This window comes from Aedes aegypti, chromosome 3 (genome assembly GCF_002204515.2).
Source record: "Aedes aegypti strain LVP_AGWG chromosome 3, AaegL5.0 Primary Assembly, whole genome shotgun sequence".
NCBI lineage: Eukaryota > Metazoa > Arthropoda > Insecta > Diptera > Culicidae > Aedes > Aedes aegypti.
In genome coordinates, this window is record NC_035109.1 from 326,851,233 (window position 1) to 326,989,981 (window position 138,749).

Sequence of the window (138,749 nt, forward strand, 5' to 3'; positions counted from 1 at the left end):
ACGACGAAAGTAAGATTTTCAACTTTCGCAACCTAACCACTACTTTCGCCGCCCCGCTGTATGGAGAGACAAAGTGACTCAACCACGAACCAAAACAAAACACTACTTGAGCCGATTTTACACTGGTAGAAAAACGTCGAAAGTAGCTGTATGAAACGGCTTATCATTTTGTTATAATTATTTTTGTTGAAAATAATAGAAACTACCTAGTTTTTGAACGCGATCTGATTGTATGCAAAATTTGAGCGATGTACACGGTTAAAAAGGTGATTCATTTTAAAACAGTTTTAAAAGACAGTTTGTGATTCTTCTCAATCAGTTTTCTCAAAACCGTATGAAAGTTACTTACGTCGATTTGAAAAAGTAATCGAGAAAATTTAGCACTTTTTCAGTATTTTTCGGTCCCTTACAAAGTTTCAATTCACAGCTAAAACTTACTAGAACTTACAGCCAACCACTAAACTAATTCATCAGTTTTCTCACACAAAATTCTCAAGTTTCAGGACGAAATCAATCTTCGATACCGATATACGCATACGTCAGCAATCCTGGCAAGCGCATACCCAACCGACCAATACATGGAGAATGTACCAACAAACATAGCAACGTTTATCCGGTCATCGTAATGTCAACCTCTCGTGATTAGATTTAGTTGAAATTTGAATGACGAACTTCAAATAACCTGAAATTTTGTGTGCACCTAATTCATTAAATTGCCTTAATTGTTATAGGAGTTGCAAATGGTTGATAAAAGACAAAAGTAAGTAATCGAGAGATTTCCTAATTTAATTCAATAAAGATAGGTCTTGGGTAGTTAATAGAATTTGCAAATTTGAGTAAATTCTGAAAACATGCCGGCCAATCAATACCTATTGTTATTAATTGAATTGAAAATCTCTCGATTACTTATTCTTGTATTCAAATAACTTTTTGAAATTTTAAATTGTTCATTGTTCTGTTGAGATAATTGTAACATAGCTAAAAGTAGTTCAATGAGACCAATTGTCGGTCAGTTGAATGTAATAAGTACAAATACAAAATACATAAAGAAGACTGCAATGTAATGAATTCGCTGAAGATACAAAGATCATTTAGCTTGAGCATAATGAATGAAAACCGCATTTGGTTACTAACATTCATCACTGTCTATATACTAGAAATTTGTTATGGCTTTTAGAGTTCAAAGTAGTTGAGTATACCGTTTGATAATAGTTTATGTTAATTTGAATTACTGCAATGTTTGATACATTTTTCCCTTTATGTGTATGTAACAAGAGCAATGATTCCAACATGGATATGAAAACTTTCCACAATTCCTTGAAGTGTTCATATTTGATTGAGAGCGTTAATTCGTCTGGCATATCAAGATTTTTAAATATTTTAATATTGAATTTTATCCATACTTCTATTATTTTCTGACGAATTCTAAACTTTTGCATAATTTTCTTTTAAATAAAAATTGATGAAAATTTTGTAACACATTAAATTTGGCTATAATAAAAAATAGTTTCAAATAATTTAACATGAAAGCAGTTTTCTTCATTTGTTCCTAATTTTCCTCAAAAATTAAATTTAGTTGACCATAACTGTATGAATACTCAACTGACTTCAATAATTGAAGATAATTTAAATGTCTCACAAAAAATACACAACATAGCTAAAACATCATTTAAACATAGTTATTCAACAAAAATTACTTGAAAAACATTAAAGTTAAATAAACTAGAAATAAAACAACTTTTTTCAATTTTTTACCATTTAATCGTTAAAACTAAAGCTGAAACAGGATTTCCCCAATTGTTAAATGATTGAAAAGGTTTTATTAATAACTAATGGTCCCAGCAAACGTCGTCTTACCATCAAGTAGGCTTTTGAAAAATGACAGGCAATCTTCCATACAAAATAACAAATTATTTTTTCTCGTTTTTTCGACTATTCAAGAGAATTTCCTATTATCCTATTTCGTGACATACAAACACCATTTTATTTTTATGTATATCGATTTTCAATTAATTTGATGCCAACATATTTCTACAATTTTAAAAATATATGTGCTCTTTTCAACTCGTATTTTTAACAAGAGGGATATTTTACTTCAGTTCAATAGTAATAATGTAATTTCTGGTAAAAAAAAACCTTTAATCATCTAAACAAATGGGTATTTCTTTCTTCAAAAATCATGTTTTGGGGTGGGATATGTTGAATAACTAAGTTTAAAACAAAATAATTAAATATGATGTACACAAAGTTTGAAAACAACTATATAAACTTCTAAAGCATGTAAAAGTATTCGGAATCGGTTGAGTATTTTTGAAGTTATGGTCAAACAAAGGTGTTTTTTATAGTGAAATGAGAAAAAAATGGAGAAAACTACTTTTTACCAAGACAAGTTTTTAATTTAGACAAATTTGATGGACAAAGTTGGTGGTCTAATGGCTATCGCTTCTGCTTTATAAGCAGAAGGTCATGGGTTAAATCCCAGGCCCGTCGTTTTCCTCGTACTTTGTAGTTGTATCTTTCACTTGCTTCTATCTACCACTCTAAATATACTCTTAATATTGATCTATCACAGTTCATAGCATTTGTGCTTATTCTGCGCGGCGTGTGAGTCGAGAAGAGTCGCTTCACCTCGGGTGACGTGAGACGACTAACGTAAATCAAATGGGAACGAGTCGACAATTATCACTTCATTCGACTCGTCTCACCTCACACGCCGCGCAGAATAAGCACAATTTGCTAGAACCCGAGACGGACAGAAATAAACCGTTTCCCTACGCTTCCATTCTTTCACCATTATAGCAAGCCTCTCCTTGCGCCTGATACATAGGCAGTCTGCTAACCAAACCAGCAAGCCTCTCTGCCATAAAAATTACCCCACCCCTTCACCCTTCCCGTGTGAACTGAACGACTACCATGGGAGCCAGTTGAATGCATCATCAACTCCTTCCCCTGACCCATAACGCGGGTAGATCACCTTTTCGTGGTGCGTTATGGGGTAAAGATCTACCAATGAACCCTAGTCCTGACTGCTTCAAACGAAGAGAACAGGATGCTATAGTAATCAAAGGAACACTATTAGTCCTTGTTACATTTTAACCCTTGTTAAAAGTGACAAGTCTCGGTTTTCCAGTAGCTGAGAATGACCTTGAGACAAGGATAAAAATGAGTCGAAATCAACAAGTTGTTTTCTAATCTTTTATTTATTGTTCTCTAGTTTGAAGAAGTAAGGACTAGGATTCTGATGCATGGACAATATCGGTGTCGCTTCCCGACTTTATCAAGGGATCCGATTTTGACTGATAAAGGGGCGCGCCTGCGGAGAGTGTACCCACCACACCCTTCGAAGGGTTTAAAAAGCGGAACCTTTCAATTAGAATCCTTTCCTGTGATCAAGTTAGGAATGACAACTGTAAAAAAAAAAACCGAATACTTTATCACTTCTCGATAGTGACAAAGTAACACGACATGCACTACACAAAGGACACGGGATATACTACAATAGATCAAATATTGGTCGCAGTGGTTTATGTTCCGAACAGAAAAAAAAAAACTCCTTCCCCTTCCCCTCATTGGTCTGCATTCTGGCGTAACAGGCACCATTGTTGCCTAAAAGTAAAAGATCACTAGCACATCTACACTGAGGGTGTCTGTTAATCCCGAGCAGTCGTCTGGTTGGTTCCTTATGTAAGTGCAGCTGATCTGGCGATACTGGAGTAGCAACCACGGGCTGCCAATCAAGCTCAAGCTCAAGACAAGTTTTTAATTTAGACAAATTTGATGTTCTTCAATCTTTTCTAAAATTCAACTGTCAAGATAATGATGCCAAATGCATTAAAATTGATTAGAAAATTACAAAGTCCTCTTTTAACTGATTTTTTTTTTTTATAATTTGAATTTTAACGCTCAAGCCGTTTTTCCCACCTCTGTCTTAATCTGTTTTAAATTAAGAAGAGCCCACGAATTTTCAATTTTTAAAACTTTCGAAAACAAGCCGCACCCCTATTGCGTAGATGTTGCAAACCAAAATGAAGAAAATATGATCATGCTCAAGGAGGATAATCATCACAAGTTTAGTGAAAAACAGTTAATGAAATATTTCCAAACAAGCAATAATTGGTAATAAATTAAAAATTAAAAATTCCGAAACATCATTTAAAACTATTATTTTTTTACCGAAAAAATCGCAAATATCTGGGACAAAACAAAATTGAAAATCAGCATTCAAGAATTATATGTTTTGAAAATAAGCGGGAAAACTTACAGTGCCAGGCCAACTCAAGACGCAAAATCTCTCCGACAATCCCAGAGTCGGCCAGCTACTGGGTAATTAAGGGCTTTTCGCGCTATCCATCTTCTCAGATAGCCTCAGTTCTATTCAGGCACTCCGATCGATGAAATCTGTTAAGCATGCATCTTACTTTCTTACAAAAAATAAGAGAACAGATGTGTGCACTGGCCGAAAGATTACCTTTGTATGACTCCCCTCACGTTGCTTAATTTATAACAATGAGAAGGCGGGCTTTTTTTTGCAAAGGTGGCCGTAGAGGAAGGTGAGATTTTTAATTAAAGAATTTTACCTGATACATTTTTTCAGCTAGTACGTCAAAGTTCTCATCACGGCTGGCAAAGCGATTAGATAAATAGTCAACTGGGACGGTCAGTACATTCTATAATCCCTAAAATTTCCTTGCGAGCGTGGTGAAAAGGTTAAGGTGATTATAGAACAAAGCCACACCTCAAATTTTCAAGCGCTCCGCGTTGAAAATTTATTTCATTGGTTACCACCAGCAAGCAAGTATTTTGATTGATTTTCAACTCGAGTTAGATTCTCCAGTTTTGTGCACATGAAAATTCTAAGTTTGGCTTCGTTTTATAATCACCTTAAAATGTTTAAGCCGAGATTTCCTTCGCGTGATGTCAAGGCTTATGTCCAACAACTACCGTTTTGATTCATATTACGGACACTTAAGGCCTCAGTGAACTATAATCTACAAAAAAGCATGTAAAATAAATCACTCTGTATAATTCCTCCGCGTTATCAAACCTTCAAACCCCTTAACTTTCGAATGGTGAGTAAAGATTTCGATTTTGAAACACGAATAATTTTAAATGAATAGAAATGTGTGGACTTTATATGATTCTTATTCCGGACGCTTCCTTACTTTTACCTCATATTCCGGACTCTTCGATTCGAATTCCGGACAGGTCATACAAATAATAAATAGAAAAGTCAAAACATAAAATGAAATCGTTAAACCACTAGAGAGACGCCTAAGGAAGTTGAGCATTGTAAAATTTCATAGATATCTATAGACAATGCGTATTAAAATGAGCCTTGAAAGTGAGAACTTTTGAACGGCAAAAATTGAAACATTTCGTATGAAATGTTTCCCATACAAAGTAGAGTGTCCGGAATTTGAAGCTGTCCGTAATATGAATCAAAACGGTACTCGCTTGAAGCACAATTTGCATGTTTGATATAACCTGCATACGGAACCCTCCAGAGGATGTAGGAAGTCAGGAACTGGTTTAAAATAATTATTTTCTATTGACGCCTTTTTAGACGACCTCTCAATAATTTTAATTTTGCACGTTTTTGTGCTTTGATAATTCATAACCTTCCATGTATTGAAATTTTTCAGATATTTTCGTACTCTTCACTCTCTTAAAGCCCAACTTATAACAAGGCTCTGCCCCAGTTGACATGTAACGCCATAAAATAAGAAGAATAAGTATATGCACTTCATACACTTCAATCACAATTATGTCAAGTCTAAACATCATTCTCATCGTTAGGCCTAAGCAAAAAATCACCAGGAAACACTTTCTACGGAAGAGAAAAACACATTCCACGAATTGTACCGATTGAATTATTTTTATTTCTCCTAACACCTGCCCACCCACACATCCAATCGCAAACCAAATGCGTCCCTAACTGTAACAATCAATCCCAACATCAGGTGACTACAATATTGCTCCCCAAAGTCAAGGCAAAAAAAAAACACGGGGAGAAGGAAAAATCAATTGTGCCCACACGTAAACAATTAGGCTGTTCACTCTCCCATGGTGAGAGTCTGGCTCCCATGCCACCCACCACCCAAAAAAAAGAGTCTTATTACAATTCATACTAGCGAAGAATTGCTCTCGTACACATACCGAGGAAAAGCTTCTGTTTCTTATACATCCGAGTAGGGGATGGCAACTATTGGAAAACTAATTTTGTATTGTAATGTCAAAGTATAACTCAATATGATAATATTTTGATCGTAATAACAATCATAACAATATATGACATCTTTTTTTGCATGAGAATAACCAGAATAATATCAAATTTCGATACAATCATATAGATACAATTTAGATAATTTATATAAAATTTTAAATAAAAGTTTTAGATCGAGAAAATGGTTATCAAAAACTGTTTTAAATATCCTATGGAAGACAAAATTTTACATAACTTCGATGGGATTATGAGATCATATTCTTTTCGGGTAGCCGGCCTTTCCGAAGACATTCAAGTCATTCATTGATATCGAATGTTGAACTCGCCATTCAAGAAACGAGATTTTATATTATTACATAAAAAAAAAACATTATTGTTTGTTTATTATTTTTAATAACTGTAAGTAATGATTGGCAATCCAAAATAATTAAAACAATCCAATTAAACCTATCCTAGGTCCGGTTACTCACGTGCAGTTGACTACAACGTGTCTACAGTAATCTGGAACCAGGTCCACGTTGCGAGAGAAAAAGCGCCTCTCCTCTCCGTAGTTTTTCCCTGTTTTTCACGTTCGCATGTGTGAGTGCACCGTACAGAGCCGCTAGTGGTCGGTCTCGTTCGATTTTTTCACTGGCAACGGTCTCAGTTTTCCACGGGAACCAGGAGCGAGTAGCGTGAAAGCCGAAGGACCTGCCGCAATAGGCGAACGGCGTGCACACGGTCTAACCAAAGGTGAAGGAAATTTCTAATCTAGATCTGCTTTAGGCTTTGTCTGGGAGATCCTTCTCGCGGACGATCTGTTTCGGTTGTTAATTTTCCTCCGGGAAAGATGGCAAGATTTGTCGTGTGTGAAAATTTCTACGAATGGTTGTGAAACGAATGGTGAAAATCGATGAAGTTCCAGTGCGAAGTCAGTGACGGCTTGTGAAACGAAAATCCTGCGAACAAAAGTCAATATTCGATCCGGTAGCGTGTTACGTATTGTTACTGGTGGGCTGATGGTGCTGATATTATTGCTGCCAGGCTACTGCTGCAGGCTCGCTATCGTAGTGCTAGTGGTGTCGGTGGTGTGTAAATGTTGTACTCGCACAGCCTAGTGCCGTAGGTCTATGCTTGGCCTCAAACCCTGGCGACGACAATGACTACGGCGTTGGATGACGTCCTTGGGTAAAAGGCTCTCTCTTGAGTTTCTGGTTCCGAAACCGTTTCGTAGAGAATAGGAGAACAGAGAGAGTCTTAGTGTATCTTGGTGACCACTGATGTGTGTAATCATCGTGAAAATCATAACAGAAGATTAACACCTCGTGACACACGTGGTCGCCTTGTAGATGCGGTTGTAAACAGTTGCTGCATCTCGTTGTTTTTATGAAGCCAATTGATGGGGTTAACTAATGCGGTTTGGGAAGCGTACTATTACATTTTGGAAGTCATTTGCGTAGCTCCTTGTTTTCTGGTCCTTGAGGGATAAAGCGCGTTTTATTGTTTCAACGATGCAATTCTAATCGCAATAATTACGGTTTTCACTGCTTTAGTCTATTGAATATATTTAAAGTTGTGATTTTATTGCATCAAACACTGATCGCTATGACCCTCATCGTAAAAAAAAAATTGAATCAACATTGATCGATGAAATATTTTCAATACATAGATGGTGATTCTCTTCCTTCTATTCATGGGCTAATGAACATTAAGATTTTTGTGAAAATTGAGTTGTGTTCATGCGTAATTTTTTCAACTTATAGAAACAATGATTTTAATGATTATGGATGACACGATCACAGAATCATGTCTCACAAGAGATCTGAAAACGATATGAGCAAGAGAAATGCGGTTGTTACTAAAAATGACATTGCCGAAAATGATTCCGTTGTCCAAACTTTCATAAATATGTTCAGTTCAGCACAATTCACAAATTACTATAGAGAATGCATAATTTCCTTACGAAATTGTCTGCCTTTATGCTTATTCCACAATTCAAGGTATTTTTAATTTTGAATTAACTGAAAAAGTAAATGACTTGTAAGGGTTTGGCCTTCATATTCAGCTTCAGGGACCATGACTCCAGTAAGTAATGATATTTTCAATATTACTGAACGTTGTTTTCATAGGTGATCAATGTTACCTCGTATCAGCTAAATAAAAAATCACTTTATTTTTTTTTAACTCGCTTCAAACTTTCAGAAAACAAAATACAGTATATAGACACAAGCAAGAGCAATAGGAACTTGTTTTAAAACATAAAACTTACAACAAACGCTTTTTCAATCAAAATTTTTAAGAATTATTTAAATAAATGATTCATGTTATCCTGGATTACGCTACCGTGAAAAAGGTGAATTTGAGTATTTTTTAGCGAAGCTGTTTTATAAAATCTGGTAGAATGCGTATATGAAGACAAAAATGATAACCAAAAATTCATTTTAAACCGGATACTTCTCAAATTTTCTGGGATTAAATAACTATAAATTAGCTGGAGCCTTCTTTAGTCGAGTGGTTAGAATCCGCGGCTACAAAGCAAAGCCATGCTGAAGGTGTCTGGGTTCGATTCCCAGTCGACAGTCATTATCGACAGGATTACGACGGATGACATCTGAAATATTTATGCTTACTTTGATGAACAGTGACTTAAGACGAGTCATATGAATTTGATCGATGTACAAAATAGAGCCCTATATAGAGGAACCACGAATACCATAGCACAACCCCTTACGATTCTTCTAACAATTTTTCCACGAATACCATAGCACAATTTTACGAGAATTTTAGAGGTTTTTTCAGAATACCTACACTGATTTATTCTGTTATTGATGAGTTTGAATTGTTCCACGATTTTTCCCCGAATTAAACAAGCTTCAATACCGAAAGTATGTGAGTATTCATAAATTAATGTTGCCTGGAAAATCTTCAAATGAGTGCTTCGAATATTCCCAATATTCTCTTCAATTATTTCTCTATAAATTCCCGTGAAGATCTGTCCAGATGTTCCTTTTTAGACTAACAAGATTGTCTTACTTACAGTCCTTCTCTTCCTCGATGACTGTAAGAACATGGCTGGCGCCGATATAGACGTTTAGATTTTGAGCTCTCGATTTGTGCACATTGCTATTCTTGAGGTAATTTCATGCCCAATCCATTGGATCTCTGTTTTTCGATTGCTCTGGTCAATAACGATTAAAACTTGGATGCATATTCCATGTGTTCCTCCTAGGGATACTTTAATTTATATTCTTCAAGAATTTCCCCGCAAAATTATGCAGGATATAGGAAATTTTAGGAAAGCCTTTTATTGCGTGTTCGCTCAAAATATTTTACAGCGCAAATTCCTTATGGTGAAGATGAATCGAATCAAATTTCAAACTTTCAAAAGCTTAAATCCATGAACTTTGATTGATACCTCGCTGATGATGACCAATCGATCAAATTTTCAAGGTAAATTTCTATATGATTCCTCAGATTTGTGCTCTTGTAGATTAGAGACATGGCTTCGATGCATTTTCGCCTGAAAAGAACTGTTTATAAACCACATGGTAATTTTTTATGTTCAGATCCTTTCCTCTTCCCTTGTGGACGTTTGCCCTATCAAAAAAGACAGCCCCTATGGTATCTATTGCTCCTTCAATTGTTCATTAAAAATTGCTTCAAATATTGCATTTATCCATTAAAAAAATCCCTCCATTACAAGCAATTCCTCCCTGGAGAAATATTTTTCAGGATCATTTCGATCAGTTGAGTCAGAGTGAACCAAGTGACATTGGTCAAACTTTTAAGAAAATAAGTTTTGAAAGTCTAAAACTTTGCAATCCTTGAACTTTTGGATATTATTGTCGCATCTTTTTGTTACTTTCAAACAAAGAAAACGAAAAGTAATAGGGTAAGTGATCCATTAGCTGCGGGTGTTCCTATAGCAGCGGTAGTGCCATTCATACTGATTTCATTGAATTAGCAACAGAACCGACACAGGTAGTCAGCGTATTGGCTTGTTGATACATGAAATAGCTGAATATATCATTTAAATTGCTTTAAAATTGATGAAATACCACCAAAACTGCTTGAACTTTTCTCATTGTACTCAGGGATTCAATCCAGAGAAAATTTAGAGAATTATTCACTTATCACTCTCTGTAACAATCACAATTTGCAGCACATCATGACAGCCTGTTCATCATATACAGCTAAATTTCTGATTAGATCGGTGGGATATCAGTGCATGATAAAACCCTTCTAAACAAGCTCCAAATCTAAAGGATTGGTATTGCTCTGGTATTGTTTATCGTGGCAGTAGAATAGAACACCGACCCCATAATAATACTAATAATATATAATGTAATAATATATTATTTACATTCATTGCACTTTTTGAATTTTGAGCATGTTAGCTCTTAATGAAGTTGAATTGTGCCAAGTACCTCCATTATTGGTTTGTTTACAGTAATCATGAAAAAAATCCAACCAACAAAAACAAACAAATTTTGATGAGCTAAGTGTACTATTTACAACATTCTCCGACATTAATATCGTAAAGTGCTTCAAAAATCCATATATTCATTTCTGACATCAGTGTCACTAATGGTCAAAAATAAGTGTCACTTCAACCTACGTTGGCTGCATTGCAGACCAGAAATTTTCAAATATACGTTCAGTCAGAGTGGAACATGTAAAATTCTTCAGTACAGCGAAATTATATTGGGCCAAAGTACGGTTTCTAAGATATTCCTTGTAGCTATCAAAGATTTCCATCAAACTTTGGAATCGAAAATCACATCTTTTTGTTTCTTATTTACTTGGTCCACTCTGTCTGCTTAATACAAATATAGTGAATGGCTAGAAATCAATATAATATGCATCTATTTTTTCCTAAGGTTGCTTGTACCCGGACATTATCGTGAATTAGGGATAAAACTTGCTGAAAAAAAGCAATGACCACTCTGTGTGGTTTAAATTTTATCTTCAAATATAAAATTGGGGCATAGCAATGAAATAAATTCGTTGCAATCTGGCACCACTTATCCCTTATTAAATATCATACCACCTGCGATTAGAAGAGTGAAGTGCATTTCTCTCAAGCTCCTTTGTAGGAACGAGAGAAAAACTTCTTCAAGAGCGTAAGAACTACCACTACATATACTACCAAAGGTCTGATTAAAAGGAAAAATCAGGTGACACTCGCTCTGGCTACCCGAGCGTCGTATCACAGCTGTCTGTCACTTGGCTTCCCCCATCCTTTTCCCATCCCTACCGGAAAACACCGAATACAGCACCACACGCTAATGCCCCATAGCCATAGCGAGGCAGCAATAACTTTAATAGCAGCATCATCGGTCCCGCGTCCAGGAATCAGACGTGACAAAAACGAACACACACCGCTCGCGCACCCGTCACTCTGATAAGCGAACCGGAAATATAGATGCCAAATGTGCCACCAGAGCATAAATCGAACATTGATCACCCTCTCAGGCCGTCGAATCAGTAGCCCCCCACACCGCAAGGCGACCGGCACTACCGGACGACTCTCACGGTGTGTCTGAAATCGCTATTAACGAAAAAAATGACTATTGGTCATTTTGTGAATTAATAACGATTCCAGGCACACCGTAACTCCCATTCCATTTATGAGATTCGCAGTAAGGCACCTACATCCGAGCTATTTCTTTAAAGCTATATATGGTTACTGCAATCGATTTGCTGAAATTAAAGATATCATTTTCAAAAAAATTGTCTTGAAAAGTTTCCACGTGGATATCAACCCAATAACGATCGCATCGCATGTGGTGCTGGATAACCAAAATCGTGCGGGTGGTGTTCACATCAAAAGCTCTTGGGAGCCCTACTGTAGATTCTCGTTCTGATTCGAACTTTTCCAGCATTTTATGGTGATTAGGGTGAGAAAAAATGCTTCGATAGCGTGTGTTCGTCCGTGTTCGTGCCTCTCCGTGTGTGTCCCCGGAAGAAATGTGTGGGTTAATGGATAGCTAGTGTGGAGCAATGGTGAAGTTTTGGTGAGCCAAACAGCGCCACCGCAGTAATAATCATTAATCTCAACGGGTCGTCGAGTTCGATTATACCTGTCTGCCTATATGGTGACGTAGACGGAAGTCGGAAAAGTTAGAGTCAAATTAGAGCGACTCGACTTCCGGGGTTGAAGCGGACGTTGACACGTAGTCGGGATCATCGTCGAGAATAACAGAAGTGTGAAACGTGAAACACCGAAATTCGGTTTCGAAAGTGTTCATCGCCAGCAAAAAAGAAGCCGTAATCTTGCGGATGCCGGTTCGCCGAAATCGATTCAAAGTGAGGTGAGGCGGAAAAGTTTCATCCCGCTTTTGGAACGGATTTGACTCCAACATCGAGAAATAGGTAATGTCCCACATAGAATTGGGTGATATTCATTCTTTATTTTTTACTTTTTTTGCGATAAGGGAATGGAAAAATTTTGGGCTGTTACCAACAAGTGTGGAGCAGAACTGGAAAAGTTTCCGTAGCTGGAAACTGATTGTGCTTGACAGGGAAAAATTGCCACATTTACGATGTGCGTTTGAAGTGGTGGCGAGGGTGGTGAGTGCCGTAAAATTATAAAAGGCAATGGAATGAAACGAGGAAATGCTCTGGTTGGAAGGACTTTATCGAGGTTTTGCATCAAGTGCTGTTTTGTGGGTCAGATTGTTGGAATGTGTAGAGGAAGTAATCTACAATTCGAAAATGTTGTATGCGACTGTTCAATTATGTACAAATGGTGTTTTATGGAAATTAAAATAGGATTCAAGTTGCTTCTTTTAAAATCATACGCGTACCATGTTCAGTTAATGTACCAATAGATCTATACTTCACTAAGTTTGCTGTCGAAAATCCATCTACAAAATCAAATTGAAACTTTCCTACAACACAACTCTTAGAAAGTTGATGTTTTCTACACCTATGAACGATGATTGCAACTTCATAACATGCTCCATCTGGTCGATCATTACGAAAAACAAAAAAGTTTGGATCCAGGTTTCAAATAAGTTTTAGTAATAACGGCTATATGTATGTTATTAGCTGTTAGAAAATTAAACAGCTCGTTCTCGTTACCATTCGTTAGCATTCCAATTTAAAATATTTTAAAAATATTTAGATTCATTAGAGAAACGTAATCCGCTAATAATGTCATTAATTAATTTTACACCAACTTGGACTGCTTCAAGCATAGTGATCGTTTTGAATATTACATCAATCATTTGATGCAACTGTTTCGTTTGAAAAATTAAAAATTAAATGATGACATGTAACTAGAAGTATGTTGGGATTTTCTGTTGATTAAGAGACCAGCGGTGACATGAGCATGGATATTTCCATTTGATTTGAAACAATTCGAATGGTTACTCGTAGGAAGCAAATTTGAAGAAGAGAAACTAAAATTACCTTCGAGAACATTGGATAAAATTACCTTCGACAACATTGGTATAGGAATTTTCTCCAGTATTTCCATTCGAATTTAAAAAATTCGAACGGTTATCTGATGGAAGAAAATTAACTTTAATGCGCATGATTATAATTTACCTGATGGGTATGATTATTAAGCAAGCAATCATAAACTGAAAAATGCGGCTACGAAAAACGTTGCCGTTCATCTGCCTGGTACGAGCCTCAACGATTCGTTTACGCGAAGGGCAATCCCAAAAGTTAGACTTATGATTGCCCCTGAAATTTGCGTACACAAACTTTTTGGTATCTTTTTTCACAGTACAGACGTCCTTAGCGTCAGAAAAACCTCCGCACATCATGCATTTGGCATCCATGCGTCAATGTTTAGTACCATGAACCCACTTTCGGCACCAAATGCACTGAGTAGGGTTCTGGAAATTTCCTCATGGATTTAGGAAATGTTCCCATGTCACACGGACATCGAACAAAAGTCTTGCAGTTTGCAAAGCTTTAATATTATTTAGATTACTTTTGTTAAAGTGAACTAAATAATGTTCTTGAGAATACCCTTTCCGACGAATACCAGGTTGGGCTCTTTTTTTTTCAAGATTGCTTGAACTGGGGAAAATCCAAGTAAATCATTTATTCTGTTTTTGATATCTAAAGGGAGTGCTTTATTGAAGCCCAAGCAAAAACTTCGTTTTCCTCGCGTCGGGTTTGAACTTTTTTTTTTTGGTTTTTGTCTGCACGTGTTCTGTCGTGCCACGTTGAAGCCCAAGCAGAAAGTTCGTTTTTCGCGTAGTAGTCGGGTTTCAATTTGATTCGTCGACGTTGAAGTTTTTTTTTTTATTCTGCACGTGTTCTGCTGGGCAGTGCTTCGTTGAAGCCCAAGCAGAAATTTCGTTTTTCTCGCGTCAACGTTGATTTTTTTTTCGGTTTATTCTGCACGTGTTCTGCTAGGCCAGGGCTGCCCAATCCCGCATCCAGACCACGGCTTCATTTTGTGCGGCCCGCGAAGAGTTTGAAGATTCGTCTCATGTCTGGCCCGTCGGTTGTTCTCCCATGTTTAAGTTAGAGCATACCAAGACCATTTTTCTCCTTTTCTTTTATTATTTTTCTAAACTGAAATTTAACTACAATTTGATTTTAAAAAGTAAATATTTAGAAGATGGATTCAGTGAACTTTTTCAGAATTTGAATATCCATTGAAACTATTCTTCACAGATATTTGGCTTAAAATTAAATTTTTGAAGTTCGTAATAGGAAAGCCTATGTTTCACTTCTTGATAGAAAAAAATAATGAATTTTCATCGAACTTCAACAAATGTTGAAGGTCAAATTGGTCAAACAGAATCTAACTGGATACCCACAAAATTATGGTCGTTGATTTTACACTATTCTGGAAAAAAAAATCAAGTAAAACCCTGCACAGGATTTTTAAAAATAATAGGAAGATTTTTCGAAAAATGTTGGGAATTATTCTTAAAAAATCATCGACATGAATTGTATGGAAAACTTGTGCAAGATTTTCTTGTGTATTTGGCAGGATTCTAACACAATCTTTGGAAGTATCCTTGATGGACTAAACACTGAATCTAAAAAAAATCATTAGTAGGGAATTCACATAATCCTAGTTGAGATTTTGATAAATTCTTAGTAGGATTGAAATAATATACTGGACGGTAGTTTCGCATATTCCTGGACAGGAATACAAAACAAATTTCAAATAATATTCTGACATAATACTCTGCCTAATTTTCACAAAAAAATCCTGTGCATAATTTCTATCTAAACCTAGTCAAAATCTTGGGCAGCTATTCCAAGTCTTGTTTTTTAGAATCCTAGGCAGGGCTATCATGCAGGAACAAGTTGGGCCCTGAAAGAAGTCTGAGTAGTTATACTATAAAACTAACGTTCTCATAAAATTCAAGGCAAGAAGCTCAAAAAATCAATAAAGGTGGCGAGCTGTAGGTAAACTGTTTATTTGGCTGTTTGAGTAGTTTTATTGGCTGATTTTGTTCGTTATTATTAAAAATATTGTTGTGGACTACAAAAAGTTTGGCCCACCACCAAATTTCATTGCTGAGATTTGGCTCGCGGTTCAAAAAGGTTGGGCAGGCCTGTGCTAGGCAATGCCTCGTTGAAGCCCAAGCAGAAAGTTCGTTTATTTTTCGTCGCCGCCGAAGATTTTTTTTTTTTTTCGTTTTATTTGGCTCGCATTCTGAGTGCTTCTCGATGGCCGAAGCAGTCGAGTTCAAATTTTCGCTTCGCCGGAGTGATTTTTTTTGTGCCATAAGGCAATCCATGAGACAGTTGCGATCAGCTGTTTGTTTTGTTTATCATGAACTTTTGACGTTTTGTGATCGGAGTGACCGTTCGATTTCAAAAGAAAATGTTAAGCTCTGATAACACTCGCATATTTTGTTTACCCTCTCGTTTTGGTTGCAAACACACTTTTAGCTGTCAGTCCTATCGCGGAAAGTCCTCATGGATAGCCTTGTAAGCATGCTGATTAAAGTGGATTACGGTTACTCAGTCAAGAATGAACGATCAATTTGGTGAGCTCGTTTCATGCTTCTATTTTGAGTGTACAATATATTATGAAACGTATTTTTATCATGTCAGCGGTAGGAATGTCACTTATATGAATTAATTTAACAAAATAGTAACAGCTCACTGTGTCACATTGTCGACATAAACTCTTGTACATGTTTTGTATAACAGTAGTAAACCTATGCCTTTGGATTTACCTTATTTTTATCATTATAAAAAAAAACCTTTGAATGGTTCGACACTAAAAGTGTCGACTTTACCTTATGTTCACGATGTCTTTGAGGTACTGATAGGTGATATTTTGAACTGAGGGTGCATGAATCACAAATAGAAATATTAGTAGTAGAACGCTAGTGGTGCTGTTGTCACAGAATTGAATTTATTTAAAAATACCTTTAATTGTAGGGTTGGGTATTCAATGTCATGATGTAGAGGATGATCTGTTATGTTTAAAAAAAATATTTGACACTTTGAGGCCCGGTTCTCAGGCTGTTAGCGCGTGACAAACTAGATGTTGATAACACGAACAGTAGCGACATTAGCATTCTTAGGTTAATGCTTCTACTGAATCACATCACATACCATCCTGACTAGCTATGAACCCTCCCCACTAGACTGGCCCAGCTCAGTATGGGAGAAAACTAAAGTTGTATAATTTCACGAGGCCCCCCCAGAATTATTCCTTAGGGTCAGAGAAAGACTTGTTGAAAATTTAAGCTCATTTGGTCGTTCCATGAGCTGGCGCATTTGAATTGAAACTAATATGGGATCTCCAGCTCAAACATATGGGAAACAGCACATCATCTTCTGTTTGGTTCAGGAAAATTGTTGATCGCGTTCAATTGAAACCAGAATGTCAAAAACACTACTTGACACAATAGCGAACAATATTGTCGAAGGTTGTATGATGATTAAAATTGATAAAGTTGATGTTTTACTTATCTGAAGTAGATCTGTAATACTGCTCTGTATTTCTTCAACATACCATGATGTTTCCCACTAGACGCATCACAGCCACCTATGACGCTGGGCGAGCTGCTGCGCAAGGCGTATGCATATATGTGATTGTACGGGAGTTCTGATCCAAGCCTAACTTTGAAGAACTGAAAGGTTAATAAAAATGTACTTAAATCAAGATATAACCTACTGCAATTATGTTTATTAGAGTATCAACTAGTGTATTTGTCATTCTGGGCCCAATTGAACACGATCAACTAGTATACAGAACGAAATAATGACAAAGGGAAAATTTTCAATATATTTGAAACGAATATCCCATACAAACTACGAATTGAATGCGCCAGCTGGTGGCGCAACCAATTGAGTTGAAATTTTGAAAGACTTTTTTTTCTTACCCTATGGCACATATCTAGGGGGTGCCCCGTTGAGCTTTAGAACTGTTTTGTTTAAGAACCAGTCTACTCCCCACTAACAAAACTCCTTCCCATGACAACCATGGAGATGCAGTGGTGATCTCGGTCTCTAGTAACAATCAATGTCACACTAATATTCCTTCCCTTCCCCGACGACCGTAAGGACGTGGTCGGCGCCGTGATTGTTTTTATAATGTTTGGAGTTCTCGAAAGTGTACATTAAAGATATAAGCTTTTCCCAAGCTACATCTGTTGGTTGCTTGTACATCTTCGATTATTCTAGTCAATCACGGAGTAGTAGCAACTACGAATTGTACGGTCATCAATGCTTATGCTACTCTATTTTTGATCTCTTCAGGTGACTTATAGTCACTTGAGTGGCCTTTCAAGATGACATTTAACAAACGTATTGTAGTCATAAGTCAAAAATTCTGCTTCTTCTCTTCAAGACGTTCGAGAAGAAGGTGACAAAAAACGTGGCAGTCTCCTTTCTTTGAGAATCTTGATCCCCCGAATGGAGTTGAAGATCTCTTTTGCATAAACCCTCCAAATTCTGAACAACTGATCACGATAAGCGGCCGTAGCCGCGGACTCTAACCACTCGGCTAAGAAGGCCCCGGAAAAATTGTCTAAAGCATTAAACTGATTGCTCATTTCGATGCAATTATCAACATTTACCATTTCACCCTAGTTGTTAATTGAAGTTGTTAATGCAGAGGTTCACCCTTCCTTTTGTTTATGGTTGCAACCATGTTTAGTGAATAAACGAAAGAAAAACTGACCTTCTAAGACCTTTTTTTCAAAACGGTATCCGAGAATGATTACCACCGCCATCTAAGTATTATTCATTGATATCCCGTTACTTGTTTCTAATTAAGAGAGCAGACATTAACTCGATGCACTTCTGTTGCTACTCATTGCACACCATTCGTTCAGTGGCAATTATTTCGAATGAGCAACATAAGAATAACTAACCACGTGCCAGCTCAAAATAGAAAATAAAAACTGTCTAAAAATAAAGCATAAAATCAAGAATCCATACAAAATATAAATCCATCATGCACTTAGACTGGGTTACGTTTCCGTCTACCAAATGGCACTAGTTCTTCTACGTCATCATTCTCATCGCTTGACGCCGATTCATTACATAGTTTGTTACGTAAGTTGCAGTAGATGACGCTGACGGATCAAAACAGCTGCGTCTGACTTTCAGCTGTAATACTTTTATAATTTCATTACACGCTGTCGGATGTATGGGACGAGAACCCATAGAAAACATTGGACTAGTTCAGGGGCATATAAATGTTTAACAGTCCCATATGGAAGAAGTGAATGTTAAATGGGCATTTGGCAAAGTAGTTTCTTTTTCTAGTTTCTTGTTTTCGCGAAAACAAGAGATTTGATGTACAATCAATCATATTATACATTTGAATGGGACAGTTATACCTTTATCAGCAGCACAGTGCTATCGTTGTTCTTTCGATCCAAACCTGCTTTTCTGTAGGATATTTCAACTGTATGTTATTTGTTGCAGCTTCGTAATTGTACAACTTTCTATCACATTTCTCATGCCGGTAAAATGTGTTTCCAATTAGTACCTATGAATTCTTTTGAAATTGAAGCAAATAGTTCTTCGTATTTATGGGGGACCAAATAGCCATACTGGTACACGCTCAGCTGCTCAACAGGGCCATGCTAATGATCTATGCTTGACACACGATTTTCGCATGTCAATTGGCTTAGAACGATCTCAGTTAATAACTGTGGAAGTACTCATAAGAGTACTAAGCAAATCAGCAAGATATGTCCCTGTAGTGACGTAACGCCAGAAAGAAGAAGAAAAATCGATATGATTAAGAGTTCGTCTTCATGTTCGATCCTATTCGTTCTAGTTAAATCAATGTATCTTAGCTATTTTTCTGAAAAATGATGAACGATATTAGAAGCATCAAAACGCCTAAGCTAATACCATAGCCATTCATCACACTTGTAAAAGAGCATTTCTGAAAACATTCCACCCTTCGTAATCCTGACACAGATTTCCGGTGATTATCCATTTTCCCTGACAAAGTAAATTCCACCACCGAACGGGAGCCAGCCACCAGTAGGACACAGCCCACAGCAAACAAACACACCCCCGTCCAAATTCCCACCTAATTCGGTTCCCCTTTTCTCCATGGGACTCAAGCATAGGGTAGGTGTACTAGTATTCGCCAACTATGAAAAACCATTTTTTATAATCTCAACTAGGGTTGTCATGTCTATTACGGCTTAACCAGCCGACGGTGTTTTGAAAATACCTGGAGGTCGTAGACACAAAAGTCAATTTGGACAAATTGAGATGTAAGATTGTGAAAAATAATAGAATCGTTCTGGTGGGCTTCGATCCCACGACTCCCAATACGCTAGACTGGGCGCGTTAACCAACTACGCCACAGAACGGGTAACGATTCTGCAGCGCAATCGGCCAACCTGAAACCAAAGTCCGTCACGACCCCATTTTCTCCTTCACAACCCTACACCTCCTTCGGCTCTCTGAGATGCCCAATTCGACTCTCCTAAGCGTGCCTACGAACAACAGTGAGAGATTTTATTTTTAGCGTCGCACTGTTGCCTTGTTTGTGCCACACTACGCTTAGGAGAGTCGAATTGGGCATCTCAGAGAGCCGAAGGAGGTGTAGGGTTGTGAAGGAGAAAATGGGGTCGTGACGGACTTTGGTTTCAGGTTGGCCGATTGCGCTGCAGAATCGTTACCCGTTCTGTGGCGTAGTTGGTTAACGCGCCCAGTCTAGCGTATTGGGAGTCGTGGGATCGAAGCCCACCAGAACGATTCTATTATTTTTCACAATCTTACATCTCAATTTGTCCAAATTGACTTTTGTGTCTACGACCTCCAGGTATTTTCATTTTTTATAAATCAATCACTTCTTCTTCTCTCTGGCGTTACGTCCCCACTGGGACAGAGCCTGCTTCTCAGCTAGCTCTTATGAGCACTTCCACAGTTATTAACTGAGAGCTTACTATGCCAATGACCATTTTTGCATGCGTAATATCGTGTGGCAGTTAGGAAGATACTCTATGCCCTGGGAGGTCGAGAAAATTTCCAACCCGAAAAGATCCTCGACCGGTGGGATTCGAACCCACGGCCCTCAGCTTGATCTTGCTGAATAGCTGCGCGTTTACCGCTACGGCTATCTTGGCAATCACTATCACTAGACTTTTGAAAACTGTCAATGTTTTAAACGAAGGTTCCCAATCCAAGTTTAGTAGGGAAAACATAAGAACTGGTCAATTTGATAACACTATGGTGAAATAAGGTGCAATATGCTATTGCACCTTGTTTCGCCAGAGTGTACTTAAATTGTACAGTTCCTACATTTTCCAGCTAAACACGATTGAAAGCTTTCGTTTAACACATTTGCAGTAATCAAAAGTCTCATGGTTGATTTATAAAAAATATTGTCACATCATTTTTAAGTGATAGAATGGTATTATGGCGAATACCGGTGCATCCACCCTATATGCGCACGATCTTCAGCAAGTGGCAACCGAGCCACAACAGCGGAGGCCGGACCATCCGTCCTACGCTCACACCCTTCCTGAATAAATAACGATAGGAATCAGCTTATCGTCTCCGAATGAACCCAACACCATCAGCCCAGCTATGGTGACACATACCAATGTGGGAACGTTCGATGATTTTCATTTTTCAATCTTGCATGGTTCCTTATGTGACCTATTGAATGTGTTCCGGTTTTTTGGGCATTTAGGCTGTACATGATGAATTAAAGTTGAATCGAATAAATGTAACGGTTAACGAGCAGCTGTTTATCAAAACCAAGCATAGGAACCCCCAAGTCCTGCAGGCTTTGGCTTTGGCTTTGTCATGATCAGGAACTTTTCAAAAACTATTCTGCTGAAAATCCTCCACTTATTATGTGAAATATTATTCTAACTACCCACAGAAAACCCCTTAGAACAACGAGACACATCATCTGCTTTATTTTAACATAACTATGAACCGGAATTCCATCAAACTTCATTGAATTTCAACAGAATTTGTTCCAATATTAAATTTTGCCTGTATTTCTTCGAACAGTTTTAACATAGTCTCCTAGAAATTCTTCCAAATTTCAAATGACAAACACACAATAAGCTGAACTATATTCAACTCTAAGCGGTTCGTTTCGAGTTCGAATGTGAAATTTATTCTCATCTAAAATAGAAATCAATAATTGCTTTCTGAGTCTCTTTGTTGAAAAAGGGATCCTAAAATATTCACCTGCAGTATAAAAATTTAATAGCATCGGCCCCATAAACCTGTGTACATGGATGGTAAGTTTCCCGCACAAACTCCTGCAGCTACTATTCGGTAGCCAGAATGATGGCAAACTTCTCAACCAGTAGTGAGAGAGTCTGTTTACGAAGGGATGAAATATGACCTGCCCAAAATGGAGCAGTCCTCGCCATGTTGCCCTATTATACAGTCCCACGTTCAGCCAATCAACATGGAGAATTTGATCCAGATGACTAAAAGAACAGCTGGCAGCAAAAGGCCCTGTTCGTTTTTACACGAAGACAATAGCCATGTGCTTCATCTGATGTACGTACTATTTTAGTAGCACCGTGTGTGTAAGTTTAAAAGAGACCCATGTTTGGAAAGCACGAGTTTGAGCACAACCCTTGTTTAAGGTCGACAATAAATTTGGGAGATATTTTCTGGCGGAACGCCTTATGTGTAACATAAGCTTTTGTTTTTGATGATAAGACAGAATTTAAACTGACGTTGATTCCAGATTTTATCGTGTATTCAACAGAAATGTTTCAAAATAGTTAACCTTTATTGGTAAGAAAAAAAGCAAAACATTCTTCGCTGATTAGTTTTCGTTCTGAAGACTGGATTCAACTAAAGCACACTTTTAGATCTGTAATAAATTTTACAGCTCCTGTTTCATAAATTAACCCAAGAAATACATGTACGCTTTGGGCTGTACAATGTATCAGAAAAATATACAAGGGATGTGTTGTTTCCATTAATATTCTATTTATTTTTGATAAAAATCGCACTTAAAATCTTGAAAAACTATGATCTAACTTAGACTGATTTAACCAAAAAACGAACCCCATTTATGCTAAATAGAAGTAATCGATCAATAGCCTGATTAAATGGACATCCCCAGAATGAACCACACACACATGGTGCCAACATGCGACCGAGTTTTACTACACGACAAGGCATCATGGTAAAGCTTACGGTCCTCGTTCCACAGTGGAGAAAGGAAATTTGCCAGCTTCGTAAGAATAATGGCTTTATGTTTAGGAGGAAATGGAAATCGAGCGAAGGGTTACTGTGTAGTGAAGCGGGGTGGTTGCCTTAACTGCCGCCTGGAATAGTTTTCTCAATGAATGTACAGAAGCGAGTGTAGCAAGAAATTGTATCAAAGGCATATCAAATTAATATAAGCTCTCTAAAGACGTTACAATAAAATTGTGAGTACACTGGAACTTTCATTTACCAGCTAAGATGGAGGTTCAAAGATTAAGGCAGTTCGTAAATTAAACTATTTCGTAAGACGAGGGAATTTGATTCGTGAAACTAAATTTTCTTCTTAGGATACAAGACACAAGCTTTCTTTCATAACGAAATATACCTAAAATGTTTCAGAGATTCTCTAGCAATGAAGGTTGCCAAATTATGACCAGTGGTTCCCACTAGTTTTTAAAAATTTACCAGAGGACTCCAAAGATTTATAAAAAGGTATCAGGTTTCAGAGATTTATAAAGAGTTCACTAAAGTTTACCAAGGATTACTCAGAGATTACCCCAAAGGTTTCTAAGCGTTCCCAACGATTTTTTAAAGATCATTAATTAGTTTCCAAAAGGTCGCAAAGGACTCATAAAGTTCTCAATAGATTCCTGTAGCTAACAGTTCAAGGTCTTCTTAGAAATTTTGAAGTAATCACTTGACCGAATATTGCATCATTCTGAAGATTTTACAATCACCGCATATCATGGGAGATACTGTTGTACTGATTCTAAACTTTTTGATAAATAATAACTGAAGGAATTCTCCGCCTCCCACAAATTGCATAATGCTTAAAGAGAAAAGGTGCTAAAAAGTAACGACTCATATATCGTTTTGAAAGTTTTCATACAAAAAAACATTACAGAAAACGAGGAGGTCGGACACAATTCTAGAGTTACACGGAGCCCGACGCCACGTGGATAACCAGGTCAGCAGTTATCATCGAACCACTTCGAGAACTACATAGTCAGCAGAATGGAATTATAAAAACGGTCATCAATCGCCGGTGCCGCTCTCTTCTATCCCGGACATCATCGAGACAGGATCGTTACGCGTGTGAACAGTATAATTATAACTAATCAAACTGATATGTGTTAAAAGTAGTAAGTGAAACGGTAATAAATGGTCTTTAACCTTTTTTAAAAAGTTATCACCGGCCACGATCGTATAATTGGCGCAGCCTAACGGCGTTTGGGGCAAAGTGAAGTGAAAAACAGTGCTTGTGAGAACCAAGAAACCTCACGAAGTGTGATCCGGCTCTGCAGTTACTATAAGATAGGACAACATCCATCTCTGGCCGAATCATCAAAGGTCAGACGACTTGTGGTCACCGCCGCTCTTCACCTCTTCGCCAGACGTTCGGACCTACCTACAAACACCTGGGCAACCTAAGTCGCTTGCTAAGTGCGCCCAGGAAACAAACCGCCTCGAAGACATCAATACTAACGAACTAGATGATACCGAAGATGAACAGATTGAAGCTGAACATCAACCAGAGGAGGAGGAAGCCCAAAGACCAGACCAAATGGATGAAGATGATGATTCTACTATCGATAATATGCAATATAAACACTCGGAATTTGACCATTAAATATTTACACAACGACCCGGTACTCATGCTCAAACTAAGTGATTGTAAAATTCAAAATGGTTTTGATAAAATTGTACATCCAATCAACATGTCTTCGATTGAAAATAATGTCTTACTGATTACCAAAATAATTAGACAATTGGACAGTGCGCATCGTACCTTCGTGCTGTGCGTACACGAACTCTCTCTACAAAAACAGTACTTTTCAGTGCTAAAATTAAAAACGGTACTTTTCAGTGCTACTAAAACAGTACTTTTCAGTACTATTTTTTCTACTATTGATCCCTTTACGATCCTTGTTTGGACCCGTGCCTTCGATTTTTCGTTGGACCCGTTGGCGAAAGCTAGCGGTGGTAATCCTTCTTGGACACCGTCTTGGGAAAAAACCTTTCGAAGGTCACGTCTTCTTTCGTTTATTAATTAAACATGGTATCAACAACTAACAAAAGGAAGGGTGAATCTCTGAATTCACTACTTCCTTCCAAAAAAGTGGGTTTTAAAACTGTCACTACTCGTGGCAAGAATGGAAGAAAGGACGTTTCCCCGGAATGCGAAGTTTCTTCCAAGGGTGAAATGAATAATTGTATCGAAATGAGCAATCAGTTCGATGCTCTAGACAAATTTTCCGAACACCAAATCGAAGCAGCCTCTAGCCCAGGCTCTTTGATTCAAGTGAGGAAGCAAAGAGTGCCGCCTATCGTGGTCAGTTGTTCCGAATTTGGGGGATTTAGGCAGGAGATCTTGAACTCCATTAGGGGAATCAAGGTTTCCTTCCAAATCGCAAAGAAAGGAGACTGTTGCGTTTTGCCGGAAACTCTTAAAGATCGTGAGCTTCTTCTCAAACATCTTGAAGAGAAGAAGCACAATTTTTTTACTTATGACGACAAAACTGAACGTTTGTTCAAAGTTGTCTTGAAAGGTCTCTCAAGTGACTATAAATCACCTGAAGAGATCAAAAATGGAATAAATGATATACTTGGATTTTCCCCAGTCCAAGTAATCATTATGAAAAAGAGAACCCAATCTGGCATTGTTCGGAAAGGACTTTCTCAAGAATTTTATTTAGTTCACTTTAACAAAAAAAGAACTAAATAACAATAAAGCTTTAGAAAAAGCAAAACTTTTGTTTGATGTCCGTGTGACATGGGAACATTTCCAGAAACCTGGAGGAAATTACCAGAACCCCACTCAGTGCCGTCGGTGCCAAAAGTGGGGTCATGGTACAAAAAAATTGTCGCATGGATGCTAAATGCATGATTTGCGGAGGTTCTTCTCACGCCAAAGACGTCTGTCCAGTGAAGGAAGATACCACCAAATTCATATGTTGTAATTGCGGGGCTAACCATAAGTCCAATTTTTGGAATTGTCCTTCACGCAAAAAGGTCATTGAGGCTCGTGCCAGGCAGATGAAAGATAATATCCGTTACGATAACGGTCGTTTCCGGAATTTGCCGAACAATGCTAATTTTTCAGTTAACGATCGCTTGATCATGAATCATACCCATCAGGAAGATCATAATCATGCTCATTCACAAACTAATTTTAATCCGTCGAGTAGCCGTTCGAATCTTTCAATTTCGAATGTATCTACCCACGGTAAACCCTTTGCCGATATCGTAGCAGGAAATCCGAACTCCTCCCCTGTTCGATCCATGGGTACCCATTCTACTTGTTTCAAATCAAATGGAAAAAACCCTACCGCCACAGGTAACTCCGCTTCTTCGTCTACCGGAAATTCCAATGGGAAATCACATGACATGTCTGCCTCTGATTTTAATTTTCTAACTGAACAATTGAATCTAATGATCGATGCAATGTTCAAAGCCACCACTATGACTGAAGCAGTCCAAGTAGGTGTAAAATTTACAGATCAAATTGTTATTGGATTACGTTTTTCTAATGGATCCAAATAATAATTTAAATATATTAAATTGGAATGCTCGTTCTCTGAATGGTAAAGAGGACGAGCTGTTTAATTTTCTTACAATTAATAAAATGCATATAGCAGTTATTACCGAAACGTATTTAAAACCTGGATCTAAACTCAAAAGAGATCCTAACTTTTTTGTTTATCGTAATGATCGACTTGATGGGGCATGTGTAGTTCTGTTTGATCTTTCAACCTTGACACTTGCTTTTCCCGGGGCAAGCGACGAGGGCGGTATCAAACATGTCGCGCGTCGGTCTCGTAAGTGAAAAAGTGGCGTGATCGGTGAGTTCGGTTGAAGAAAGTGAAAAAGTGCCGCGATCGGTTAGTTCTGTTTGATCTTTCGACCTTGACGCTTGCTTTTGCCGGACGAGCGACGAGGGCAGGATCAAACATGTCGCGCGTTGGTCTAGTAAGTGAAAAAGTGGCGTGATCGGTGAGTTCGGTTGGAGTAACAGAAAAAGTGCCGCGATCGGTTAGTTCTGTTTGATTCTTCGACCTTGACGCTTGCTCCTGGGCAGTGCGTCAAGAAAGCCCGAACAGTTTTTTTTATTCTTTTTGGGTCGCGCGCTTATTTTTTTTTCCTGAGTGCTTTTTTATAGCCGAGCAAACGAGTGAAGCCGAAAGTGGATTGTGGCTGCTCAGTCAAGGATAACGGATCAATTGGTGAGCTCGTTTCATGCTACTATTTCTAATCTATAAAATATGTATGACTGCACATTCAATCGTTACAATGGTGGGATGTAAATATGATTTTTCAACAAACTATGGATGGTTCGTCACTGTGAGTGTCGACACAAACTCTGATTCATGATTTATTTATGTTTAACTTTTTTTTTCAGAACACCTCTTATATACCTTTATTTTTGTAATTAAAAAACTTTGAATGGTTCGACACTACAAGTGTAGACTTGCGAAAGGTTCACTTTATTCAACAAACTTTGGATGGTTCGCCACTGTAAGTGTCGGCGCAAGAATAAGAGTGTTCTATGATGTCCCAACCAATCGAGTTTTTTGTTTCTTTTCAAATGAGTAAAATATAATAACACATGCTTTCGTCCTGACAGCTGTAGGAATGTTACATTTAGGTATTTGTTCAACAAACTTTGAATGGTTCGTCACCTCAAGTGTCGGCATAATTTTCCTCTATATAGAAATTGTTCATATCAAATGAAAATATTATATTTACGTATAAGCATGTATATATCTCACAAATCATTGTTTATCATGGTCTAATCGCTTATCAAAGTGAATCCTATGACCCAACGATCCTCCCCATTAACAAACATCCCTCCCAGTAACCTTTGTGGAGATGCAGAGGCAAACACGGTCTCCAAAAAGCAAAGGTTACACACTAACATTCCTTCCCCCAATCCCACCTGACTGCAAGGACGTGGCCGGCGCCGTTATTGACCCTGTATAAATAGAGGCATTGAATTATGCACACTGAAGAAGATTATGGCCAATCCCAGCCGAACTTCTAGTTGATTCTTTGTGCATTTTCACTGACTTCGGTCAATCACGGAATAGCAACCATTGATATGTGTAGTCAGTCTAAGCTAAGCTAAGCTAAGCTATGATCGACTTGATGGGGCATGTGGGGGAGTTGCAATCATCATTCATAGGCGTATAAAACATCAACTGTTTTCATCATTTGAAACTAAAGTTTTTGAAATTTTAGGTGTTTCTGTTGAAACACAGTTTGGTAAATATACTTTCATAGCTGCCTATTTGCCTTTTCAATGCTCTGGGCAGCAAGTTAATTTGCTCCAAACTGACTTGCGTAAATTGACTCGCAATAAGTCAAAATTTTTTGTCATTGGTGACTTCAATGCCAAACATCGGTCATGGAATAATTCTCAAAGTAATTCCAACGGCAAAATTTTATTTGATGAGTGCTCTTCAGGATATTTCTCAATTCAATACCCTGATAGCCCCACATGTTTTTCCTCTTCTAGAAATCCATCTACGATTGATTTGGTCTTAACCGACTCTAGTCATCTTTGTAGCCAATTAGTTACTCATGCTGATTTTGATTCTGATCATGTCCCTGTTACATTTCAAATATCCCAAGAAGCAATTCTCAATCCTATCAGCTCCACTTTCAATTATTTACGAGCCGACTGGAATATATATAAAACGTATGTTGACTCCAATCTTGATGTTAACATTTCTTTAGAAACTAAACTTGATATTGACAATGCTCTTGAAACTTTAACAAATTCCATTGTTGAAGCCCGGAGCATTGCAATTCCAAAATGTGAAGTAAAATTTCAATCCGTGATTATAGACGATGATCTTAAACTCTTGATCCGTCTTAAAAACGTGAGGAGAAGGCAATTTCAACGCACTCGCGATCCTGCTATGAAAATTATATGGCAGGATTTGCAGAAAGAAATCAAGAAACGTTTTGCTCAATTAAGAAACAAAAATTTTGAAAATAAAATTTCTCAATTGGACCCTGGCTCTAAGCCCTTTTGGAAATTATCGAAAATCTTGAAAAAACCTCAGAAGCCAATACCGGCATTGAAAGAGGAAAACAAATTATTACTAACTAATTGCGAAAAAGCTCAAAAACTTGCTATGCAGTTTGAAAGTGCGCACAATTTTAATTTAGGACTTACTAGTCCAATTGAAAATGAAGTTACTCAGGAGTTCGAAAATATTCTCAATCAAGAGAACGTTTTCGAAAATGCCTGGGAGACTGATTTGGAAGAAGTGAGAACTATTATTAAAAAATTCAAAAACATGAAAGCTCCTGGCGATGATGGAATTTTCTACATCCTCATCAAGAAACTTCCAGAAAGTAGCTTATCATTTTTAGTTGATATATTTAACAAATGTTTTCAATTAGCATATTTTCCTGACAAATGGAAAAATGCTAAGGTTGTTCCAATTTTAAAACCAGACAAAAATCTTGCAGAAGCTTCTAGCTATCGTCCGATCAGTTTGCTTTCCTCCATCAGTAAACTTTTTGAAAAGGTTATTTTGAACAGAATGATGGCCCACATCAACGAAAATTCAATTTTTGCCAATGAACAGTTCGGATTCCGCCATGGACATTCGACCACTCATCAACTTTTACGTGTAACAAATTTGATCCGTTCCAACAAATATGAAGGCTATTCTACTGGTCTTGCTCTTCTAGACATAGAAAAAGCATTCGACAGTGTTTGGCATGAAGGTTTGATTGTAAAATTAAAAAACTTTAATTTTCCAACATACATTGTTAGAATAATTCAAAGTTATCTGTCAAATCGTACACTTCAGGTTAATTATCAGAACTCCAGATCTGAAAGACTTCCTGTAAGAGCTGGTGTTCCTCAAGGCAGCATTTTGGGACCAATATTATACAATATTTTCACATCTGACTTACCTGAGCTACCTCAGGGATGTCAAAAATCTTTGTTTGCGGATGACACAGGCCTCTCCGCCAAAGGACGAAGCCTGCGTGTTATCTGTAGTCGATTGCAAAAAAGTTTGGATATTTTTTCTTCATACTTGCAAAAATGGAAGATTTCTCCTAATGCTTCCAAAACTCAACTAATAATATTCCCACATAAACCAAAAGCTCTTTATTTGAAACCTTCAAGTAGACATGTTGTCACGATGAGAGGGGTTCCAATAAATTGGTCAGATGAAGTTAAGTATCTAGGGCTCATGCTAGACAAGAATTTAACTTTCAAAAATCACATTGAGGGCATTCAAGCCAAATGTAATAAATATGTAAAATGTCTCTATCCCCTTATTAATAGAAAATCAAAACTTTGTCTTAAGAACAAGCTGTTGATATTCAAACAAATTTTCAGGCCAGCCATGTTGTATGCTGTACCAATATGGACTAGCTGTTGTAATACCAGGAAGAAAGCTCTGCAGAGAATTCAAAATAAAATTTTGAAAATGATTCTGAGGCTTCCTCCCTGGTATAGTACCAATGAGTTACATAGAATATCCAATGTTGAAACATTGGAACAAATGTCAAATACAATCATTAATAATTTCAGGCAAAAATCGTTACAATCTTCTATTGCCACGATTAATGCGTTATATGTTTAGGTTAAGTTAGGTTAAGTATATTAAAAACGTTTTTTTTTTCTCTTATAAGAAGGTGAAATCAACTCACCTGTAAAAAAACTGAACTGCTACGGCAAATGAAATGTAATATGTTGTTAACAAAATGTTAATTAAATCTTAATTTTGTTTTACCAAATTAGGATGATAGTGTTGTCAAATAACACAGAACACCTAGATATAAGAAATGAATGTAATGTTTGGAATGATACTAATAAAGAAATTAAAAAAAAAAATTAGACAATTGGACAGTTCATTATCCATAGCCCAACTAGCAACAGAAAAATCAAGAACCCTTATAAACAACCTACGACAAGTCAAACCAATTCACCCAAGAAGACAACGTCGATGGGACTCCATCGGAACAGCGTGGAAATGGCTAGCGGGATCACCGGACGCTGACGATCTACGTCTCATTAACACAACAATCAACGAACTCATAAGGCAAAACAATCAACAATTTATCATCAACAAAATGGTAAACGAAAGGATCAACGACGTTACACAAGCAGTTAACAATCTTATCAAGCAACAGAACATGGAGAACAAAATTCTAAATGAGGAATACGACACAATAACTCTATTATTATACATGGACACGATCAACAGCGTTTTAGAGGAAATCCAAGACACAATCCTAAGGACCAAAATCGCACTTCCCAACAACAAAATTATTTCACTTAAGGAAATACTCCTAATCGAATTACTATTACATAAACAAGGCATCAAATTGGATTTCCCAGAGCAGGCACTCAATTACGTGACACCCAAAATTGCAACAAGAGGTGACATCCTGTACTATATTCTTCAAACTCCACGATTACAATCATCAAAGGCAGAAGTAATCCAAGTGTTACCACTGATCATCAATAATACAACAGTTTTACAATCGCATTATATCGTGAAAACGGGACACAACTTATACAAAACAAACAACCCAATGGAATTCATCCAAAAGCTACACGATTTAACCCCCCTTAACGACGAGTGTCTTTTACCCATCATGAAAGGCACCGAAAGCAGATGCAACGCTACCCGGAGGACCGATACACAAGTGCTGATGATAGCAGACAACAAATTATTAATAAACAATGGAATGGACCACGTTATATTTTCAGACTGTGGTCCCCAGAACAGAACATTAACTGGAAACTACCTAATTACCTTCAATAACTGTACATTGGAAGCAAATGGTCAAACCTTCACCAGTAAGGAGTTTGCCAACAACAACAGCCAGGAAATTGACGGAGCCTTCGCTAATTTAAAAATCACTTTGAAGATTCTGGAACACAAGGATATTTCTGAAATTCACAACTACACGATCTGGAATAGAGAAAACATGAAATCAATAAGCTTTAAACAGGAGAAACAACACATCTGGATCATGAGCCTTCTCAGTGGACTTTCAACTACAACAGTTATCATAATTGGAGTAATCATATACATTTGTGTCAGAAAAAGGAAATTGATTCTGAAAATTCGTTTACCAAAGCAGAAGATAAATCAACGAACACCACAAGAGTTACAGCAAGCAATCATTATGGACGAGGACGCCCATTCTTCACCCCCCGGAGGAGTTACACGGAGCCCGACGCCACGTGGATAACCAGGTCAGCAGTTATCATCGAACCACTTCGAGAACTACATAGTCAGCAGAATGGAATTATAAAAACGGTCATCAATCGCCGGTGCCGCTCTCTTCTATCCCGGACATCATCGAGACAGGATCGTTACACGTGTGAACAGTATAATTATAACTAATCAAACTGATATGTATTAAAAGTAGTAAGTGAAACGGTAATAAATGGTCTTTAACCTTTTTTAAAAAGTTATCACCGGCCACGATCGTATAATTCTAGTTTTTAGCGTTACGTAATAAATGGATGCTACCTTAGAAAACTTTCAGGAAAAATACCTAGATTACTTCTGAGAAAATATTCTGGAAATACAAGATTCAGAAAATATTCCAGTATGAATTTCTGAAACAAGCGTGCCTTACGATTCCCTTCAGGAAACGCGGAAAAAAATATACAGGAAACCCTGTAATAATTGTTGAAATGTATGGAAAATATCTTTTAGGAACCTTGAAAGAATTTCTGGTGAAATCCTTCTGGAGTATTCTCTTGATAAATCTCTAGTGGTATTTGTGGAAAACTTCCTGGATGAACCATTATTCCAGAAATACAAGAATTCTTTTTAGTTGAGTTAGTTGTGTTTGATCCTTGAGGAGTGATTGATTCTTCCAGCGCGACGCTCGCTCCAGCGGGGGCAGACGGAAAATCAGGATCAAACGTGTTGATTGTGAAGTGCGCGTCGTGTGATAAATGAAAAGTATTCAAAATTGGTTCAGTAGTGATCAGGATTGCTGAATTTGCTCTCATTTGAGTATGAAGCACGATCAAAGCAAGCAAAGAAAAACATCCCATCTGTTGCGGTCCACGATCGTCAATGTATCGCAAGTTGTAACAAGTCTGATAAATGGAAGCAGCAAACGAGAGCCCCAAAGAACGAGCTATAATAAAATCCATTTTTCTTGCTTGTTACCGTTGGGGGTAGGTGTTTTTCTTTACTGGCACGATAAACAATCCACGAACTTGCAATAGCAATAGTGTCCCCCAGGTTTGGAGCATGTTTAGAGGGGTTTTACCATGCACTACTGTCTGCCCAATCTGATCAAAGTTGTAGCAGTATACGATAAACAGTCTCTCATAATGTACAACATATTATTATAGTTACAGAGAGCGATACGCGAGAGATTCTCTCAATTTTCTCAGAATTCAATCCCTGGTAGTGATTGATCCTTCCAGGGGGTGAAGAAATCAGGATCAATAGTGTTAAGTATATTGTTCGTGAAGTGCAGTGAAAACTTTTATTTTTTTATGTTTTACTAATTAAAAATTTTATTTCAGTATATCGGATATATCAGGTAAATTCAAGAAATTATGATACATGTATTTATTATCATGCGTTACCAATATCGCTCTGAATTGTCCTATTGAGCTCATCTGCTCATTCACCCTACCCTACTAACATAATATCCCTATCCCGTGACGTCTATCTTCTTAAGTAGACGTTGAACTAACATTCCTTCCCTTCCCCCTGGGAGGGAGGCACAGATATACTACACACGAAATATGAAACATCACTTTTCCAAACTGCAAGATAACTCCAGCTCACCAACGACAATCAAGGCAGGCTTGGAGAAAATCGCTAGTTTCCTTCTGTAGTGCACCTTCGATCTTCCTGGACAAACATGGGAAAAGGGCCATGGCTTTCGGTGCATTTTATTTTCATTTTTTAATAAGAAAGAGTGAAAGTATGCGTGTATCAATACTTTATATTCATTCAAAATAAAATGGACAATGGTGATATTGCTTTTGGACGTTCAGAAAATGATTTTCCGCCGATTGATGTAAATTTGGATGAAATGCAAAAAATATGTTTTGGTCAATTACGCGCTTTTTACATGTTTGTCCACTTTTAAGATCCGGGCTCACAATGACAGTTCGTGACAGCAGAAATCTCAGCTCACCTTGACGTACATAAATTTTGTATCGGTTTCTCCCTCCCAGCCTTCCCCCAGCGATTGTAAGGACGTGGCCAGGTGTATAATGTGATGCTTGTTTTGTTAATTTCTATTATATAGAAAAATACGTTCATCCCAATCGTATTTTTGCGACACTACATATAGATTTCTCAAAATCGATAGAGTTGAGCATTGTACAGCCACCCACTATGTGTATAGTCGTTAATGCTATGTTATGCTAAATACAAGAATTCTTTCAGTTATTAGTTATTTTAGAATTCCTCCAGAAAATGCTCCACGAATTGCTCCAGTGATCCTTTCAAGAATTTCTCCATGAATTCCCTCTACACGGTGCTCCAATTACCGTTATTATCAAAAAAAATATACCATCCAAACGGCAGTCGGCAGTTGATTCCTGATATTGTTCTGCACCTCTGGGCCGAATTTGAAAAAAATCCTTAGACAGAATTTTGAGTTACGCCCTTTTGAAGTTTGTATGATAGATATTACAAGAAGAATGACACTTCAATTTCAATAAACTTCAATGATCAGATTGTAATAAATTTTTGTTTTTTTTTTTTATTTTCTAGCTGGTTTTAAATATTGAAAAATGCATTTTCTATTTTTTTTCTAGACCGACATTTGAAAAGGGCCAATGCTATGTCTAGTTATTACTTATCAGCCAATACACGAAAAATGATATCTACCAATCTAACGCCTGATGATGATATTAGTAAATTGTCCAAAGCATTCAAATATGTATTAATAATTCTTGGACAGGATATGCAGATACGCCCTTTTAAAGTGTATGAAAAAAAGGTGAATTCCGTTCCATCTATAATCAACGGTTAGGTGCATACATAATCATTACGCCTTTGCGATTGATCTTATTTCATTCAATTCAGCAAGTTGCATAAAATTTACACATATGTACACATATTGTCTAGACTGACATTAGAAAAGGGCCAAAATGTAATTGAAATATATTCAAATCAATGTAGCTAAACAATTACTGTATCAAAGTTGATCGAAACACTCGAACATCACATATCTGTATCTATATTAAATATTTGCATTCTATTCAATTCTTTTGTATTCTAGTCTGTTCTATTGTATTCAATTCTACTCTACTTATATTTATTCTATTCTGATCCACCCTACTTGTTTTTATCCATATTTTTACAAATGCCAAAGTTGTATTCAACAACTGCGCGCAAATCATTTGAACGGTACACTTTCGATGTTTTTACGGCTATATAGCGTTGACAGGTCTGTGAAAAAGGGGAATGAACAGACCTTGACGCCTGCTCGCTATGTCAGCAAAGACAAATTAAAGACCCCCATTTTCCTTACAATTGCCCAAAATTTTATGGCTCATAAGGTAATCTGTCGTTCAAAGTGTACTGCGATATGTCAAACTTGGGTACCTTTTGATCTGCCGAGCGACCAAATGCAGTACTAGAAGTGGTACCCAATCTGAGTCCGAGTGGGACGGACCTGATGTCAGCCTAGTCCTCGACCGGTCGCATTGCAGAAATCTTTTACATGAAATTTGGTGATATGATATTTCGAAGATTTCGATTCAGCTCTCGACAAACTTGTTCATATTACCTTCAAAATTGGGATCCAGTTAGAATAAAAAGCATTTAATATAAAATGCTTCAGTTTCTTAAAATACATAAAAAAATATCATATATAAGTTGAAACCCTTATTTCAACTTACAGTGAAACAACCATTCAAATGTCCATTTTCTTGGAGCATATCTTCTTCTTATTTCTGGCGTTACATCCCAACAAGGACAAAGCCTGCTTCTCAGATTAGTGTTCTTATGAGCACTTCCACAATTATTAACTGAGAGCTTTCTTTGTCGATTGACCATTTTTGCATATGTATATTGTGTGCCAGGTACGAAGATACTCTATGCCCTGGGAATCGAGAAAATTTCCTTTACGAAAAGATCCTCGACCAGCGGGATTTGAACCCATGACCCTCAGCATGGTCATGCCCAATAGCTGTGCGTTTACCGCTACAGCTATCTGGGCCCCTACAGCATATGGGAAGCACGGATTAGGAGTCAGAGTCTGTGCAAAGCAATTTTTTACAGACCTATAAAGCCTACAAACATCGAAAGTGTACCGTTCAAATCTTTTGCGCGCAGTTTTTAAATAATACAGTGTTCATTTGTAAGAATATGTATAAGAACAGGAAGGGTGGATCAGAATAGAATAAATTTGAGTAGAATTGAATACAATAGAAAAGACTAAAATACAAAAGAATTAAATATAATTGAATAGAATACAAATATATAATATTGATACATATATGATGTTCGAGTGTTTCGATCAATTTTGATAAGTCATTGTTCAGATAAATTGCTTTATATATACAGTCAACTCTCCATAGCTCGATATTGAAGGGACCATCGAGTTAGGGAGGTATCGAGTTATAGAACACAAAATCAGTGCAACTGCAATCGAAGGTAGCCATGAAAACCAACTTTTACTATGGATCTCTAATTCGATATCAAGATACGGAATATCGAGTAAGAGAGAGTTGACTGTATTTCAATAATACTTTGGCCCTTTTCTAATGTCAGTCGAGACAATATTTGTACGTGTTAATTTGGGATCAAATGTTGCGTAACGCAATTGGGGGAGGGAGAGGGTCGTCGGTAGTGTTACGGTTTTCCATACAAAAGCTGTTACGCGGGGGAGGGAGGGAGTCTCAAATTGGCAAATTCTGCGTTACGTAATGTTTGAATCATCCCTAAATTGGATGATATAAGAACAACCACGAAGGTGTAATGATTATGTATGCACCAAACCGTTGATTATAGATGGAACGGGATTCACTGTGCAATATTCTTTCCATATACTTCAAAAGGGCGTATCTGCATATTCTGTCCAAGAACTATTCAGACATATTTGAATGCTTTGGACAATTTCCTAAAATCACAATCAGACGTTAGATTGGTAGATATAATTTTTCATGTATTGACTGATTAGTAGTAACTAGACATAGCATTGGCCCTTTTCAAATGTCGGTCTAGAAAAACTTTAGAAAAATGGGTTTTTTAATATTTAAAACCAGATAAAAGAATAAAACTACAATTTTATTATTATTTGTTTTTTAAGACAAGTTCAAGTGGCATACTCCATGTGATTTCCGTCATATAATTTTCAAAAGGGTGTAACTCAAAATTCTGACTAAGGATTTTTTTTCAAATTCGGCCCAGAGGTGCAAAACAACGTCAGAAATCAACTGCCGACTGCCGTTTGGATGGTATATTTTATTTGATAATAACGGTAATTGGAGCACCGTGTCTAGAAATAATCCACAAATTTCTTACCTACTTACAGATTAAGGTGCTGTTGAGTCAAAAATATTAAGTTTGAAGTTGAGTTTTAAGTTATAATATATGGCCTAAGTGAAGTTTTCATAACATTGTTATTTTCCAACCGATTTCGACGCTCTTAGCATCATTTAAATAAATAAAAAGTTTGTATAACATCGAAATTCACTAAAATTAAAACTAGTCTTAGTTTAAAGAAGTTTTATTCAATTCTTTTCTCTTTTGCTAAAATAAACATCTTTGTTTGACCATAATTATATGAATACTCAATATATTCCTAATAATTGTACATTCTTTCGAAGCTTATAAAGCTATATTCAAACTGTGTATACGACCAATTTTATTGAAAAAATGTCTTGACTCAGTTATTCTACAAAAATATAATATTTTTTATAGAAGAAATATTTTTTTCCGGATTAAAGTAATTTTTTGCCAGAAATTACATGTTTACTATTTCGCTGTTTGTTGCTTTTGAGAACTTTCAAAAACTAAGCGGCACCCTACTAAAAATTCCTTCAAAAATATTTCTGTAAATCCCTTCAGAAATATCCCAAAGGATTTCTTCTATCTCCAAAGATTCCCCCAGGAATACTTCCTAGGAGTCCTTGAGAATATCCAGGTATAGTTTCACGAATTCCAACTGGGACACATACAAGATTTTGTTTAGAATCTTCTCCGGGAATTTGATCGGAATCCTTCAGAAATACAAAGTTTTTTTTTCAGAAATATCTCCAAGGATTCGTCCAGGAGTACCCTCTAGGATTCTTTCAGCAATTCATCCTAGGATTCCTTTAGGGATTCATCCAAAGATACATCCAGGAAAATCTCCAAGGTTTCTTTCAGGAATACCTCCAGGGATTATATAAAGAGTAAATCTTAGGATTCTTCTATGAATATGTTTAGGGGTTCTAATAAAGATTTTTGAGTTTTGTCAACGGTTGATGCCATGTCTCATAAGTGTTCTAGAAATTCACAGAGCTGCAGGTCACCAAAGTTGTACAAAACACTGGTTTTGGTAATGTTTACATGAAGTTTCAAGTATGATTCATCAAACTTTTGAGTGATCTAATCCACCAAACATGCAGAATAGGACTTCAACTGCTTCTTCTTCTTCTTCTTTCTGGCGTTACGTCCCAACTGGGACAAAGCCTGCTTCTCAGATTAGTGTTCTTATGAGCACTTCCACAGTTATTAACTGAGAGCTTTCTTTGCCGATTGACCATTTATGCATGTGCATATCGTGTGGCAGGTACGATGATACTCTATGCCCTGGGAATCGAGAAAATTTCCTTTACGAAAAGATTCTCGACCAGTGGGATTCGAACCCACGACCCTCAGCATGGTCATGCTGAATAGCTGCGCGTTTACCGCTACGGCTATCTGGGCCCCTGACTTCAACTGCTATCATACATAATTTGTTCTAAATTGCACGATTACATTTAGATTGAACCAAATTTTCCAACTTGCTTGCAGTCTCCATAAAAATTTCGTTTTTTTTATAATAAAATAAAACAAAAAAAAAATGAAAAATCCTATCAAATGTGCCAAATTAAGCAAATAAATCGCCATACAACTATTAGTAAACTTGCATGCATTTTCAGTACTGTAGGTTCTAAGTGGATTATAAAAAGGTTCAAGATTTGGGTGTCCTAAAATTTTGATTTGTCAGAAAACTTGGGGGCTCCACCTCCAAATGGTAACTAAGAATATTACAAACAAACTTTTGAATGGATGGAACTCTGAGCAAGCATGAAAAAATTTACTCACTCACCCGAACGCTACCAATAAAAAAATATCAAAGTATCTGCTCCACCGCATGTTCATTGATATCCGTACGCTACTAGGGTGAGCGCAATCCGAAATCAAACCGAAAATTTGAAAAAAAAATCCGCTCGTTACTGAGAGACACGAAAGTACGCGTTCACCATTCAATCATTGAATGCATTCAGCTGAGTGAACAGATTCCCACTCACTGAATTATTCCGCCGCATGCATTGCCATTCAGAGAGCACTCTAACACGAATGCCAATCGTACATAATCGGAATGTAAATAATCATTCGCTACTGCGATCGGATATCTTCGGCATACAGTAGTGTTTTTGCCTTACTTGTGGCCGGGAGAGCCGGGCTTAACAGCCGGGGTACGATTCTTAAGAGATCCAGTCAAATTGTTTGCTTCGCGGATGATATGGACATTGTCGGCCGAACATTTGAAAAGGTGGCAGACCCGGTTGAAACACAAGGCAGCAAAAGTTGGACTGGTGGTGAATGCGACCAAGACAAACTACATGGTAGCTAGTGGGGACGAGCGCGACAGGGCTCGCCTAGGTAGCAGGGTTACGATAGACGAGAATACGTTCGAGGTGGTCGGCGAGTTCGTCTATCTTCGATCCTTGCTGACGACTGACAATAACGTTAGCCGTGAAGTACGGAGGCGCATCATAGGTGGAAGTCGGGCCTACTATGGTCTCCACAAGAAGCTGCGTTCAAAAAAGATTCACTCCCGCACCAAATGTACCATGTTCAAAACGCTCATAAGGCCGGCAGTATTCTACGAGCATGAAACGTAGACGATGCTCGAGGAGGACTTACTTGAACTTGGAGTCTTCGAACGTCGGGTCGATCTTTGGCGGTGTGTGGCGGCGGAGGATGAACCACGAGCTCGCCCAACTCTACGGCGAACCCAGTATCCAGAATGTGGCCAAAGCTGGAAGAATACAATGGGCATCTCATGTTGCAAGAATGCCGGGCAGCAACCCTGCAAAAATGGTGTTCGCATCGGATCCGGTTGGTACAAGAAGGCGTGGAGCGCAGTGAGCTAGGTGGGCGAAACATGTACGTATCGATTTGGCGACCGTGGGGCAGAACCGAGGATGGAAAGATGCGGCCACGAACCAAGTATTGTGGCGTGAAATTGTTGATTATAACACTGTTTAGACGTTAACTAAATAAAGGAAAAAAAATGAATGCTAGTCTGCTATCCAATCTGATCAAATATATGATAACTAAAGAGATATGAAATTCAAACATACATCTTTTATCTACGATCATTTACTTTACTAACAGGAAAAAGTAATCACCCTGTATAATGTTTAGGATTCTCGAAATTGTACTCTAAAGATGGTAAGCTACTCCCAAGTTCCATCTGTTGGTTCTTAGTGCAACTTTGATTATTCTGGTCAATCACGGAGTAGAAACTACGAATTGTACGGTCATCAATGCTCATGTTCATGGGGTTGATCCTATCTGACATTGCACGAACAACATAATTCACCCAAAATCTGAGTTAAAATCTAGAAGTGTGTCATAAAATCAAAATAGAACTCAATAAAATTAGTTTTTTGGACCTAAACCAATACAAAACATTATGAAATTGAATAAACATGTGTTTCTGACGTAAGCTCAAGAATTCGATACAAAAATTGAGAGAGGGCTTCGAGACCGTATAACCGCGCAACACTTGATGATCAGTGGATTGTGATGTATTTTAAAAATTATGCAAGATTTGCTTTTAAAGCATTTGTGGTAACGTTACATTCAGAGAAATGATATTTGGTGTATTATCTTCTGTTCACAGTTATGGAGTAGAACCAATTGGCATGCATTTTGAACAATGCAAAAGCATTGAACTCAAACTAATGATATAAATTATTATTATAATGATATAAAATTTGAAGACATTTAAAAAAAGAAGAGAGAAATGGATATTAAGGGGGCAGGATCCGTCATTGATTTCGGAATTTTCAAAAGCAGTGTTTTCGTTCAAAATCAAGAAAATTTACAGGAAAATACCCCTCTGTGATTGTGCAAGGCACCACCGAACGTCAAAAACGACGAAAAGCCTAGCCATTCCATACTTTGCATAGTGTAATGCTCTGGATAGTAACAGCAGCCATGTCCCAGCGTTCCGTATACACTTTGGCATCGCTGCATAACTTTTACGATGAGATGGGATTTTTATGATGTCATTTATCATTCTGCTATAGTGCCTATCATGGGCAGCTTTTCTCCTCCCTTGGTTCTGCGGCAAAACTGGTGCCAGTCAAATTGATTCCCAGCACGCTGATTAGCGCGTCCATCGAGAAGGTCTGCTTTGTGATATAAATCACAAAAGATTTGTTTTTCAATCGCCCACGCATTGAAAGTGGCGACGTGCTGCTGACTTTCATTGTTGGAGCTTGAATATATAACGGTGGGTCACGTCGTTTCAAATAGTAAGTGTGGGGATCCTCGCAATGGCAATTGAACAATGGCAGCCAATTTCATAAGCTTTTAAAGGAAATTTTCTCGACTTCCCTGAAAATAAGTATCTTCGTACCTGCTACTCGATACACACATGTAAAAATGGTCACTTGGAAACGAAAGCCTTCAGTTAATAACTGTAGAAGTGCTCATAAGAACACTTAGCTGAGAAGCAAGATTTGTCATAGTTGGGATGTAAAAACATATTTGGAGCATCAAAATAAACTGAAATGTCAACGACAAATCACTTATTTTTCAATCGAATACACTTGAAATTTACATGATCATGTAACATTCAAGCATCTTTAGTTGAAAATTAAACGTGATGCTGTAACAATAGATGTATTTGGTTAACTTTTACTATCTACTTCTGTTTTCTCTACATTGAAATTCAAATATTTTTATCTATGTAGTAGTTCACACAGTAAGCAAATCAGTTTTACAGCACGAGTCACAAATTTATCTAACCAGGCTTGTTAACGAGTGCTGTAAAAATAGAGTTCTGCAATGAGTTTCGTAGTTACAACGTTTTTCACAATTTCGTTAAGGTTACTTGAGAGTATCAGAAGTCATACAACGTTCCCCTTCATTTTGCAATATCTGAAATGTGTTGTGTAAGGATTCATTACCGAGATCGAAACATTTTCGAAATGAAAAATCGTTGCGTAATGGCTCTTACGACACTTCATAATTTAGTGCAGGAAAGTAAGCCGCTTCATGACAAATTGGTGTGATGAAAAACAGCCTTATTACTATATCACATAAAAATTGTGAACATGTAATTAAACATTGAAAATTTGCATTTTAATATTACCACCCAAGACTTAAAAATTTCCAAAGAAAATAATTGATTATAATTAGCACATAAAAAATGACGGAAATTTTCGAATTTGATGGTGACCCATTTCCTAGGGAATGGAAATATTTTTATTAAAATTAGACAATGTCGTGCTGCAGCCTCATTTCCAATTGCCTGCGTTGCTGCATGATAGTGGGCACATAGAAGTGTCACGAAAAATGAATTTTCACAAATGGCGCAAAACATGTTCATACCATTTGTTGAGGTTCTCATTTGTTTCCTATGCAATTTTAACGGGACATATCTGATGCAAGCATCAAACCCGTTGTTGAGGTATGGCGAAAATAAAACCGTACAATGCAGGCACGTCAACACTTTTCAGCCCTTTGCCCCTCTATCAGCCCTTCAAGTCCCATAAGTATACATTGAGGCCTGGTGACGTTGAATGCTTGTTATGAATATATGAAAAACCAACAGGATGGGACATTAATTTAACACAACTCAATTTGCCTGATGGCCACGTTGGATGAGGGAAACCATGGTCCTGAAAACGACTAATTTTATTCCTGGCAAAATTGCCGGCTAATGGCTCAAACCATCCCAGCGGCGACGTATCGCAATTAAATGCTGCTGATCCACTTCGGTTGCGTCGGTGGAACCGTTTAAGCCATTAAACTGGAAGCGATTTTGGAGACAAAAGAACAAATTGAATCTAAATCTGCTGGATTACTTTGGGAGGATGAGTCATATCTAAAAGGATTTCTATAGCGTTTTGTAATGGATAGCGAATGGTGTTGGAAATCGATTTAAACCATCTACTGGAATGGGATGTATGGTATTCGAGCCATATTGTGATTCGAAGACAATGGATAAAGGCATTTGCCAAGTACTTATCTTCTCGAAAGACAATGCATGTATCAAGACGAATGGAACAAATGCTTTCAGTACATTCCATTTCACCGAATCAAATTTTCAAATTGGTTCATCGACGTCCCAAATATCACACCACCATTCATTGTAAACCTACTTTAAGTTCAGTAAGATATTCGGTGGAAAACGGTGGATGACCAAATCTTTTTGTTTGAAATGAAGAGGAAGCCTTTCAACAACAGTCTAGCCTCATTAAGCCAATGAACGGAAAGCCTGAGGACATGAATGATAAGTTTTATGAGAGCTTAGATAAGGCCTGCTGAAAGTGTCCAATCCAAGAGGTCAAGAAATTCTTTAACGACGCAAATACGCATACTGTGAAAAGAAGTTTATTACGTTCCGTCTTTGAAACCGAAAGCTTCAATTTCATTCCGAATAAAAATAGCCTGCGGCTTGTAAACTTTCTCCGCAAGAGAGAAGACAAACATTAGTTCTTATTTTGCACTTAGGAATATCTGCGAAACGAGCTCCAGAAATAATAGAACATTTCAATGAAATCAACGTTTCTGGAGAAGTTGATCGAGGCTTCCAGATTGAAAGAGCATTAAGAGGTAATTCAGTTTAATTTCGAAGCTAGACATTCGACGTCAAAATCTGTATAATTTGTAATATTTACCACTGTTTTGGTTCAAACAAATATTTATTGTCATTCTAGACCAGAGCTGCCCAACGTACGGCATGCGAAGAGTTTCAAGATTCTTTTCATACCTGGCCCATTGCCTGCTTCACTAACTTGGTACCGTCGATGGGGTTGACAATGGGTCTGGGGGATGAGATAGGGTCAAAACGGAAAAATATGATTTATGAAATATTTCAGCTAATAACTCTGATATTACTAAAATTTATAATTCATATGTTAGAGAACATATTATTACACATAATTACTCACAATATACATTTTTAGAAATAGAAGTTTTTGTTTTATATATCAATAAACTTGTATGTTGAATCTAGACAAAATTTACAACTTTAAATTTCTCCTGTTAAAAGTGTAACGCATGTATTTTAATCTCTACTGATATATTAGTAGAAAGTTGAAAGTCTTTTCAATACACTACACACGTATTTTCCGGAATCTATTCGGTTTTCCCACAAAAATTTCATTTTTTTGAGTACGGTATCTAAAACATTAAAAATGGGGGTGAGTTTGGGTCAAGAAAGAACGATGATGAAAGAAATCACAAGTCTAATTTTTGTCATTTTACGGGGCCATATGTACTTTTATTATTTATTAGTGTTTTCATATTATAGAAACATCTCACGGAAGTACAAATGAGTTGGATCGCTGAAATATTATTATTATGACTGGAATGTCGCACCGAAATTTAACTATTTTCGAAGGTTTAAAATAATCACTGTTTCTGTGAACCTTTGGGGAAACTGAATAGGCTTTATGGCAATGGGGATGAGACGTTGAAGACAATTTGAGGGGAAAACAAGAAAATTTGTGTAAACTTGACGATAAATGCTGAGTTTACATATGTTTTCTCATAGCTCTTCAATTTTTTGCTATTATCGTTATTTTAAGTGGGTTTATCATACTTGTGAAACATCTTAAATGACTTTTCGTTTTGTTTGCATCGTATTTCATCTATATTTTTCATCTGTGCATGGTGTTACAATCATATTTTCAAAAACAAGTTATTTCAATTACAGTGACCCAATGTCACCCCCTCTATGGGGTGAGATTGAGTCATTTTACATTCACTTGTAGCGCCGCAGTGTATAAATATTTTTCTATAATTTTTTGGACAGTTGTTAAAGTACCATCAAAGTACATACACACCAAATTTGAAGTTTATTGGAGTAAAATTACGAAAGTTATTCAATCAATAAATCGTACATATCCTTTTTTGACCCATTCTCACCCCCAACGACGGTATATAATATACCAATCCAATTTCCAGCTAACACAGTGTGAAGAGCCAAAACAGGGTTGTAGGACATTTCCCAGAAAGTCAAACCCCAGAACGACATTCCCCAGAATAGAACATTCCCCAGAATCGTTTTATACATATTTTAGGAGCAGAAGAAAATAAATTAGATTTTATTTAGCTTTTTTGTCAGTAAAAATGTACCTACCGAATTGATTCGAATTTCCAGAAGCTTTGAATCCCGGACACTGACGTCAGTTTACCCAAAATATCACTTAGTCAAAATCATTTTAATGGATCTCAAGCGAATAAAATCGGAGTTGTGTCAAAAAAAAACCTTTTAAAAGGCGAGTGTTTGCTCCCCTTGTCTCAGGCAACCCATTTAAAGAGCCGTCCATAAACCACTAAGACCACGGCCCATACTAATTTCAAATCATTTGTATGAACAAACGTTCACGGAGAGAGAAGGAGGTGGTGCAGCAAATCCAAAATGAATGACTACGTGGTTCATGGGCAGACCCGTCTAAAATCACGCTGTCTGAAACAATTATACAACTACTTATGCTGCTTTTCCTTGAATGTCGTTTCGCCGTCGCCGCCACTCACCGAATGACCTGTTTCCTCTAAAGCGATTTTCCAGAATGGCCCGTTTCTCCGAAAAGTGATGCAGTTCAAACAGGAGAAAGAATAGTCTTTAAGGACAGGGTACTAATCTTGAAAGAATGGTAAGCAATCAAAAGAAGGATATTTTATAGATTATAAGGTCATTCTCGACTACACACAACTTGCCAAAAACGCACCCGTTCGTTCAGCATCCTCAAACACAAAGTTATGACAATTATGAGAGCTAAAAACTTTTCGGAGAACTGGTCTATTCTGGGAAATGGCATTCGGGGAGCTGGCATGTCATACTATATGTCATACTATTTTTTTTGTTCAAACTTGACCAAAGCTATTGGGATTTTGTTGTTTTCATAGTTATTCTTCCTTCTTTTTAAATTGGCTGTTCTGTTCTTGTAATTATGTAGCATGAAACACAATTACTTTCATTAACTTTCTTTTACAACCAAACTTAAAAGCTACAAAAATAGCTGTCTGTGAAAATTTGAGCAGAATCCATCAACTCTAAGGAGGGGATATACGAGCTTGATGTTTTATAAGAAGAAAATCGTCCCAATTTATGAAAATCAACGGTTCTAAACGGTTCTAGATAACGGTGTTTTTGATGAATTTCCTAAATTATTTATTTACAGATTCTCCAATCGATAAATAAAAACTGCCAAAAACCGGAATTTCTGTCTTAAAAAAAACAAAAATGTTTCACCTGTGAAAATTAATATTTGGTTTTCTCCGGATTTTCTAGTAAAATGTGCTCACTTTTGTGGGGAATGGTTTCCTGAGGAACGTTCCCATTCTGGAGAGAATGAATTCTCTTAGAGTGAATTCCTCCAAAGATTTTGAGAGAATAAATTTAACGATTTTGAGAGTCCTTAATCTCTCTCAGGATTCTGAGAGAATGCTTCTCTGAATTCTGAAAGAATCCCTCTCTGGACTCTGAGAGAATCTCTATCTGGATTTTAGAGAATCCCTTTCGGGATTCTGACAGAATCTCCTCAAGAATTTTGAAAGAGAGATTCCTTTTCATATTTCTTTGGATTCTGAGAGAATTTTTCTTTGGATTCTGAGAGAATTTTTCTTTGGATTAAAAAAAAAAGACACGGACACCGTCTTTAGCCATTTAGCTGCACAGACTGTAACTTAACACTAGACAACGGACAAGCATGCTCCAATGGTACAGCCGAGAAACATTTCTCACGAAAAGTTTCAATGGCTGCAGCGGGAATCGAACCCACACCCCATGACACGATACGCTCATTGCCTGACGACACTAACGCACGGCCACGCAGCCCACGGGAGAGAATTTCTCACAGCATTCTGAGAGAATCCCTCTCAGCATTCTGAGAGAATCCCTCTCAGGAATCTGAGAGGATCCCTCTCAGGAATCTGAGAGAATCCCTCTCAGGATTTTGAGAAAATTCCTCTCAGGATTCTGAGAGAATCCATCTCAGTATTCTGAGAGAGAATCCCTCTCAGGCCTCTGAGAGAATGCCTCTCAGGCCTCTAAGAGAATGCCTCTCAGGCCTCTGAGAGAATCCCCTCAGGATTCTTAGTGGATGCCTCTCTGAATTCTGAAAGAATCCCTCTCTGGACACTGAGAGAATCTCTATTTGGCTTTTAGAGAATCCCTTTCGGGATTATGACAGAATCTCCTCATGGATTTTGAAAGAGAGATTCCTTTTCAGGTTTCTTTGGATTCTGAGAGAATTTTTCTTTGGATTCTGAGAGAATTTTTCTTTGGATTCTGAGAGAATTTCTCACAGCATTCTGATAGAATCCCTCTCAGGATTCTGAGATAATCCCTCTCAGTATTCTGAGAGAATCCATCTCAGTATTCTGAGAGAGAGTCCCTTTCAGGCCTCTGAGAGAATGCCTCTCAGGCCTCTGAGAGAATCCCCTCAGGATTCTTAGTGGATGCCTCTCTGAATTCTGAAAGAATCCCTTTCTGGACACTGAGAGAATCTCTATTTGGCTCTAAGAGAATCCCTTTCGGGATTCTGACAGAATCTCCTCATGGATTTTGAAAGAGAGATTCCTTTTCAGGTTTCTTTGGATTATGAGAGAATTTTTCTTTGGATTCTGAGAGAATTTTTTTTTGGATTCTGAGAGAATTTCTCACAGCATTCTGATAGAATTCCTCTCAGGATTCTGAGATAATCCCTCTCAGTATTCTGAGAGAATCCCTCTCAGGATTTTGAGAGTCTTTCTCAGGTTACTGAAAGAATCCCTCTCAGGCCTCTAAGAGAATCCCTCTCAGGAATCTGAGAAAATCCCTCTCAGGATTTTGAGAAAATCCCTCTCAGGATTCTGAGAGAATCCATCTCAGTATTCTGAGAGAGTCCCTCTCAGGCCTCTGAGAGAATGCCTCTCAGGCCTCTGAGAGAATCCCCTCAGGATTCTTAGTAAATGCCTCTCTGAATTCTGAAAGAATCCCTCCCTGGACACTGAGAGAACCTCTATCTGGCTCTTAAAGAATCCCCTTCGGGATTCTAGCAGAATCTCCTCAAGGATTTTGAGGGAGAGAATGCTTTTCAGGATGCTGAAAGAATTTATCTTAGGATGCTGAGAGAATTTCTCTTACAACATTTTGACTGAATCACTCACAGGATTCTAAGAGATCCTTTCGGAATTCTGAGAAAATCCCTCTCAAGATTCTGAGAGAATCCCTCTCAGGATGCTGAAAGAATCCCTTTCAGGATGCTAAGAGAATCCCTCTCAGGATGCTGAGAGAAACCTTCTCAAGATTCTGAGAGAATCTCCCTCAACATTCTGACAGAATCACACTCAGGATTCTGAGAGAATCTTCTTTCAGGATTCTGAGAGAATTCCTCTCTGGATTCTGAGAGAACCCCTTTCAAAATTCTGAGAAAATCCCTCTCAGGATTTTGAGAGAATCCCTCTCAAAATTCTGAGCGAATCTCTTTCAGGGTTTTGAGAGAATCCCTCTCAAGATTCTGAGAGTATTCCAAAATGAATTATGAATCCGAAGGACAATTTTTGAAGAGTCCTTCGCGGGACTCTTGTAAAATACGGGAATTGATTTTGAGCAACTCTGGGCAGAGTTTCGAAAAAGATGTTCTTTTACAATCGTAATAGAACTTCTGACAGAGTTCTGAGTATAAATTTATGAAACAACACGGATATGAACCAACCTAGGGCTGAAAATCTCCTTAATAAAGCTATAATAATAATAATATAAATTTATGAGGTCCTGAATATCATACTCATAAGGTTCATGGTAGAACATTCAAAATAATCTTGACTGAATCCTGAAAAGATTTCTTAAGGAATTAACGTCAATATAATCAGAGAAGTAATATTTTTTTCAATTGCTTCAATCGTGTAAAACAGCTTAGATCTGATTGAACGAGATCATTTTGAAGTATTGCCTAGAAATAGAAAAATACTTGAAAACATTTTCAAGTTCAAAACTTTCCCAATTTACAAAAAAATCTAATTTACAACTAAGTCACTGGCCCTATCACCTAGGTGGCCGATGTCCTTTGAATGATTTCCCAGAACCAAGTCTGAGTTTCCTTTTGAAAATGGTAAAGTTCAACACCCAAATTTTCCAACTTATAAAAAAAAGATCCTCTTGGGCCGGTTTCAAGAAGGTCCCAGCAATCGATCAAAAACGATCAGCTGATGGAGCACACATTTCGTAGTTGCTATTCCGTAATCAACCAGGATAGTGATGTTACTCAGTAAACCACTCAGATGAAGCTTAAGTGCTCAGCTTTCAATCATCTTCAATGTACAATAGGGTGCGGCTTATTTTTCAAAAGTTCTCAAAACCAAAAATTCGTGTGCTCTTCTGAATTTAAATCACATACAAAGGCAAACTTCAAGTTTTGAGCCAAAAATATAAAGATTCAGAGGTGACGTAAGCAGCTTGAAGGAGAATTTTCAAGTTATGAAATATGATCTTCAGTGAAGTCTTCAAAACTTTGTTGATATCTAACCAATTTTAAAGCTCTTAGCATCAAAATTAATTTTATGAAAAGTTTTTAGAATGTCAAATTTGTCTAAAATCAAAACTAGTCTTAGATAAAATGAGTTTTCTCTAAAATTTTCCTATTTTTAGTAATTTTTGTTTGATCATAACTTCATGAATACTCATAACATTTCAGATCTTTTCATATGCTTTTGAAGCAAATTTAGTTGTTTTCAAACTGTGTTTACAACAAACATAATTGAAAATTGTTTTGTCTTAGTTATTCAACCAAAACTACCGAAAAACAGGATTTTTGAATAAAAAAAAACATCAAATTTCTTAGAAATGTTGATTTTTTTTTCCACCCGAAATTACATGTTTACTGTTTAATTGAAGTTTATAAATCAATTTTTAACTAGAAGTTGATGAAGGCATTTATTTTTTGAAAAATTAAAAAAATATTATACATTGTATGAAAAATTGCTTTTTGAAGGTTTAACAAATGAGAAAAATCGGTTTCAGCTAAACTAACAAACATTTTCAAAATATTGTACTTTCTGTTGTATAATTAAGTCAAAATAGTTTTAATTGGAATTGTTGTATACACAGTTTGAAAATCACTAAATTTGCTTCAAAAGCATGTAAAAAGATCTGTATTCAGATAAGAGTTCATGAAGTTATGGTCGAACAAAGATATTTTTTTTAGCAAAAGGAGGAAAAATTAAGAGAAAACTAGTTTTAACTAAGACTAGTTTTGATTGTAGACAAATTTAATGTTCTACAAACTTTTCATAAGTTTAATTTTGAAGAGAATGATGCCAAAAACTTCAAAATTGGTTAGAATTTAACGATGTTATGAAGACTTCCTTGAGTATCATTTTTCATGGCTTGAAAATTCACCTTCAATTCGCTTTTGCCACTTTTAAATTTTAATATTTATGGCTCAAAATTTGAGGTTTGCCTTTTTATGTGGTTTGAATTCAAAAGAGTACACGAATTTATGGTTTTGAGAACTTTAAAAAAAAAAAATAAGTCGCACCCTAATCTACAATCACACTAAGGAGTGCATCGAAAAGTAGTCGCAAACATTCAAAACAGTGTATCTCAGATCATAGTTGATAATTCTGAAACATTTTTTCATGCAAATCTTTATTATTTCATCAAAAATTTAAGAAGAAAATATATTGAGATAGATGGCGTTTTCATATAAATCCATCAAGGTTGATAAAGCATAAGTAACAAAATTTTGCACGATTAGACATATTTTTAGAGTCTTCTAAAAATTCGATGAATTGTATTGACCAAAATTAATAGCAAACGAAATAAGATGAAACGGTTTTTTTCGGTACATATGTTTACTTCATACATTACGTAAAACTAATTTCAAAAAAATAAATATTAATCTAAAACTGCTCAATTATTGGATAAGGCACGTTTTAAAAAACAATTTTTTTTAATCAGTTTTTGAATGTCTGCCAAATACAGCTGCCATATTTTGCAAACATTACTTCATAATTATATAAAGAAACATATATAGAACATATATATCGTTTCAATAATTGATACTGCCATTATCATGTAGAAAGAAAAATACTAAAACAAGGTCCTCGAAAATCCGCTTTTTTAATTTTCGAATTTGTTCTCAAATCCTGTTTAATGAATTTATCAATATATTTTCTCATGACTTAAGAATTGTGGCTAAGAACATATTACATTTCGATACACTCGTTACCTTAAATATTTATAGACTGGTAACGGCGCCGGCCACTTCCATTATGTCCATCAGGGAGAAGATTAAATGGCAGTACAATAGCCGTAGTTCGTTTATTGCTTCGGAAACTCCTCTGAAAGTTTCATAAGAAATTCCAGCAGGATTTACAGCACTAATTACTTCACCAACCTTACATTATTCTTTTTGGGGCTTTCCTTCGCTGCTGCTATTTATCAAGCTAGTTACAACTTGTGTAACATTGTCGATCATGGACCGGTACAGATGCGATGTTTTTCCTCGATTGCTTTGATTGTGCTTCGAAATCAATTGAAAACGAATTAACTTACTGGACAAACCGGAATGTGAAACCAAAAACAGCCAGTCCTCTTAAACCCAAAAAAATAATTTAATTTAAATCCATTCTCCTAAAACATCTCATCAGTGTTTAAACGTAAAACATCCAGCAAACCTTTTGTAACGTGAATGGTGGAAATTTCTTTTCAACGAGACAAATAAAATTGCACCGTACACTCAACCGAACACGCAAAAAAAAAACGATAACAGTGAAGATAGCGTACTAAGGCTGCTGCATGAAAGGTCCAACGAAGGATCCTTGTAATACAATGTATGGTTCTCATTTTTCATTTCACTTCGTTGAGGGACCTTTCCGCCGAGTACCGTAATGCGGAGTCAAATTGGTCACCGGGACGAATTTGATCAGGTCGATATCAAATAGCATCTCCTTCCAAGGATGCTGAATGTTTCACACAACTGAACTGACATTCCATGTTTTTTTACTTAATAGATAACTAATAATTTTGTAATAATTTATTTTCAGTAAGTCCAGTTTTTCATCGAAATATTCACACACGCAACGAACTGGACTATCGAATTTCATACATTTTGCCTTATGAAAGATGGAACGATTATTGCAATACGAACGCTTTATGTATCGTTTTAGCATCACTCTACATCAAGGCGTCGATAGGCGCGTGGTGTACGCTCGGGCCTATCGATCGTATGGTTCTTGGTTCGTTTCCAGGTTGCCGCGAAAACGTTTTTTGTTTTCAAATTCTGGTTTCATAAGGCAAATTTATGAAATTCAATCCGATTTCTTGTGGCGAATTTTCATAAGGGGTTCCTATGTTCATCGAAAGTCCATTTGCCTGAGTGCAGCTTTTGAAGAAGTAAGCAATACTGTTGGCAAAACTGTACTAAACCGTTGGTGCTAAAACTACATAGAACCTTTTAATACCGCTGTTCGGTGACAAACCTGAGTGTGCATTGCACACTCAAGTTTGTCATTTTGAATCATACGGTATTTATAAGAGAGATAATAGTGATAAACAAGTTATAAGATAGTGATCAATTTGCCCCCAGTTCACGGTACTTATTTTTTCTCACGAGCCATGAGAGGCAGCCCAGACGATGGTGGTGCGATACTCCATGGAGCTTTTGTTTCCTGGCGGGTTACAGTTCTAGAAAGATTCGCGAATCAGGCGAAACTGACAAAATGTACACAATTTAAGAAAATATAGCGTTGAAATTGTAGCTCGATTGTCTATTCACTGCACTTGAACTTCTCCTCTATCGATAATTTAACTATTCAAAAAACGCAAATTTGTAGAAGACGAAACTTCACCTCATACCAAACCACACACTTTATTGATTACGCCTGTGTTTTTGTTTATCAAATTGATTGGCGCATCTGAAATCGAAATCAAAACACGGCGAGAGTAAACGGCGACACTGCAAACAAAAAATAAACAAGGCGTACATGGCGGGCTTAATTGAAACCAGAATGTAAACACGGCGCAAAAGTAAAAGGCGACACTGAAAATAATATCGATTACAGGCTCATAACATTGGGCGATACTGGCATTCTTGAGTGCGTTTAAGGCGAAACCTTATAATATTTTTCTAGTACGAAATAGCTAGGGAAATTGTAGGAGATGTGTGTGGTATTGATGATGATTTTAAAACTAGGTTTATAAAATGTGTATTAAAGTGAAAAGGTTAAAGTTTGAGTATATTTTCTCCAATTGGGATTAAAAATTACACATGAGAATTTCATTGGTTATTTTCTCATTGTTATCGAATTGTCAGATAGGCCCTTATCGCGAATCCCTCTCGAGTTGTGTGTTTTTTTTTCGGATGTACGGTTCACACTACGATACATGAAACTGTACTTTGTCTGCGACTTGCTCGCTCTGCCGTTAAAGTACCTACCACGACGATACGCATCAGTGCCGACACGATGACCGGGACAGATGAACTTTTCATGCACTCCGTACAGTGGCGCATGGCCGGACAAAAGTTATGTTCTCAAAATAACTTGTTAACATTTTCCATAGACTTCTGTACAATTGAGTGACGGTTTTTCAAAATTTGAGTTTAATCAGTTTTGTTTTCGATTTTTCACAGCATCCGAACAAATGCAGATCACTGCTTTTATACTAGCAATTTAAATTCATTTTTAAAAATCGCTCGTTTGATGTGAGGTTAAAAATAAAATCACTTACTATTATTTTTTCCTAAAAATTCAAATTTTTAATTTGACGTTTGTTTCCTAGGAGACGATATTAGGTATCGAAGAAAGTTAATAGACTATTATTTTCAATCAATTCAGGACGTATTTAAAGTTTTGCCCGACTTCTGTATGAAGGTAGGTCACTGTGCTCCGGTTGAGATTCAACTCAGCTGTAAAAGTGTGTGAATTTAACATGAGCTTCCTGAAGGGTGTAAAACGTACAGTGATTCCAGTTAATGATGCCTCCGGGTGTTTATGAAAATTTCGTTGAATCAGAAGCATACTGCGAAAAAGGTCGGAAATTGGTGACGATGTTTTATTACATTGGGATTTTCGATCGATGATTGGTTAGAATCACCACATGAAACTCGATGCCAGTAGCTAGTTGATAGAACAAAGGCTGATAGGATCTAATGTATATTAGATGCCAGCTTTTGCTTTGGTAGAAAGGATAAATAGTTGCTTCTTCTTCTTTTTCTTCTTGGCATTACGTCCTCACTGGTACAGAGTCAGCTTCTTAGCTTAGCATTGAAGACTTAATGAGCACTTATTAACTGAGAGCTCTATACTCAGGGAAGACAAGGAAATTTCCATTACGGAAAGAACCAGAACCTACTGGGAATCGAACTCAAACACCTTCAGCATAGCTTTGCTTTGTAGTCGCGGACGTTATCAATAGGCTGAGTAAGGCTGCAAGAAGTGTGCATTTCAGTGGATTTGATAGCTCAGCCTTTTTAAACTTTATAAAATCAGAAATTAATCTGAATCTGATGGACTGAATGACCGGAAACCTGGATTCCGTGAGAAGCAGAATGATAACTTCGAATTGAAGCTGAATTTCGTGCTTAGTATAATTAAGGAAAATTCAAACCTGTTCTATCCAAAACATGGCTAAGATGTTAAAATGTCGTTTTATTACGTCTAAAAAGTTATGAAAGCAGCAACAAGCCACTAACAGCGACTGCAAGAACGCAAGCACGTAAGCTATACCTATGTCAAATTGCTGACGAAATTTTAACTGCGTGGTTATGAATGATGAAACAAACGTTGAAGCATGCTTCAAACAGCTTACAGATCTTGCAATTTCTACAGCACTTCAACGAGGCAAGATTGTCGATCATTTCAAGACTAAACAGCAGCCAAAAGTTACTAAAAAAATTACATAGTTTGGCAAACTTTATGTAGTTGTTGCGTAAAGTATGCTTGGCAACAGATGCCTTTCAGAAAGCTTGTGAAATCTTCACACCATCGAGGATCGAATCGGCATTGATTTCTTCTCAACCATTCAAATCTGCAGGTAAAGATGACATACAATATTCAAAGCCAGTATAACACTGAGTTACATACCTAGTTCATATCTAGAGAAAGGTTCGAGTTATCTATATTCCAAAATCCGTTAACAGGGATAAATCGAGCCCTAAAGCCTTTAGGCCCATAAGTCTTTCCTCCGTTTTATTAAGGTGAAACATCTCGGAATCCAAAGATGGCTGCCACAATGGCCGACTTGTGCCCCTACTCACGTTTTCAAAGGCACTAAACTGGAGAAATAGTTGGCAAAAGTTTCTGATCTTATTTTAAGCTTTCTGCTAGTTCACAAGGCTGAAATAAGAAGTAGACTGTTTTTCTATGCAATCTTAGAAGTTGATTCCAAACTGTTTCACCTTAAAGACAATGGAAAAAATAGTCGATGACTACATAAAGTCAACGAGTTTAGCCAGATTACCTCTTAGTAAATTTCAATTAGCATCTCAAACAGGTAAATCTACAATAACGCCGTTTCAATCGTTAGTTATCTTCTTCTTCTTCTCCTCTGGGTGGCCGAGAATGGTTAGTTAATCAAATCGAGAAATTTTTCATTTCAAGCCAAGAAAATAGCTGTAGTGGCTTTTTCTGATATTGAAGGCGCATTCGGATGTCAAATGACCGCCAGCTAAGAGTTGCGTGCTTAGCTGGTAGTGCAGCCTGGGTCCTGTAGTCCTTCTGACTTCAGCTAGATTGAGGAGGTACGTCCACCGAGCGTCTGTTCACCAAGGAGGTGCGGCTCAAACAGCGTCTGTCTGGCATCCAGCGGCTGAATAAGAAATGCTCTTCCCCGGAAGCTACACCTAAGATGGCAGCCCCATCACGGCGGATAGGGAACCTTAGGCAAACAACCTACTGTCCTCGAAACATCAAAAAATGTTCAAGAAACCGATAGAGAAAGATTACGAACTGATTTAACGGCAACGACTTTTAGCGCGAAACAACGGACACGAATTGGAACATGGAACGTACTAACCCTAGCCCAGCAGGGTAAACTGGCACAACTCGCCAACGAGGCGTGTCGCATGAAGCTGGAGATCCTAGGACTGAGCGAAGTCCGTTGGCCAAACTTTGGAGAACGCAGAATACCATCGGGACAGATTCTGCTATATTCTGGCCTGCGAGGTGAACACGCTCCTCGGCACCGTGGAGTTGGCTTTTTGCTCAGCGCCCAAGCTTACGCCGCAGTTGACAGCTTTTACTCATTGCCTACAGACGTGTCTTCGCTTTGCTCCCGTGCTCTGTACTTCGTATTGCTTTCGATATGAGTAGTGTTCGGAAAAATACTATTGTCGTCGATTTCAACGTTCTTCCGGTCCGACCCGATATTGGCAAAGTCCAGCATTTTCTGGAGAACGAAATTGGCCTGAATCTCGCTGATGTCAACAGTATTCAATTACACCACACCCGCAACTGTGTGTACATTGAAGTGAAAGATCATGACATTGCGTTGCGGTACGAGAAAGCGAACAACCTCAAACGCACTTTGGTCTATAAGGACAAACCGTTCAAGATCCCCGTGTATGTGGACAGCGGGGCAGTCACTGTTAGAGTTTGCGATCTTCCACCTTCCATGCCTCATTCGACCGTCGGAAACTTTATGATGCGGTTTGGAGATGTTCTCTCCATACAGAATGAGCGCTGGAAAAACTATTTTGGCGGAGTGTACAACGGAGTACGGGTTTTGCAGATGAGGATTAAAACTTCGATTCCATCCTTCATATCCATCGAAAATCAGACCGCTACGGTTCTGCATCCAAATCAGACCAAAACATGTAAGTACTGCTCAAGAGCAGTACACCCCAACCAAAAATGTTTGGATGTAACTGCATCCGAAAACGTGACCAAAACATCTACAGCAGCAACTACATTACCCGCGGCCGAAACAAATTTCAACGAGAACGAATTCCCATCGATGCATAGTAGTCATCCCACTTCTTCTTCCCGTGATACGTTCAGTGAAATTCTGGCAAGAGGCAAACGTGCGCTTGCGGAAGACAAGAACAGGCCAAAAACAATACCTGCGGACCAACCAAAGCAAGCTACAAACAACACCGATGATGATGACGACGACGACGACAATGGCAACAGAGACAGCTCATCCTCGCCATGCGAAAGCTACGATTGTAACAACAAGCGACGGCTGTCAACCAAACGCGGTGCAGAGACGAAAAAAATGTGTGCTATGCAGGGATCCCAACGTGATTGCGATTCCCACTCACCTGTTATTTTCAATTCGAAAAAATAGTATAAATCGGCCCCGTGAAGCTTTTGGGCGTTTGGGCCTTCCAAATAAATTAATTAAAAAAAAAAAAAAAAAAAGCTTACGCCGCGCCTATAAATGAGAGAATAATCGTCGCCAGATTTAGAACACGGGTCCGAAACCTTACCATAGTCCAATGTTATGCGCCAACCGATGCTGCCGAATTGCAGGACAAAGAGAACTTTTACAGTCAACTCAATGCTGTCGTGGATAAGATTCCGAAGGGTGATATCAAGATCTACATGGGCGACTTCAATGCGAAGATCGGATCCGACAACTCGAGCTATGAGCCTGTCATGGGACGCCATGGTCTCGGAGAAATGAGCGAAAACGGAGAACTGTTGGCAGAGTTTTGTGGCAATAACGACATGGTGATCGGGGGATCGCTCTTCCCCCATCGTCCGGTTCACAAGGTCACGTGGGTCTCCCGTGACGGCTTTACCGAAAATCAAATTGACCACATCTGTATCAGCCGAAAGTGGAAACGGAGCCTTCTTGATGTGCGAAATAAACGTAGCGCTGACATCGCATCCGACCATCACCTCCTCATCGGCGAGGTGCGTCTGCGCATTGCGCGGATTCGTCGACAGGAGGAAAGAGTCGGACGTCGATTTAACACACGCTGACTGGAAGATGCCACAGTGAAAAGGTCCTTCGTCGAAGAACTGGAGACTCGTGTTGCTAATATTTCGGAAGGTGGCAGCGTAGAAGAGCAATGGACCGCCATCAAGAATGCCTTCATCACTACCAGCGAAAATAATCTGGGTGAGCTACGCACTCGGAGAAAACAGTGGATTACCGATGAAACCTGGAGGAAGATAGAGGAGCGGAGAGAAGCTAAAGCCGCGATAGAGCGGGCGAAAACCAGAGGAGCCAAGGCACTTTCCCGTCAACGATACTCGGCTCTAGAAAGGGAAGTTAAGCGCTCATGTAGGCGGGACAAACGAGCGTGGGCGGACTCCCTTGCTGACGATGGTGAGAAAGCTGCAGCAACCGGCGACATTCGTCTTCTCTACGATATCTCACGACGCCTTAGCGGGGCAAAGATGAATACGACGATGCCCGTGAAAGACACGACTGGACAACTGTTAACCGACCCCACTGACCAGCTAAAACGCTGGTTTGAGCACTTCGAACAACTTTTCCAAGTATCAACCCGGTCATCAACACCTCAGCATGATCCGCCTAGGGTTCGGCGTATTAGTCGCGTTAACACCGAAGCTCCATCACTGCATGAGATAGAAACAGCCATCCAAAGTATGAAATCCAACAAAGTCCCTGGGGTCGATCGCATATCAGCCGAGATGCTCAAAGCAGACCCCGCAATATCTGCTCAACTGTTGCATCAACTATTCCGCAATATCTGGGACACCGCGACTTTTCCGGCCGACTGGATGCAGTGAAGGTGAAAAAAGGGTGACCTCACTGTATGCCATAATTGGCGGGGCATCATGTTGCTATGTATTGTTCTCAAAGTTCTATGCAAAGTGATCCTAAACCGGATCCAGGAGAAGATCGATGCGACTCTCCGTCGACAGCAAGCGGGATTTCGTGCCGGACGATCCTGTGTGGACCATATTGTCACGCTCCGTATCATCTTGGAGCAAGTCAATGAATTCCAAGAGTCCCTGTATATGGTATTCATTGACTACGAAAAAGCTTTCGACCGACTCAATCACGAAAATATGTGGGGTGCCCTGAGACGCAAGGGTGTTCCTGAAAAAATCATCGGCCTCATCGAAGCGCAGTACGAGGCCTTTACGTGCAGAGTATTGCACAACGGGGTCTTGTCTGAACTCATCCGGGTTGTAGCTGGAGTGAGGCAAGGATGTATACTATCACCACTACTGTTCCTCATCGTAATTGACGAGATCCTGATAGGCGCCATTGACCATGAACAAAACCGTGGGCTGCTGTGGCAGCCTATTACTATGGAGCACTTAAATGATCTCGATTTGGCTGATGATATTGCTATACTAGCTCAACGGCGCTCTGATATGCAGAGTAAGCTAGACGATCTTGCCAAACGCTCCTCAGCGGCAGGTCTCAACATCAATGTCAACAAGACCAAATCGTTGGATGTAAACACGGCCGGCCCTTCCAGCTTCACAGTAGCCGGGCAAACAGTGGAGAACGTCGAAAACTTCCAATATCTTGGTAGCCAACTGGCGTCTGACGGCGGTACCAAGATCGACATAGGTGCACGGATCAAGAAGGCGAGGGCTGCTTTTGCGAGCTTAAGAAATATTTGGAAGAACAGTCAGATTAGTCAACGCACCAAAATTCGAATATACAATTCCAATGTCAAATCTGTGCTGTTATACGCCAGTGAAACGTGGTGTGTATCAGCGGAGAACACTCAACGGCTGCAGGTGTTCATCAACAGATGCCTGCGGTATATAATTCGGGCATGGTGGCCACACAACTGGATTTCTAATGCTGACCTCCATCGTCGGTGCCACCAGCAACCGATACAAACTGAAGTTCGACAACGAAAGTGGGGGTGGGTCGGCCACACTCTACGTCGGGGCGGAAACGAAATCTGCAAACAAGCGCTGGAATGGAATCCAGCAGGACATCGCAGCAGAGGCAGACCCAGAGGATCATGGCGGCGCAGCCTCAACAAAGAAATAAAAGAAGTCGACGGCAATTTGACCTGGCCGCAGGTCAAGGCGATAGCTGGTAATCGCCCAGGATGGAAATCTTTCACGTCGGCCCTATGCACCAGAATGGGTGCCCAGGACCCATAATTAAGTAAGTAATTCGATAATGCATCTCATAACTCCATACGTTCGGCAATAAAATTAAGGGGCTTGGATAGATGCATTGTTCATTGGATAATGAAAATGCTAAAAGATCGAGTAATTTTTAATCATCTGGGAGGTGCGCAACTATCTATAAAGACGATAAATGGATATCCTCAAGGAGGAGTACTATCACCGTTTTTGTGCTTATTTGTAGTAGACGACCTTCTTAAAAAGCTAACGGACCAAGGTTTTGAGGTGATAGGATATGCAGATGTGGCTTTTGTTATTCGTGGAAAGTATGAATACACGATTTCCAATCGATTACAAGCTGCACTAAACATGACTCTCAAGTGGTGTAGAAGAGACGGCTTGAAAGTTAATCCTTATAAGATAAATATTGTTCCTTTTACCAGAAGGAAAAAAAATACTCTAACACAACCTCCTATGGATGGAATCCAGATTCGATTTTCGGATGAAGTTAAACACCTCGGTGTTACTTTGGACAAGAAACTGAACTGAAACTCACAACCAAAAAAAGTTATCACTAAGAGTACAAATGCCCTGTGGGTGTATTTCTTTATTTCTTTATTTCTTTATTATCTATTGTAAAGCTTCGGGGAAAACATGGGGACTACGGCCAAATATGGTTCACTGGATATATTCGGCAATAGTTCGCCTAAAAATTACCTATGCTTCTTTGATATGGTAGCCCAAAACCAATGAGGTAATCACTCAAAAGAAATTAGTTTAATTACAAAGGGTTGCCTGTATTTCGATAACAGGGGCAATGAAAAGTACACCATCAGCCGCTTTAGATGCCCTTCTCAATATATTACCTTTACATCAATTTATTAAACTGCAAGGAGCAAAAAGTGCCTTATAGTTTATCCGTTATAATGAAATATTGAATGGAAAGCTGGTAGGAAATTATAAAATCATCAGTGACTTCAATCTGAACTCAGAGATAAAGACAGTGGAAGACTGGATGACAACGAAGGCAAATTATGATGCTCCTTTCAAAGTGGTTAAATTAAGCCGATATATATGGGAGTCTGGTGAGCCGAGCTTACGTCCAGGTTCTATTGGTTTCTACACAGATGGGTCTAAGATTGGTGAAAATACAGGAGCCGGAGTTTTTGGTCCTGGAATCAACAAAGTAATACCTATGGGGCACAGTCCCACTGTTTTTCAAGCAGAAATTCTAGCAATTACACTACCGAACACGTTTTTGTCTCAAGCATCAAAATATCGCTATTCACACAATTAAAGGTGACTGAATCCATTGCAGTTGATTGTATGACATTTGCCAGAAAACCATTTGCCAGAATCAACTCGCCAGAATGATTTTTGCCAGAAAACCATTCCCCAGAATGTACCATTCGCCAGAAAGCCATTCCCCTGAATGGACCATTTGCCAGAAAACCATTCCCCAGAATCATTTTTTGTAATTCGTTTTCATCATTGATAATCAATTTCGGTAGGCTTGAGGTGAAGATGCATGGAAGCCAAACCTCAAGCTTTCAAGAGCGCAAATCTAGTGACCCAAACAGCCATTCCAGCTGAAGATTTAATCGATTGGTCACCACCAGCGTGTGACCAATCGATTAAGTTTTCAGCTAAAACCGCTGGCTGGTTCTCGAGGTTTATGCTCTTGAAAATTTGAGGTTTGGCTTCCATGCATCTTCACCTCAAGCCTACCGAAATATTCGATATTTGTCATTTTTGTATCTTGAATATACTCATATTATTTGCACTTATAGCATGAAACATTGTGTAGTCAAATTTCACATTATTTACATCAAGAGGATTGGACTACTAGCACTGCACAGCTGCAGCGCAAAATTAATTAAAATTTAGCGTCACTTCTACAGTACTTCACTCGCATCGTAAATATTGCTCCAAATAATGTTTATATCTTTGTAATATTATAACAAGTATAAAACAATACAACTGATCGATCCATGTTATTTAGTCTATGTTGTTAAAATCCTTCGCATACAATTTTATGCAATTTTCACTACTTACTGTATCTTTGCGGAAAAAATAGCAAAACAACTAAAAAGAACAGCCTTTGAGTGAAAGAAGGGAAAATTATGTTTGAAATTTGATCAGTTTAGCGCCAATAATCATTGGAACAATATAACTCAAATGACTACCCAATGTTCTTTCGGTCATATATTTAAATACATTATTCAGTCCTTGAAAAGAACGTTAAACTGTTTTACTCTTAATAATAATTTGAACCGCATTATTTATTATTTTCAAGTAGTTTTACAACATTTGCGACAGGCTGCCGGAAAACTCTTCAATCTTCAGTGTTTACCCTGATTGCTAGTTTAAGCTATCTGGAACCGGAGATATTTTGAAATTCTTAGCAGGACTGCTACGTGGCCATGATTAATGGTGGAAACCAAAAAAACACACATATATTGGTTTCTCATATTCTGTCGCTTGCTCTACGAAACAAGTCGGTTATGAAGATTAATGTTTTTGGAATCACTCGTGTAATCTTCAATGAGAAATTAGATGAAGGTCATGGTAAATATTCCATTATTGAATCACTTTCAATTTAGTTTTTTTTTATTTGAGGACATATATTGATTGTCCATTTCCCGATATTTGCATTTTTTTACATAAATCCTTTCTACTGACAATTTTATTGACAGCAGTCCTATATTGATATTTTTTTAGCTGTAATTATTTAAAATTGAGATGGCATAACCTTGTTTACATCACTTCCATTCCTTCTGTTAACTGCAGGCAGAAACACACAGTACAATTATAAAGACTAGCCAATAATATAAAGAAGGGTAAATCTCCTATGAAGCATGTAAGTCCTTGAATTAGTTAGCCCTAAGGAACAGCCTAATCTTCAAAGAAGGGAAAATCATTAATAGAATGTTGAAAATACAGTTGCCTATAAGGGGTTGTTCATTAACAACGTGGTCAATTCTTTCGGATTTTTTACCTCCACGGGGTCTTTCGTCCATACAAAAATTTAAAAAGAATTGTTTGTATCGTGGTCATTGGCCAGGCCCCCTTCCATCCTCGCATAAATGATCACATGGTTAATGGACGACCCCTAATAGCTTGTATAAAATTGATGACTATTTTAACATTAAAAAAACAGTTATTTCTCAGAAACTATGAAAACCTCGGAAATCTATTACACCTTCTTCTTCTTATCTTGTGTTACGTCCCAACTGGGACAGAGCCAAATCTCAGCTTTGTGTTCTTACGAGCACCTCCACAGTTATTAACTGAGAACTTTTATTGCCAATTGATCATTTTTGCATGTGTATAACGTATTGCCGATATGAATATGCTCTATGCCCTGGGAAATCGAGAAAATTTTCAATCCAATAAAATCTTCGCCCGGTGGAATACGAACTCACGTCCGTCAGCTTGCTGAATAGCTGCATGTTTACCCCTACAGCTATCTATATAATAAGTTTATGATATCATTATTAGTTTAAAACATTTTATCAAACAAAAAGCTTTAAAACTTACGTCACAATTATTTCGCATATATTTATGTATCCTACGCTGAAAATCATAATGATTCGGAAGATTTTACACACCTAAATATTGCTACACAAAGCAATGTAATGTAGTAATATTTTTTCTGGGAAATGGCCTTTCTGGGGAATGACTTTCTGGGGAATGGTCCTTTCTGGCAAATGGTTTTCTGGCAAATGATCCATTCTGGCAAATTAATTCTGGCAAACGGCTTTCTGGCAAATGGGTTTCTGGCAAATGTCATACAACGCAGCCAACTTTCACGCAAGTTTTTCAGCTTGTATGGTAATTTATTTTCCTAATTTGCCACAGAATTCAAACTCATGAGTTAACAACACTTATCATAAAAGTTAATAATGTTGTTTTGTTGCTCAAAAGATACTTTTTGATGGTTTAGAAAAGTATTGAAATTTGCCATATGAGAGAAACGAAGAATTTTCAATCCTTCATTTCAACCAAATTATTCAATTTCAACCAAATTATTTCTAAAATGAATGTTTATGTCCTATTATGCATGCTCGGTGGATAAGATTACAAAAAAAGGTTGATAAATCATACTTTACATTTTATGTAAACATCAATGAAATTAGTGTTTTTTACAACTTTGGTGACCTGTAGCTAAAAATTGTGACGTGTTGGAATATTTCTGAGAACGGCATCATATTCAGCAACCTCAAATCTACAAGAGACACATAATCTGGTTCTTGAGAAACGCAAAAATGTAATTTTTGTTACGCTGTGTTATAGAATGTGCGAATATCTATATTGAAAAGAAATACATATTTGCTAAAATCTGTATTTTTTTCGGATAGCCAAGCACCTCTAAATGCGCTGAAGGCATTCACTTGACAGTAGAAGCTAGTGTGGAAATGCAATCTTTCTTTGAAGCAATTGGCCAGTAGGAACGAAGTTACTTTATACTGTGTGCCCGGTCATTGTGTAATTGAGGGAAACGAAACGGCCGACAGTTTAGCAAGACAAGGTTCTTCAATGAATTTTATAGGTCCCGAGCCGTTTTGTGGAGTTTCAGAGTGCGCTCTGAGGCAAAATCTTGGGAGATGTCTATGGTAGAATCAAACTGGAATACTACGGATACATCAAGACAAGCAAAACGGTTTATAAGGCCCAGTGGTTCAAAAGCTCAGGCTATACTAAATTAAAAAAAAAAAAGATCTTAGAGTAATAACCTAAATTAGCCCTAGCAGGCATCATCTATATAAAATTGTGGAAATCCAATCTTCTGGATGCCGTTTTTGTCAAATCGGAAACGAAACTGCTGAACATATACTCTGCAGCTGTGGAGCTTTGTTCAATAAAAGAAGGTCAATGTTTGGAAAAGGGTTATTAGAGTTCCTAGAAATCTGGCAAAGTAATCCCAACAGGGTTATAGACTTTATAAAACAAGTCGAGCCTAACTGGGATCGTTCGCTATATCAACCAATGTCTATCACACCTTAGTTGTGACAGGATAATTGATTAGCACCAAATCAAATATGGGTCATACCACAATATTCCTAAATAATAAACGCATTGGATGGAAAGGCTGCAGTATATATTGCATAATCTTCATAACCACTGGTAAAATTAATCAGTAAAAGTACGTCAAAAAAAATCAACAGAAATCAAAAATCCACGCAATCTGGATTATTCTGGACTGATATTACGATATTACGGAAAAGTGGTTCAAAAGTGATATTTAGAAAACAGCATAAAACTTGGACAAAAGGATTGAGATCCTCGAAACATCCCGAAGCTACCAGTTGAAAGATTTTGGGACATCGTGAAGTAAAAACAAAAGTAGAGACAAATGATGAGAAAGATTAAAAAAAGGGGAGAGTATTCCAAAACTGTAGCTAAGAGCACTGTGCAAAACCCTTATGCATGGCATCAAACGAAAAGTTCGAGCAGCTATCTGTTAGCTTCTATCTACATAAATAAAAATGGAATGGTGTTTGTATGTCACGAAATGGTTTGAGAACGGGGTAACGGATTTACATGATTCTTTCTGGGTTTGGTTTGTTAAATGTTCCGACGTGTCCGTGTGATCAAATAGTTTAGAAAAACATCGAGAAAGTATGGAAATTCGAGTGAAAAGAGAGCTGTCACTTTGTATGGGAGTCATAGCACTGCAAAACGGACTACTGAGTGGCAACAACGTTTGCCGGACTAACTAGTTTGAATATAAAAAGGTAGAATAATGATCTTTTGTGCGAATTTTACTTCAATGTTTTTTGTCATGAAATCAATTGAATATAGAACTAAATTCAAACAATTTTTTTCTGCGGTTTTGTTTTTTTGGCTATATTTTGCTGTGCGCATACCTTATCTCTTATAAATTTTCAAGCTTCCGTACAAAAATAGTGGAACTAATGAATCGTGACTCTTTTGAGAAGAGCCGTGACCTATTCACTCATTTGCAAGAGTTGACTCTTTTGAATGATTCGTGAATGAGTCGCCCATCTCTAGAGCAGGGATAATTTTTGAAAGTGATGTTAAGTGCACTTCCGGTGATTTTTGAGGAATTTGTGGAAAAGAATGCAAGAATTTTTCAAGGAAATTCAAAGAATCTGCTAAAATTCCGTGAAAATTTCACTAAACAAACGCAATAAACGATATAGTAAAATAACTTAGATATTACTCGAAATATTGCAAGTTAACTTGGAAAGGAAACTGCAACAGATATCATTAAGTTAGAGAGGTATCAATTTACAAAGAAGTCAATATATGCTATGTTGAAGGAATAGCGCATTCCATTGAGCTAGAGAAAAAATCGAGTTACAAAATATCGAAGGACGAAACTCAACTGTATTGTTCTTTGGTCCTTAATTTTTAATTTTATTTTTTTTTTTTGTGTCGTGTCTTCCAACTGTTTTGGATACAGCTTAACTTTGGATTTGATGGGAATGCTTTTTGAAAAGCTGATTTATTTATTCCTTTATTTTTTGATAGTCTACCGTGTTTCTTAGATTTTTGATAGTTTTTCTTGATACAACAGAAGCATAGGCAATTTGATTAATGCTGCAATCTCTATGATTTGCTACCAGGTGAAGGATACTTAACAGAATAGATCGAGTGCTCGTCAAAAATTATAAGGCCCGGATTGAATCACATAAAAAGGTCCGGATTGGACAAACTCACATTTTGTGGTTTTCAAATTTCCATACAGAAGCTTAGAAATAGTACAAAAAGACAGTACACCAGAGCACTTCAAAACTACAAATGAATAAAAAAAACGAACGCTTTAACTGACAGGCATCATATTTATATTGAAAGATGCGAGCCAAATGATAGATAGCAACACATGATTTGTATAATAGGGCCAATTATGTAGAACTACAGTTGTGTTAAAAGTTGGCAAAAGAAAAACCACTATTGTTTTGAGCAATTTGTGCCAAGCTTTTTAGCCGGTAGTGTGAAAATTTTTAAATTTTGTAATAATGAAATTGAGTATATTTGTAGTCCACTGCCAAAATTTCATGCCGATTACTCATATGGATACAAAGTTACAGCATGCAAAAGTTGAGCATTTTGTATGAAAATCGGCTTTCACTACTATGATTCTGAACATAACTGTATGTAGAACAGGGTCAGCAGTGGATCAGGTTCCCCTATTTATAGTTTCTTCAAAATACTACAGGTTTTTGCATAAAACTAATAATATTATTCAAAACATTAACGTTTGTGTACTTATATCACGATTAAGACAAATTGTGAGTGCGTCGAGAACGCCCGAGAAGTCGTCAGTTTTTTCCCTCTCGGGTGACACGTTCTTTTCTGCCGGGCAGTGCGTCGAGAAAGTCCGAGCAGTGCGTCGAGAACGCCCGAGAAGCCGTCAGTTTTTTTTTCTCGGGTTGCGCTTTCTTTGGAGTGCATGGAGAAAACCCGAGTAATTTTAGTTTGTTTTTCCTCGGGTCGCGCGCCCTTTTTTTCTGAGTGCCTTTATATGGCCGAGCAAACGAGTGAAGCTGAAAGTGGATTGTTGCTGCTCAATCAAGGATGAAGGATCAATTGGTGAGCTCGTTTCATGCTTTTTTTTTCAAATCTGTAAAATACGTATGACCGCACATTTAACCGTTACATAAATATGATTTTTCAACAAACTATGAATGGTTCGTCTCTGTAAGTGTCGGCATTAACTCTTTTTCATAGATTTTTTGTTTTATATTGTTATATAAAATCCCTTACCTTTATTTTTATAAATAAAAAAAGCTTTGAATGGTTCGCTCTGTTTGTCTGTGCTAGAAGTGTAGACTTGCAAAACGTTCATTTTATTCAAAAGACTTTGAATGGTTCGCCACTGTAAGTGTCGGCATAAGAATATTATGTGATGGTCCAGCCCATCTATTTTTTTTTTTTTCAATTTGAGTAAAATATCCTAACAGCTGTAGAAATGTTGCTTTTAGCTATTTGTTCAACAAATTTTGAATGGTTCGTCACTTCAAGTAACGACATTATTTCCTCATATTTGAGAATTTTTCATGTCAATTGAAAATATTATATTCCTAAGTATGTTTATATCTCACAAATAATCGTTTATCATGGTCTAATCGCTTATCAAAGTGAATCCTGTGACCCAACGATCCTTCCCATTAACAACCATCCCTCCCAGTAACCTTCGTGGAGAGGAAAACACGGTCTCCAAATAGCAATGGTTGCACACTAACATTCCTCCCCTCAATCCCACCTGACTGCAAGGACGTGGCCGGCGCCGTTATTGACCATGTATAAATAGAGGCACTGAAGAAGATTATGGCCAATCCCAGCCGAACTTCTTGTTGATTCTTTGTGCATATTCACTGACTTCGGTCAATCACGGAATAGCAACCATTGATATGTGTAGTCAGTCTAAGCTAAGCTAAGCTAAGCTTATATCACGTTCAAGTCAAATTGTAAATTTCAATAAGCAGGAATCGAACTTACGTCTTCCAATTCACGTTTTAAACATTTATTGAGATGTGTGTTCTGTTCTGATGGAACAAATAACTCGTTCCATGAAAACAATCTTCTGTTAGTTCAAGCCGATGCAGACGTTTTCAATTCATCAAAGAAACGATAATTAGGATAATCCATTCGTCTGATATCCCCCCACTAAAAGACGCTACCACGCTACTTAGTGTCGCATTTGAGACATCGGTAAACAACTCATCCCTACGAGTCGCGTGTTAATCCCCTTTCTTCCCGCCCGTTTCGTCTACAAACACAAGCATATAACTCACGCGACGACTAAGTGAGCAAGTGAGCGAAAAGAAAACTGATAATCAAGTACCTCTCATTACAGTGCCCAAGCACTAGCTGCCAACCGGCCGGCATTAGTACCACTTGAAACGCCGCAGTCGCTACTACTGAAAAGGTCCACCAATCCTGCACAGGTACCTATTTTGGTGCCAATTCGGAAAATCATCGCTTTTTGCTCGTTCAATTATTCATTCCGTCATTTCGGTCAGACAGGCCGCAGTGATCACAGTGTTTTTCCGACAACAAAAAAAACGCCTCCAATTTCCTAGAAGGGGGATGGTGGGAAAAGTGACAACTCGTCAGCTGAGGGAAGAAAATTGACGAACAAACTTGGCTTTTGTGGCGTGAAAATGGTTCAAAAAGAGCGGTTAAGAAACGGCAAAATATTGGAGCATCATAGACACGCGCGTATCCATCATAATCAAATATTAATTCACTCAGAGCGTTGCACAGTGTTTTATTTCGTGGATTTCGAGCGCTTTTTGATTAACGTCTGAATCGTTGAATTAAGCTGTATAGTTTGTGGGAGAGAAGTTTTTTGGCTTATTAAAGCGTATGTTTTGATGCAAAAAGATTTGCAATTAAACGAAAGAAAATCTTAGAAGAAAGAATTGTCATATGAAAGGGTCATTCATATACAATAGCATAGATATATAAAGTGAAGTAAAAGAGATAAGGACTGTGAAAAACATAATTTTTAAAATTCAAACAATGATTACTTTAAAGTCAATTAGCCCTTACTAGCATTGTTTATCTGTACCAATAGACCTTATTGAAAGAGCGCTACAAAAATATTTCTTCAAATGGACAGAAAATTGAAGGAACGATTGTTAAGCATTCAGAGTTATCTATGAACTATGTTGGAATAAAAATACAAAACCCATAATTTTATGACAAGTTTTTTTTTTTTGGCGAAAAACTCTGAAATAATTAGGAAGTTTAAACAAACAGTTTGTTTTCATAACTTGATTGTCTATATCGTTCCACATTTTTGGTACATTGACATAGATTGACAAAAAGATATCACCGAAAAGCAGTCAAAAGTTTTAAAATTTTTATTTTATTTCTGTTGTAAATGGTCAGAAAACCATGTTGCGCACCACATAGCAGAGATTTGTACGATGTTTAGTCAAAAATGGAGTAGTAGTGCAAATAACTTTCACTCAAAGTGCAATAATTTTGAGGCATATTCTTAAACTACAAACAACATATTAAGAACGGAAAACACTAAAAAACGGTTTGAACGTTATTCAAAAAACGCACAAAATCGATAATCGAAAACACTGTGAATTGGTTCGTCCTGAATTAGTGTCAGCACGTGGTTCCGATACACCAATGAAGACAGAAACCGCGAGCGGAAATTAATGAGATTAGAAGCGGTGTGGTTTTGCGGTCAGAAAAGGAAAATTGTTATATTGAGCTTCTAGACCGCTTCGGTGTGCTAGATAAGTTGGAAGTGGTTCCACGTGATATGACTACAAGAATCTTCTGTAGGTTTGGAGCTGAGGCAATCAAATTTTCGCAAACATATTTACATTGTTATCAAGCCATAACCACATATTCTGAGAAATCCACTAAAACAAATTGAAATTCCAAGCTGCTTCATCAATCATGCCGGCAATTATAGAAAAAGCAACTCATCATCAGCTGACAAGCTAACAGAAAAGCACAAAGTACCTATCAGGCAGGGCCCTATTTCGCGGAAATGCAATACTATAAATTATCTCACTGTTGATGTTAAAATGCCGCAGTATGCGACTGCTGTTTGTTTGGTTGGCTGCTTTCCTAAAGAAATTATGCCGAATGGGTGCTTCCGTGTTGCACTTGATGCAACCAGTAACAATTCAGATTGTGCACTATTGTGAGTGCACTTGATGGCAAATACCTGTGTTTGGGAATAATATGTTATTCTTTTTCTTTCTGATATTACGTCCCAACTGCAACAGAGCCTGCTTGTCAGCTTAGTGTTCTTATGAGCACTTCTACAGTCATTAACTGAGAGATTTCTTTGCCATTTGCCATAATCGCGCTGCAAGCACGAAAAAACTCCATGCCATGAGATGACTGAAACAAATTTCAATACAGAAATATCATCTACCGGTGGTTGAGTCTCACGGACCTCTGCTAGGTCTTACTGTACGTTTACTGCTACGCCATTTTTGGGTCCCTTGGCATTAAATATACGTGGTTAAATCTCAATTGAAGTAAAAAGTTTGTGATTTTACAATTTAGAATAGTGTAATCTGGTTAGGACCATTCATGAACTACAAGGTTGTATAGGTGGAGGGGATTCTAGCAAAAGACCACGGTCAACACAAATTTTGAAATTTTCGTATGGTTAGGAGGGAGAGAGGATCTAGAAATCTGTGGCGGTTATGAGAATTTGGGTATGAAAACGATGCATTGCTATTTGAGCAATTCTCGCTGGAAACAGGCCGCCATCGGCACCCATCGTTAGAATTCCAATTTTATGTCACTGATCGCTAGTTTTCGATAAAACTTAAGGGTGGTCCTTTCTGTTTTCTCAAATTGGTGGACACCTCGTACGCCAGCTAGCTAAACAGTTTGCGAAAAAGCCCATTTTTTGATAAATATAGGGTATTTCTTCACGTGATATGTCTCATATTTCGCTTGGAACACATAGCAAACTTAGTGGCATCGTATAGAGAAAGGATATAGCTTTCATTTAAAGTTAAAAAAAATTTGGCGGTCATTTTGAATTTGAATGAGTTTTCACCTTATTAGCACTCACTAAAACCAAGATGGCGTCAAAATCCAAGATGGCCGCTAGATTTTTTCACTCAAAATAATACTTTTATTCTTCACTCGACTCGAATAAAACACCAACGATTGAAAACTTGGTTCTTTATTGTACAAAAAATAATGTTTTCATTGATTGCACTCGCCATATACGTCAAAATCGTATAACATGATTTAGAAAATCGTTCATTTCATAGGGTAAATACCATTGCTCACCTAGTCATCAGTGACATAAAATTGGAATTCTAAAGATGGGTTTCAGCGAGAATTGCTCATTTCTATTGAAAACAAGATCGATTTAAACAAGTTTCATTTTGGGTTCTATGAGTTATTCGATGGTATCATTTAAATATTTTTAACATTGTTGCTTTTCTGCAGAAGTAAATAACTGAATCACAAAATCCAGACGTGCTATGATATTTTTAACGGAATACGATTCAGCGACCTCACACCAAGTAAATTGCGATGCTTTGGGGCTTGAGACAAAAACATTGCTCCGCTGTAATTATACAGTCCCAATTCTATAGAGGCTTTCAAGACATTTAGGAATTTAAGCCATAATCTACATAAGTTCATAAATCATTGTAAAGGCCCATTTTACTTCAAATCGTATTCCAAGCTGGCAGCACCCTCTCAGATTTCAATTCAACTTTCAGGTTTGTAAACCTTGATTAAGTAAGCCACGTTGCATTCTTAGTTTTTGATACTTTTTTATCACCCTTTTCTGAACCACTCTTTTCCCCCCAAAAAATAGTGACGAAATTTATGGCTTGATGCATGTTACAAATGACCAGATACCAAAATATTTGTATGATTCGTTATGAGAATTGAACTGTCTCATCGTTTATCACTAAAATATCTCAAGCAAAATTTCAATCGACTAAGTAGATACTGGCATGAACGTGACTCTCGTCAAAACTTTAATATATGATCCAGGACTTGTCCAAACAATCGCGGCTTTGAGATTTGAATACGCATAACTAGATTGCATCAAAGAACAGCGTATTAAAAATGAAGGTAAAATCATATGACAATGAAGGCTATAAAGTGTGCACTGCTTGCAAAATTAATCACCCGACAATTCCTTGTCTTATGAGTTTAAAACATGTCCACGTTTTGAAACAGGATTGTAGAACCTTAAAAGGCACGGGAATATGTTGCTGATTTGACCACCGTCACAGCAAAACAAACGTTTAAGTTTAGGGGAAACTGAATTTCAATAAATCTTTAGCAAAATTAACACGAAAAATCAATTCTCATTAGAGTGTCCATCCCGGGACATCCCGGGACAAAAAATCCCGGGATTGGAGGAATTTCAGGATTTCCCGTTTCCCAGGATATTAGATGTGACGTCCCGGGAATCCCGGGTTTCCCGAAATGAACGTAAATGTTGATGAAAATCACTTAATTTTGTTGCAAAACAATGATATTTTTCCTCACACTCATGTTTTATTCGATAAAATAGAAAAGCACTATAGATGAAATTGAATAAATCGAATATTAATATGATGACGAGACCAAATCTCGCATAAATTATGCTCTCGCTCTAAAAGCCATTGGTAACCGAGTTTGAAGCTCGTCGTTCTAAAGCAAATTAATAGATCAAGATAATAACTACCACCACTGGAAGATAGAGAAGTATTGTCTTTTTATCTTAGCATTGTTAAATAACATGCAAATCCATTCGTTTGCTCAGTAGCAACAAGCTATACTCTTGGTTACCAATGGCTTTTAGGGCGAGATCATAAATCAAGCGAGAAATTACCAAATGAGTCAAAAATATTTTTATTTATCTAATATATTTTTGTTCTTCTTCGACAAAGTCGTTTCGATAAGCCTAGGCTAAGAAAGCTTATTTGCAAGTATACCTCAATATCTGTCATCGATATTCCGCAATTAACTTTTAGTATGGTCTACTATAAAACCCCCAATGATCTTAAAACTTTTCTTTTGGTCTTCTTGACTTTTCGATTGCCTGAAGAAAATTGTTCAAATGTTCACCATATTATCAACTAGTCGTATATTTCTCGTAACAAGTCAAAGTTAGTTTTTTTTGTTTTTAATGTTTTTTAAATAAAAAAAAGTCATATGAATATAAAATACAATATGTTGTAATTAACTTCTTATCTTGGAAGATTTTTTTCTCTCTATATTTCATTTTAAAAACATTGCACTGATGAAATTTTACATTCATTTCAACGAAAATACTGGTTTTCTTAAAAATCTAAAATATCCCGGAATCCCGAGATTTCCCGGGACAAGCATCAATTTTTGTCCCGAATCCCGGGACAAGCAAAACGGTCGGGAAATGGACACTCTAATTCTCATTGATGAGAGGCTGACTGTGAAGAAATTGTCTTGGAAGAAAATTGTTGGAAAGCTACGGCACCGCTCAAAGTCCACTATTTGACGTTTTAGCGGTGCCGTGTCATTTATGTGACCATGGAAACCACTCAAATGTCAAATTAATGAACACGTGCATTGGTCCATTCTTAAAACATAAATCAAAGGAACAAGAGACAAATGCCCCTTCTGGGTAAAGTCTCTATAATCAAAAAAAAAAAATAAAAAAAAACAGCCCATGTTTAAAAGAATGGAAAATTTCAGATTAAAGTTATAGCAGTTTTGACACCAATATAAAAGCTTCAGCTTGACTAGCTGCCCATGGTACTTAAGCATTGTTAGATCACAAGGAACCACAAGAAACCAATCAGATGACTGCTTAGGACTAACAGGCATCCTCAGTGTATAAGATTTGGTTTAAACTTCAATGTAGGCTAAACACAGAACACTAATGGATCATTGAAGGTGATTTTTGAAAGTGCTCACCGCATCAAAACAAAGGCGCCACTGTATAGGGGGTTTAACATTGTGACAGTATTGCTGTTCTGTCAAACACACAAGGCTACGGTGGCGCTATCTATGCATTCCATAGCGGCTGTTTTGGTTATTTTAATGATCCATTATTCTACGCACAGAAAAGTAATATTTATTGCTTACTAATAATCAACTAATAATCATTAAAACAGCATAAGTTTCAAAGAACATTATATTTTACAAAGAATTCACATTTCCAAAGAATATATTTTTCCTGAAATGACCCAAAAAAACAGCCTATTTAAAAAAGAAAAGAAAATTTATTATGGAATGATGACAATAATCACTATGTGGTCAGTGAATGGAAGGAATGAACTTTGTTCCAAATAAAGAAAAATATCTTTTATCAAAAACATAGGGATGTTATAATCACCAACAGAATAACTCGCGAGAATAACTGATATATCTTTTTTGTCCTTGTCCTTTGCACTATTCTGAGTTATGGCGCACTCGGGGATATGGCGTTCGGGGTAATGGAGGGAAAAGCTTTTAGGGTAGGGCACAAATGAGATTTTTTTCAGTATTTTTATTCAAAAAGTTGGACAATTTTCTACAAGCTATCCAAACAACACTTTTTTGTAGAATTTGTTTTTTTTATCACATTATTTTGAAAACAAATCGGATAAACAAGTTTAGTCCTTTCCAAAACATAATATATTATTAATGGAATTCTATTCTAAATTCCCTGTTTAAATTTCTTAAAACTTAGATTATTTCCAAACAAATCGAAAGCAATTCCTGGGAAAATCCCCTGAGTAATTAAGATTGAGTTTCAACAAAAATGTGTTCAATAATTTATGCAGACAGTCCTGGTAAAGATCGAAGGGGCTCCAGAAATTCTCGTTTAAAATCTTAAACTCCACTGATTTCTCTAAAAATACACGAGGGATTTTTCTTCTAAAATTTATCTATAGATTCTTCTCACGTAAGTTCAGTTCAATTAGGTAGATCAGCGATGTTCAAAGGAAGCTTTAAGGAATGTTTCATACTTTTCTTTAGTAAGTTCTTCATAAGACCTCCGGTAATTTCTACAAAGAGCTCCTCAAAATTTTCCCAGAATCATCATGTCTTACTCTACAGGTTTTTCCAGTAATTCTCGTCTCCGATGTCTCGAGTCGTTACTCCAAGAAATCTTTCGAAGTACGCAACCAGGTTTTACACAAAAAGTTTCGTTTGAGATTGGCTTAGTATTTCCATTATAAATAACACTTTTTTCAGCTAGGCTTCCAATAATTTATGAAAATGTTCTTTGTTTCTTAGCGGAATTCCTGGAGAAATACACGAAAAAGTCTTTGATGAATTATGTACGAAATTTCTCAAGAAATTCAATCAGAATTTCTTGGTAAAGCCTAAGAGGAATTTCAGCAGTAATACAAGGAAGTCTCACAAAAAAATCCTGGTTGAAATCTGGAATAAATTCCTGCATTCCTGAAGATTGCTTCCAAAATTCTCCTAGAATCATCAGTTCTTGCTCTATTGATTCTTCCGGTAATTTTTCCACCGATTTCTCCAAAAGATCTCCCAAAGATCACCACTAGGCTTCCCACAAGGAGTTTTATTAAAGATTGCTTTGATGAATACCACACATTTTTTTTAGGCGAGACGACCTTTCATAATTACTTTTTTTCAAATGCAATTCCTGGAGAAATGCTTTAAAAAGTACCTAATTACCCGAATAACAGTTTTAGTTTTTTCACTTACTACTAGTTGTTGTTACCACCATATCGTTAAAACTCATTCTAGAACTTATTAACCTTAACAGCTTTAATAAACCTTTGATAAAACTCCGATAAACCCGAATAGGCCCACACTACAGGAAGTTGTTAAGACTATATCTTAAAACCGTTTCTAAACTTCTTCGTTTTGTATCCTATGAATACATCTGTCCATGTAGTATACTATAAAACATACATAAGAGTTATTATAAAGCTTGATTATGCTCAACTAGCGAAAATGAATGTCTTGCGATATCCTAAAACACGGAATAAAACCATTGTTAAGAGCTTATGATCGAACAAATATTAGACAATAAGTTGTTTATAAATCATAACCTTTGTTATAATATTGAAACCATCAAGATGTCTGCCGGCTCATAATAGTAAATTAAAATAATCTTTCTTTGCCTGCCAATAAATTTCCTTACCATCACGTGAAATTCATGCCAAAGAATATTAACTGGTGAATTGACATTCAATTTTTCGATTTACAACAACGCGCCACATTTTTGACATCATAATTGCCTATCTAATATTCTATTGCAATCCATTTTAAGAATGATTTCATGCTCATATCAATCGTAAATTGAAATTTCCCACACATAATTTAATTGTGAACCCGAAACGGCGACAATAAAAATGGATTCCAACTTTTTAAATCTTACTGGTCTCGTTTGGGACGGTTTAAGCTCAATTGGTGTTTATTCCATTCAATATAATCATCAATGAGTGCTAAAATATTTTTAAATCAGATTATTTGTTCTGCACTAAGACTTATTGAATTTTTGGGAGCATTGGCTTAAACTTTATAAACTCAGGAAAGCCAGTGCTGTCAAAATGGTAAACAGATTGGAAGTGCAAGCCTGTGGTGCAATTTAATTAACTAAATGCGTGTGTGTCCAATTATGTTTCTACTGGAATATTTCATTGTTAGGCTGCAGCCCGTGGTTGATCGGTTGTACAAATGCAGAAAACGGTAAGTGAAGTGAAGTGCCGGAAAAAATAATTTTTCTTCCTTGTAACTCACCTATGCTGCCCATAACTGCATATTTGTAACATTCGACAAAAGTAGGCATTGAGTAAATGGATTACCATGCGTGCATTTTATGGCAGTATGGGAGGAAACTAAAATTTCTAAAAATTACCAGGAACTCAAAAGCACTTATTTGAGGCTGATATTTTGTACAACTCGTATCGCATACTAGGTGAATAGTCAGAAAATAATTCTGATAGAAATTTCATTGCTATTACATTACGAGGCTCATTTATAATCTCAGTGTGACTGTTATGCGGTTACAATTGCCAATGTGACAAAACAACTTGGTATTTTTTTCGAATTTTTAGAACAATCTCACAGATTTCAGTAAGTTGATCGAAAGTATTTATCATTTGATGACTCTCCATGGTATTAACTCCAATTTGTCAAAAATGTCGAATGTGACTGTTATGCAGTTATGGGCAGTATGTGTGCAGCATACTTATTCCACTAGAACGGGAAGTTTAAGCAATTGTAATTCTACGAGAAGGATATCTGTAATTTATATGTTTGTGTCCTGATTCACTCATAATAATGAATTGGTAATCACATAATGAAATGGGTAATCACAAGTACAGGGTGTCCGTAAATTATTCGAACAACAAAATATTGGGAAGATTATCTCTTATTGAAAAGAATAAAAAATCAATGTCGATGTACCTTTTCAGATACAACTATATATTCACAAAATATATTATTTTTAATAATTTCAAAATAACTGCTCCGTACTGAGTAAATTATATTAAAAGTTATCGGAGACGTTTTTCCTGAGGGCCGCTAGCCATTTTAAAGAATTTCCCTCGCTGAATTCATAAAGAGATGAATTCAAAATTCCAATTATTTCTTGAGGTTATCTATTGAATCTTGACGTTAAGATAGGCTGGAAGAATAAACTTGTTTGGTTCAAATCCTGTTTGGAGGACATTTCTCATCAGTCATAAAGCTCGAAAAACGGCGTTCACTAAGACAGCTTTGGCTTGGTTTTACAAATAGTTTACATCAGATATGTGGAAAACTTATTCCTTATGAATATAATATATCAAGATATTGAACCATCTAAGAACGATCAATTTAATCATTTTGGTTGCATAGAGGCACGCCTTCAAAGTTTGTACGGATAATATGCGAACACCCTGTGGACTGCATTCCAATAACATGCATCGGAAAGTTGAGTATTGAGAAGTCTTTAACATAACTTAGTGCAGTCTCACGGGTTTTATCGTTGGCTTTGTAAGACAAACCAGATGAAGTTTTAAGTATAGGTTTTAAAAAACACAACATAGCTCCTTCAAAATGCAATTTATTATAAACAATTCTGACCGGCAAATGAGTTTTAACATAAACACTTGTAGATATCTATAAAACATTCTAAAGTGGTTTTTACTGAGAAGACCGTTTTTTAGCCCTTTTCAATGCTTCATTAAATCTGTTAGGATTAAATGCATGTATAATAAAACCTCAATAAATAACATCTAACATATTTATAGAGGAATCACTTATTGAATTCCTGGAGAAAGCCTTAGAGGAATATCTGCAGTAATATAAAGAAGTGAAATCAAAGAAATTTCTGGTTGAAGTTATAACTGAAATGCTGCAGTAAATCCTAAGAAAACCCGAAAAGATACACTGGATGCCACAAAATTCACTGTGAAATTTCCCGAGGTAAATTTGGAAGAATACTCAGATTTCTTTGAAAATTTCGTAGAAAACTCTTTAGTCTAAAGACTCTTGTAAACAAAAGGGCAGTTTTCAATCAGACTGGATCAAGTGTTATTTAATGGTTTTAAACAAATGTACTCAAACTATTAGAAAAAACAAAATATTCGCATTATTGGGTGTAATATTGAAACTTATCGTTTTCGTAAAACATCTATATCAAAATTACATTAAAAACGAAACTAATGGAGCCGTTGACTGATTTTACACGGACAAAATATCTTTTATGAATAATAGTTGAGTTTATCAAGTCCTGTAAGAATATTAAGTCCTATAAAATCCATTGGAGAGTCACTACCGGGTACCTCCGTTGATTTCACCACATTTAATCTGAACACTTTTTATTTTGTACCCCGATAATTGTCACATCGTTCAAATTAAAAATAGTTCAAAAGTCATTTAGCTCATGAAACGATGTAAAGTGAAATGGAACGCTTTGAAACGAATCGCAGAATCAAAACAAAACAGTGAAAGAAGTAACCAGAAACACGGTTCAAGGATGACTAGAATTTCAAATTGAAAATGAACCCCGGTTGTTTGCATGAGGTACCGTTCAATTTAACGAGTGCTGCACGGTATATGAATTTCGGGAGTTATTTATGTAAGGCTTCCTTAAACATTTTTTGGAAAAATCTCTGAAGGAAATCTAAGAGAAACCTCTGCAGAAATATCAATAGGAACCCTTGGAAAAATCTCTAGAGTTATTTTTGGATGTATCCTTGAATGATATCTGATTGACTTCTTGAACAAATCTAGAGCAAAAATCTTGGGAGAATTCCTTAAAAAGAATTAGATGCAAATTGGACCTTGTACCTTTGTAGGAAACTTTGAATTGGATGAATTCCTAACATATTCTTCCGGAATAATTCCAGAAGAAAAAAGTGGGCAAATACCTGATTTAAAATCTGATGAATTACTGGAGAAAATTATCTTATGGTAATACCTGGTGATACGTCACAAGGAATTCTCAAAGAAATTCTTGGCGTCATCAGAGAAATCTCAGGTGAGATTATCTGAGGACTTTTTATACAATTTTTAGATCTTTGAAGTATTTCTTTGATTAGATTTTGTTTGGCCTCTTTCTGATCACTTGTTTCATATATGTGATCTCTGAAGCACCTATTTTCTATACTCAATCGCTTCTGTGTTATTTTGCTATGGATACTTGACCAGTAATGATACAATCATAATAGAAATCTTTTTTTTTTTTCTTGCCTAATCAAAGGAATGTTCATAACATTACATTTACTGTGATCATGATAGCGAGTAGAGTATAATGATCGCATTCCTCTTTAAAACTTGACTGTATCTGAAATTTATATAATTACGAAAAAAAAAAGCATCTAGTAATCAAAACACGTGAGTTGTAAAACACGAACTTGTACTTGACCTGATAGCCGCAAATCCTTCCCGATAATGAATAACAATAAATTGCAAGCTCTTTCGCCCATACAGAGTGTCATCCTCATACAATGTCGTTGATTAGACAGACTCTCACAAATGTAATGTTTTATAAATAAATATTTGCGACCATGCTCAGCAAGATTATGATTATGAACACCCCACGGTTCATGACCAAACAAACATACAATTTGTGATTCAGACATTTGCTCGTTGAACGTGAACCTGCTCTGGACGAGGCAGACTGCGTGATGCACTCCCATCATTCACTTTAGTCGAATCAAGAAATGAGAAATGTAACGTTCTCCGACGACACTTCCAAACAAAGACGCTGTCTCTTCTCGACTTGCAAGACCGTATCTCACTTCAATGCGAGACGGGATCATCGTAGCTTTCAATAATCTAACTTTAATTGGATCCGGAAACGAGTCACTGCACTATGGTTAGAAAAGAAATAAGTTTGGCCAAAACTAATTTTGTCGGTTTGATCGGAAACATGTCTAACCCCGAAGTCTGTATACGTTGTAAGGCTAAAAGGAAACGGATACTTAAGCCAATTTGATGACCTAAAATAAATTTAAATGTCAGTACACTTTGAATTATAATTGAATAAACATTTTGTTAAATACTAAAAATATAAAAATCTCGAGATCATTTTTGGTTTGGTCGCCTCTTTGTATGCAGTCCGACCATTGCGCACTGTAAGACAATAGTAATTGACAATCGGTGGGCGATCCCATTAACTATGAATGCCACCACCTCATGACGAGTACCTGCAACATATCATTCAAACTGCCGGTCTAAACACAAATTCATTCCGACACAAACATACTCACCTAGGGGGATCGCGGAACGTGGCGCCACCGGTGCCTTTCGGAAAACTTCTAACTAAATCAATCGATAATAATCCAATTTTCTCCTGGCTGGATGGCGGTACCGAGTCGTGCTCGGTTCCCATATGGCCCTTGTTACTACGAAACACCAGACGAGCAAACAAAAAGGGAAATGCAAATGCTTCGCGGCAAGGTACATCTCTCTGCCTCCGGTAGGCAACCATACACAGTTGTGGAATGTTAAATGAATTTCCCACCGGAAAAGTCGTGCCAGTTCTTCGATCGACATCAAACCGCTCCGCAGGAACTTACTGGTTGATAATTTAATTTATTTATGTTACTTGAAAAGGGGTATGTGCAATCAACAGGAGGAAAGTATAAAAAACAGGTGGTTTGTTAGAAAATGAAGAGTAAGAAATAGCCCCTGGCTTCAACATAGGAATTTTTCAAAGTTTCAAGAGCATTGTCAATATCAAGTTTTGTTTGTGAAGAAATATGAAAATCAAGATTGCTATTGATATATGTTTCATATCTATTCCAGTCAGGTCAAAAATAATTGAAAGGGGAATCGCTTCATGGTGTATTTCAAATGTAACAGGAACATGATCAGAATCAAAATCAGCATGAGTAACCAGTTGGCTACAAAGCAGGTTAAGTCCAAATCAATCGTACATGGATTTCTAGAAGAGGAAAAACATGTAGAGCTATCAGGAAATATCCTGAAGAGCACTCAACAAATAAAATTCTGCCGTTGGAATTACTTTGAGAATTATTCCATGACCGATGTTTGGCATTGAAGTCACCATTGACAATTTTTTTTTTGACTTATTGCGAGTCAATTTTCGCAAGTCAGGTCGGAGCAAGGTAACTTGCTGTCCAGAGCATTGATAAGGCAAACAGGCAGCTATGAAAGTATATTTACCAAGCTGTGTTTCAACAGAAACACCTAATGTTTCAAAAACTTCAGTTTCAAATGACGAAAACAGTTGATGTTTTATACGCCTATGAATGATGATTGCAACTCCCCCACATGCCCCATCAAGTCGACCATTACGATAAACAAAAAACTTAGGATCTTTTTTTAGTTTGGGTCCAGGTTTTAAATTGGTTTCAATAATAACTGCTATATGCACGTGGTTATCTACTAATCATACGTTCTTTCTTTCTCCGGTTTCAGATTCTTTCCCCTTTACATCTATTGGCATTCGTAAGCGAACCACGCTCGCTCGAAGTTTCACCCGACCGGTGGCACGTTGCCTCCACCCCGACTACAACGATGAATTTCGAATGGGCGTACGGTGGCGTCAACGATTCCGTACCGCGGAACACCGGTCCGGAATGTGCCAGTTTCCTGTCTCCCGCTCGGAAAATACTGGAAACCGTGGTCGTGATCCCGCTGTGCATTATCGCCATCAAGTGTGCCATCAACCGACTGAAACCGATCACCTTCCGCCGGAACACGCCCTTCATTTCAACCCCGCAGCATCACGGTAGTTCCTTGGGCTTTCGAAGCAGTAGTATTAGTCATCTGGCCAATGCCAGCAATCACAATCTGCAGCACCACTACCAACGGATCGGAGGTAGCGGGCATCTCCTGGAACCCGACCATCGGGAACTGTTGCTACACCAAACGCACCATCGGCGGTCTTCGTCGGTGGAATACTGCAGCTGCCATCGGTGTAACAATGCGGCTCACAATCCTACGGTCAGCTCGGCCCTCGAGGGGGAATCTCCCACTTGGTTCAAGCAGCTGCTGCTCGTCACAATGACTCTGACGCTAGGCGTCGAAATAGGCTTTAAATTCGCAACTAGGACTGTTATCTACATATTAAATCCTTGCCACATTACCACAATACTACAGGTCAGTCTCTCTAATCTCATTCAATGTCTCCGTTACATTCCATTCCCCGTTTCTTCCAGATCTACCTGCTAGCTTGCAACAAACCGAAAAAGAGCACAACCGCCTTGTTTCGGTTGCAGATGAACTGCCTCAATGGACCGCTGTTGGCGTTTATGTTTCCGGAAACGGACAGTCGACAGTTGCCACTGGAGGCGTCCATCTACTGGATACAGCACGCGCTCATGTGCATCATTCCGATTTACCTGTTGCGATACGGCGGTAATTCTGGACAAGGTCACTATTCGAAGCTTGTTGATGCTAACTGTTGTTCCATACTTTCAGGGGTGTACAACATGGAGGCAATGAACGATTTTACGTGGAACGTCATCGGATACGCAATAATCATCTTGTATCACTACATAGTTCTACAAATCGTAGCAATTGTAAGTATTTTCTGAATAAGAATAAAAGTTTAGCAGGGATGACTCACATTTGGTGTAAGTGATGTTAATTTAGTTGATCGGTATATGATTTCTCTAGTGATTACTTAATAAACTGTTTTAAATATTTCTTTATTAAGGTAAATTTTAGCATATTGACATGTGGTTATTTCTTCACCTGACTGGGAATGCCAGATGGGCATCCTACGAAAAATGAGAACGATGGTCAGAGGGGCTAGCCTTTGAGCCCAACCATGGGGTCTCACTATTGCAGGTTTTTAACGTAGGACGATAGACTTACTTACCTTACCAGTCAGGCTAAGACCAGGGTGGCCTCTGCTGTACGTAAGAGACGTCTCCATTCGACTCGGTCCATGGCTGCTCATCGCCAGCCACGCATTCTGCGAAGGGTCCGCAGATCGTCCTCAACTTGCTCGCTGCGAGTATTCCCAAATCTTGGAAATAACCCAGTACATCGCTCTTGCCAGTGCATCACAACCGTATTTTAGCAACTCGCTCGGTAGTTGGTCCACTCCAGCGGCTTTGTTGTTTTTCAACCGTCCAATCTCCGTTTCTACCTCTTGGAGATCTGGAGGCGGAAGTCTTTTGTCGTGCTCCCAAAGTTATTTCCGTGCCACCTTCGCTACTGGCAACATCACCATTAAGGTGCTCGTCGTAGTGCTGCCGCTACCTTTCGACCACCTCACGTTCGTTCGTGAGAATATTTCCGTCACAGTCTCTGCACATATCGGCTTATGGCACAAAGCCTTTGCGCGAACGGTTGAGCTTCCCGTAAAACTTCCGTGTGTCTTTAGCGCGGAACATCTCTTCGCGATCTCGTTCTTCTTGATGGCGCTTCTTTCTCCGGAAGATCGAGTTTTGTTTGTTCCGTGCCTGTTTATACCGTGCCTCGTTCGCTTTCGTGCGGTGTTACAGCATTCTCGCCCATGCTGCATTCTGCCCATTCTTCAACTGCTCGCATTCGCCGTCGTACCAGCCGTGTCTCTGATTCGGGGCCGCTGGACCTAGTGCTGCTATTGCGGTGCTACCTATGGCGGATCTTATGTGCCTCCAGCCATCTTCAAGAGTGGCGGCGCCATGCTGCTCTTCCGTTGGTAGGGCCACTTACAACTGCTGCGCATATTCTTGGGCTACTTCTGAGCCCCGTAGCTGCTCGATGTTAAGCCGTGGAGTTCGGCTTTGACGTTGGTCACCGTCGAAAGTTTTAAGCGCATACATACAGCAACTAGGTAGTGATCCGAATCTATATTCGCACTGCGGTATGTGCGAACATTGGTGATGTCAGAGAAGAATTTTCCGTCGATTAGAACGTGGTTGATTTGGTTCTCGGTTAGATTATCGGGTGATCTCCAGGTGGCCTTATAGATATCTTTTCGGGGAAAAAGGTACTTCGGACTACCATACCACGAGAGGCTGCAAAGTTGACGCATCGTTGGTCGTTGTCGTTAGATACGGCGTACAGGCTGTTCCGCACGATCACCGGTCTGTACGCGGCGAGCAACCGTCATATATCTGCTCCAGCTGCGCGTAGAACGTCTCCTTCTCGGAGGACGATAGACACAACTTAAAAAAATGGTACCCCCGAAATCGGAGTCTTTCGGAGTCCACCGGTCGTGTGGGCGTGAAGATTCTTGCAGGTTGGATTATGGTGAGGTTGCGTATGGAGTTACGTTAGTTAGATGGTACTTACCCCTGAAGGAGAGTTTTTCGATGCGCTCACCGGGCGTTCAAGCCTAGGTATTCTCTAAAGTAAATTAAGTGGGTTTCAGGTTGTAGAGTCGTCGCGTACGGGAGTAAAGTCTGGCTTTCTTAAGGAAGCAAATTAGGGTCGCCAATATGCGGGGTCGTTTGCGAGGGAATAGTGGGAATATTTTAAGCACTTATGTGGTATTCGTACAGGGCAGTGACAGATTCCATGTTTCGCTGAGTTGTGTACACCTCATTGTTCACACTCTTGGCGGAAGGATCAGCCATCAAAGTTATAGGCTAAACGGGTATGCGAAAATATATTCTGGTCGCGGAGCAAGGAGGGCTCTTCCCAACTAGCAGTATCTCCCTTTACCTTCCGAAGCCTCTTGGGCCCAGTAGTCTCTGACGGATTTAGCAACCCAGAGTTTTACGTCTGGGGTTGGAACGGATAGGGTACAGTGAGACCTTTGGTATCTCATACCAGCTAACAAGTCTGCAGCCACATTCCTTTGAATATCGCAATGCCCAGTAACCCAGGTAAAATTGACTGTCTCTAGAGTATGGCCACGTATCCCATATATCCACGAGAGGGACGACCGTTTTGACTGTAAGGCTGATACACCCGATTCTGTTTTTGCACGGGGGATGCGTACCGTGCAAAAAAAGTTTTCAGTTCAAAATTTCAAAAACCGTGCAAAAAAAGTAACACCGAAAGTCTCGACGTTTCAAGCAAAATGAAGGTTTTGGCGGAAAAAATGTATGGAAACTTTTTTTGCACGGCCGTGTAAAAAAAAATCCGTGCAAAAACAGAATTGGGTGTATAACGTTTGCGGAATCGGTGAGGATGAGGGTTGGAGCACTCGCTGGTTGCATAAAAGATGGCCGCTGCTTCGGCACAGAAAACCGAACTCTCAGTTGGAAGGCTTTGACAGAGTGTCAGATCGGCTCCGGAGATTCCAATACCTACTCCACGCTGGGAAAAAGAGCCGTCTAAGTAACGGTGTATGTGTTTAGGGGATTTGGTGCGCAGCAGTTCAAGTACGAACGTTCTAAGCACCGTACAGTCATCGCCACTACGGAAGGTCTTTTTATCTGGAAGGAGAAGCTGCCACCTGCTCGTTCCATGCCAGTGTACTCTTGCCACATGGGAAAAACTGGAGTTGGCAACCTCACGGAGGATACCATTCCCTTTGGTCAAAGAGAGCAACCCGATCTTGCCAGCTGTTTTTGAAGCGTAAGTAGTCGCTTTGCGGCAGATGGCTGCGTTAACTCGATGGATGAATGGAAGGATACCAGCTTCTACATAGGCTGCGTCGGCGGGATTTGATGGAAGTAAACCGGAGATAGTGCGGACGTACCCGTTGACAGTTCGTTTTTTACAGCATCGAAAGGCTCTTAAAATTGCAGGTTACGGCCAATCAAAATTCCTAACGTCCTGACAGTTTTATTGTTTGGTATGTGTTGCCCGTCAATTTTGATTCCTGGACTCACTAGATTGTGCCGCGAGTTACAAACGTGGCCGCGGACGCTTTTAGCTGGAAGAAGCCCATTTGTATACTGCCGTTACTGCTGCTTGCGCTTTGACTCTGGTGCGCCGGAGTGTTTCAAAACTTGCCACCAGATATTTACATTTTTGTAAATGCTGAGGACATTTTGCTGGTAGCCATTAGTCATACTGGCAAGTTTTGAAACAATCCGTTCATCGCTACCAGGAACAGCGTTACCGTGATGACCGAGCTTTGAGGGACCGCAGTTTCCTCGGTGAAGGCGCTAGAGCTGTGGTTCCCTACTGCAACCCGGAAAGATCGATGCAGAAGAAAGTTTTCAAGGACGCCGATCAGGTTCCCGGAGATACCCCATTCCGTCAGTTGTTTTAGTTGTTTAGACGTCCATGTTCTATTGAACGTCTTGAAAATGTCCAGCAAAACGAGGTCTGCGTGCTGTCCTTTTGTCCGCGCATCATGAAGGAGGTCTCCAAGGAAGACGAAGTAAGAATCAGAGCCGTATCCCGGCCTGAAGGCATGCTGTCGATGCCGGAGGCGACCATCCGCTTCGAGCTGCTCTTTTAACCGCCGGTTAACCATTCTTTCCATCATCTTCGAGAATATGAGAGATATGAGACGATATTAAGATGTGTCCCGCGAGGCCACATTGATTTGGGAATAGGGATGCCGAGACTTTCTCTCCATTCGTCCGGGAATGAGCGCTGATGCCACATACTATTGATTAGCTCTAACAATTTCGCTTTACCTCCAAGAGGGAGGATTTTTAAGAGGAGGTAACCAAAACCATCAGGACCGGCGGATTTACCGGTACTATCCCCAGGGCAAAGTTAAGCTCTCGCATGGAGAAGGAGCAATTCAACTGAGAGGCGTCATGGTCCTCCGGAATTACGAAATTGGATAAGCTAGATTGATTGTTAGTGATTTTTTGGCGGAAAAATAGATCGTAGGCATCGAAGCTGACTAGACTATTAGAGTAGTGTCCCAGGGCTTCGGCAACCACAGACGTGTTCAGAATCAAATATTTCAAGCGTTTGCAATTGTGTGTCTGTTTAAATCAGCATAAAGTAGTATTTAACACATTCTCCCTACACATTTGTTTTCGCCATTCTAGATTGTTTGTCCCGAAACGACTATTTGTTTACTAACATTAAACTGTCTTGGGGAACCGCTTCCCAGTGGGAACCGAAGATAGTGACTCGGTTTTTTTCTTTGGGGTAATATTGTGATGCCAGAAGCCTGGTAAATCCTTCTTTCTCCGGATGGTCGTTGGAAAGCCTTTTAAATGCTTTCACAATGGTGGCGTGCTTTGACAATGAAGCGGGTGTCATCAGACTACCAGCATTTTTACGGAAACAACTTAATTAAATTTTTCATGAGGTCTTCCCAGATTATTTAATACAAAACATTTCCATACAAAAGACTTCTGAATAATTTTCAATGACTCTATTCTTATGAGCATTTTCTCCACCATTGCTTAAACTTTAAACCTAGTTCAACAATATGGGTAAACTTAGTTTACGACTAAGGAAAGTGAAGGAATCAGCGCTTAATATAATATTTTCAAATATACCTCCAAAAAAAATCTGAATAGACTTTTGTGGTGCACCATGTTGTTCCGATCAGCATTGCACAATCGATTTTGTATTTTCACGTTTAAAAAATAATTGAACTTTATACATGATTGTTCATAGTTCAATTATTTATTGACGAAATAGTTTAAACAAAATAAATAAGCATTGCTTTTGGTTTATGAATTCCAACAAAGTTGTTTACAGAAATTGGTTGAGAGATCCCTCTAAAAAATTCTTCAGAGGTTCCTCCAGAATTTCCCCTCAAAATTCCAGAGAATAAAGATCCTGCTGAAGATTTTTTAGCTTCCGGAATTTCTTCAGAGTTTCCTCCAGTAATTTCTCTAGAGGTTTATTCTGCAATATATACAGGTCTGCAATATATACTGTATTACATACAGTAATACAAGTTAGTTCTAGAATATATACTTCGTTGTTTTTTTTTCTAGTGAAATCCTTCAAAGATTACCTCCGGAATTCTGTAAGAAGCCCTCTATTCGTTGCTCCAGGGATCCATTCAGGATTATCCTAAATCCTTTGTAAGATATAATTTAAAGAATTTGCAGTTAATTTCTCCAGAAACTCTCATTTCTTAGAGATTTTTTCCAAGATATCTTCTGTAGTGCATCCAAGATTACTTACAGGTGTTACTCCAAGCAAGCAATTGTTTAATTATTTGTTTGAAAGCTTTTCAGGAATTACACCAGCGAACTTTTTGGTAATTCTATCAGGTTTATGTTCAAGATTTTTTACAAGAAAGCCTCTTTACGTATATTTTAAGTATTTTTGAGGATGATGGTAAAATAGATATATTTCTTAGAGTAATCTGGGTCATTCTTCAAGAAGTATACTCAATAAATCTTCAGATATTTCCAGGATTTTACGAACTTCTTCAGAAATTGCTTCAAGTATTTATTCAATTATTGGTCCAGAGAATTTTCCAGAAATTCACCTAGATATCCCTCCTCGAATTTCACCAGCTATTACTTCGAAAAATTTCCAAGAAAAATTCTTCTATGGGTGTTCAACGATTTAATCCATAATTTATTGAAAGAATTTCCCAAAAATGTTTCCGAAGGATTGTATTCCTTTCTTGCAAGAAATCTTGACATAAATTCTGTAGAAAACCCAACATTAATGTCTGTAGATAATCCTTTTGGGAATACCTCCAAGAGAACGCCTACATAAATTCAGATTGGGAATACTTCAGGGATTGCTCTATACATCAATTTCGATGAACGTCCATGTATGTGATTCTATATGAACGGTGTTTAGGTTACAGTTATATAGAATTTTCTCCACGCTGTACGCAGCAGCAGAAAGTTTTTAACGCCGTGCTACCAAATACTCCGGCTCCGCTGATGAAAAAAGGTTCATACTACGCTGTGGATTAAAACAATTTCGGTTCACAAGTCTATCCCTGGAAACACCTTCAAGATTGTTTAAGAATTCCTCCTTAAATTCCCCCAAGCACCCCTTGTGGTATGTTTACCAAAATCTCTAAACTGTTTCTTAAGTAATTCCATCACATTTGTCAAGGGGTTCTGAGGATTTCTTTTTAAATTTCAAAGTGGTCGTCACACTATAAACATTTCTTTAATAACGCTGCGAAATATTTTCTGTCTCAAACACTAGGGTAACGGTCGTATTTTGGACCCCCTAAGGATGTGATTTTAGTTTTCCCAATTCCCAATTAATTAATTGCACAGCGTAACCAAGTCAAATAACATGTTTAAATGTAGAGAAAAACTTCCTCTACGAGATACAAATGCCCAAACACTCATGTAGGATCCAAAAAACATCGAAAATTATTGAATTGTGAAGCAGTGTTTTTCATTATTTTGGACACACCAATACATTTTGGACCCTCAAAGTATATATTTTGGACCCCCGGCATTTTTTATCATTTGGCGACAAAGCTCACTGCACTGGTTGTATAATGTGCTTGCCCATAGTCTAATCAATCGATTGACAATGGAAACCCGAAGGAACTCTACGCTTTTAGTCCAGAAACTTGAAAAAAGTTTTTGTTTACACTTGAAAAATTTCTGACGGCTTCAATTTCTGTGTGTAACGTTTTAACGGTTGCATGGATGAACCGATTAAATTAAATTAATTTCAGATAAAATAAACACATTTTCTATGTACAAACGGTTGATGCAAGTGCGGAATAGTCCAATCTTTCCAAATGGCATGCGAATTGCGTTGGTCTTTCGACTTAAACTGGGAAATTTCCAGGAAAATGGCCCAGGGGGTCCAAAATATATTGGTTACCCTATACTAGAATAACGCTATTTAATTAAGAGTTGCTGAATCCTTTGCCGTTTTCAAAAATAACAAAGCACGTCAAGTTTTCGATTTATAAGTTGTTGGAAATGCAACATTTGTCGATTTATTTGCTCAATTTGCCGTAGAATTCAAACAATATGTGTTAAAAATACTATTCAACAAAATTCATGATACTTTTGATCCCCATTGTTTATGATTTAGAAAAGTATGGTATATTGCCATACAAAGCATACGAAGAATTTTGTAAGGTGTCTGCAAGAATGTTGAAAAACTCTATTTGATCGAGTTGAAAAACTGAATTTTATCGCGCATTTCAAACACAATTGTTTCATAGATGAACAGTTAAATCTTTAAACTCCATGTAACCAATAACGAAACCTGGCGGAGAAACTTTAAATTGTGACGTTTTGGAACATTTCTGAGAGCGGCATCAGATTCAGCAACCTACTATTGTAACGCTGTGTTATTTAAAGAATCTCTATGAAATTTTGAGAGGAATTTTCAAGGCGATTTCTCAAGTAATTCCCTACAGAATCTCAAAATCAATACGTAGTGAAATGTCTGAAGGAATTTTCAAAGGTTAAGATGCCTAAGGAAGAATATCAGAAATATATAGAGAATTTCCTGTGGATATGCTTAGAAAAAAATGGCAAGTGATGCTATAGAAATCTCCAAAGAACAACACTCTAAGCAAATTTCTGGAACTTGTGGAAATTCAATAAAAAAAATACTTCAAAACTTATAGGGGATTGTTTGTCCCGAAACGACTATTTGTTTACTAACATTAAACTGTCTTGGGGAACCGCTTCCCAGTGGGAACCGAAGATAGTGACTCGGTTTTTTTCTTTGGGGTAATATTGTGATGCCAGAAGCCTGGTAAATCCTTCTTTCTCCGGATGGTCGTTGGAAAGCCTTTTAAATGCTTTCACAATGGTGGCGTGCTTTGACAATGAAGCGGGTGTCATCAGACTACCAGCATTTTTACGGAAACAACTTAATTAAATTTTTCATGAGGTCTTCCCAGATTATTTAATACAAAACATTTCCATACAAAAGACTTCTGAATAATTTTCAATGACTCTATTCTTATGAGCATTTTCTTCACCATTGCTTAAACTTTAAACCTAGTTCAACAATATGGGTAAACTTAGTTTACGACTAAGGAAAGTGAAGGAATCAGCGCTTAATATAATATTTTCAAATATACCTCCAAAAAAAATCTGAATAGACTTTTGTGGTGCACCATGTTGTTCCGATCAGCATTGCACAATCGATTTTGTATTTTCACGTTTAAAAAATAATTGAACTTTATACATGATTGTTCATAGTTCAATTATTTATTGACGAAATAGTTTAAACAAAATAAATAAGCATTGCTTTTGGTTTATGAATTCCAACAAAGTTGTTTACAGAAATTGGTTGAGAGATCCCTCTAAAAAATTCTTCAGAGGTTCCTCCAGAATTTCCCCTCAAAATTCCAGAGAATAAAGATCCTGCTGAAGATTTTTTAGCTTCCGGAATTTCTTCAGAGTTTCCTCCAGTAATTTCTCTAGAGGTTTATTCTGCAATATATACAGGTCTGCAATATATACTGTATTACATACAGTAATACAAGTTAGTTCTAGAATATATACTTCGTTGTTTTTTTTTTCTAGTGAAATCCTTCAAAGATTACCTCCGGAATTCTGTAAGAAGCCCTCTATTCGTTGCTCCAGGGATCCATTCAGGATTATCCTAAATCCTTTGTAAGATATAATTTAAAGAATTTGCAGTTAATTTCTCCAGAAACTCTCATTTCTTAGAGATTTTTTCCAAGATATCTTCTGTAGTGCATCCAAGATTACTTACAGGTGTTACTCCAAGCAAGCAATTGTTTAATTATTTGTTTGAAAGCTTTTCAGGAATTACACCAGCGAACTTTTTGGTAATTCTATCAGGTTTATGTTCAAGATTTTTTACAAGAAAGCCTCTTTACGTATATTTTAAGTATTTTTGAGGATGATGGTAAAATAGATATATTTCTTAGAGTAATCTGGGTCATTCTTCAAGAAGTATACTCAATAAATCTTCAGATATTTCCAGGATTTTACGAACTTCTTCAGAAATTGCTTCAAGTATTTATTCAATTATTGGTCCAGAGAATTTTCCAGAAATTCACCTAGATATCCCTCCTCGAATTTCACCAGCTATTACTTCGAAAAATTTCCAAGAAAAATTCTTCTATGGGTGTTCAACGATTTAATCCATAATTTATTGAAAGAATTTCCCAAAAATGTTTCCGAAGGATTGTATTCCTTTCTTGCAAGAAATCTTGACATAAATTCTGTAGAAAACCCAACATTAATGTCTGTAGATAATCCTTTTGGGAATACCTCCAAGAGAACGCCTACATAAATTCAGATTGGGAATACTTCAGGGATTGCTCTATACATCAATTTCGATGAACGTCCATGTATGTGATTCTATATGAACGGTGTTTAGGTTACAGTTATATAGAATTTTCTCCACGCTGTACGCAGCAGCAGAAAGTTTTTAACGCCGTGCTACCAAATACTCCGGCTCCGCTGATGAAAAAAGGTTCATACTACGCTGTGGATTAAAACAATTTCGGTTCACAAGTCTATCCCTGGAAACACCTTCAAGATTGTTTAAGAATTCCTCCTTAAATTCCCCCAAGCACCCCTTGTGGTATGTTTACCAAAATCTCTAAACTGTTTCTTAAGTAATTCCATCACATTTGTCAAGGGGTTCTGAGGATTTCTTTTTAAATTTCAAAGTGGTCGTCACACTATAAACATTTCTTTAATAACGCTGCGAAATATTTTCTGTCTCAAACACTAGGGTAACGGTCGTATTTTGGACCCCCTAAGGATGTGATTTTAGTTTTCCCAATTCCCAATTAATTAATTGCACAGCGTAACCAAGTCAAATAACATGTTTAAATGTAGAGAAAAACTTCCTCTACGAGATACAAATGCCCAAACACTCATGTAGGATCCAAAAAACATCGAAAATTATTGAATTGTGAAGCAGTGTTTTTCATTATTTTGGACACACCAATACATTTTGGACCCTCAAAGTATATATTTTGGACCCCCGGCATTTTTTATCATTTGGCGACAAAGCTCACTGCACTGGTTGTATAATGTGCTTGCCCATAGTCTAATCAATCGATTGACAATGGAAACCCGAAGGAACTCTACGCTTTTAGTCCAGAAACTTGAAAAAAGTTTTTGTTTACACTTGAAAAATTTCTGACGGCTTCAATTTCTGTGTGTAACGTTTTAACGGTTGCATGGATGAACCGATTAAATTAAATTAATTTCAGATAAAATAAACACATTTTCTATGTACAAACGGTTGATGCAAGTGCGGAATAGTCCAATCTTTCCAAATGGCATGCGAATTGCGTTGGTCTTTCGACTTAAACTGGGAAATTTCCAGGAAAATGGCCCAGGGGGTCCAAAATATATTGGTTACCCTATACTAGAATAACGCTATTTAATTAAGAGTTGCTGAATCCTTTGCCGTTTTCAAAAATAACAAAGCACGTCAAGTTTTCGATTTATAAGTTGTTGGAAATGCAACATTTGTCGATTTATTTGCTCAATTTGCCGTAGAATTCAAACAATATGTGTTAAAAATACTATTCAACAAAATTCATGATACTTTTGATCCCCATTGTTTATGATTTAGAAAAGTATGGTATATTGCCATACAAAGCATACGAAGAATTTTGTAAGGTGTCTGCAAGAATGTTGAAAAACTCTATTTGATCGAGTTGAAAAACTGAATTTTATCGCGCATTTCAAACACAATTGTTTCATAGATGAACAGTTAAATCTTTAAACTCCATGTAACCAATAACGAAACCTGGCGGAGAAACTTTAAATTGTGACGTTTTGGAACATTTCTGAGAGCGGCATCAGATTCAGCAACCTACTATTGTAACGCTGTGTTATTTAAAGAATCTCTATGAAATTTTGAGAGGAATTTTCAAGGCGATTTCTCAAGTAATTCCCTACAGAATCTCAAAATCAATACGTAGTGAAATGTCTGAAGGAATTTTCAAAGGTTAAGATGCCTAAGGAAGAATATCAGAAATATATAGAGAATTTCCTGTGGATATGCTTAGAAAAAAATGGCAAGTGATGCTATAGAAATCTCCAAAGAACAACACTCTAAGCAAATTTCTGGAACTTGTGGAAATTCAATAAAAAAAATACTTCAAAACTTATAGGGGATCCTTAAAAATTGTTATATTTACTTTTTATAACAATGGTTTTCCGCTCTTTGTGAGTTCATAAGTTCACAACTAGGAACCTTCGTTAACCTAGTGGTAGCTTCCGTGGCTACAAAGCAAAGCCAGCAAAGCTGAAGGTATCTGGATTCGATCCACCACAGCACACAATGAATTTAAGAATGGCATCTTTAGCAAAAGAAAGCTCTCAGTTAATAACTCTAGAAGTTCTTTTAGGCTGAGAAACAGGTTCTGTCCCAGTGGGGACGTCATATCAAAATTACGAATCAGTTAATGGGATATTGGTATACCATGTATAAAATAATAAAACTTGTGATGCATTGTTAAAAAGAATATTATTTGCTCATATGTTAATATTTCCATCATAACATAAACAACTTAAAATATATACTACTCTTAGAAACGAATACAGTTTCAGAAATTCACAAATTAATAAATATCAGAAATAACTTACAACAAATTTCAATCTTTTTTCAGCCCACACAAGTGAACCTAAATCACATGCTCTGCGCGGCGATCAAGGATCCCTTCGATGGTCCCAACTACCGCGCCGCGGCCGTCGTCCACGAGGCCATCCTGTGTACCCTGCTCTGCAAGCTGGTAACATTCCTGTTCAATCCTCTTCCTCCGCCCATCATCACCAATCCTCCGTTCATCAAGAATGGCGGCTCGGCCAATGCGGAATCGCCGCTCACCACTGGGACCCCATCACCTTTGGCTGCTTCCTCTGCTCCTCCGGGTGTCACCACGCATCACTACATCCACTCCCGGCCCTCGTCCAGACCTTCGTCCCGATCGTCTTCTCCAGCCAAAACCGTTTCCATGCTGCAGGAAAACAACATCATCATCAAGACCAGCAAGATTGACTAGTGGTCATCGATTGCGGCGGCAGGATTCCAACGGAGCTGGACAACGATCTGCGGTGGCAGCTGAATGGGTTCCCTGTGTAGATATTTCATATTACTGAAGCCTACATGCATTTGATCTCCGATGTTTTCCCTTCGGAGGGTTGCTTAAGGGCAGGTCAGGGACTACGAACCCCCTAAACCATACGATTCTAAAAGAAATACCGGAAACCGTTTACCCGAATGACATTTACCCGAACGTCATTTATCTGCATGCGACATTTACTTAAACCAGGTTTTTTTTTGTGATTGGTGGTGCAATTAAATTGATCTCACTTCGATCATCAATTTTATCAGATACACAGTAGCCTCAATATAAAACTAAATCAAAGATTCGTAAATTGAATTGATTCTTAAATTGAGTCGCAAAACGAGGGAGTTCTGATCGTAAAACTATGTTTTGCCTCTTGGGCTCTGCTTGTATGTTAGTTCATTTTTATTAATTCAAAATTTTATCCATTTTTGTTTGATGTCTGTTATTGGGAGTTCTCCCACATTTTTGACTTTCAAATGTATATAATTGCAAGTTCAAGATCGTTGTACCAACACATGTTCGAAAATGACGACTTTCCAAACTTTCAACTCATTTTTTTTTTAATGTTATATAGCATTCGGGAAAATGTCGCATCCGGGTATGTGTCGGATTTTGGTAAATTATTTTTGGGTAAGTGTCGTATTGGGTTGCATGGTTTTCGGATAAATGTCGTTTGGGTAAATGGTTTTCGGGTATTTGTTTTGGTATCAAGCCATACACATCAGAGTATAAAGAATTCTTAGACTAACTTTCCTAATAACATCGAATCCAATATCCACGTTTTCCCCCTCTTTCTCATCTGTTTGTGGACGTGGATGCGACAATCGCATCTATCACTCCACCAGCTAACAAGACAAAACGCTTCGGATGGCAGTAGGTACCAACACATAAATATGCATAAGGTTGGGAAGGTATGCGGTCGCTAGCAGCATACGAACTGTTGAATGCCTTTTTATTGTAAATAGTATTTAATTGAAAATTTAAACAAAACACAAAACCAATTGATCTGGTTAAAAAGTAGCATATAAATAGCTTTTAAACAATTCACAAATTGTGGTAGATGGAAAGGAAACAAAACCGAGGCGAGGATTTGATATGTGCAGAACATCATTGCGTAGAAACAACAGTTGAAGGTTAGAATTTCATTTGGTGAAATATGGTTCACTCCATGAATTGGCCCCATTATTTAAAGAGGAGAAAACCAAACCACTTAAAAAGACATTAAAAATAAAATTGAACATGTTTTCCGATTTCATTTCATACGCTGAGTATATCTTCAGTAAATTTATAAATTTTATGGAGTGTTTCAAAAGTTTTGTAACCCCCATACGGTTTAACTCTGCAGAAGGGCCCGAAGGCGCTACGAAAATTTTAAAATTTGCATGGACCATGGTCTTTGGCCAGACCAACTCTAACAACTTTGTCGAACACATGAAAAATCTCAAAAGTCTTTGTAAAAACTTAGTTCCCTCAATGGAGCTCAAGATCTCTTGCCTAAATCCATCATATTCGGAAATACTTGCCACGATTGGCGGAACCCTTTGCTTCCTCACTTAAAATCGAAGATCAATGTGATATCTGATTTTTCTAAATTTCTTGTCTTCAGGGAGCTATTACTACCTTATCTTTACAGGTGGTACAATACTTGTTCAATCTTATTTTAAGTAACACTTTCGTTAAAAATGGGGCAAATACCATCGTGAAATATAATCCGAAGACTGGTCTGAAAACAACGCAATGATGGAAATCAACGGTAGACTAATTTGTGCATTCAACTGAAACCTTTTTTTTTTTTTTTTTTATTTTTTTTTTTTTAAGGCACTCCGTGCTCGTGGCCACTACTGCGCCGGATTCTGTTCGTCTGTATCTGCTATACCGATACAGATCTATTTTTAACTTAACTATATTTACATCTGCTTTCACTCTCTTCTACTCTTTTACTCTCACACCGAGCAGGTAGGAGAGAGCTCTGCGGTTCAGTCCAATCGATTTACATAAGCCATAGTCCTTTGCTCTTGCGGTGGTTCATTTTGCCGTGTTCCTAAGTCGTTTTTGAGGCTAGCTGCCTACAAAGAGGGTCAGTTTGTCTCAGTCACCATCTGATACTGACGGAGGATCGATGTGCTCTCCCAACGCACGGTCCTCCGTGCGGCGTCTTCTGGTGGCTGGACGGGTTTTTTTTTTGTGGAGGGGCTGGGAATTGAATCCATGACCTTCCGCTTATGAAGCGAAAGCGTTACCTCAAGGCTACGGACCCCCCCTCAACTGAAACCTATTATTTGTGATATCAATCATTACCTTTTAGCGCTAGATAATGCCATGAGAAAGCATTTTTATTCATAATAACTTTCTATCAGAAGATTTTCAGTTTGTTGACACACTGACAAATATTGCGTAGCATTTGTGATAACATTAAGAGCAAATACCAAAAATGTTTCTTAGTCATAATCCTCTGCATTAGTTGACAGTCAGAGGGAGTCTAGACAAACGACTTTTCTATAAGTTGTATATTGACAAAGTTATTTAACTTTACGAAACACTCAAAGTGTAAACCAACGTATTATAATAAATCGTTACCACTGATTTTGATCAGAGAAAACATTCAATCATTTCTAAGCTACCCTCTTTCTCTAAACATATTACAAGTTAATCCCCCTTTAAAACAAAAGCAAAGTCTACTTCTGAAGACATAAAGGACAATACCTTTACAATCCGTCACGTCTCGTGTTATTTTGCTGTGTTACTGAAAGATTAAGTAGAACTGTAACTGTAGTGGATTGTATCAGCACTAGGCCAAGAGGAAAGTAACCTTTTCAAAAGTATGTACACGATAAACATTTTTTACCAAGAGTGAGAGTAGAAAAAAAAACACATTTATTTAGAGACTAAGCGACATACGCTACTATCGTAAAAAATTAGCATGTCACAACCTATATCAGGTAGTGTGATTTGAAAGTTTTTATCTCTCTTGTTCAGATGGGTCCTCAAACCCAGCCCAATATAAGTTAGATTAGTTCACGTTTTAAACGATGGAATGAGAGATGCGGGTTGAAATTGCGCCATTAGATTCAATGTAATCAGAGCACATGCTAGAACATTTCCTTTACTTTTATTGCATTCATCTAACTCTTAATGCGTACAACGATTATAAAGCTCTACGAAATCAAAGCACTACACACTAAATTGAAAAACATAATGGATAAGCATTGAAACGTGAAGATAATGATCAATTCGGTGTGCCTTCGAGTGAGTATTAGAAAATTTTCCACGCGACCGAAAATCGAAGATTTAGTTCCGATCTAATCGAAGCCTTCTTTAAATGTGTTTTCTCTGTTATATATGTTCCATTCCACCTTGCCTCACAGTTATGTCCCGTTTTAAAAGAATTGGAAAACTCAAACGCGGTGAAACCGTCACGTAACAGAAACTAAGTCAATATGCAATAATTTGTCGCCTATTAGGAATGCGAAGCAGCATAAAAAATGATACAGCAACAAAAAAAAAACGAGAAACTTATGATTAGACCTTGCCTCGCAAAGGGTCAAGAAGTATTAGATTGTGAAGAGAATTAAAAACGGAAATCTTTTATGAAATCGTACTACATTTGTTCGAGCATACATCTACCAGAGTGCGCATGTGAGAAGGATGTATGAGCTGACAGGTAGTTCAAGTAGCATGACACCATTTCCCCTCCTATTTCAATTAACTAACTTAACTTTCCAAGCGACAAAATACAATTTATGAAAATGAGAAATAAAACATCAAAAATAATAAGTTATCGAAGGTTGGACCTGTTCGCGAGGAATGGCAGTGGCAGCGAAAGGGTCCAATAGCAGCAGAACAAGAAATAGTGATAATAAAACGTTACTGAGGAAAATGTCGAATTGAAGTTTCATTGATGACCTCCATTGAAGGAAATAATTATGTTTCTTATTATGTATTTCGTTCGCATAGTAGATATAAACAAGGGTAAAGATCTGTACTTGACTTCAATAACAACCTTAAAGATAATGCAAACAATTCATCTAACAATCGCTACTCGTCTAACTAACATTCTTTCCCATCCACGTAAACCGTACAGACGAAACCAGCACCATCAGCATTAATCTAACCAAACCAAGACCTAATACAAATATTGTATACTTAATATCTTTTTGTAATCTCTCATCGTAATAGGCTGTTTTTCATCACGCCAATCTTGACGAAAACTATACGCACGGTGAATGGTGACACAGAACGACCTTAACATGACATTTTCAAACATAATTTTTGAGTATTTTTTGTCATGCATCACTAGCTTTAGATTTTTCCCTGAATTATTATATAACTGCACGAACGTAGTAGCTACGCTTCACATTATTTGGAAAAGTCATATATTTTTGAAGTGCATTTTTTTTTAAATGCACGGTGAATGGTAGCTTGACTTTTAATAATTTTAAAGGATTTTCATGAAAAATCGTAAAAAAAAGCTGTCGCATGATCTGTTTTAGAGTGGAAACCAAAAAGCCCGGTCACATGTTCCCTGAGGGCACCCTAAAAAGCTGTTGTACAGATTATTTTGGTGCGAAAATGTATTTTTTATAGGTTCCCCCGGGGCATTTCGGAGAGATCTGCGAGCGTATTGGAAGACAACATTCAATAATGTTTAGTGTTGTGATCCGTCCTAGGTAGGATTGAATTCATCATGTTGTTTCAGGGACGTTCCATAGGCAAAAATATAGGTGATCGTAGTCCATGCCATCAAAACTAAAATTAAAACTGGACCTTGTCTTGTAACCGATGGTTCCAAATTTAGACTTGCGGCTCCACCACAAATTTGCATTCCCAATTCCTTTTCCCGGATTTTCCATAAATACGCCCTTTGGAACAAAACCTTTTGTCGGCATTGGGGCACTCATTTACTGGCTTGGTGAGTGAGTGAGCATGTCTCGCTCTCCAGTTGCTGTCAATGGTGAGTGGTTCTCTGATTGAGTAATTTTTTGATTGGGGGCATTTAATAGAATTGAGGTTAGCGTTCATAATGCCTAGTTTTAAAGGAATTATTGTTGATTAGTGTTTTCTCTCTTCTTTAAGTACTGGTTAGTAAGGTAAGACATGCAACATTGAAGTTAAAAAGAACAGTTAGTAATACAAAAAGTGTGTTAGTAGTACAAAAAAACACTTGGTTAGTAAGTTAGAATGTTAATAATATGCCAAAACTAATGTGCGTTAAAATCTTATAGTTGCTAAGTCTAAATCATTTTTTTTTTGTTTCTTTATTAAAGTGAATTTTAGCACATTAACATATGGCTAGTTCTTCACCCGCAGTCTAAATCATGCGTCAAAACAATCGTATGAGAAATAATTCGTAAAAACCTACAAGAAAAGGTAATGTTGATTGTAAATTGTATATATGTGAATTATTAGAGGTTAAATTGGAGTGCTAATGCTTGGTGGTTAGGTCCACACATTGGGCCTTTTCTTTTTATCTGTGGTCTTTTTGGCAGAACCACGACAGTTAGTGCGGAGTGCGCGTCCATCTTGAAGTCCAGTCCAGCAGAAAGTAGAAGGTTGTAAATCGTTGCCCGCTTTCCTCGGTTAGCGTTCCAAACTTGCTCTACCTTCGGAATTCATCAGGGCCAATGAGTCCAACTTCGGTAAGCCAACCACATTCTGCACAAGCCCGATGATGAGCGGACTGGTCACCCGCTCGTCGATACCCGTCAAGCCGTTCAACCACCAACACACCAGCAGTTCTACAACAGCCCATCAGAGCACATCCAAAACCGCAAGTAAAACCACCCAAAATGTGACATCCCAATAAATAGTTGTAATAATGAGATTGTATTGAGTGTACTATATAGAAGAGTGAGTCCCTGGTTAATAGTTTGTCCACTATGTCTTTGTTTGTTCGTCCACCGGGTTCACAAACGAACCATCAAGCCTCGACGTCGCAGTGGAAAATTGTCTTTAAAACTTTTTTGGTATCATTTTTAGCCCTTGTGATACTGAGCAACTTTGCCGAAGACGCCATCTTTCTGAGTGGTCAGGCTACTGAGCTATGCGCAAAACAAAAATTATTTGCTTACTAGCGCCGCCCAGTGGCAAAATTTCGAAACTTTCCTTAGCTGAAAGGTTAGAGTCCGCGGCTACAAAGCAAAGCCATGCTGAAGGTGTCTGGGTTCGATTCCCGGTCGGTCCAGGATCTTTTCGTAATGGAAATTTCCTTGGCTTCCCTGGGCATAGAGTATCATCGTACCTGTCACACGATATATAAATGCGAAAATGGCAACTTTTGCATAGAAAGCTCTCAGTTAATAACTGTGGAAGTGCTCATAAGAACATTAAGCTGAGAAGCAGGCTCGGTCCCAGTGAAGACGTAATGCCAAAAAGAAGAAGAAGATCCATTCAGAATAAATCTTTTGGCAATCTATCAACTACAATCGACAGTTAGGATACCATCTTCTTCTTCTTTCTGGCGTTACGTCCCCACTGGGACAGAGCCTGCTTCTCAGATTAGTGTTCTTATGAGCACTTCCACAGTTATTAACTGAGAGCTTTCTTTGCCGATTGACCATTTTTGCATGTGTATATCGTGTGGCAGGTACGAAGATACTCTATGCCCTGGGAATCGAGAAAATTTCCTTTACGAAAAGATCCTCGACCAGCGGGATTCGAACCCACGACCCTCAGCATGGTCTTGCTGAATAGCTGCGCGTTTACCGCTACGGCTATCTGGGCCCCGAGGATACCAGTACTTGTTTTAAAAATATAAATTATAATTCTTAGAAACAGCATGCCTAAAGTTTTCTTCGAAAAAACTATCAAAGTTACCCCATTTTGCGGTACCAATATTGGACTTATCAATGGATATCTCAAGATCGCAATAAGCTAGAATGCTAGTGACTTCGGTAGTTGTTCAGTAGTTTCAAGGTTTTGGCAGTTAAAAAACTAATTGAAAATTCATTCGTTAGATGGCACTATAAAAAAGAAGTTTGGTTCCTCAAAGATGTTCAGCAGATCAAGGGCTACTTGCCGATAAACAATCTTACAGGGAATACATGGTAGCTTTTTCCAAACATCTTTTATCCCAAGATCTTGATAAGCTAGAAAAATGGTATCGTCGACAAGGTTATTCAGCGCAGATCAAGAATTTTCTAACAGAGAGAAATTTATTTTTAAATGTATCGGATAGGTAGCTTTTATAACATTCTATTTCGCATTTTTTTGTGAAGATCCTGATGAGCGAGAATGTTGATGTCTTCCGTTAAAATATTCAGTTCAAGATTGACAACTCACTCTAGAGTGAGAAGAAAAAAAGTGTTATTCTTATTTTCACGTCAATTTCAAACATTGAAAACTGTATTCTGTGCCTTCAAACCTACCTGACTCGATAGCCCTTTAATAATCAAGTGACGGAGGGCTTACTATACACAGAAGTACCATGCAGTGCTACACGTAGCTAATCAGATCGCCACTGGCTCGCACAATGGGGCAGATCGCTGTTTTCGACAGCCAAAACCTCTAATACTCTAGATATGCATCCTAGAGGTTTGGTGTCTTCGACAAAGTATTTTGGAATATCTTGTACTGTATTTTAACACATTCATATTTGATCTAGATAAGTGAAAACTGATCTATATCGGCTTTATCTTTTGATAGGAGCGTGCTAGCAAAAAACTTTCTTCTGCAAAGTTGTTCATTGAGGCTTTTTTGACATTTCTTCGCAAGACACTTACACTCTATCACTTACGTGGATTACAATATATGACAATTTACTAAAACAGTCAAAAAATCGATTTTGATCATTTTTTCATACAAAAAAATGTTAAAAAATATTTTGTCATCAAGTATCAAAAGCTTAACTATAACAAAGTAAATTTACATCATTTACTAGCACAATTTTCAGATTTAATTATGTTTTAATTAAAAACAGTCTAAAAATAGCGTTTTACAAAATCCAGGATAACTCATAAAGCGGCAGATGGCGGCAGCTATTTTTTTGTATACGACTAGTCAACAACATAAAATTCATTGTCCCGAAGAAAGAAAAAGGGGGCCACGTGGGGCTTTTTTGTTATGATGGTTTGAAAATTTGATGAAAATATGTTAAAAAATGCTTATATCCAGTTTTTTACGCTAGCATGCCATAAATTTTGAATCACCCCTCTCTTGACATTTCTTGCCTCTGACATAATATTTTATAGTTGGATCATAGCAATCTTTGGAGTTGAGCAAATTTTCATGTTGACGAAAAACAAATATTTTCATTCGTGTATCCAAGAGACCAAAAACTAAAAAAATACTTCAGATGTTTTATTCTTTTCATATTTTACTATTTGCAATAATGTTATTTATTTTAGGTGGATGAAACTGGATTATAGCTAAATTCATAAACTGAATAGGAATTTCAAATTACAAAGTCCTATTTGTACCTAGATGTATGCCAGTGATTTGTCTAAAAATGGCTACGATATTGCGATGGCTTTCTTGAGCGAGCCTATCAAATGTGTGTAGAATATAGCGATGTGGGATTGGGTCATTTCACAATGGAGATTAAGGTCCTGAGGACGTAATATACGGCCGCTTCCCATAGACCTTAAAAATTTGTAATGCAAGGAAAAAGTATATTTCCTTACAAGGATAGTTCACTACTAAGGCAGCTAGCTTCTCTTCAAAGCTCTGAGTTAGTTGTGGTCTCTAGTAAATATCTATATTATATATCTAAATGTATTATTTCGGCACCCGATGATTGGAAAACGCAACAACCGTTCAGTTCACAATTCCATTGCTAGCTCGAAGTACATTGCTTTTGTTCAAAAAGTGTAATTATCTGTCCTAAAATGGTTGGCCTTTCAACAACACCGATAATCGGAAACGAATGGCTGAAAAATAGTGGTAGGGCCCCATTTGACGGGATAGTGACGATGTAATCTTGCGCGTCCATTTTATTCCCGTTATCCAATAATTTACTGAAATTCGTCACATCGGATGTCTTCTGATGAGTCCTAATAAATGATTACCTAAAATATTAAAAAATAATTCAAGATTATAGAATAATGGTTGATGTAAGTATAACTTGTTAAATACAAAGATGTTGTAGCTGCATAACAAATCAGGTGAAAATTATTGACAGTTCAATCAACAAAATAAAATAATTGCCTACTAAGACTTCGCTATAAAATCTGTACGCAAAAAGTGTCAAAACCAAATTACCCCTTGTCGTTTTATGGCCAGCGTAAAAAGCTGGATATGAAAAACTTTTCATGAATTTATATTTTTTAAATGTATTTCTAAAACATATTGCATGTTGACGAAGTGTTTTGAAAAAGTAATCACCAAACTGGTATCGTATAATATGACTTTTATTAAACACAATACTATTACTCAAATAAAAATCAAAGGATAGATAGATAGGTAGATATACATATGGGACAAATCATCTTGAATTCCGTTTAAAAGTTTATTGGAATACCAATTTAGAGATGACTTCTTCAAAACACTTCGTCAACATGTAATATGTTTCAGAAATACATTAAATAATATAAATTCATGAAAAGTTTCATAAATATTAGCATTTTTTAACATATTTTCATTAAATTTTCAAACCACAACAACAAAAAAGCCCCACGTGGCCCCACTTTTCTTTCATCGCGACAATGGAACTTATGTTCTTGGCTAGTCGTATACAAAAAATTAGCTGCCTCCATCTGCCGCTTCATGAGTTATCCTGGATTTTGTAAAACACTATTTTAGACTGTTTTTACCAAAAATATAATTAAATCTGAAAATTTTGTTAGTGAATGAAGTAAATTTACTTTGTTATAGTTAAGCTTCTAATACTGGATGACAAAATATGTTTTAATAAATTTTTTTATGAAAAAATGGTCATATCGATTTTTTGACTGTTTTTATTAAATTGTCATATATTGTAATCCACGTCAGTGATAGAGTGTAAGTGTCTTCCGAAGAAATGTCAAAAATGCCTTAATGAACAACTTTGCAGAAGAAATTTTTTTGCTAGGACGCTCCTATCAAAAGATAAAACTGATCTAGATCAGTTTTCACTTATCTAGATCAAATCTGAATGTGCAAAAATATAGTACAAGTTATTCCAAAATACTTTGTCGAAGACACCAAACCTCTAGGGTGCATATCTAGAATATTAGAGGTTTTGGCCGTCGAAAACAGCGATCTGCCCCAGTGTGGCTCGGTAACTTAGTTGGCAAAGCACTTGTCTAGCATATGAGTGTCGTGGGGTCGAATCCCAACCGTGAACGTGTTTTTTTTTCCTAATTTTACTCATAATTCATCCATATTTTTTAATCAAAAAATCAAGTGAATTGGATTAACGAATACGTCAATATATGTGTCAATAAATGCAATAGTTGTTGCTATCTACTATAATATTATAAATCTATCTATGACAACGCATGCTTCGTTTACCGACGACTATTGTACCTTAGGGGCGCCAATACCTGTATTCCAACAAAATAGATACCGACCTCGTCGGTATTCAGCTGCACAGAATCTAACTCAACATTAGACAGCTAACAAGCATGCATGAACTAGCCTAGCGCTAAACATCTCGTTGATAAAGATAGACAATAAAAAGATTTTTAAGACACTAAATAAGGGAAATCGAAATATAAAACACAAAACCAATGCGACTGCACTTCAACAGACTACCAAGGACGCCATGAAAACCAACTTTAAACATGGTTCTATAACTCAACATATAAATTCTGAATATAAAGTTATCGAGAAATGACTGTAGCGCCATCTATCGGATTATTCCTTAATTAGATTCCACCGTTAGACACGAACCTTTTTTTCAGTACATCGAGATACTGGAGATTTGTGAACATTTGTCACTATAGCGTCACCTAGCGGTTGACTTCTCAATCAGATTTTTCATCGCCGGATAGCCCTTGATCAGACAAAATAGACAATTGAAGAAAATTTGTTGCTAGCACCACCTAGCAGATAAATTATTTATTCATTTTTCAGCTCCAGATAGCCCTCAATCTACTGAATTTCTTTGCCGAAGACACCAACCATCAAGCTGATCATGATCTTCAGTTAGAGAAGCTTGAAGATGTCTTTTTCCTATCGCCACCTAGCGAATTTCCATCAGACTCTTCATCGCTAAATAGCCCTCGGTTTACTGAACATATTTGCCGACCTTCCAGCTGATAAGGGCATTAAGATACAGATAATTGAAGAAAATTTGTTATTAGCCTTACCTAGCGGATAAATTCTTATTCAGACTCTTCACCACTAGGTAGCCCTAGATTTGATAAACGCCTTTGTCGAAGACACCAACTTTCTAGCTGATAAGAATCTTGAGATAAAGACTAGCTGATAAGAAGATACAGATGTAGGTATTATCAATCAGAATTTTCATCGCCAGATAGCCCTTGTTGTGCTAAATAACTTGCCGAAGACACCAAGCTTCTAGATCATTTGGATGTTGAGATATCCGTTTAAAGCCAATTTCGGATCCCTCATGTACACGCCTTTTCCGTTACCTAGAAAAGGGGGACGGGTAAGGTGTCTCATCCAAAAGGGGTGAAAGACCAACTAATCGCATTTACTTCAAAATTTATTTCAAATTTTTTGATCTACTGGTCTCCAAATTATGACCAATTAGCTAATCTTGAGTATTATTTCCACTTACGATCAACCAATTCTACAGAAAGTGACACTTTGTAAACTATCACTATATGCCTTTCGTGTTATACATCAATCCATATTTCTTATGATGATCTATCAAATATGAACTTCACATGCAATCGTCATGATTTAATCAGATCCTACATGACAATGCACCTATTAATAACTCATGAGACAATGTGATACACGATAATCAATAACATCTGTTCTGCCCTTCTCAGCGCATCTTGATGAAGCCATCAGGTGAGAATGTGAAACGAATTCAAACACCCTCTCAAACCTCCGAGGATCATTCTACTCTACGGTTCAGTGCCTGTTCCGCATTAATATTCTTACCGCCACCATCGCAAGTTCATTCCCGCATGATTTAATTTGGCAGACTGACTGCGTGTGGCCTACGTTGCAATGATCAGATACTAGATCACCAAGCTCCCTAGTTTTGTCATTCACATTCCCAGCTGTAAATGATTCGACCATTAGTACGTTAAGCCTGCTTAAGTGAGCGCTAATGGGGATGTTATGCACAATTGTGTGCAATTTTGTGGCATTGCTAATTACGGCAACGAGGGGCCCTCCACGACTCTCGATCGCATCAGGCTTCGTCTTGGAATGCACCCCATCAATGAGCCCCCATTTGAAATCCATCTCATATCGTTCTGACTCTTTCTTCCCAGTCGACTCTAGATCATAATTGATCACAGATGATCTGGAGTATCGCTAGTTGCGTGCCTGGAATAGTTTACATAACAAAATATTTCGAATTATGACGAATCGTTACGGAGTGCAGTCACTTGATCGGCTGCGCCGTCGACGAAGACGACGTGAGACTCCCGACCGGTCTAGACGTGCCTAGCTCGAGCGATGGAGGTGATCAAATTGTAAGTTTTGAACTTTCGTAGCAGGACTTCATTTTTTGTAAGCTTATCCCATGTTTTACAGTTCAACGCTAGTCCTGTTGGTTCTGAGCTTGGCCTTAACCAGTGCTCGCTACCAGCGATACATTTGTCAGGTGATCGAGGACGACTGGTGTACGCTGCAGAAAATCTACATCACTTCTCGTACGGACCTCCGAGGACTTCGATTTCCGGATGACCAATTCGAAAAGATCCGGATTGGACAACACTATGACTTTGCCGACACCGATAGTGTAGTGAGCATTTTCTCCGCCGGTCTGTTTCGAAGGATGAGTCGCGTTCGATATCTACAGATGAACGCTATTCGAATGCAAGGTTTGGACATGCCCGACACCGTTCTGGAGCTGGACGTGTCCAACAATTGGATTTCTCGGGTCTACATCGATCCGGACAAGAGCTACAGTCTTCGAAAACTGAAGATGAAGAACAATCTAGTGACGAGTGTGGCCAGTTTTAAATACCTAAATCAATTAGAAGAACTAGACATGAGTGAAAACTTAGTGCACATGGTGAATTTTGAGCTATTCTCGTTCATGCCGTACATAAGAATCATTGATTTTGCCCACAACCGACTGTTAGAAGTACGCCCTGGAGACATAAACTTGGTCCTGTACTACTTGGAACGTTTGGATCTGGCAGACAATCAGCTGATTGGAATCGAACTGAAGAAATGGACATTCCCCTCGCTCAGAATGTTGAACGTGACGAGTAATCCGATTCAACGATTAGATTATTTTGAACTGCAACGCGCGTTTCCAAGATTAAGGAGAGTGACCTATTGAACAAGATCAGTACATTAGCGTGCGATCGCATGGCATGTGAAATCGATTAACCGTATTCTGGGAAATTTCCAAATGATGAAACAAGATGTAGTGTTGAAAAGTGGCGAGACGGGCGGAGATCAATGATAACGGGGCATTAATAAAGTGGCATTCGCAGAATTAGGAGTGTTATGATATTGCAGAATTTTGTTTCCGTATGGAAAATAGAGAAATGACATAACCCAGACAGGAATATCAAAATCACATCTTGATCTTATATCTCAATCTGCTCAAAACTTGAAAATATGAAAACAAGCATTAGTTTTTCTATATAAAACAAAGCAATTTCTTCAGCAACATGGCACAGAGAGTAACAAGTATTCGCTGCGAGTGTTCAAAATTAACCTTTCTTTCTTGAATGTCATCAAAGAATCACATTTTCTTTTGAACAGTAGCTGTTGCCTACGTGGGCATGGTCAGCTCTTACTGATTAGGAAAACAAAATCAATCACAGTGCTAAGACGATTAGCCTTACGAAAAATTATTTCAAAGTTTTGTTTTAGCTTTCTATTTCATAATGTAATTTCGTCACTAACCGTTTTGTAACTTTTTTTTTAAATTCTTGATTTTCAAAAAAAATTTGGTCTCTGACAAAGTTCTCGTTCAACGAAACCTATCGTTATTAATTCCCCCACAGATCCTGCGAAAACTTTGCAAATATTGTCAGCAAACTAGTAATATTGAAATATGTTATACAGAAATCTGCTAGGGCAAATTTCCAAAGATTCTCCTATTATTTTCAAAAATTATTTCCCCCGGTATACATTCTTAAAAAATAGTTTGAGATCTATCCGTGTGATTTTTCTATGCATTTGAACGGGGAGTCCAGTGATCTCAATCAGTAATGCTTCTAGATATCTACTTTAGGAATTGTTCCAGAAAGTCTTGAAAAAGAGTCCATCCAGAGTATTTTGAGCAATTTATGCAAAAAAAAATCCAAGAATTATTTTGAAAAAATCTTCTACGATGATTACTCTGCGGAACACATTTTTGTTTCCAGCACCAAAATACCGATATTCACTTAATTAAGGGTTGCTGAATCCAATGCCATTGCCATTCAGAAATATCATAGCACGTCTAGTTTTTGAGATATTGGCTGTTGAAAATGCAAAAACGACTATTTCAGCCAACTTGCATGCAAGTTTGCCAGCTTGTATTTCAATTTATTTGCTTAATTTGCCACAGAATTTAAAGTTTATGTATGTAACTATACATATCATCGAAGTTTATGATACATTCCATGCGGAAAAGTTATGTTTTGATGGTTTAGAGAATTGTTGTATTTTGTCATGTAGAAGAAACGAAGAATGTTGTATGGAGACTGCAAGCACGTTGAAAAAATCGGTTTAATCGAAATATAATCGCGCAATTTCAATGAAATTAGGGTAACCAATATATTTTGGACCCCTATATATTTTGGACCCCCTTAGCCATTTTCCTGCAAATTTCCCAGTTTAAATCGAAAGAGCAACTCAATTCGCATGCCATTTGGAAAGATAGGACTAATCCGCACTAGCATCGACCGTTTGTACATAGAAAATGTGTTTATTTAGTATGAAATTAATTTAATTTAATCGGTTCATCCATGCAACCGTTACAACACGTTACACACAGAAATTGAAGCCGTCAGAAATTTTCCAAATGTAAACAAAAACTTTTTTCAAATTTCTGAACTAAAAGCGTAAAATTTCTTCGATTTTCCATTGTCAATCCATTGATTAGACTATGGGCAAGCATATTATACATCCAGTGTTGTGGACTTTGTCGCCAAACGATAGAAAATACCGGGGGTCCAGAATATATACTTTGAGGGTCCAAAATGTATTGGTGTGTCCAAAATAATGAAAAAGAAGGCTTCCCAAGTCAATTATTTTCGACGTTTTTTGGATCCTACATGACCGAATGGGCATTTTTATCTCGTAGAGGAAATTTTTTTCTCTCCATTTTGGCATGTTCTTTGAATTGGTTACGCTGTGCAATTAATCAATTGGGACAAAAAACTAAAATGACTTCTTTAGGGGGTCCAAAATACGACCGTTACCCTATATCTGTAATGAAAGTTCAAGTTCTATCGTGCATGCTTGGTGGATTAGATTACAAAAAAGTTTGATAAATTGTACTTTAAATTTAATGTAAACATCAATAAAACCAGTGTTTCTTACAACTTTGACGACCTGTAGCTAAAAATTATGACGTGCTGGAACATTTCTGAGAATGACATAAGATTCAACAACCCCAAATCTATTAGAGACACATAATTTGATCCTTGAGACACGCAAAAATGTCATTTTTGTTACGCTGTGTTATGTGCACGCAAAAAAATTGTGCGGTAAAAACTGCCATTTTAGAGGGTTAACTTAAGCGCTTGCACCGGTAATTTTCAGCAGACCAGAAATGCGCTTGATTTTACCAAGTCTGTAGTTGAAATCAGATTGTTGTACATTATTTCTGTCAAATGTACCAGTAATGCGGTGGGGTGTACCGTAAACATAGTAAATTGGTCTGAATTTTCATGGTACCGTTTTGACTCATATTACGGACACTTAAGGCCTCAGTGAAGTATAACCCAGCTTGGACCATACAAAATAAATCATTCTGTATGATTTTTTAGCGTTATCGAGCGTCGGAAGCCCTTAACTTTCGGATGGTGGGTAAAGAATACGCGTCCGTAACTTGAATGATTTTAAATAAATTAAAACGTGTGGCCTTTTCATGATTCTTATTCCGGACGCTCCCTCACTTTTGCCTCATATTCCGGACGCTTTGATTCGAATTACGGACAGCTCATGATAATCATTAATGGAACAGTCAAATCATCAATTGAAATCGTTCAACCACTTAAGAAACGTTCAAGGTTGTTGGGCATTATAAATTTGCAATGATATTTATGGAAAAAACCTAATAAAACGAGCCTCGAAAATGAGAACTTTTGGACGGCGAAAATTGAAACATTTCGTGTGAAATGTTTCCCATACAAACGAGAGTGTCCGGAATTTGAAGCTGTCCGTAATATGAATCAAAACGGTAGTTTTAAGAAAGGGCGTAGTCAGCTAAAATAGTTATTTTTACTACAGATTTTTTTCCCGTGTGGCAAAATAAAAAAAAAACACTTCCATTTAGCTTGTGATAATCTCCTCTATTCTGCAAGGTCTCTCATGAAATCCGACTTGATAGAAACTCCTCTGCGATGCAAAGAGGAGGTGATTTGAATTGAACTCAGAATTTTAAACACAGATCCTCATGCGATTCGAGTGAGAGTGCAAAAAAATATGCGAAGATTTTTTCTGGTACTCTCTCTCTCTCTCTCTCTCTCTCTCTCTCTCTCTCTCTCTCTCTCTCTCTCTCTCTCTCTCTCTCTCTCTCTCTCTCTCTCTCTCTCTCTCTCTCTCTCTCTCTCTCTCTCTCTCTCTCTCTCTCTCTCTCTCTCTCTCTCTCTCTCTCTCTCTCTCTCTCTCTCTCTCTCTCTCTCTCTCTCTCTCTCTCTCTCTCTCTCTCTCTCTCTCTCTCTCTCTCTCTCTCTCTCTCTCTCTCTCTCTCTCTCTCTCTCTCTCTCTCTCTCTCTCTCTCTCTCTCTCTCTCTCTCTCTCTCTCTCTCTCTCTCTCTCTCTCTCTCTCTCTCTCTCTCTCTCTCTCTCTCTCTCTCTCTCTCTCTCTCTCTCTCTCTCTCTCTCTCTCTCTCTCTCTCTCTCTCTCTCTTGCGATGCTCACCTTTACTCACGCTTCAAAAGAACTCTTGAGCGTCCCTCCCGAACACAACAGTCCCCGGGGAGTTGTGATGGCAATCTATTTTGATGGAATCTCAGATTGATCTCTGGTGTATTTCGTGCTGCATCTTCCTCGTTGCAACTCTGCTTAGCCTTTTTTTTCGCTCCCTCGCAAAGAGGCAAAAGCAGCTCTTGCTCTGAAGTATGTCGCCGAACTCTGATGATGTAGTGGAGTATTATCAAGCCTGAAGGATTCCATGAAGGACTTTCAAGTAATCCACGAAAACTTTTGCCTCCTAGAAGTTCATAAATTGAGATTTTTTTTAAGTTTTCAATTTATCCACAGTATTTTGTATGTATTTCGACTGATATACAGACGTAACACTTGGAACAAACATTATTTATTTATTTGGTTTTACATCAATTTGTTTATAAAACCTCGCCAACAATATTGCGCCAATTCACTCGTTTCATGAACGCTTCTCTCCATCCTCGACTGCGACCCACGCTCTCCAGGTCCTAGTGCATCTGGTCAATCCACCTAGCTCACTGTGCGTCTTGTTCCGACCAGATTCGTGGCGAAACCCATCTTTGTTGTCCGGCATTTTTGAAACATACCCTGCCCAGCGTATCGTTCCAGCTTTAACCACCTTCAGGATACTGGGTTCACCGTAGAGTTGAGCGAGCTCGTGGTTCATTCTTCGCCGCCACACACCGTTCTCCTGCACGCCGACGAAGATCATCCTCAGCACTCGGCGTTTGAAAACCCAAAGAGCATGCAGGTCCTCCTCGAGCATAGTCCACGTAGAGGACTACCGGTCTAATGAGCGTTTTGTGCATCGTGCAATCTTTCTTGGCCGCAGATTCTTCTGGAGCCCATAGTAGGCACGACTTCCACTGATGATGCGCCTTCGTATGCTGTCGTATTCCGATTTGAAATCAATGAAAAGATCTGTTCCGTTTTCGAGCGGCCGTCGATGAAACCTGCTTGGTAACTTCCCACGAACTCGTTTGCCATAGGTGATAGACGACGGAAGAGAATCTGGGATAGCGCTTTGTAGGCGGCGTTTAGGACAGTGATTGCACGATAATTTTCACACTCCAGTTTGTCGCCCTTTTGTAGATAGGGCATATAACGCATTGCTTACACTCTTTCGGTAGCTGTTCCATTTCCCAGATTCTGACTATCAGCAGATGCAGAAAATCAGCCAACCTGTCCGGGCCCATCTTGAAGATAGCAATACTGCTTCCACCTTTCGATCACCTCACGTTCGTCAGTCAAGATCCTTATCATAGCACAATTCAGCTCGCGGCAAAAAGCCTTTGCGGGATGTGTTGAGCTTCTGTTAGAACTTCCGCGTTTCTTGACAACGGAACAGTAACACAATCTCTTGGAATTCCATGTCTTCCAGGTGGCGCTTTTTGTCCCAGAATAGGCGAGTTGGCTGTTTCCGCTTCAGTCTGTATCGTTCCACGTTTCGCCTCGTACCATGCTGCAATGCCCACGCTGCATCGTTAATAACTGCTTAGACTGTCCTCCAGCAGTCATCAAGAGGGGCCTTATCGAGCTCGCCCTCATCCGGCAACGCTGTCTAAAGATTCTGTGCGTACGCATTGGCGACATCCGATTGTTTCAGTCGCGCTAGATTGTACCGAGCTGGGCGTCGGTACCGTACATCGGTGATAACGGATAGTTTTGGGGTAACGGTCGAAGTCAATGTAAGCACCACGATAGGTTCTGACGTCGGTTATGCTGGAAAAGTGCCGTCCATCGATTGAAACATGGTCGATTTGCGATTCTGTCTGTAGAGGTGATCTCCAAGTGTACCGATACGGGAGGCTGTGCTGGAAATAGGTGCTACGATTGACCATGTGCTTGGAGGCGGCAGCTTTGGTAGATGGTATGATTACCTCTAAACATTCGCAATATTGATCCTGTCCAGCACACTTCCTGCAGAGCTACGATAACACTTGGAACAAATCGTGATTAAAGTCATAGTCGGGAGAACATTAACACCCAATGCTAAAATCGTTGTGTTTTTTGGCGGTAGTATGTAAACGTCAAACGCAAACAAAAATTATGCGAGCGCTGCGAGTGGTGGATTGGTCACCTACAGTATATTTAAATCGGCCGTTAAAAAGGTGGTCCATGGTCATGACATCTGTATTATTTACTCAAGAAATATCTCAAACAAAAACTACTCTGGAAGGTAAAAGTTCTCGAGAAAAAAAATGTCAGTCGGAGCACAAGAAGTCGTCCATAGTCCATTTTACGAAAAGGCAACACTGATGATGTTGCTGTTACTTTCACACGTTACGACACAGCCTCCTGTCAAAATTTCTTTCATAAAATAAGCAATCATCTGTTCAAAAACGTCTCGTAAAATGGACTATTACTGTCCAGTCCAGAAGTGACGGATTCCATCCAGAATTCGTCGAAAAAAAAATAAGAATCGTGCTCAATAATCTTCGATTTCAATTAAATTTTGCATATGTTTTTGATGTGGCAGAACAAGAGTTTTCCATTAAAAAAATCGATCATTTTGACTCAAGAATATATTTTGAAAATGCAATAACATGCAATTTATTTGAAAAATTCTAACTCCATAACTGAATATGTCGAATGCCGACATATCAGAATTCTTTCCTTACGCCAAATAAAAGAGATGAGATTAAATCTGGCCTGCTCAAATTTTCCAAATTTCGAGTCAAATGAGAAACATTAGTATGGAGCAGACGAGAATTTTGTAGTCTGATTTTACTATTTTCTACATTTTTGTAAAATCAAACAAAAGTAGGTCAGAATTAAACATGAACAATATTAGGGAAACAAATTTCACTGCTTTTCCTTTGTATTTTCACTTAACTGTGATAAATTTATTTATGTAGACTGAAATCATGAATTTGAAAGAATCATTACCAGGATTCTATAAAAACCGGGTTTAAATTCTTTTGAAAATTCCGCCCAAGACTTCGAATAATCCAAGATTTTCAAAGATTTCTACTATGAATTCTATAAGAAATTTATCTAGGATTTTATCAGAATCGTATCTAGGAATATGTAAGAATTTGAATTAAAATTTCGGCAGGATATCATCTAATTCATTGGCATTATACTTCAGCCTTTGATATTATCCGGCCCAAGTTTTCGCTAGACTTAGGGTAACGGTCGTATTTTGGACCCCCTAAGGATGTGATTTTAGTTTTTTGTCCCAATTAATTAATTGCACAGCGTAACCAAGTCAAATAACATGCTTAAATGTAGAGAAAAACTTCCTCTACGAGTTACAAATGCCCAAACACTCATGTAGGATCCAAAAAACATCGAAAATTATTGAATAGTGAAGCAGTGTTTTTCATTATTTTGGACACACCAATACATTTTGGACCCTCAAAGTATATATTTTGGACCCCCGGCATTTTTTATCATTTGGCGACAAAGCTCACTGCACTGGTTGTATAATATGCTTGCCCATAGTCTAATCAATCGATTGACAATGGAAACCCGAAGGAACTCTACGCTTTTAGTTCAGAAACTTGAAAAAAGTTTTTGTTTACACTTGAAAAATTTCTGACGGCTTCAATTTCTGTGTGTAACGTTTTGTAACGGTTGCATGAATGAACCGATTAAATTAAAATTATTTCAGATAAAATAAACACATTTTCTATGTACAAACGGTTGATGCAAGTGCGAAATAGTCCAATCTTTCCAAATGGCATGCGAATTATGATGGTCTTTCGACTTAAACTGGGAAATTTCCAGCAAAATGGCCCAGGGGTCCAAAATATATAGAGGTCCAAAATATATTGGTTACCCTATGCCTATTGTTTTCTGTTAGAATCTTCTTCTTATTCTTACAATGTGCAAATCTCTCTGAAGATTAGATTGGATCGTTCTCTACAACAACTCTTGTCTAAGCTTAAAAGACATGTAGTTTTACCGGGCAATTATTGAAACAATCGTTGAGGATAAAGCGTTCCTAGTCATCCAAATTATTTTATTAAAAAATATGTTCCTTCTCATAAGGAATCAGAAGTCGAATATTTCAAGCTAAATTTATGTGTAAAACAATTTCAACAGCTATTTAAACTAGTGTAGAACTAGCCCTCGTGCGTTAAAATACACTCAAATAAAGATTTAAAAAAAAAAAAAAAAAAAGCTATTTAAACTTTTAAGAAGTTGCTAAGCTAGTCAGGAAAATATTCAATGATTTTTTATAAACAATCAAAACAATTTCTAAAAATAATGTACGAAATACTAATCTTGAAATAATTTTTAAGATGTTTTAAGACATTTGGGGAAAATAGAAAATTGCTTCGATTTTCCATTACATCTAAATGAAATATCAAACTTAAATATCTATGTTTTATTCAAACTGTTACAAGAAGCATCACGCTAGCGCCCTTGGCATAGGATCCTGGTGGTCATCCGTACGCTATGGCACTGCTCCTAATCAAAGTTTACAGATAACTCTTTCGTTGAATTGCACTAAAGGGATTTCATCGTCCATAAAAAAGTTTTCCTCAGTAAAATTTTAGCATATTTTATTTTTAACATAAAAAAAAAACAAGATTCACACCCAAAAGACGGTTCGTTTTGTACTGGATCCCAATGAAATCACATCATGAGTTTGCGTTCGTTTCCTGCTTCCGGTAGGTATTACTCTCAAAACTGGAGTGCAATGCATATCGATGAATACATCCGTACGAAAAAATAGCCAACTGTATGTGGCATATACTTCTAGTTGTACAAAGCTTGTCCCGATTGCTCCATCAGTCAATTCCACCCGGAATCCTGCCCATTTGTTCTGATCGGATTGCAGTTTTATGTAGTTGATCGTGGCAGCGACAGGCTAAAACAGGTAATAAAGTAAGTTCTTTAGATGTCAAATTAGGTATCTAGAAAAGGCAAATTACATTTCGAAAGTGGATTATTTGCGGCGAGTTTGTGCCATCCAATACTTTTTTGTGGAAACAAATCTGGTCGCTGGGATTGTACTGTCCGAATTCCACAACAGGCGGGTACTGTGGAGTGAACCAGCCGGCTGCATCAACCTGGAACCCTGACCACGCGGGAAGTGAGACAATTACAACAGTGAAACACAGAGTGGTTGCTGGATGCATCGTGCCTAAGAAATACCTTACGCTGCGCTTATGAACTGGAAATGCTCCACGGGGTGCGAGGACTCTTATAGGTTCAGCGGTGACCTCATTTTTGCGCATATTTTCGGGATTCCTTCGTAATGCGATGCTGTGTGAATATTGCTGTTTTGCTTGCGTACGTAATCGATTCGAGCTGGGTATTATCTTCCTAGTTCGTGGCTTTTATTTGCATCCGGGATGGTATGTGAGTATTCTTGAAGTAATTTTAAGCATTTATTTTGTCAACGCCGTTAAGCTAAGTTAACAGTGGCACAAGCGATAATAAATATAAAAATAGGAGTTTTCGTAGTTTTCATTTTTTTTTTTAGAAAATCAAGATAAAAAGCTTTCAGATGCTACTGGAACCAAATTTATTTAATGCCTACGTTCAACATCCCGTAAAACCTATTTTTACCCGGGACGTCCACCAGAATACTAACTGCGCATCATAATTCCGTCCACGAAATCTTCACCTCAACTAAACTTGATCCGTCTGTTGAGGTGTGTAATGATGAAACAAACTCATCGCCATCGCCGGAACAAATTAGCATTTTTATTGAGTAGGTAGGTAGGTACACCCTCATGGTAACCAGCCACGCTTCTTCACGATTCATTTAAAAAAAGAAACTCCAAACGAAAGCAAGTAAAAGTTTAAAGATTTTTTTTTATTCTCACACCTGTTGCTGCTGTGGTCCTTGAATTTGCTGCTTATCGAAAACCATCGCGCGGTCACGATGGTCACGGCGCGGCATGCGATGCAAATATAGATCAAAGGTTGCAATTTTCTTCAGTTTATCGATGTTCGTAAGGACTGTTCATTTTATAAAGTGGACACTTTGTTTATGATTTTTTTTTTAAAGACACCGACACGTTAATGCTTCCAGTGGACGATTATGTCCTTTGAAGGAAGCACCACACTAGACAACGGACTAGCATGCAACGCCCAGTGGCACAGTCGAAATACATTCCTGACGAAAAGTTTTTCCGGACTGAAGCGGGAATCGAACCCACACTCCTTAGCACGATGCGGCTAAATGCCTTGGTGACACTAACCACACGGCCACGAATCCCACTTTTTATTTAATGATAAAATCGTAATCAGTTTTCTGTGTATAGTTGACCTATTATTCTAAAATGCTATGAAAATATAAAATCTTTGAAAATGCTTTTGGTTGAAGAGCTAAATAGTTTTTCCAAAAACTCTTAGAAAAAGCTGTCCGTCAAAGTTTAACATTATTTTTCGCAAAACAAAAATCCTTATTTTTATGAACAAATTGTATGTTTGTATCCTTTACTATTCTAGTAAAGGTAAAGCTTTAAAAATATCAATTGTATTCCACCATTCTATGACATTAGGTAACCTTAGTGATTTACCCATTTATGGCCAAATTTGCTGATACACCATCCTTTCACTCCCAGCAAAAGAGAAAAGTAAAAAGCGTGTTCAAAACTAGTTTGGATTACTAAAGAAACTATATTAGTATAAACGAAAGCAAAATCGTGAGATTAAACTACAGTCTTAAGTATAAATTTTACTGTTTATGGTAGTTTTACTAAAAAGTCTCATACTTTTAAAATCATGTACGCATATTTATCGATCTACAGCAAATTGTAAACAGTTTTCTCCGAATTTTTCAATTGGTAATCTCAGAATAACATATTATGAAAATAATATGTGGAAAATAAAATCGATTTTATTACGGCAGTGTTGCCAATTTTGATGATTGTCAATGTACTTTGATAGGTCTTCTAAGAATAAAACAATTGTGTTTCTGTTGTGCTTTGAATGTGACGTGGGGACTTACTAAGTAACTCTATGAAGGCGTAAGTTATTTTTCATATTAATACTATATTAAGACTTCCGTCAGGACGTACTTTTACACAAAAAATTCTACTCATAACAATTCCCATCAAATTTAAAAAAAAATTCTTTAAAAATATACGGGAAAATTGATTTTATTATATCTGTAAAATTGTTGCTCCAAAAATAACTTGATTTTTTCCATCAGGCTTCTGATTGATGATGCTTTCGAAGAACAAGCCTTTTTTGAAAATAGAAAATATAAATTATCGAATTTTCCAGCCAATTTCTTACAATCATTGATTTTGATAACCTCAAAAAATCGACCGATCTAATCGTTGTTCCATATTCGTGTGAAATTTTATAATTTTGGAGAATTTTTATTATCACAACATTATACAATACTAGTCGAACGATGTGCAAAAAATTGATTGAAATTTCATTGATTAATAAGAAAGATACAGCATGCACAAGGTGTCCACTTTATAAAATGAACAGTCCTTATGGTATTGGTATAACAACCAAAACTCATAAATTTGAATTGAAATAAGGTAATGAAATAACTTTTTATTATTTTCTGTGAAATTTTAAGTTTTTTCAGTGGTTGGACCCATAGAAAATGTTGGGTTACATGGTAATTACTATGAAGTAATTTTGAAAAATTTTCCAAACTTAATTGGTAAAAACTTATCATCTCATCGTGAAAACAACCTTAATAAAGGATGTTTTTGAAGAAACAAGTATTTTTTGAGCTAATTTTGTTTGGGATTTTTGCAAAAGTTTGCAGGGCCATTCCCGGCTATGGAGTTGAATGGAGCTAAATACTAGCAACGAATTCTTGAATATCCTTTTTCCCATCTGTCGTACAATTAATTGCTCTTAAGCAACTTCCGTTGTTAAGGTTTGAAGAAAGAGCTTTCGCTTTGAACAGATAATTTTGTACTAACATTACAGTACTAACGTGTTTGCAACAAATTTCGAAATTTCTCCATAGTGGGAATGGTAATAGTAGTAGGCTTGAATTTTCGCGAAAATCACGTGGCTCTCCCAGTACAGTAGTTTAAAAACGTGAATCTCATCAAGTAGCCTATGCGGGAAATAGAACATTTTTCTACAGTAATTCTGGGTTGCCCTTAGCAACGGATGTTTTGCTATTTTCGAGACATTTTGCCTACAGCAGCGATGGGCGTGAGTTTCACTGGCTTCGCTGACTGTGATTGGCTTTGCTTGGCTACTGTAGAGTGAATTTCAGATTTTTTCCCAACCCTGCTCCATAGTAATTTCCATATAAACTTACATCGTCTATAGGCCACCTTTAAACTACCTCCGAAAAAGGTGAAAATTTAATAAAAATCTGTTTTTATTGTAAGGGTGATAAAAATATTTGTCAAATACGCCAAATGCAAACTTCCAATCCATATTATGTATGAAAAATATCGGAATTGAGCAGATATCTTATTGGTAAAAAGAAACAAGGTATTATATTCCGAAAAATGACATTTGGTAGTGATGTCATTCCTATCGCAAACTCTAACGAGTACAAGAGAAAGCAAGGCCTGCTCTCTTTTTCTATTCTTATAGCCTCATGCTCGACGATAGGAATGACGACACATGTTTTCATTGAAAATCGTTGTTTACACGTGGGAATAGCCTACCTCGTTATGTATACCGTGTTTGCAACAAGTACCAGTTTCCACCATTTCCATTTTCAATATCGGTTCCTAAATTTACGAATAATATTGATTTCATATAAGAGTTTTTAAGGACGGTAAAAAGAAGTTTTACATTTTATTAAGAATGAATTGGTTCAATTAGTTTTTGAATACCTTGCCCTTAGATTATCTCAAACATACATATTTGTAAAATATTTGCGTCATGATAAACTTCTAAGAATCTTCATGGAGTTTGTCGTACAATCAGGCTTCTGTCGTAGTTCTTAGCACATGAAGGTTCCATCAACATTCTATAACGGATCTTGCGAATAATCTTTAAATCACCTATTATGAAACTTAAAGGGTTGTTGCCACCTTGCCAACGGATCTATTAGTTATCTTAAAATAAATTCATCCTGGAATTCCTCCAAGAAATCATCAAAGCATCTCCTAAGGAATACGTTTAAATATTTTCTCGCATTTTTCTTACGGCTTTCTAAATTGAATTGAAGCTTATATTGAGCTGTTCGGTAATCCAATCCGCATGGTTATTAAATTAATTAACTCATTACGCGTGGTAAAGATGGACAAATTATGGGTGAAATTATGAAAAAAAAATCCACGTACTCGGCTGGGATTTGAACTCAGGACTCTTGTATGCTAGACGAGCGCTTTACCAACTAAGCTACCGAGCCACTTGGTGACCAAAAAACTGAGTTGGTTACAAGTATAGAATTCAAATCCCTACAGACCAAACGGACCCCTTTCATAACCCATATCCATCCATCTCATGTTAATCTCATGTAGGTACGATAGGCAAACAGTTTCAACACTAAATAAATCGCACTCGCTCTTCCCGTGTGTGTAGTTAACATGAGATGGATGGATATGGGTTATGAAAGGGGTCCGCGTGGTCTGTAGGGATTTGAATTCTAAACTTGTAATCAAATCAGTTATTGGGTCACCAAGTGGCTCGGTAGCTTAGTTGGTAAAGCGCTCGTCTAGCATACAAGAGTTCTGGATTTTTAAATCCCAGCCGAGCACGTAGATTTTTTTCATAATTTCACCCATAATTTGTCCATCTTTACCACGCGTAATGAGTTAATTAATATTTCTAAATTGATTTCACTAAGTATTATTTTTCTGAGAATCCTTCAAAAATATCTGTGTGAATCACTCAAAAGGTTTTTTTTCGAACTCGCAATTCCTTCAAATTGTCTATTCAAAAGTCTATTTTCAACAGTTCAATTTTCTGAGAAATAAGGAGTTTTTTTAATAACACAAATGCTGAATTGTTCCTAAAATTCTAGCAAAGAACACTGGCAAGGTTGTGGAATTTCTATAAATATTCATCTAAGATGACAGCTTCAGGATTATATTTGTACACTTTTCTACATCGTTCGGATTTCTGTTGCAAGACATTTTTAGTAATTTCTCGAAATTTTCTCTTGAAATCTCTCTTTGGTTTTTTTTTTCATGAATGACTCCTTCAAAGATCCCATCAAAAACCCCATGTCTGAAATTTGTTTTTCTTTTTTTGAAAATTCTAACGGAATGCAACTGAGAATCACAAAAGTTGTTTTGCTCTACTTCTGAGAAAACCTCAAGGAATTTCAAAGAGAATCTCCAAAAAAATGTACCAGGATATACAATGACTTTTTTTCAAAGCTTTTCAAACAATTCTAACGCTTTTTCCCTGATTTCTCCGGAAATTACTCAAGAATTTTATCAAAGAATTCTTTTTATAACTACTTGTTTTAGTGAAATTCGAAAGTTTTAACAGAACTTCTAAAGTTCTTAAGAAAAACTCTGACAGGGTAGTGTTTGATCCTAGCGGATTAAATAGTGTCCTGTGCGCGTTGTGCTGGTCAATATAAAAGTGTCGGTTAGCTATGCTCATGCATTAATTTTAAATTGAACTTATATCTTTTACCAAGACGAGGTTAACTACTTTTCCCATAAAACTCCCAGTGTTTTCTTGTGGAAGTGCAGAGGACTTCTCGGATTCCATAAATCAAGTAAAACGTCAACATTTCCCTTCGAACCCCAAATTGATATAACGCAGATAGCGCCGTTATCGTTTGTTATAATAATGAAAGCACCAGTACTTACACATTAAGGATGATACTGATCCTGCGTAGCGTCTGTTATAAGTAAAACTGTTCTTGCAATAACAGAGTAGAAACTGCTATGCTAACTAACATGCTCATGCTCAATTTATTAAAATATTAAGAAAAATAATTAACTGTTTTTGTTTTTTTTTTTTTTTTGTAAATTAACTATCGCCTCCGTCGTTTCGGTCCGGGTCTTGGGTTCGATAGTTGGATCAAAATGTCGGCGATAATACAAATTTAAACATCGCAATTGAACAGACTTTAAGGCGATACACCACAGAAAGTTCAGGACCGTAAAATTCGTGGAATTTCAGGAAAAATCCAAAGGAACTAATAGTTAGGATTCGTTATCTTATCACGTTTTTTTATCAAAAACCTTATAATTTTTCAAGAACTTCCAGAAGTTTGACGAGAAAATCCTTTAAAGTGCCAATTATTTGAAATTCATCCTTCAGAAATTTCAATTCAATCTTTGGCAGCCTAGTTAACAAAGAACCTGAAAATGGTCTCAAATCTCTTAGCGAAAAGCATTTTCACAAACTGGGACCATTTTTGTAATCTTAGTCAGTAAATTAGTAAATTAATCAGAAATTTCCATATAACGTTAAACGCCTAGAGGTATGCAATGCCCTATAAATGTTATGTAATTCATTTCATTCTGTTCGATTTATGCTCCATCGTCAAAGTTACCCCAAAACAGAAAACCGACTTTCTATTAGGGGAATTCGGGGTAAAACCGACTTTCGCTTGTTAAACGAACCTAAAATTGATGTAGAATCACATATTGGCTATAAATCTATCAATCCTTGCGATCGCTGGATGATATATTAAGGCTATAAAGTGATTTAAATCAAATTGATATTCTATCATTTTTAGGTGAAACACTTGAGAGTGCGGGTAAGATCGACACCCTGTTGGGGTAAAACCGACACATGCACTTTGAGTAGAATTTACACGTTGTGGACATCACCATCAAATGGCATATTAAAAATAATGCTTTAAACAAGACTTTCGACTCTTTAATGAATGTTCGAATCCTCTGAGCAGAATCTCAAATAGAGAAACTTTAAAGTAGATGGAGTACCGTGTACCTTTTAATTCCGCTCCTAAATGCTTACCTTTGACAGATACGCGTATTTCGACTGCCACTTGCAGTCTTCTTCAGTGTCAGTCACTCAGTGGATACGAGTAACTGACACTGAAGAAGACTGCAAGTGGCAGTCGAAATACGCGTATCTGTCAAAGATAAGCATTTAGGAGCGGAATTAAAAGGTACACGGTACACCATCTACTTTAAAGTTTCTCTAAGACTTTCGACTTTTATGACCCGTTCCTCTAAATGATTATACACATATAACGTAAATTATTGAGGAGAGGCCAAAGGTCCAGTAAATATATGTGAAATTTTCAAATTTCCCATGCTAAGATTTTGAAGTTGTGTTGAATACACATGGATATGATTAATTTGTGTTTATGGAACGTTTGTGAAGAATAAGTTGTGGTGAATGTTTGGTTGTGAAAATAAATACTGTTTTTTTTTTAACAGCACAGAAAAGTGTAATTATATTTAGATAATCAAAACTGTCGAGCCTCATTGTTTGTAAATTGAACAATAAGATTGATTTATGTGAAAATATTTCAAATTCTTATAATTGTTCAATTTTAAATGAGAAAAATTTCTTCAAGCTTTATCAAATAAGTTTGAACGTGATAACAAAGAAATATTTTTTTTAATACTTAATAATAGCTTGTGGCAAGTCATATAGTGTCATATGTTACATGTTGACAAGTTCGCTATCCATGAACTGCACTGTACATCCGATTCTGTTTTTGCGCGGGGGGTGCGTACCGTGCAAAAAAAGTTTTCAGTACAAAATTTCAAAAACCGTGCAAAAAAAATAACACCATTTCTCGACGTTTCATGCAAGAATAAGGTTTTGGCGGAAAAAAATGTATGGGCCGTGTAAAAAAAAATCCGTGCAAAAACAGAATCGGGTGTAATTTGAAAATAAAGGCTAAACTACAGAGAAAGTCTTCCGACAAGAAAGATTCCCTGGAGTTAGATTATGAAGCCAAGAAAGGTGTCGATTTTACCCCAAATGAAAGTGTTGATCTTACCCCGAGTGGACATTTATTTTAATAGCGTTTTTAGCTGTCGAAAACCCAAAATCTAAATTCTCCTTTATGTTGTATCAACGTAATAATATTAAATGATGATGTAGACGCAGAGCAAATAATGACATTTCATAAATTTCACATGTGAAATAGTTAAAGAATAACAACGAAATATTGCAACTGCTGTTGCTTCTATGTTATCCAATATGATTTTGTTGTTTATTTTGGCAGTTTATTGGTAGCGTCAGTTGTGATGTCATTCAAAACACAACATTTCACAAGTAAAGATAGAGTATGGTGGAAACTGCATGAAAATCTGCGCAAAACATGAAAAATCAAAGGGTTTTACCCTGATTTCTTCGACATGAAAAATTATATATCCATTCAAAATAACCTTTTGCCAATATATCAACTACAATCGATAGTTAGGATGCCAGTACTTGTTTTAAAAATATAATTGAATTTTATATACTCCTGCTCTATTCAGTTTATTAATTTTATCCTTTGTTGATCCTAATCTAGATTTAAGCTGACTATTCCTACTGCTGAAAACCAAATCTACTCCATATTTTCGAAATTTCTTAGCCAAAGGCTGTGTAATCTTGGTATCAAAATTCACCGCTACTCTTTTTAAATCCTCTTTTTCGGCAGTAAGTGTTGTCATACTTTTCCTATATTTATCCCTTGCCCTCTTATCTACTACTGCTTGTATTGTACTATTCCTATATCCGTTAAGCCTAGCCGTCTCAAAAATATAATTCAGTTCTTTTGATTTTCCAGTTTCACTTAAAGGAAGGGTTTGCATTCTATGTATCATATGATGAAAAGCCGACATTTTATGCTGATAAGTGTGGTTGGAAGTACTCGGAATAACTCGCATAGTATTGCTATTAGTGGAAAAAAAACTATTAACTTTGAAAAGGAATACATACCACTCAATGAACAATCAACAAATTGACTACAAAGTTGGTGAACAATAATGCAAAATATTCACTAGGGTGGTTCACAATATCGTCGAATTCTAAATGTTCTTTCAAAATTTGAGCTCATTTTGGTCAAAACTGAGACTGCACAAGACATTGGAAATTGGTATGTGTCCTTGAAGGATAGTACTGTTGGATACTGTTAGATACTGTTAGATACTATTAGATACGTTTATTAACTACAAATTTGTCGAAGACGCGTTTCAGTAATTAGTTATTAATTTCTTTAGAAATTGAACATCTTCGACTGTAATAATCAATCTGTAATATCTATATAAATAAAAATGGAATGGAGTTTGTATGTCACGAAATTGTTTGAGAACGGGACAAGCAATAAGCACAATTCTTTGACTTTTGTTTTCTTTAAGGGTTCCGACGTGTTTCCGAGTATCCGAAGGTTTACGACGTGTGTAGCAACAAAGACTTTGTCTTCTCCTGCTCTTACTGCAACAATCTTATTCCACAACAACAGTTCATCACCACTTGAACAAAATATGACAATGATCGCTCATCGCGTGCGTAGCGATTTTCTAGGCTTTGTAAGAAATTTTCGAGAGTTTTCTCTGTGTTGATAAATATTTCCACATTATTGAATGACAACCATAAACGAAATTTGTTTGCGATAACTGGTTAACCACGAGTTGTAAACATTGGCCCTTGTGTTTGTCATGACAATTTTTCTCGAGATTGAATCCTAATCCCCAAAATCTAGAACAAACGATTGTGGGCTCACTTGATTTATTGCTTGTTTTTCGTCAGTTTCGATAAACTTGACCGAAAATTACAATTTAACGACTAAAAATAACAAATAGCTATAACTTTTTCATATCTCAATGAATTTCAGTAATATTTGGACTATCGTGACATTTATAATATTTGTTTTTAAATAAGCTAGGATTCTTAACAATAAACTTTTGTCCCACCTTAATCTGTACAAATATCGTCATTAGAATGATTTAAATACAAAATTTAAGATCAAAGAAAGTCTTCAGACAATGACACCAACATCTCATATTGTGTGAAACCCCAGACACAAATTACAACGAATTACTGCTCACCATTAGGGGTTTCGATTAAGACATGGGGTCGCCAGTTAGGAAACTTTCAGCTCACCATCCCGGTTCAAAGTTGATAATTAAATTGGGTGTTTTGTTTGTATCGAAATAATTGGATTGTACTGGCGATTGAAACACCCACCGAAATCGTTATCCACATATCTATTATTTCTCGACGATATCTCTCTCCGCTGTGGTAGATATGAGAAATCATAAAATTCTCCTCCTCCGGTGTGCGATAATCACCGAAGAATCCCTTGCAATGTGCTCCCCGATCAACGTTTACGCACTTTCAGATGAGTGACGACTGACGACACACAGTGGTACAGATTTTGAAAATCAAGTCAAAAATTACACATTCCTTATTCTCCGTGAGGAGTGGCGGGGAGCAATTTATACGATTTAAATAAAATGTCCTTTTATTATTTAAGGTTCCGACAATAACAGTTGTTAATTTATCAGTGTCAATGGCCTATATAGGTCAAACACAAAGAAAAACAAACCTCATTTGAAATTTTCGTAAGATTGTACTTAATTATCTGATATGTATATTGAGTGTTTGATTATGTTTTCCTCCAAAAATCATGTTTAAAATTGGCTTTTTACCTTCTTTTAATAAACAAAACCGCTGTGCGACATCTGGTCAAGAAAATGTGGCGCGGCGCTTCTCCCAAACGGTAACCGTGAAGCGTCGCTTTTTCCGAAGCACCACTGTAGGTGAGATTCAAAATTTTACATATAAATGGTTCGACATCCACCGGAAGCGTTAACAGTCTTCCGATAACAGCCAAACCGCGTGCAACAGGTTGGACAGTTGTCAATCTCGAGCGATAGGCAAGGACATTTTGCGGAATATCACAGACAAACGTGAGGAACCATGAGTGAAGAGACTTGAAATGTGTTTGTGGAACTTCATTTTTACTGCTGATTGATCCAAATGTTATTGTTGCTGTCCTGTTGTTGTCGTAGAATTGTGCTGCTCCAGATTTCGCCGCTAGTGAATACACCGCATCAGTTAAATGAAGACTAAAGTGAAAATGATGAACCGATCGGCTGCGTGTGTCTCTATTATCCTGATTTGTAAGTGATAAATCGAAACCAATTGTGAAAATGATAATCTTTGTTATAATTCTTGCTCTGTCGTTAAAAGGAAAGAAACCATTATAATTTCAGAAAATTTCAAAAGAAAAATTTCCCCTCAAATTATTTTTTTAATTTGGGAAAATCTATACCTAGCTGTGCTTTGATCGCGATTGTGAAATTTTGAACAGAAAAAAGTTTGCAATTGTCGTATTCCATCCGAAATGGTCGAATTCGGAAGCTCAAGTTTCACGCTCTGATGCACAGATTGATCTGGAATGTTACCCACGTAATTCAAATAGCTTACCCAGTTTTACAGAAATATTCATTCAAGTTATCACAGACCTTTGCTTTCAACGAATACCAGGTACCCCCGTTGGTTTGACCACATTTAATCTGAATACTTTTTAATCTGTACCCCGCTAATTTGCACATCGTTCAGATTAAAAATGGTTCAAACGTCATTTAGCTCATGGAACGAAGTAAAGTGAAAAGGAACGCTGTGGAACGGAACGCAGAATCAAAACAAAACAGTGAAAGAGGTAATCAGAAACACGTTTCTAGGGTAACTAGATGTTCAAATTAAAAATGAACCCCGATGGTTTGCATGAGGTACCGTTCAAATTAGCGGGGGTGCACGGTATAGCCAAATATTTAATTCTTACTATATTTTAATGAAAATTTTTAAAACTGCATGTTTTTTTTTTTTCAAAATTATTCAGGAAGGAAGTTTAGTCGTACTTTTTAGTATAATAAACTGTTTACAATATTGATGTTTTGTCATCTTCAAACATTATTTAGGATTTTTTTCAAATTACTATGAATTTCAAGTTATTATCAAGCTGTGGTAAAATATTTGGGCCAATCTGAGCATAGAAGACTGATATTTAAGTCTCATAAACGGAGCTTTTTTTATAAAAAAAAAATAAATTGAACAATACATTCTTGTTCTGTCCAATTATGTATCTGAGATGTGTAACAAAAAATTTGACACGTTGATCAAGTTAGTATGACACTCTATGTCCATGTATCCATAGAATAGAAAATATTAAATACTTTTCCTCATTTAATTGGAAATCATTGTTAGAATGCATGATAAGTAATAATAGTTTTTTTAGCAATAATTCTCTATTAGTATCATTCCTAATATTACATTCATATCTTATATCTAGGTGTTCTGTGTTAGACAACACTCTCATCCTGATTTTGTAAAACCAAATTAGGCATTTAATATTTTAATATTTTGTTAACAACATATTACATTTAATTTACCGTAGCAGTTCAGTTTTTTTGTACAGGTAAGTTGATTTCACCTGTTTATAAGAAAAGTAATAATAGTTCATATTCAATATGTTTTGGCAATTCATCAATCTAAATAACATTTTTCTATACATTTCATATTTTATTGGCTAACAATTTAATTCATTTCCGATACATATTTTCTCCAATTATTTTTAAACTGGACTGTTATCAACCAGTATTCTGTTTGATCGAGTTAAAAACTTTAGAACTTTCTGTAAATCAATTTATAAAAACAGCTTAAGGTGAAACAGCTTGGAATCAACTTCTGATATTGCACTGAAACTTCAAAGGCACAAAACTCGCGAATAAAGCCTCCAACAACAGTGCACTTTTTATTTTGGCTTTGTGCACTAGCAGAAAGCTTAAAATAAGAAGATCAGGAATGTTTGCCTACTATTTCTCCAGTTTTGTGCCTTTGAAAACGCGAGTAGGGTCACAAGTCGGCCATTGTGACGGCCATCTTTGGATTCCGAGATGTTTCACCTTAAACTCAATGTTTAACCTATATTTTTGAAAACTTCAGAAATGGTGCACCTGCATTGAAGCGATTCAAATTTTTCTTCTTCTTTCTGGCGTTACGTCCCCACTGGGACAGAGCCTGCTTCTCAGCTTAGTGTTCTTATGAGCACTTCCACAGTTATTAACTGAGAGCTTACTATGCCAATGACCATTTTTGCATGCGTATATCGTGTGGCAGGTAAGAAGATACTCTATGCCCTGGGAAGTCGAGAAAATTTCCAACCCGAAAAGATCCTCGACCGGTGGGATTCGAACCCACGACCCTCAGCTTGGCCTTGCTGAATAGCTGCGCGTTTACCGCTACGGCTATCTGGGCCCCTAAATAGATTCAAAATTTTAAAATGTTTGAAAATCCAATCTCCCACATCTTTCTTACCATCTTTATCATAAAAATAGAGTTCTGTGAAATTTTCACCTTTCTAGGTGGAGATTTAAAGGTGGCCCATGGACGATGTAGGTTTATATGGAAATTACTATAGAGTAAATTAAAGAATGTTCCAAACACGTTAGTACTGGAATGTAATTACAAACTTATAATCCCATAGTTAAAACTCATTCTTTAAACCGTAATGAAGCATGTTGCTGAAGAAAAAATCCCTTTTGAGCTAATTTTGTTTACGATTTTTTAAGGTATTTGTAGGGCTATAATTGCACATGCAGCTAAATAGTAGCAAATAAACACATGAATATCATTCTCTTCTCCTTGGATTGAATTGCTTTGATCAGCAAATTTCTTCATTATGATTTGAAGAAAGAGTTTTTACTTTGGGATGTTAAGTTTGTATTTACATTCCAGTGCTAAAAGGTTCGGAACATTTTGGAATTTCTCCATAATAATTTCTATATAAACCTACATCGTCTTTGGGCCACCTTTAAATCACCACCTAGAAGGCTCTACCTCATTTAGCATAATGCCATTTGGCATTATGTTGGGTATAGTGTCATTTGGCATAAAAAAGAAGAAAAATACATTTACACCGTCTTCAGCCAAAGGCTGCACAGACTGAACGGTTACAAACATTAGGCAACGGACAACACACGGAACACCCAGTAGCCCAGTGATGAATTTTTCGTTTGACGAAAAGTTTCCACCGACTGTATCGCAAATCGAACCCACACTCCGTGGCACAATACGCCTAAACGACTGACGCTGCTAACCGCACGGCCACGAAGCCCACAAATTTTACATAATTTGAAGAATACATGTGCACATATTATTTTTATCAACTTTGGACTCGGTAATGATTTGCCTAGATCAAATTTATGTCATCTTCAACTCTAGACAACAGCAATGGTGCGCCATTTATCAAACATCAATTTGATTTCTGAGGACCCAAATCAATAGTACTGATATTGATCATGTAACGGAACTGCTTCCTCATCCTTGTTTTGCTTTTAGATTAGTCCCAGAAAAATACTAGAAAAAAGGCTAGGGCTTTGTACTACCAGCAAAACCGAATCAAACTAGATTTTTTTAGTAACTAGCATTCACATGATTAGGTATGAATCAATACAAGTAAATACGAGTAAATGATCGATACTTTTGATTCGATACCAAGTAAAATTGGTATCGATACTTTTCAGTACGATACCAGGAAGGTATTGAATTAAACTTATTGTAATAAAAAGTACTCATATGCTTCAATTAGAAAACGATACTTTTGATTCAATATTTTATTGGTAACGATACTTTCTTGTGATACTACTTTCGAGTAAAAGAACCGATACGTTGATGGTATCGTTTCATCTCTACACACGTGTCCATGAATTACCAGTATTTGACAGTCCTCATTGGATTAGCACTCATGACTTTTGTCCTGGCTTCAAGTGTGACCTCCGGACTGACAAACTCCAAGTCTCTAACCATCTGCTAGCCAAAATATATCTAATTTAAGTGTTGCCAGTAACAAGGACTCTGTATCGCGAATCCTTGAATTACCAGAACATATTATCCTAGCCCTACAAACAAAATAAGACTAGGATTTAGATTGGGTAATTGATAAACGGATAAAAATTCAGTAGGGTTATTGTTGAACTGGCCGTGTACAGCTCATGTTAGGCAGAAGGTAAAATCTACTAACCTTAATTAATTACTGTGCACAAAGGCGTAATTTTAATGTCTGGAAAATTTTATCAATTCGGCTGCGCAATTTTGCAAGTTAAAGTGCAAAGACAGGATACTTTGTTCTGCCACTTTAACTTCTTCTATAGATATATAACGTATGCGTAAAATTCAAAAGATTCCAGTAAAGTACATAATTGGGTTGTTTAGTGATAAAAAATTCGCAGTTTTTCGTAGCTTGATCGAAAGAGCACAGTTTTCCAAGTGTAACACGATTTTATTGCGCTTTAATATCTTATTTTGATATAGTAAATGATTAAAATAGATTTAATTCCGTCGACTCAATGACATTTCCATTTACATAATGACAGCTCGTCCCGGAGTAAAATTTGCCGAGGAATGATTCAAACGCGATTTCCATACGAAATTCAAACGTGTTTTAAAAATAGTTCCAGGGCACGGAAAATTATGAAACTTTGGATTCTGGCTCAGTTTTTAACGTAGAATCAGAATATGTAAAAAACAGGATACCCCTAAACAAGCCAATTGAACGGCGCACATGTAAATTCGTAACTTATGATTCAGCCCATTCCTTAATTTGATACAATTGTACGCTACTATCCGATTCAGTGTTTGGGTTTCACCACACTCAAACTTGCTTGCTTATTGACACTGTATTGAAATTCTACTATGGATTTCTATTTACCCGATACCTCTCATGCAATATGTTCAACAGATGTGTCAAGTAGTGACTTTACGTTGCTGATGTTTTCATAATCCGCCTCAAACGCACACTTTGTAACTTTTTTACACTACCCGTCATAAATACGGACTCACTGAAATAAGTATTGCAACACTCAGCTGAATAATGAATCACCCCCAAAAAGTTTAGCATCACCTTAAAACAGGTAATTTCACATTGCTATATCTCGAGATCCTTACGACTTGCAAAGAAGCGATCTTCAGCAAGGTTGTTCAGGGGATCAAGGACATCCGGAAAGCGAACAGTTTAGTTCGCGATTTTGCCGCTAGGTGGCGCTAGTGAGCATGTAAAATTGAGCATTTCAAACTAGTTTTAGCATGTGATCCACATGAGATAGAAAGTTCGAGTCTTCGGCAAAGTTGTTCAGAAAATCAAGGACATCCGGAAGACAGATAGTTTGATTCGAGATTTTACCGTTAGGTGGCGCTAGTGAGCATGTAAAACTTAGCATTTTGAACTAGTTCTAGCTTGCGATTCACAAGAGATAGAAAGTTCGAGTCTGCGGTAAGTAAAGAACAGAAATAAAGTAAAGGACATCCAAATATCAAAATTTTTGGTTCCTAATTTTCCCACTAGGTTGCACTTGTACGCATATTTAATTAAATATATGAAACAAATTCTATCTTTCGAGCCAGATGAGATAGAAAGTTTGAGTCTTCGGCAAAGTTGTTCGGAAAGTCAAGGGCATCCAGGAAACAGTTTACTCTGGTGGGATGACTGTACCTAAACATTATGAATTTGATAAGATAGAATTTCATGTATGCTGTTCAGAAATCTTTTGACATTTGGAAGTTGAAGTGATTAGGGATGGAATCATATTAAATTAAAGTGATTCAGGTCTGATCAAATGAATATTCAAGTGTATCATATCTGATTCATATTCTAGTGATTCTGGTATGACTTACTCCATATACGAGTGACTCAGTCAGGACTCATATTCATCATATTCAAATTATTCAAGTCAGAATCTCTTCATGGTTCAAGTTTGATTGACTTCATATCCAAGTGATTGATGTCTTATTCTCTTTATATTCATGTCTTTCGGGTTTGATTCACTCTATATTCAAGAAATTCAGGTTTGACTTGAATATGGAGTGAACAAAAATCATATCAAATTCACTCCATGTTCAAGTGACTCAGGATTGATTCAATTTATATTCAATAGATTCAAGTTTTGTTTTTTGTTCTCTCCATACCCGCAAGTGTTTCACGTCAGATTCACTTTATTAGTAAGTGATTCATTTCATTTTCAAGTGAGTCAGTTTGCTCCATATCCTAGTGATTCTTATCTGATTCACTCATATTCGACTGTTTTAGGTTTGATTTATTGATGTTCAAATGATTTCAAGTGATTCACTTCATTTTCAAATGTTTCAAGTTTGATTCACTTATGTACCAGTGATTCAGGTCTGATTGATTTCATATTCAAGAGATTTAGGATTTATTTCCAGTGATTTATGTTTGATTCGCTTCATACCCAAGTGATTCATGTCGGATTCGCGCCATATTCAAGTGATTCAGATTTGATTCGTTTTATATTCAAGTGCTGCAGGTCTGAAGCACTTCATTTTCACCTATTTCAAGTACGGATTACTTGATATTCAAGAAGTTCAGATTTGATTCATCTAGAATTTTCCACTTTTACAGGTAAGATTTGATGTTCAAGCAGGTTAGGGCTGATTCGCTTCATTTTCAAGTGTTTCATGCTTGAATCACTTTATGTACGTTTTTCAGATTTGATTAGTTCAATATCCAAGTGATTGATGTTTGATTTTTGAAGTAAATTTAAGGCATTCAGGTCTCATACACTTTATATTCAAGTGTTTCATATTGACTAGCTCCATATCCAAGAGACTCATGTCCAATTAACATCATATTAACATTACAGGTGAGAACCACTTCATGTGATTCATGTCTGATTCACTTCATAGTCAAGTGTTTAAGGTAATATTCACTTCATACACAAGTAATTCAGGATTACAATTTTGTTCAATTTATTCAGATATGATTCGCTTTATATCCAAATGATTCATGTTATGCGACACTTCATTTTTGAATGCATGCTCACTAGCGCGACCAAGTGGCAAAATCACGAACTAAACTGTTCACTTTCTGAATGTCCTTGAACCCCTGAGCAACTTTGCCGAAGACCTGAACTTTCTATCTCTTATAGATCACAAGCTAGAACTAGTTTGAAATGCTCAATACTACATGCTCTAGCACCACCTAGCGGCAAAATCGCGAACTAAACTGTTCGCTTTCCGGATGTCCTTGAACCCCTGAGCAACTTTGCCGAAGACCCGAACTTTCTATCTCTTATGGATCACAAGCTAGAACTAGTTTGAAATGCTCAATTTTGCATGCTCACTAGCGCCACCTTGCGGCAAAATCGCGAACTAAACTGTTCGCTTTCCAGATGTCCCTGAACCCCTGAGCAACTTTGCCGAAGACCCGAACTTTCTATCTTTTATGGAGCACAAGCTAGAACTAGTTTAAAATGCTCAATTTTACATGCTCACTTGCGCCACCTAATGGCCATTATGCCATTTGGTATTATGTCAAACAGGGTAGAGCCCAAGCTTTCTTTAAATTTTGAACCGACCTAACCTACATATCTATTTTAAAAGAATAATATTTAAGGGGTCATTTGGACTTTGAGGCTAGATTTATAAAGGGGGTCTCCTGAATCAGATCGAGTCAAAAATCGATTTCATAGAAAATGTAGTCGATTATACTTAATTTGATGCGAATTTCATGTTATAGTCGGTTTGAACAATCAGAGTCAGGTTCTGAGCGCACTGGATTGCAATAAAACAGTAGTTTTAAGCCCCCTCGCGTGAAAGCTCGCTGCATCGTAAGACAAGCGAGGTTGCATTCGCGCTAAATTGCCCGACGGTCGGAAAAGTTGCACAGAACATACACTTAGAAGTCACTTTCTGAGTAGATCTGAAACCTTTTTCTAGCAGAAAAGGCCTTCAACTTGTTTGCTTTGCTGCAAAAACTTTGCTAACTTTGGTAGAGAAAGCTCTCGTGGAAGTGTTTATAGAACACTTAAGCTCTATCCCAGTAGGTACGTAACGCCAAGAAGAAGAGAATAAAGCTTGATGCACACTATGAGCAAGAGGCATTCGGGAAAGCAGTGTTCATTGCAACATATATACTCTACCCATCAAAAGTATGGAATCGTTGCAATACCGAGTATTGCAGTATTATAAAGTTTAGCATCACCCAAAAAACAGTGGTAAAAATTTGTTCAACAAAAATAAAAAATCGCTGGGGCTTGAAGACGTATTTTTAGAGATGACTTCAAAAAATACATTGATCTAGCACCTCAGAATCAAGAGATAATATTCATTTTAGGTGATTCTAAACTTTTCAATGTGCTGCAATATTCAGTATGAGTGTTGCAATACGCGATTCCATACTTATGATAGGTAGAGTACATATTAGAGTGGTTCAAAAAATCGTTTTTGCTCCACACCGCTCATTCGATTCTAGATCAAATTCTGAGTGTCCTCCCAAAATTTGAGCTCATTTGGATGAAAACTGAGACTGCACAAGCCCTTCAAAGTTTATATGGGAATTACTATGGGAAAAGCAAGCAATTCATTCAATTGGTCATAGTGTTTTCCCATGTGCTCTTGGGGATTAGAGCTACGTTGATACTGTGAGATACATTCATCAGCTACATTTTTGCCGAATACCGTTTTTAAATCGGACGCCCCGGTAATTAGTTATTGATTTTTGAATGAGTTGTAAAACTTTGGCTATAATTATTGGGCTGTTCTGCAGGCATCACTGGATATATGCAGTAAAACATAGTAGCCATGATTTGTGCGTGCTATCTTTCGCGCCAAGTGCAGCAATGTTGCCTGGTCAGAAGTTAAATGAGCACTGCCGAAGAATTTGTGACTGGATATAAATCAATAACTAATTACTGAGGCGTCCGATTTATAAACGGTCTTCGGCAAAGTTGTAGCTGATGAATGTATCTCACAGTATCAACGAAGCTCTAATCCCCAAGAGCACATGGGAAAACACTATGACCAATTGAATGAATTGCTAGCTTTTCCCATAGTAATTCCCATATAAACTTTGAAGGGCTTGTGCAGTCTCAATTTGCATCCAAATGAGCTCAAATTTTGGGAGGACACTCAGAATTTGATCTAGAATCGAATGAGCGGTGTGGAGCAAAAACGATTTTTTGAACCACTCTAGTACATATATGCATGCTAGGATAAAGGGCCTAAAAATACTGTTTTTTTTGCAATCCAGCGTATTCAGAACCTGACTTTGATTATTCAAATCGACTATAACATGACTTTCGCATCAAGTTAAGTATAATTGACTGCATTTGCTATGACATTTTTGGAATTTTTAACGATTCAGAGGAAGTTGATCGATGTATACCCTTTATAACTCAAAGTCCAGATATATATATATGTGCACCTTTCCAATTTTCAGAAAAATCGTTTGAAAATTGAGTCAAGGGTGATTTTTTGAAATTATTTCTTAACCCAGACCGAAACGGGGTAAAACACGAGATTTTGGATAACGTGTGTGTCAATTGTAATGCTTTTAATACGACGCATTTGGCTGAAATTAAGGTACAAAAAGGAATATGTTATCCATACACAGTCAAGATAAATATGAATGAATATACAGATGAAATTAATATTCACGAAGGCGTCCTTTTTGATCATTCATTTTACTGGCAGGAGATAGTAATCACCCTGTAAAATCATCCTAACGGTAATTAAAATCCAGGAGTCCATTTAGGATCAAGTTGAAAAACATTCAAATACTTTTAAAAATTTAAATGTAATCAATTTGTGCAAATTGCATGAGAACCGTAAAAGCCAATTTTATACGATCTATTTAACTATTTTTTTTTCGGTTGAACTGAAAAATCACATGAAATACCGTTGAAAAGCTTAGAAAGTCTAGTACACGACACTGAAGACGGCCTTACAGTTGAGGTCGACATACGCGTATCTGTCAAAGGATACAAACTCTAGTGGAATTAAATGGTGTAGTACTGAATTCGGTTTTCAGCTATTTACTTATCTAAGGGTTGCTGAATCGATCGGCGTTTTTAAAAAATATAATACCACGTCCAGTTTTTGAGATTTTGACTGTCGAAAATGCAAAAT

At 37.3% G+C, this 138,749-nt stretch overlaps 3 protein-coding genes and 2 long non-coding RNA genes across 7 annotated transcripts in view; 3 read left to right on the top strand and 2 right to left on the bottom strand.

Annotated features, from left to right (window-relative positions):
• The first annotated feature begins 6,856 nt into the window (after nucleotides 1-6,856).
• Nucleotides 6,857-97,267, top strand: LOC5571027 (transmembrane protein 164). 3 transcript variants are annotated; one of them, XM_021854868.1, is made up of 6 exons: nucleotides 6,857-6,955; nucleotides 12,085-12,577; nucleotides 82,540-83,223; nucleotides 83,283-83,481; nucleotides 83,545-83,645; nucleotides 95,453-97,267. In XM_021854868.1, exons 3-6 carry the CDS (start codon nucleotides 82,639-82,641, stop codon nucleotides 95,843-95,845), a joined length of 1,278 nt encoding a protein of 425 aa, XP_021710560.1. In that variant the 5' UTR covers nucleotides 6,857-6,955; nucleotides 12,085-12,577; nucleotides 82,540-82,638; the 3' UTR covers nucleotides 95,846-97,267. The 3 variants fall into 3 exon arrangements, with proteins under 3 accessions (XP_021710560.1, XP_001659460.1, XP_021710561.1); XM_001659410.2 differs by lacking the exons at nucleotides 6,857-6,955; nucleotides 12,085-12,577 and adding an exon at nucleotides 69,056-69,158; XM_021854869.1 differs by lacking the exons at nucleotides 6,857-6,955; nucleotides 12,085-12,577 and adding an exon at nucleotides 70,342-70,514.
• A 312-nt stretch (nucleotides 97,268-97,579) lies between these two features.
• Nucleotides 97,580-98,549, bottom strand: LOC110679610. The gene is made up of 2 exons (XR_002502638.1): nucleotides 98,187-98,549; nucleotides 97,580-97,696 (listed from the first exon to the last, which is right to left on the bottom strand). It is a non-coding gene; the product is annotated as an uncharacterized LOC110679610 (long non-coding RNA).
• Nucleotides 98,550-108,335: 9,786 nt separating this feature from the next.
• Nucleotides 108,336-109,446, top strand: LOC5571025 (dynein assembly factor 1, axonemal homolog). Its single transcript, XM_001659409.2, has 2 exons — nucleotides 108,336-108,447; nucleotides 108,509-109,446. The coding sequence occupies exons 1-2, from the start codon at nucleotides 108,431-108,433 to the stop codon at nucleotides 109,263-109,265; spliced, it is 774 nt and encodes a 257-aa protein (XP_001659459.2). The 5' UTR covers nucleotides 108,336-108,430; the 3' UTR covers nucleotides 109,266-109,446.
• An 8,129-nt stretch (nucleotides 109,447-117,575) lies between these two features.
• Nucleotides 117,576-118,970, bottom strand: LOC110678720. Its single transcript, XR_002501882.1, has 3 exons — nucleotides 118,149-118,970; nucleotides 117,926-118,071; nucleotides 117,576-117,861 (listed from the first exon to the last, which is right to left on the bottom strand). It is a non-coding gene; the product is annotated as an uncharacterized LOC110678720 (long non-coding RNA).
• Nucleotides 118,971-128,642: 9,672 nt separating this feature from the next.
• The window catches only part of LOC5571024, a 12,001-nt gene continuing 1,894 nt past the window's right edge, over nucleotides 128,643-138,749 (top strand). Inside the window, exon 1 of the mRNA XM_001659408.2 lies at nucleotides 128,643-128,950. Coding sequence (XP_001659458.2) covers nucleotides 128,890-128,950 — 61 coding nt within the window. The 5' untranslated portion in view covers nucleotides 128,643-128,889. The remainder of the gene's footprint in view (nucleotides 128,951-138,749) is intronic.

What these genes read in the sequence shown, in the direction of transcription:
- LOC5571027 (XM_021854868.1), top strand. Translation starts at nt 82,639, where the DNA reads ATGAATTTCGAATGGGCGTACGGTGGCGTCAACGATTCCGTACCGCGG. An exon ending in ACATTACCACAATACTACAG is followed by an intron (nt 83,224 to 83,282) that starts GTCAGTCTCTCT and finishes CGTTTCTTCCAG; the next exon opens with ATCTACCTGCTAGCTTGCAA. An exon ending in TTCTACAAATCGTAGCAATT is followed by an intron (nt 83,646 to 95,452) that starts GTAAGTATTTTC and finishes ATCTTTTTTCAG; the next exon opens with CCCACACAAGTGAACCTAAA.